The sequence below is a fragment of the Amphiura filiformis genome, chromosome 4 (genome assembly GCF_039555335.1).
Source record: "Amphiura filiformis chromosome 4, Afil_fr2py, whole genome shotgun sequence".
In the NCBI taxonomy this organism is placed as follows: Eukaryota; Metazoa; Echinodermata; class Ophiuroidea; order Amphilepidida; family Amphiuridae; genus Amphiura; species Amphiura filiformis.
The window spans coordinates 14,115,211-14,228,063 of NC_092631.1; the positions used below are offsets into that span (position 1 = coordinate 14,115,211).

Here is a 112,853-nt window from a genome sequence, read left to right on the forward strand (position 1 = left end):
CAATGATGGCGCTATTTATCAAAAAAATCTTGTTTGCATCTTTACAAAGGGTAGACACTTGTAAAATGGTATAAAAACATTAGCAAACATACTAACAAATGACAAGGGAATTTTCAAAAAACTTTTAATCATGAAATGTAAGGTATATTATTTGGCTAATTTAAATTTAAAATATATGTAAATAGCGCCCTCAATTTGCACACAAATGTACAGATTATAGAATTAAAATTGCCACAAAAAAGCAGAAAAAGGTGAATAATTTGAAATAGAAACGAAAATCTATGTTAAAAGTTGCTACAAAATATATGTGTATAACACAGTTTATTAGTGTGACAGCTGTTGGTATTATTCAGGTCTAGAGTTGAACATTTATATGATAATGTTTTATTAGAAAAATTAATAAATGGTCACATCAAATAACCGTGCCATATTTACCAAACATTCTTGCTTTATATCTTTATATCTTGTTATGTTGAAGTCACTATTTGCTATATCGACGCTGGAAATCAATTGACCTTTTCGGTAAATCCATAACCCTTTGCGAGTACACCTAAGAACTCGTCATTTTGCGTCACGTCACGCCGACGTCATTGCAATGCGCAGTAACGATGTTCGATAAACGATGTGCGCATCGGCGCAGAGCGACGTGACGCAAAATGACGAGTTCTTAGGTGTACTCGCAAAGGCTTATGGGATTTACCGAAAAGGTCAATTACAGGAAAGTAAATGTATCCAAAATTTTCGGAGCCTAATGAAAACGAACAAATACTGCTTCTATTTTAGAAATATGTGACGTGTCATGTCAAAACCAGACACTTTTGGGCAGGATCGTAAATGGAGAAATAGCCAAAAATCTGCCGGTGAATAGTTTTTTCACAATTTGGGTTTGTTGAGAATTTTTGATGTTATCAATGTTAAAAATATTGTCTGATAGTTTCAGACCGGAATATAACTGGCATCTTGTATTTTTTGAGACATTTTTCAAGTTAATTCCTACTCTCAACATTGTCAATAATATTTTTAAAGGCCGATATCTCAATTTCCAATTTTATAATACCATAACTTCCGAACACAATATCTTCGCTTAGGAATGTCCGATTTCATTGGGGAAAACGTCGTTGTGGAGAACAATATCTCTATATTTAAGATATGTAAAAACCTCAAAATTCATAACCTGCCCAAAAGTGTCTGCTTTTGATATGTGTGAAATGTTTTAATACTAGATCCAGTTACCGACAAGCTACATTGACTGTTCTCTGTTCAAGTGTTGTTAATATTTAGAAGTTTATTAAAGATTTAGTGCCAGATATATATCATCATACATCACTCTCCTGCAGGTTGTATTTGTTGCTGTAAACTCATTATATGTTCAAGCAGGATTTCTATTATCTTGCAAAGGTCCACTTATGTTACTAATGCCAGTCTGGATGCCACGGCTACTGCTAGAAGATAAGCAACGACAGCAAAGTTTTTTCAAAGCATCGCGCATTCCATGACGAAATTTTTGACAGCAACAGACATACAGGATTGGGTTGATACAAGAGTTCAGCATAAGAAAAGTAAACCCTATGCTGAAAAGTGTTTTGCTTTGTTTTTCATTTAAAAAGTCAATGTTAGTCACATCTTCAAGTATTTCATCCAGGAATCGAAATCGATGTGGCAATTGACAAACGAAAAAGAGTATGTTGTTGAGAACCAATGTACGAGTAACTTGATTCTGAGCTAACTGCATTTGTTCACTATTGTTGGTAAGATTTCGGTTCATTAAAACTGAAATAATTTTAACTGAAATACAGCTGGTAATCAGATTGAAACAACTAAAAAATACACACGTTGAGATTACTTGTGGATACAGAATATATTCATGGCAAAATTCAACATTAATAGGGAGATGTGAGAATGCTTCGTCAGGAGGCCAAATGAAACAGGTTGGATGAACTTTATACCCCGACGTTTGTACTGCACCAAGTGCTGAACCAATCAACCATGCTGCAATTACCATCTTCAATGTACGCTTTCCTCCCTTCATCAGGCGATGTTTAATTGGTGCGCAAATTGCCAGGTATCTTTCCACAGAAATTAATGTGACAAATGCCAATGACACATAGTACGGGATATCGACAGATATAATAAAAACATAACAATCTAAATTTGAACTATGCAGATAATCTTGGCTAACATCCGAGGTCCAATAATCCAAACTTCCCCACAAAAATACAAATGCTAGAAATAAAATATCTGCGATGGCCAAGTTGCTCATAAAGGCAGTCAAGCTACTCTTCATTTCTGGAATTGTCAAGACTGATATCAAGAAGGTAACATTTCCAAATATACCAAAAGCACAAATGATAGGGATTATAAACATGTAGTTAAGTTCTTCTGTAACAGTGAAAATCCATTCCACGGCTAAGGCTGGATCAGTTACATTGATGATGATATCATCTGCTCCCAAACAAGCGTTGTTCTTTTGAACGTCACCCATGATGAAATTTCTTAATGTCATTAACAATTTCTTTCAAAATCAAGAAAGAAAGTTGTGGTATGTTGGTATTGCAATCATTGTTTTAACATAAGTTGTCACTTCACAGGCTTCCTACCTTCCTACAGTCCTTTCAATACAGTTCTACAGTTAAACATGCGACTGTGATTGAAATGGTTTGTTGATAGCGGCTTCGTTCAGCTTCTGTACCAAATATGGAACAACTAGAAGAGAATATCCCCAAATCAAATCTGAAGATTACTAGGCATTGAGTCACTGATCGTACCAACCAATAGTGTGATTATAAACATCTAAAAAAAAACTAACCCCCCTTAAATAATGCCCATTATTCAAAAAGGAGTTATTGTATTACAAATCTGTAAAATGCGTTGGAAGCAAAATTTTGACACCTCATTTGTAGCAATTGACTAAATATTGACGTCACAGCGTACATTTAAATCAATGTAACCCAAGATTTGAAAGTTGCAGTAAATTGTATTGATTTTGTATTCCGTATTTGAAAAAAAAGGATATTTGAGTAATGATATCTGAGTATTTTTGTGTTGTGCAAGTGCAACATTCAAATCTGGACCTCACTACATTAAATTGACCATGTTGACCGATGTTTTATTGTTTTCTGGGCTATCGTATCAATTGAGGTGTCAAAATGCGCAGACATAAATTCTGCTTCCAACGCATTTTACAGATTTGTAACACAATAGCCCCTTTTTGAATAATCGCCATTATTTAAGGGGGGTTAGCTACTTTTTTTGAGATGTTTATCTGTATTCGCTGGTCTGAGCATGATCAGGAAGAGTGTTTAGTGTTTTGTAGTCGAATGATGTTCCTCTTTTGCTTATTCTTAAAATTACTTTGGGTTCAATTGTAATAATATTTATTCAATTTCCCACAATGAAGATAGAATAGTATGAGATACGCTTTTACATGCAAACCTAATGGAGTAATTTCGTTGAATAGATTCATCAGGTTTGTTCAGTAAATAAACATTTTGTATTTTTTGCTTTTCAAAACCAAGTGAAATTTTACTCACTACAATATTTCGTCCTACGCATCGGAGGACTTCAACTACGATCTACTTTTGAAGTCTGCAAAAGAGACTAAGGAATACCGGAAACCACTCAACTTGTTTGCCGAGAAAGTGGATCAGGAAATATTGTAGCGAGTAAAATTTCACTTGGTTTTGAAAAGCAAAAAATCCAAAATGTCTAATGGAGTAATAATAGTAATAATAACAATAATAATAATAATAATTTTCCTCAATATATTGAACATGTTGAATGCTTAAATAGTAGAATTATGAATGAAAGTGAACATAATCATGATCTTGAAAATGCCGTGTCAACAGAGAAAATGGATCTATCCATTGTCCATAAATAATTCTATACTCCTAGATAAAATCATGATTAATATAACGTATTTATTTAAAAGAGTAAGCTTAATGAATAACCTTATGTGCATACAAATTGCGTATAATGTACCCAATAGAAGCCAAAACACGATGAATGTTTCTCATTTCATATCATAACATAAATTACTTCATGTTCATGATTCGTCTGTTTTTACACTTTGCTGGTATAAGTAACATGACTAAAAACCATCTTCACGATAGATCTGTTATTTCACGTAATTTATTCTAGATCTGTTATTTGTTCACATCATTTTTCCGACTCTGATATTTGTATTAGTTGTTGTATATTTTGCTTGCTAAGTGCCTAGATCGTAAATCGTTATTGTATAATGTGCTATGTAATCACAATCTTTAGCAGTAGTGATGTTGCTTTTTGAAAATATCTGAGAGATATGTCATACAAAAGTAAGAAAACCTTGAAAAAATTAAGTGAAACGAAATATTGGCATAAAGATCAAAACAGCTTCTTATTCTAAGCTTAAAGGAGGATTTCGTGATCCTAGCATCCTCTTTTTATGACATGTTTCAGTACATATCCACGAAAAAAGCCTATTCCCAAAATTTCAGTTGATTCCGATTTTGCGTTTGCGAGTTATGCATGATTATGTGTATTACACTGCTCCATAGACAATGCGTTGTAATTTCGTTCTGGTGCACCAGAACGAAATTCAAATTTCACGATATCTTAGCTAAACGAATTAATCTGCAAGAGATATTTTGTACATAACATTGTGTAGCCAGAGGTTTCCAGCGATATAAAAATCTCAACCTTTTTGGAGAAAAGTGGGGGTTGAGGCTGTGGATCACGAAATGCCCCTTTAAGAGAATAAAGTTTCCATCTGAAACTGTCACAATAAACGTGATAAATGTGAATTAGTAACTACATGTATATGGCAACTCTGTATCAAAACAACTTGTATCTACGTCGATGCTTATTGCTTAAAAGATATTACACAGCCTCCTGCATGAATTTTGATTAAAAGTAAAGAAACATATCAGATAATTCACATGTAAGGGACGTTTGGAAGTTATGTTGACCTATTTCCCAACTATAATAGTTATTTTGCCAATTCTTTTATTAAAGGGGCATTTCGTGATCCACAGCCTCATCCCCCCACTTTTCCCAAAAAAAGTTGAGATTTTTACACCACTGGATACCTCTGGCTACATAATATTTATGTACCAAATATTTCTTGCAGATTAATTCGTTTAGCAAAAATATCGCCAAATTTGAATTTCGTTCTGGTGCACCAGAACGAAATTACAACACATTGTCTATGGAGAAGTGTAATACACATAATCATGCATAACTCGCAAACGCAAAATCGGAATCACCTGAAATTTTGGAAATAAGCTTTTTTCGTGAATATCTACTGAAAAATGTCATAAAAAGAGGATGCTAGGATCACGAAATCCTCCTTTAAAGTAAATATATAGGCCTACATTATATATATACATGTAATATAATATAAATATATGATATATTTATTATATATAGTTAATCAAAACAGTTGATATATTTATTACATGCTCAAAGACTTGAAATCAGCAAAAGTATAATTATTTGGATTTATTTTAAACCATGTTTCAATTCTATTAAAAACACACGTCATTCAATATTGAAAATTTAAGTTATAATTGAACTTCAATCAAATAAATATATGGTCAATGTTGTGAGATACATCACTTTCTGATAGGAACAGTTGATTTCAAGAGACATTATCATGATACTAGTTTTATGGTAATTATGAATTTATATGGTGCCCATTTTTGTGGGATAATAATTGAATGGGTGGGTAGTTTTAGCGGTGGCCAATACCTGTTATTTACTTCCCTGATTTCCGTGCATATCATGTGAACAACCCGACAGGTCTATAATTCCTTCTCATTTTTGACTACTTAATTATGATTATCATCTTAAATATGTTTAAGGGGGTACTACACCCCTGGCCAAGTTTGTGCCTATTTTTGCATTTTTCTCAAAAATTACAGTGCATTGGTGACAAGTAAGATATGTATATTATAGGGGCAAAGACTACAACTACTGAATATTAAGCAACTCAAGGCAAGTAGTTATTGATTTATTGATCAAATATTGGTTTTCCCTCATTTCTGACTGTAACTCCACAACTGTTGTCTGTGCTGAGATAAAATTTCCAGTGCAGTAGTTGTAGTCCTTGCCCCTATAATATACCGGTACATATCTTACTTGTCACCAGTGCGCTATAATTTTTGAGAAAAATGCAAAAATAAGCACAAAATTGGCCATGGGTGTAGTACCCCCTTAAAGCTTTGGAAAACAAGTGCGAAAACAGACCTCCTTTGTCACTTGCGACAGTACAGGTATAATTATTTATTCACATTTGCTCTTTTATATTGATTCTTTTTACATTTTCTTTATAATTTCCCTCGTCTTTCTTTTTCGACCTCTTTCCCCCCTTTTGTTACAATGTTTTTAGGGATTTCGATCGAACCCCTCAACCCCCACCCGGCTACTGGCCTAGAGGGCATCAAATCTGTAAATGCGTGAAAGATACAGGGCAACCCACATTGCAATAAAAACTCCTTTAAAAAAGGAATGGGGCGCCCAATGTGAGCTGGACGGGATATGATGATCAAATACGAGAGAAATGCTTCATGGAATGAAGCTTTCGTGTCAATTTGCGATTATGTGGGGTGGGAGTTCTGTTTTGGGGGCCTATTGTAGTGAGGATATTGCTTTGGATATTGAATATTGTTGAATTTCGTTATGCAGGGCCTAGGGTATATGATGGATAGTATAGAAGACACAAATAAGTAAGCTTCCCCCCCCTAGTCATCTATACACTCATTCTTGTCACACGACGAATTTCGACAAAGTCATGTAAACGTAATTTCGTTTTTCACCCGACCTCCGTCCAGAAACAATCCTGAAATGTTGAAAACCTGTGGTCGGCGCACTCATGCCAGTTTATCCTAAGGTATACTCTGTGTCTTTTGTAGCCAACCCTGTGGCTAAGAGAGGCTAGGAAATACTTAAACTAATACAAATAAAAATCCCTTTAAAAGAGAGTACACAGGCCGTACGGAGGTCACATGACTGCACAACCCCCCCCCCCCCCGGACTGCCCCACCTTGGCTCCACATAGCTGCAAAGAGGTAGGCAGTGTATGCAGTAAGCCTATATAAAACAGGTCTTCTGATCAGTCAAGAAGGTGGTGATTCAACCAAAGAACTAGTACTCCACAACTGAGCTATGATTGCTGAATAAGTATATGAACCATGATGCAGTCATGTCCACAGTAGAATTCACCTCGACCTTTGCAGGACTTAAACCCCATTAAAAGCTATTAAACCAAGATAACACTCATTGAAACAGCTCAACTGATTAAATCGGATCTACTCTGGTTGTGCACAAGTGACTGTTTTCATGTGCGATATCGCAATAAAGCTGGTATTCATAGCTTCAGTTGGGTAACCGATTATAAAGGAAACGAAAGGAAACAATGTTATGTGTGGCTTTGTTCACGAAATCAGACAATGTCGTGCTTTTTGTAAACCAGCATTCTTGAAAATGAGCAACATAATGATTTTTGACTTAACACGGTTTAGAAATAATTTCTTCATATTTTTGGTGTTATCTGTCGTTTACATGTCCTTCCTAAAACACAAAAGTACGACCCTCTCCAAACACCTAAATTAGCTAAAAATTTAGGACATGTTACAAAACTTTATTTTCTAGAACCTATTTAGAATAATTTAAATGTAGCTTTTACCGGTTTTTTGTGGCATCCTTCAGAAGTGAGCGGTCCGATACCAATATTTTCGGTCAAATCTCCATTCAAATAACACGGGGAGTTGGCTAGCTATGCCTTGCCCTCACTCATATTTTACAAAAGTACGACCATTTCTGAACATCTAACCTAGCTGTAATTTTAGGTCATGTTAGAGAAATATATTTGCTAGAAGTTTTGGAGAATAAATAAAATATTGGCTGGTTATTTTTCACACAGTGATGTTAACTAGGCAAGTGTCCATTCTCCCAACATACATCATTTGTAGGGTCACGCGTCAATGGTGAGAGCACTGTGTATTGTGTATAGGAAAACGGACAGTAACTGCAGTATGCTACCTGTATGCTACTACTAGCCATACTGGTACTACATGTAGCCCTCTGACTGCAGTCAGAGAACATCAATCCCCATTATGCCAATATGTTTATATATAAATGTATATGAATGCATGTGGTGTTACTATGCTATAGAACATTTGGCTCAGAGGTCACAGCTAGGATATCAATTTAAAGTAAATGATTTGGTACATGAAGATCAATCAAAACTAATTATGAACTTGAGACGGCCAGATTTAGTGACCTTCTCTGTCAAACATTGCACAGATTCTCATGTTGAGTATCTGTGATTTTTGTGAGTGAGAATGTTTCACTGGCAAATGCTTAATCAATGCTTAATTATTTTGATAAAAGTAGGCCTAGGCCTATATCAAACAGTCTAAGTGGAATAACTTGCATGATGGGAGCAGGAGGATTTTTTACAATTAATTTAGTGTCCGATTATAATAGCAGACTGTAATAGTAGTAGTTTAATGGTTCCTTCTAATTCAGTCTGTGATGAGAACAACAATGCAATTCAAATCATAGATGTTTAAGAAGTGTGACCTCAGACCAGCCAGCCAGCTAGCCAAGTTCATGAATTAGTGGCTATGGCCATTCACCGGTCAACTTTCATATTGCAACATCATCCCTATATGTCAAAAAATAACTTCATAGGCTACAGAACAGCTGTACGAATAATTGTCATGGAGACTTGAATGAATGAGTTAATATTCCATCCATTCCTGGGTAAAGTCAAGCACTACTGAATATAGTTTTATGAATTTTGTCATGGGGAGTGAGGTTAGTTTTTTAGTAGCCTGCAGATCCATTATATACTCTGCATTATCCTGTAAAATAATTTTAATGAGGACGAAGCAAATGCATTTGGCTACTTCGTTTCAAAGTAGCCAATTTGGGTTCAAAGGACAAGGTCTAAACTGAATGTAATATCACCAGGCTGAAGCCTGGGTGAAAAAAATCATACCCTCCTTTCATATCAAACAATTTAAACCATACTTGACCATACAAAGGTCACGGTTTATTTGGTGTTTTTATAAGTCCATTAATTTTGTACCGTATTTTAAACAAAGAATATACGCACAACATTTTATCCCGTGCATATCAGAAAACAATAATAACATAAAATCCAAGCATATTGTGGTTTTATTTCTAAGCTGAGCATACTTTTAAGCAAAACAGTTACGAAGTAAATCTAGCAAGACCGAAATTAGAAGCTTTTTGCAAAGTCAAGCCAAATAATGGGCCGCCGCCGTAGCGGGCGCCCCAAAAAGTGTTTAGAAAGTGAAGGTAAGAATGTATTTTAGAAATGTTATTTTTAGAATATGGATCAGTGCCAGATGTTTAGAAATTAAACATCATCAGCACTGACCAATGTTCAGGAAAAGACTATCGTTATGCAAATGTTGAATTAGAAAAAGAAAGAAAGAAAGAAAGAAAGAAAGAAAGAAAGAAAGAAAGAAAGAAAGAAAGAAGAAAAAGAAGAAAAAAAAACCCCTCATTTAAAGAGAAAATAAGAACTAGGCCTACAGCATATTCCCAAAATGTCAGTTGATTCGGATATATTGAATTTGCGAGTTACATAATACATCATACAGCGCCCACGTAAGCTCACGTACGATGACAATGTTGACAATAGTGTTGATTTTCCAGCACCGGAAATATCATGAACTAGAACCCTGCTCAAAGTTGCGGGTTTAAATTTTCGACAATTTAAATTTAAAATGAGGGGCAAATGCACCCACAGTCAGAACTCTTGCCACCCCCATATGTAGTAAAAACATAAAATTACGAAAATATTCACTTTTTGCGACAATTTTGCACAACATTTGTTGATTTTGCATCCCCCTGAAATTTTTGTTCCTCCAATCCGAAAAAAAAAAAATCCTGGCGCGCGCCGCCACTGATGAATGTGTCTTTACTTTGATTTTCTTTATGTTCATGTTGAGGCCAGGCGGCGGATGACATGATCGAGCCGGCAACTCGTGAAACCGCCCGGCCGTATGGCATTTTCCATATACTCGTTTAGTTTTGTGGGGTTCATTATCGAACCCCAACGGTTTTAGCTTGTATTTATATTATTTATCAACATAGGCCTATTTGTTTGTGATATTTCAAGCGTTTTAAAATTTCAAAATAATCCCATTCAATTACACGGTTGACGATGAAAATTTACTGAATTTAGGGACTGCACGTCATACACCACCTGGTTGAGGCCTTTACTTCCTATACTTTCTGCACGATCTCGAATCATCTTAGAGTTCCTCTGGGGTTGCCAAAAATCCCTCCCACTCTTATAACATCCCCCATTGGGCTATTCCAGAAAATAGGTGCACACCCCCTATAGAGGAGTAAATTTTCAATCAAAGAAATCAGTCCGGATTTCCAAGTCTGCTTTCTGAAAACGACTGGATTTCCAGTTGCCAATGTAACTGGAAAAAGCTTGGAAATCCAATCAAATGAAGGAAAAAACACGGAAATGTTGAAAATGAGCTCTCAAATTGAGGATTTCTGATTTTAAACTATTTTTTGCCGGATATTTTTGCCTTTGGGCACTTTATAAGTCTGGATTTCCAACAGTCACGACTGGACAAAAAGTCTGGATATCCGAACTCCTCTATAGGGGGTGTGCATCTATTTTCTGGAATAGCCCATTTTACCATCCCCGAGGCTCATAAATGATTGCACACTCTCTTAAGGGCTGGGGTATGAGCGACCTTGAAGTTCCGGTATCTGGAGAGGGGAAGCAATGAGTTACCCCAAATCACAGCGGCAGGTAGTGACTGGGCCGCCGAGTGTTAATATATATTTATTTTGGAAGGTTCGTGTTTGTTTTAAATTTTGGGGCGTTTTTCCAAAATTTGATATTTTTGGTCATATTTCAAAAAAGCGACATGCCAAAGACAACTCTTTGGGCACATAGTTTGTTATTGTTATTGCAGTTCTTTTCCACATGCCTACGTTAACATTCGATTGGGTGATTTACTAATATTATATATTTTATTACTGCAATTTGGCGTTTTCAATGCGTTTTACACGTATCATGAAATTAACGCAAATATCTAGTCACGCTGCTTTTTAGAATTTTTACCTGATCGTCGGCTTTTGCAGGCAACAGAATGCAGATTGGCTCACGATAGATGTCGTATTCCTCTATGTGGTTCACTCATTGATAAAATGAGTTTGCATTCCTTGTAACAACACACACATTGCCGTCTGGAAACCGGGTCTGGTACTGATTTTGGGACAGCCAATAGACTTCAGCGCCGTATCAAATCTCATAAAAACCACACGACTGACGACTATGTGTTTATGTTTCCCGCACGAAGGCTTGTGTCTACATCTATTACTATACTTCTTTGGAAACGTTGACCTTTGACCATTCTTTGTATAACGCCCTGATATGACCTTGATATGTTCGCTTGATTGGGTACGTTATAGCATCCATTTCATTGAGGTGTTAGGACTTGGTCAGATAATACTTGCAGGGATACATAGTTTAACATGGTGTGTGAGCATGGTGAAAGACTCATTATTGATTAGGCGCGGACATATTAAAGGCACAGGTCCTTTGCGTGTATAGCAGAAAATTATAATAGAATGTGTGAATATAGAATGTTTGGAATTTTGCAACTAAAATAGGCCTACTAACTGCATTCTGCATTATGTATTTATTTATTTATTTAGGCCTATGCCTATTTATTTATTTAGGCCTACTGACTTATTTATTTATTTTATTTATTTGGTATATTAGTTAGTAGGCCTAGTTAGTAATATTCCATGATAGGCCTACGTCGGTTTATTATTGATTGTTGATAACTTGACAACTTGATTGATTGATCGATTGAGTCATTTCACATTATATTCCTAGTTTATAGGCCAATTTGAATAACATCGCACACCGACACCGCCTGGCTAATAATTATTTGGTGCAGAAGGGACACTAAAATGAATACACGGGATCGATACACGTGAATTGCTATGCACGATTTTGATATCAGACGAAATTCTTCTGATACCGGGTTAGAAAATGATGAATATCTCCCGTCATGATTTTTTTCTCAAGAAACCAGATTTGGTCTCATAAACTTGGAAATACGTGTTGAACAGATATGATAGTCGCTAGAATGCGCTTTGAAAATTGGCCGTGCGCTTTGAACTCAAAATTTGACCATTTTATATTGCGTTGGTCCTGTTATGGACTACAGCGTGCAGCGTGTATTACAGCTGCACTCACTGTAAACAGTATAAAAGTCAATGACCATTGACTTCAATGGGGTATACAAGCTTAATCACGCACAACCAAGATCGATTACCCGGCTATTGTGAGTAGCCTTAGTTATGTCCCTCGACTAATTATTAGTTTAAAAGAGCTTTAAAGGTTTGAACCAAATGGCTAATCGTGGCTGTGGATTTAACCTACCATGGCGATTCCTGCCATGAAGATATAGGGTCGAAGACACTGTGATAAATAGACCTATCAGTATTGATTTATTCTATTCAGCAATATCAAGGATTACTATCAAACTTCTCATAGCTGATTGTCAGTTGGCTCAGTGGTAACGCAGTAGGTTTTACAACACCGAGGTCCCGGGTTCGATTCCCACCTCTGCCTATTTTTTGCAAGGCTGAGAAAAAAATGAAATTTCTGGACTGCAAACTTATTTGGCGCGCGATCTGAGCTGGTCCTTTTCTGGTGGCTGTGTCTGTTACAGGCACACTCCCTCTACATCCAAACCAGGTTCACGCTCATTACACCTCCCTTAATGTAAAAGAGTGAAAATTCACTCTTTTAGAGTGAATTTTCACTCTTACAAAGAGTGACTCTAGGGACCAGTCCTTGAAGAGCGAAAATCACTCTTTGTAAAGAGTGAAAATATTTCACTCTCAAAAGAGTGCTTTCTCACTCTTAAAATGACTGAAACCCACTCTCAAAAGAGTGGAAATTAAATGACTCTTACTCCAAAAAAGTGGTAATTCACTCTTAATTGAGTGAAAACAAATCAATCTTTTTAGAGTGAATTATATTACTCTCTTGTCTCTCGAATAGGAGCCAATTTTACTCGATAAGAGTGAAAATCAGTTCACTCTTGACAGGGAGTGAAAATTTCACTCTTACATTTAGAGAGCAGCCCTGAAGGATTTTGCTATTTTTCTAGCTTAAATTATGTGACTTGAAATGAAAAATATTGTTAATTCCTGGGGAAAAGTCTTTAAAATTCATACACTCTTCACTGAAAGCCATATACATAATGTATACGATCTTATGAAATTGTCATGGTATCAGCCTATTGGTGTACGTTACTTACTTAGTTACTATACTTACTGACTAACATTTTGGCCTGAAATGGTCATATCTCGAAATCTCACGAAGTATGACCCCCAGTGGTGTCAAATTAAAGAGATAAAAGTTAAGAATATATAATAAGCAAAGAGCTTTTAATAAATAGAGTGGCAATAGATTACGTAATGCTTTGTTCGTTTGATGCCGATTAGATTTTGCGACAGGCTATTCATAAAAGTGGTACCATTGTTTCGAACAAAGGGGTTCCGCCATGGAATTGGTCACTGATCCGGCATCATATTAACGCTCTACACAACAGGCTAATAAGTGACCACAATACAGTCATGTTAACATGTGTAAGGGCAGTCATGTGTAAAGTGGTGCCAGGGGGGAGGGGGTTGGGGAGGGACAGATTCACCCCTGTGAGAAGTCTTGGGAAGGGAGGGGGAAGGAAGAGGGGAGGAGGGGATATGGAGAATGAGAGGGGCCTACAGGAAGGGAGAAAGAGGAAAAATGAAGAGAAAGAAATAATGAGAAGTAAATAAAATGATAGAAAGATAAGGACATATTATTGGAATGACTGAGAGAAAGAAAGAAAGAAAGAAAGACAGAAAGAAAGAAAGAAAGAAAGAAAGAAAGAAAGAAAGAAAGAAAAAAAGAAAAAGAAAGAAAGAAAGAAAGAAAGAAAGAAAGAAAGAAAGAAAGAAAGAAAGAAAGAAAGAAAGAAAGAAAGAAAGAAAGAAAAGAAAGAAAGAAAGAAAGAAAGAACTTGAAGAAGGGAAGAGAGAGAAGGAGAGCGAGGGAGTGATAAAGTTAGTGTATGCCTAGGAAAGAATAAGTACAGAGAAAGAAAAGAAAGGAATGATAAATAAATGTAATAATAATTATTATAGGAATTAAACACATAAGGGACCGTTCAAATTTCCCTGGGAAAATTGAGTTTATATGCTTTTCTATGGGGTTGACCCATAATTTTCATGTCAAAAACGGGGGCTGTAAAGGGAGGGGCCGAAAAATTTGCGCGATGATTTTTTTTTGCATCAGGACCCCCCTAACAAGTGTTTGTGAACGGTTCCTAACAGCACTAAGCAGCCATTCGATGACATCATGGAAGTAATACACATGGAAGCTGGTCAAATACTACATCAAAGTGAGTATCATACTTGCCGCGATACTGAACAAAAGCAGTACAGTTGAAAGTGGAACAATTGAGTCATCGCATGGTCAACGTGTACCATGTCTAAAATCAAAGTTCCCGCTTAAAAATCAATAGCAGTACGAGGTCGTGTACTAAGTCCTGACAATGGGCTGTGTTATATTACCGCAGTGCATGACTAGTTTTATGAACACAAACAGATTTTATAAAATCCCTACGTAATGGTCAGAATGCTATCAGTTTAATTTATACAATTTTATTAAAAGTATGTAATTATGTGAAAACCTACCGATTAAATGTATATATAGGGCCTATGCTAGACTTTCAGATAGCAGTTTTAAAACAGAAAATGAAATGAAATACAATTTATTTTACGCAAAATGTAAAGATAATACCGGGGATAATACCCGACTCTGGAACATTCTGGTCAACAGCAATTTCGTGCAGCCCCGGGCACACAAATAGATGCGGGATTCATTTTATAATGTAAAGCATGTGCCAAGTGCGCATATCAATTATTACCGCTAATTAGCGGTTTAGACGTAAATGCATGATTTCCAATATTTTGAAGTTTAAGAAAATCTGTAAGTATAGGGTAGAAATCGACATTTTGAATGGATTTCTGTAATTATGGATTACAAATCTAACATCCCTGTCACTTTTTTCCGAATAAAAACAACATACTTGAAACATAATCAAGAAAAACACGTTTTTTGCTCAAAATAATAAACCTGTAAATAAACGAACTGGCAATAAAGGCGGCAAGTCTGATCCACATCAAAGACACGCTGACTACATTGTTATCACAAAAGCTTGATACGTACCCTCTATAGAATGTTACGTAAAGAATTCAATAGGTGTTGGATCGACCAGCTTCCATGTCTCTTACTTCCATGATGACATCAATGCCGTTATCATTGGTTATGCGTTACGTAATTAAAACACCCAGTCAGATGTATTTCGCACCTGCCAAACACAAATCACCCAATTTCGAAAACTGGACGTTGAATGTACACTCTCATGATCTATGAATATTGATTGGCAACATTTTCCAATATGTCACCGCTCTAATCGGAAACAATAGAACAATAAATCCTGCAGAGCGTTGATAATAAGGATATTTCCCTTCCGGGGTGACACTCATAAATAGTAACGGGTCAATATTTTTTTTCATAATCACGAAATGCCAAGAAGGTATGACCCCCTGAGTGGTTTTTAATGAAAAAGAAAAAAAGTAAAGAATATAATAAAAATATTTATCCCACCGGGGATGACACTCCTCATAAGACCTGGGTCTTGAAATTTTCAGTTTGGGCGAGTCCTTCATCATATCTCGAAATGCCAATAAGGTATTTCCCACCGAGTGGTGTCAAATAAGAGAAAACAATGTAAAGAATATAATAAAAATAATTACACCACCGGGCCTAAAAGAAACCAGGCCCGACGAAGGATTAGAGGGGGGGGAGTCGCTCCTGGTGGGGGTCACCGGGTGTCACTCCCTTGCGGAGGGTATGCCCCTTTCGCAGTTAATTACAAAGACATTTCATGAACTTTTACCCAAGGACAAAATGGTACTTTGAAATGTCCCTATTTTTACAATTCCAAGGACGCTTTTGCAAACTTACCGGTATCGGTACCCTTAATTTAAGATTTCAAGGATAAGGCTTCAACACACATTCGCACATTTTTCTTCCGTAACATATTTAAATGGAACAACAACAGGGTGTCACAGAATAAAAGTATGCCTTCAATAAGTGGTTAGGCCTACGGGACCGTTCATTATTAACGCGGGAGGGGGGGTCGGAGGAATGTTGAGCTTTATGGGTGAAAAATACCTAACCCCCCTATTGCGATGAATCAATTTCACGTAACCTCCCCTATTGAATCAAACAAAATCACATAACCCCCCCTTTCAAGCAAACTTTATTAATTCAGTCACAGAGATTGGGATTTTGACATTGGGGGATAAGGTTTAAAAAAATTCTTAAAATCATAGTAATCCAGGTCTTTTTGGCGACAAGTCTATTGTACAAATGCGCGCAAAGCGCGTGGAAATTGTGGCAATTTTGAAGCTAAACTGATGAAATATGGTGCAAAAGTGGAATAAATTCATGCAAAGCGCAAAAAATTTTGCAATTTTAGACTAAAATGGCCATATGTAAGGTTAATTTGGTCAGAAACCTACATAGGCATACAGGCCTCAACATTGGGGGCAGTGGCGTAACTAGGGGTTGGTAGCGCCCGGGGCAAGAAACTGCAAGAAATTGGTGCCCCTACCCCCCCGAGAATATCTTAGACGCGGGCAGTGGCGTAGCTAGGGGTTGTGGCGCCCTAACCTAAGGATAATCCCCCAAATCTTGAAACAATTGCGCGCGGAGCGCCCGAAATTTGGACAAAGGCCTACCACTAATTAATTATGGTTACTAGAAGTTGAATATCGGTCTTGAAATGTTCTTTCAATTGATTTTGTGCTAAAATGCGCGTGAAGCGCGCATAAATTTTGACTTTCATTGCTTGGAGGGGTACAGAATCGATGCTGAATTGGTCAATTTGGCACCCCCCTAAGGCTGGCGCCTGGGGCACGTTGCCCCCCTGCCCCCTAGTTACGCCACTGATTGGAGGGAATAATTGTATGGACCATCCCCCCTGGCAAAATATTGGGGGATTTACTGCCCCCCACCCAAAATTAATTATATTATAAAAAATAATTTTTTTGCCCTATTGAAGCTAAAATGGTGAAATATGGTGCAAAATTGGAACAATTTTGTGTGAATAACTGAATAAGTCATTAGACAATTATGTATGGTATGATTGACTATTAAATTTCACATGACCCCCCTATCAGGAAAAATAAAATTACATAACCCCCCTGTTTGTCAAAGTGAAAATCACATAACCCCCCCCTACATTTCCTCCGGCCCCCCCTCCCACATTAATAATGAGCGGTCCCTACCTAAACTACAAATGCTGCACCTTAAACAAATTCCCTGAATTACAGCTAATTAATTACATTGTTAACCGTTTCTATGTGCATGTGGTAATAATAACAGTCGACCGAATTCGCGACCCCTTTTTTTAAAATCCATTTCGAAGCTTTTCGAGAATAAGTTTACCCCTAATTCTCTAACTTTTGCAGACAATTTTGTCCGCGGGCGTTCCCTCAAATTGATACCTTTTTCTGTGCCATTTTGGTAACAATCGTGCGATCAGTAACTCAACTTGAGTGATCCCGGGAGTGACCGGGGGGGGGGCACATCACTTTTTGGTGGGTATGTTTGAGGTGGTGGGTCAGAGCTGACGGCGCGTAAAAGTAAAATGGGGTCATTTGGAGCTGCGAACAGTCAAAATGAAGGGTCTTTCTCGGGCTTTTTGGTTGAAAATCGCCTGAAAAAAACACCAGGCGTTTAGTTTTTAGTGCCCCCGGGAGTGACCCCACCGGGGGTCGCTCCCGGCCCTTCAACCAGTTTGGACGTGACCTTCTAGTCAAGTTCTATTGAAAAAAACAAAAAAGGGGGACTTTTGTGGGTTTTAATGGGAAGGTCTGCCACCGTAACCTCGCCCTCCCCCCACTCATATACATGTAAAGATGGTACGGTACGGGTATCATGTGCGGCGGTCAAGGGTCCGAGTTTTTCAGGCTTTGCGGCAGTTCTTCAAGACCCTCATTTGCATCATGCTCCAGTTCATTGAGCCTCAAACTCTGAAAATTTGAGCTCTTGAGCTCAAATTTGGAAACATTTGATTTTTTTAGCTCCAAAGCCTATAATTTGGCTTAATTTTAGTTCACAGACCCCCACAAAAATGTTGAAATTTCAGTTCATCAAGCCCCCTTTGCCCCAAAATCAGTTCTTAGTTCTCAAAGTTTGGCGCTTCGCGCCGCACACCCATATCAAAATTTAGGTTGAGTGCCCCCCCCCCCCCCGGGGCCCTCCCTCCACTTACGGGGCTGGAAGATAAGATATTACAACTTTTAGAGAAAATCCCGGGAGGAAAATAAAGAAATAAAAAGAAACCGACAAAAAAATGTGACGAACGCCTGCAAAACGAGTCTACTGGCCAAATACAGCAACAGTGCTCATAAGCTCTGTGAAAAAAATGTTTGCCTACGAGGATTTACACGGGTTGATCTAAGCCTTGTGTAAAATTATTGTCGGATCCGGCCACTGAGCCAAGATGGTTCACTTTCAAGTAATACAAAATTTGTCTGATAAATTGGGCGTACGCTATGTCGAGGTAAGTTATTTGGGAACATTGAAAGAATAATATACAATCTGTCAGATCGCAGGTAACAATAGGTGGCCACTCATTTATCTATTGGCTGGCCCGGCCCGTAAAGCTACGAGTGGATCGTGCATATGCATGCAATGCCAATCAGTACCAATGGTTTGTTGACATGCCAGTACCCGATCGTTCCGATGGGTGTGTTAGCCTAAGTTATACTATCAATGACTATAGGGAGTGTTCGTAAATACTTTGGTGGGGTGGGGTGGGGTTGGAAATATGGGGTGGGTGGGGGGGTAAAAAGGGTCCTAAAAGTAAAATGGGGGAGATAAAAAAAAATTCAGTAACAATTTGAGGGTACTACTACTACCGTACTAGTCAAGCATGGTCCGGCATATGCATGTCCGGGGTACGTACACATGTATAGGGTATGTACGACAAGGACATCATGGCCCGCATGCACATTCCAAATTTTTGGCGCGCATGAATGTCATGAATGCGAAGTATTTCGATTGTGCACTCCTAAGGCAAGCTTAAATTCAACAAAATTTGCGCACTTTACAAGTTGGGTGTACCACTATGACTCCAATGGCAATGTCGTGATTGCTGAATAGGGTGCAACTCTACTAAAGTTGTTTTCTTTAAACTTCCGTGGTCCGGGTACGCGCTGGTGAATTGCGATCGCGTATAAGTGACAAGGTCGCCTACTACGCGCCGCGCCGAAGACCAATGGGTCAGCCGGCTTGTTGTCAAGTGCATTGATCAGCCAATCAGCGTGATTGTTTATTGCTTTTGTGTTTACGCTCGTGTACGCGATATACACAGGCACGACCACGGAAGTTTAAAGAAAGCAACTTTAGTCTTATTGCAAGACTGCCCTACCCCAACCCATGAACCCTACAGGCTTAGCCTAAGCCTAAATTCGGTAAATGAGGTTGCACCCTATTCGGTAATTGTGTTAATTTGTACCATAACTCCAAACGGTAATTTTTATTAACTAGCTAATAATTTAATGACATATATTTTTGGTTTCTTTTTTAGGACATGAAGCATGGAAGGAGGGGATCAAAACATTTTAGACCATAAAAAGGGGGATAAAAATCCACCTTTTTTAGGGGATCAAACAATTTTGATGTGCGAGGGGTTCCAACTTTAAATTCCAACCCGGGTTCCAACCCTCCACCAAAGTATTTATGAACACCTTACATGATTACGACTAGTAGTGGGCATGTGGGTGTACAACCTGTGTTACTTTCCTATTTTGCAAGGATGACAATTTTGTCAGCAGGGTTCGCAGGTTTTTGCCGCAGGTGGAAAAAACCATGGTTTTAACCGCGGTTTTAACCGCTTGGCAAAAACAGTTTTTGCCGACAAAAATGGCAAAACTAAAACAGTGATTTGTAGTTCAGTTTTTTCATCTCAAAACAAATTATTAAGTTACAAAAATTATTTCCTGAGTGTAACAAGGCCAGATTTTGTAATTATTCAAAAAGTAACATTGAGTAAAATTAAAGGCATGCGTTTTCATTGCTCAAGTGCATTTAACCGAAATGTGGCATATATATCAAATTCAAAACTTTTCATTTTAAGGACTTGATGAGACAAAAAATAAGTTGAATGATTCATTAAAAGTTGTGTGTTACTGTTTATGAGCTTGCTGTGTTACTTCTTTTAATATTTGAGTGACTATAAGTGAGTTTTTGCCAGTTTTTGCCATTTTTGCCGTTTTTTGCCGGCAAAAACCGAACCCTGTTTGTCATCCTTGTCTGCTTTAAGGCCCTTTACAATTGATTCTTAGTTTCCTGTTTCCCACCCGCGTCCAAAGTAGAGAATTGCAAAATATTTAATTATTTTATTTACATTTTGGATTTTCTCTTCTAAAATAACTTTTTATTAATGACTCCCATTTGCTACTTCCTGACTTTGATCATATCAACTACATGTATAATGCATGAATAAACAAACATAACTGTACCATTACTTAAATGTATAAAATCAAACATAGTTGTAAAATAATTAAATGCATGTTCCTTGTCGAAACGGGTTAATGTAGGTTGCGACCACTTGCTTTAAAATAAAGAAAATAATAGATAATTAATAATTAAAAGTCACCTCAACCCTTGTTTTCAACCATGAAACAGGAAACTAAGAATCAATTGTGAAGGGCCTAATACAAACAGAGAGAGACAAAAGACCTGTCAAAATGGTTCCGGTTATCCAAACACGGTACACTCTTCAGTATCTTCAATCTTCAAAGGTGAATCCTTTTGCAGCTTTAAAAGCTATACTAGGATGGTGCAGAAGTGACGTCAACAGGCAAAGTGCAGAAAAGTGTAGGTGAAGAAAAAGTAGCGAAAAAAAAAAAAAAAAAACTTAGGGTGCGGGATAAAAACATACTTGCTGTGGTGGTTTACCGGAGTCTTGAGCCAACAGGTACCTTCATCCCCCTCACAGCTGGTAGGGCGGCTTCCTTGAAAGTGGCTAAAGATGGTGCTAACACTGTCGCTGATGGTAGTTGGTTCCACAATCTTACGGCTCTAGGATAGTATGCATATTTGTAGCAGTCTATGGTGGCTTCTGGTATGGAATATTTCAATTGATGGTCGTGTCTACCTATGTAGGTTGCTGGTTGGATAATGTGCGGCAGTTGTATGTTGACCAGGCCATGTTGGATCTTATAGAACATGGTCAGCTGTGATGCCAGGCGCCTGGTATGAAGTTGGTCCCAGCCCAAGGTGTTGATCAAGCTTGACACAGATGTAGTTCTTCTGAAGTCTCTGAAGACAAACCGTGCTGCAGCTCGCTGAACTTGCTCAATGCGATTAACTACAGTGATGGTATACGGGTTCCAGGCTTCAGCGGCGTAGTCAAGCTGAGGGCGTATATACAATCGCCTGGTAGGCTCTGGCTTTGACCTCTTGATTACAGGGAGATAAGGTGCGGCGTAGCAGACCCAAGGCGCGACCCGCTTTCTTGGTGATTTTACTGCAGTGGTCGCTCCATTGGAGATCATGCGAGATGGTAACGCCGAGATACTCGTGCTGGTCTGCTCTCACAAGTGGCTGTCCAAGGATGTTATATTGGAAGATGCTTGGTTTATGCGTTTCTTGGTGATGGAGAGAATGGCACACTTGCTGATGTTAAACTGCATAAGCCAGGTGGACGACCAGTCAGCGAGGACTTCGAGATCTCTCTGCAGGATGCGATGGTCTTCTTCGCTCTTAATCTCCCGATACACAATACTGTCGTCTGCAAACAGGCGCATACTTGACTGGATCTTCTCTAACAGGAAGAGGGCTGGTCCAAGTACCGATCCTTGGGGTACACCTGATGTAACATTGCCCCAGCTGGAGTGAGAACCGTTTACTGACACAGCTTGTACTCTGTTGTGCAGAAAGGAGTTGACCCATTCCAAAGTCGGACCTCTGATGCCGTAGAAGTTTAGTTTGGCGGATAAACGATGATGTGGAACTTTATCAAACGCCTTGCTAAAGTCTAGCAACACTACGTCAGCTTGGCGCGATTTTGGAGAGTGTAAGACCAGTCATGGCAAGATGTAATTAGTTGTGTTACCGTTGACAGCCTCTCCTAAACCCGTGTTGAGAGTCAAGCAAGATGTTATTTATGTTGAGATGCTTGGAAACATGGCTGAGTGAGTACAATGTGTTCCATTATTTTGCAACACAGGCAAGTAAGTGAAATGGGTCTGTAATTTGCAGGGTCGGATTTTAGACCTTTCTTGTGTATACCGGTGACCAGAGCTTGTTTCCATTGGGTTGGTACGCAGCCCAGGGTGTAGGATTGGTGATTGCGTTATCAGAAGCAGGATCAGGACAGAAGGATGGTCCACATGCACAATAGAGTGATTCATGTGGGTTGATGTAGGTTGCGACCACTTGTTTTAAAATAAAGAAAATAATAGATAATTAATAATTAAAAGTCACCTCATCCCTTGTTTTCAACCATGAAACAGGAAACTAAGAATCAATTGTGAAGGGCCTAATACAAACAGAGAGAGACAAAAGACCTGTCAAAATGGTTCCGGTTATCCGAACACGGTACACTCTTCAGTATCAGAATCGGAATCAGGACAGAAGGATGGTCCATGTGCACAATAGAGTGATTCATGCAGTATGAGCAATGAGCATGATGAATAGGCCTGGGATAAAAAGCTGTGAAGTGTGTCCTGTGAAGTGTGTCCACATGCATCTTTTGTCCACTTTGCCATTAAGATTTTGAATGGAAACGTTCAGGCCCAGAAGATGTGCACGATTGTGTCAGTAAAATGAATATATTTTATTTGCCTGATTATTTGAACTAATGACTAATTGCATTTGTCAAAGGGGACATGATTGTTTGTACAGGGCCTTCCAGTTTTAGTCAATTATCTCTGCACAGAAAATACCATAAAATTGCCTTTTCTTCTTGGGGTTGAGTCAGTAGTTACTCGAGAACTCTAGCTTCGAATTCTTGCGGGTTCTTGAAATTGTCAATTGTGCTTGCCTTAATTGTTTCTTCTACTGTTGCATTCCACTCCAGCTGTTCTTGGAAAATAACTGTATATGTGTTGAGTCTTGCATAGATTGGTTTATAGTTGCTGCTGGTTTTCTTCCGTGTTCTTGTTTCATTGATCAGCTCCAAATGGTTGTTCTTGTTTATGCCTACCATGTTACCCGGTACTGAATGTCTTATACATACGGACATGTTGGGAATTAATTGGAATTAGCAGGGGTTCATTGAACTTCATTCATATATTTTCATGAATAAACGATTGTTTACACATGGTTTATAGGCTGCCGGAGGGCATAAACAATATTTATTCATGAAAATATATATCGAATGAACCCCTTTCATACATACTCAACATTCTATGTGCTGTTACTTTCCTCCACAACTAAGAAAACAATCATTGCATTTCAGCCCCAAAACTACCATTTCCTTTTCCTGTCTAAAAGTTTTTCCAATTCCATATCCAATACATGTAGTTCTGTAGGGCGATTTCACAAAAGTTCATTAGTTCAAATCTGCCTCTAGAAGACATGATGCGTGCATAAAGCACAAAGAAAATTTTGCAACAGATGTTATTTATTCTGTTTAAAATGTTGAAATTTGGATGAAAGTTATTTTGATGAGTCAACTGACATATCTTTTGAGTAAAATTTGCAACATTGCATTAGCAACATTTTTTATGCGATCACCTGTCGTAAACTGAACGGCTGTGTTTACTTCTGAATATTTATATTGCTTTATGCGGTGTCATGCTTCAGCGAATCCGACTAGATTTTGAATGCAAAGATCCTCGAATGTGAAGCTATCGGTGAGCAAATTTGTGACCAGACTTCTCGAGCAAATGTCTTCTGTGGGCAGATTTGAACTAATGTCAATGACCTTTTGTAAAATCGCCATATTTAGAGAAAACATTTACTTGCTCAGTTCATCGTGTTTGGACGTGTGTGAATATCGTGTACAACACTTGCTTTGCGTAAATAGCCCGGGAGCATCAAGTGTGTACAATGTATGACCGACTCGTCTTGTTTATGACTGGAAAAGCGGGCATTAACATTGTTCATGCCCGGCTCTTGACCAATCATGCATGCAGCACGCTGTTATAATGTTGCGAGTATACATGTATGAACTTGATTTCCCTGATAAAAAATTGAACTTTCGATATACAAGAGGTACCAGTATAATTTATTTATGGAATTTTTGTGATTTTCCCCCCGTGAATGTAAGAAGTTACAGATAAGCATCCCCTTCATATCAGAGGGCACAAGAAAGAATGGCTAAATCCCAGTAAAAACATCCGATGGTAATTAGAACGATCTACCGCAATTTACATCATGCCAACCGATCGAATCGCATCACAACCGACATAAATGATACATATTATAATAATTCTCGGATAATTAGAAAGCAAAGAATGTGTGCACAAGCTTTCCACACACATATGATGTTGTAAACTAAATCTACACATGACTTGGCACTGTTGGCATGGCACCCTTTTTAAAGGGTGCCACTTTGAAATTAAAAAGGTGGGGGTTTAAACTTTGTCGGTATAAAGGAGGATTGATAAAGGGTGGGAGTAAAATAAAAAAGTTGAGGTTGTTTCAACTTACAATATATTTTTATTGAATGATAAAATCATCCTAGTTTCCAAGAATAATTGCCAAACCTGCAAACCATATCGCAAGATGAAATTTGATGCATGTTTACATGTTTCCAGTGCAAATCCACTAGGCTGACATATATTATAAATAACTAGTCGCAAGCGCCGCTTGTGGTTCCCTTTTGCTTCGCATACACCCGTAACAAATGTTAACAAGTTGCAGCCCAGCAAACACAAAAACGTTTTAAAAACGTTTTAAATAAGTTATATTTTGGCTTTTGGTTTAGGTAAAAACGTTTTAATGACATTAAAATGTCGGGTTATATAAAGGTCATGATAACGTTTTAAAACGTTTTGTATGAAAACACACTACAACAATATTTTTAAATGTTTTCAAAAAATGTTTATTGTAAACTATTTTTGCAAACATTTTTGCCAAATATTGTGTCAATACTTTAAAAATAACATTGTGTTAAAATATTTGAACCCAGCAAACACAGAAATGTTCTTAAAATGGTTTTTCAAAACCTTTTAATAACATTTAAATGTCGGGTTATATAAAGGTCATGAAAACGCTTTTAAAAGCGTTATTGAAAATATTTTGGGCAAACATTTTTCGCAAAATATTTTTTCAACCCCAAAATAACATTCTGTTTAGAATGTTTTGTATCAAGTTTTCAAGAATGTTTTTGGAATGTTATTAAAACATTTTTATACCCTTTATATAACCCGACTATAAAACTTTTCTATAAAACATTTTTGTTTACTGAGCAGTAGATTATCAAAAAATGTTTTTTTAAGATTATGAAAACGTTTATACTCTTAATATACCCTTTATATAACCCAACATTTAAACGTTTTCTGACAACCTTTTATAACCTTTTTGCGAATGATGTCGAAAACATTTTGTGTTTGCTGGGAGGGACTTAAAGGGACTTACAGGGGCTTAAACAGCGGCATTAGTGATTACATTGGCTACAGCTTTTTGAGGGATTTCAGTGTATATGCAAATGGTGGATAAAGCGTTAAGTGATGGGGTCCTGACTTTGTACATAAAAAAGGTGACAGAAAAATAAAAAAGGTAGGGGTCTGACCCCTCTGCCAGCAGTGCTTGAAAAAACAAACCCAATCACGCTACACAATTGAATACCTGAGTGGAAGAAGGGCCCAACTCCAATTTTTTACAAAAATGAGTTAGGCCCAGCATTTTATTGCCAGCAGACCGTCCTTCCTTGTGTGTGAAATATGAGCCAAAATCCACTCTCTAAATAGTCTTCCACGTACACTTAATCATGGTTTTCATGGAAGAAAGGCCCAACTCCATGGAGTTGGGTCCTTCTTCCACAAATATTGAGTTAAAGGGGAATTTTGTTCATCCACATGAAATCTGCTTTTTACTACAATAAACTTTCTTGCTAACATTACATGCTTCTACTTGTGCAATTAATGGATAATTACCAAATTTCTGTAGCTATTTATAACACATCTGCTTACGAACTGGCACTTGCAGTATATTAGTGGAAGAAGGGCCCAACTCCAGCTCAGATTAAGACCTGTACCGTTGCCATGGAAACATCATATATAATTTCCATGTAATATTGTATGTTCGTGTATTAAAGGTCCCCTGAAGATGAAAACATTCTGTCTATAAAACTTTTCCAAATATTAAGTTTTTTTCTTAATATCTCAAAAACAGTTTTGATGGAGTTGGGCCCTTCTTCCACTCAGGTATTCAATTGTTAAAACCCAATCATGCTCCACAATGTAAGTTGTGAGAACTTAGGTTAAATTTGACTCTTTCAATACAATATGTAATATTTTTGTATGTTTGTTTTATCACAGCTCAACTTTGTCATTTGCCAGTGCTTGGCATTGCTATGCTCCTATATCTTCCGATGGTTCTTTAAACCAACCAAAGTGTCAGCAACAACACGTCATGCTGTACAGCTCGTTGTCGGCTTCTTACTGGCCATTTTAGCATTTAACATGTAAGTAGACTTTATAATGAACGACAGAGATAAAAAGACTAGTTCGCATCCGAAATTCTGACAACTAGACAATCATGGCGCGCCTTTGCCCTGACGTCAGACGCGATCTAGTTTTTTTTATCTCTGTCTTTCATTATAGATATGTTGCCAATGTTGTTGTTATATTTAGTTCTGTTCAGAATCATAGGGAGCCCAACCAAGAGGTTAATGAAGTCCAAGGAACAGATGCCATGATAAGCATACTCCACTAACCCATTTTTTATGCCTCCACCTGAGGTATTATGTTTCCTGGTTGTCTGTCCATCCGTCCGTCTGTCGGTCCGTCCGTCCATCCGAGCTTGTGAGTGCAATTTCTCGGAACTGGTTAGGCGTATAGTGATGCAATTTGGTGGAGGGGTGGCAATTGGGGGTCTCTAAATGTTAGCAGGTTTTTGTCGCAAAATATGGTAATTAAGTACCTAATTTGCATAATTTATGCATATCAAGCAAAATAACCTTGTGTACAGATTATCTGGAGATCTGTACGAGTTACAGTGATGAAACTTGGCAGAGAGTAGCACAGCCAGAGGTTCTTGACCTGATTTGCTTTTCAGCGCAAAATTTGCATAATCGCAAGGTCATTGTGAGGTTATTTGGGGTCATCCGGGGTCAAATGGCCATATATTGTTGCAGGTTCATGAAATTTGGTGGGAACGACTACTGTAGGAAGAAAAAATGTCAAGGTCATTTTGGGGTCATCCAAGGTCAAATTGCCATAGATTGTCGCAGGTTCATGAAATTTTGTGGGGATGACCACTGAAACAAGGCAAAAATGTCAAGGTCATTTTGGGGTCATCCAAGGTCAAATTGCCATAGATTGTTGCAGGTTCATGAAATTTTGTGGGGATGACCAGTGAAACAAGCTAAAAATGGGGTCATTCGGGGTCAAATCGCCATAGACTACTGCAGGTTTATGAAATTTGGTAGGAACAGCCACCTTAGTGAGACAAAGATGTGAAGGTCATTTTGGGGTCAAGTGAAATTGCACCGGTTAAAATGATGGGCGTCAAGGTGGAGGCATTGCGGCCGACGCTTTGTGTCGAGAACCGCGCAGGTCGAGAACCGCGAAATTCTAGTTTTTAATCGCTTAATACCGAAACCAAAACCAAAATGTTTTATATAAATATTTTGTTTTAGGTCCTATCCTTATTAAAACCCAAGTTACCCATCTGTATCCTAATTTTACAAACCCAGCTCAGTTCAGCTAATCTTTACCCTAAGGGCTCTTTTTGAAATTCCCTTACACATGAAGGTGTGCGCCATCCTGCAGCTTTCCTATGCTAGCCTTCTTTTGTTAAAATCCTGTGTGATTATAACACTGCAATTAGCCACTTCACTGACTTAAATTAGGAGCGCGCTTTCCTGAACGAGCTTTCCTAAGGCACGCGCTTAGCGAGGGGAATCCTGCCTTCTTTCTGTGTGAAAACGTGGTAGGGTATTTCAATATGAGCCCTAATGCAGAACCTAACCCAGGGAATAAATTGCTATTGCTGAAATGTGTGTAGCAGGTTGTCCAAAATGGGTGAGCATTTTGCTCTGCTACACCAGGTAAATCGAATGCTGGTTGTCCATTCCAATGTCCATCAACAATTATGTAAGACTTTTTGTTAATCTTTGATCTCATATGAACAGTTTAAAATCCTATTGGAACCATTATTATGTTTTGATGGATCCAAGTGTGTGAAAATATTGGATCCAAAATAATGATAAAATTGGATGTTTTACACCCAATATTTATTGGTCTCGCTATGAGTTGTAAAATCAAAATTGGGTCATAGCTGCATTATAGGTGTCTTCATGTATTGGTGGTATTCCAAGGTCACATACAGAGGTCAAATGTCATTTGAGGTCAAATGTCATTTGAGGTCAACTTGTAAATAGGCTGAAAATGACAAATCTGGACTCACATGAACAGTTGCAACCAATTGCAATCATTATTATGTTCTCAGAATCTTCCTTCCAATACTTTGTACAGAGTTGAAGAGTCCAATATAATCAACACTTGGGACTCAAAACTTGGACTGTGTTGGATAGGCTCACTTTTTCCCCCAAAATTTTGTTTTCAACAATTTTTAACCAAAACTCATTTTTGACTTGCTTATTTTTGACCAAAAATCACATTTTTCACAATCACAATATTAAAAATATTGGACTCGACTTCGTCTCGTCCAATATTTTAAAACTCATAGCTCGGTCAATAAATTTGTGTAGGGTTCAAACCATCCAATTTTATATCAAACTTGGCCCATAGCTACACTTTAGGAACTTTCATGTATTAGTGGTGTTCAAGGTCACACTGAGGTCAAAGGTCATTTGAGGTCAACTTGTAAAATAGGCTGAAAATGAAAAAAAAAAAATTGTCTCATATCTTCGGACAACCTATCAAGGACCAATCTATTTTTATTAATCTGTAAATCTGGTAATCATCAGTATGTAGATATTAAATTTCCAAAAGGATTATGATGATGACTATGACTGTTTGGTCTTGTCTCTGTTTCAATAGGGGATTATTCCATGTGCTAATAGATGCAACTGTGTGCTACATCATGATGTTAACCATCGATCCCCACTTGGCCCAATACTATGTGTTTGCGTTCTCCATGTCGTACATGTCTGCAGTCCATATTTACCACCAGTCACTGGAGTTGGGCGTCTACAACTTGGATTACATAGGGTGAGTACGGGTAATTACTAATACACACTCTTAGCAATAGCAAATTCGTTTACAACCTCATGATATTAATATTTAAGATTTATTTCATCCATTATACCGTTGAAATTATAGCCAAAAAAATAAACCTAACATTTAGAAATTGTTTTAAAATAATCAATTTGTCAAACATCTTCTGTGACCTGTGCCTAACCATTTTCTTCTCCTTAAGGGGGTACTACACCCCTGTCCAATTTTGTGCCTATTTTTACATTTTTCTCAAAAATTATAGCGCATTGGTGACAAGTATACATGTATTATAGGGGCAAGGACTACAACTACTGCACTCAAAAAAAAATTTCAGCACAGACAGCAGTTGTGGAGTTGCAGTCAAAAGTGAGGGAAAACCAATATTTGATCAATAAATCAATAACTACTTACCTTGAGTTGCTGAATTTTCAGAGCAATACTTACAACATGCATATCTTAATTGTCACCTCACCAATGTGCTATAATTTTTGAGAAAAATGCAAAAATAGGCACAAAATTGGCCAGGGGTGTAGTACCCCCTTAATGCTAGCCCTGAAAAGTAAGTTTGGTTCTTGTTCTCCTCTTAGTACAATTTCTGGGATTTGCCAGATTTTTTATTCTTTTATTTTCACTTGGGCAGTGTTTTTGTGGTCCTATGGGGTTTATCTCATTTGAATCTCATTTGAAAACGAAAGAACCTTCCTCATCAAGCACTGTTGGAAAAGACCAAAAACTACTAACAATACAAATTTTACATTGAAGGTAAAAAACCAAAAGAACTTGGCAATTTCAATAGTTCATGCATTACATCATCCAATACATTTATTTTGCCTTTTGAACAAGGACAAGCTTACACGTAGAACTGTTTATTATTAACATTGTCCACGTACCAGCAAAGTATAAATTTTGTTGTTGATATAGCAACCTAATTGAATAGGATTGTGCAAGTGAGTGGTTTTGACCTTGGCCCGCATGTTGGTCTTTCTGTCAACCATGGTAATTCTGGTATGGTAACTACTAGTACATGTTTTTGCTGAACAATGAAATGGTATCATCAGCCTGTAATAGGGCGATTTCACTAAAGGTCATTAGTTCAAATCTGCCTCCAGAGGACATGATGCATGCATAAAGAACAAAAGAAATCCCCAGTAGTGTCAAATGAAAGAGGAAAAAAGTACAGAATATAATAACAATAATTTCCCCACAGGGGTGACACTCCTCATAAGACTCTGGTCAATATTCCTATTTTGGGTCTATATTTTGAACTCACAAGAAGGTATGACCCCCTGGGTGACAGTGGTACAAAATGTATACCACAATATAAATATACTGCTGAAGCCCAATTGTTCAGCTATGGGTGCGGTAACCGCTCTAGTTTTTCACTGATTTTGGGGGCATTTTGATTATTGGTGTATACATGTATTTCAAATACCAGGGACTGTCTTTTGGACTTTGCAGGAGAGCATTAAATAGCTCTTCTGGAGCCTGCAAGCAGAGCTGTTTAGAGCATTTACAATAAAATGCAAGGAGAGAATGGTCAACTAAGGAGAGTTAAAAATCACTCTCCTATATCAGATTTAAGGAGAGAAGCAGAGAGTGATTGCTCTCGCTCTCCTCAAAAGGCAGTCCCTGAACACAGAAGACTTTTATACATGTTGATATTTTTATCAAATTCATGCTTTACCAATGTTATCATACAACATTATTTTGTGTTTGCGTGTTGCAGGCCCCTGATCCCCATTTGGCTCATTTGTATCGGGAGACTTTAATTTACAGTGAATTGAATTTGGGCAGTTTGATTACAATCAATTTTATGCAGTGAAAGTTAATCAGGATAAAATGTATTTGCATACTATGTGGTTCCAACTTGACAAATGTACTTTGGTTCTTTCTTTGTACGTCTTCATCATGAGGCATGTTCAGATGGGTACGGTGAGGCCACACGTTTTGAACTCGCCACCTAAAAATGGTGGTGGTGTTACTTGTTTTCAAATTATGATCTGTTCAATTCATCATACCTCGGCTAAACAAAAAGATTATGTCATGGTTTTGGTCTCATTTGAAAGCTAAATAATACCACTAAATAACCTGTAAATACTAACAAAGCTGTGGTTGATTGAATTGCGAGCAGTCAGGGTGGTGGAGGGGGGGGAAGCGGTACACACAAACTCTATGGGAACGCGACGTTTCACGTGTGTAACTTGAATAAATTCACTGCTACAGGTTTTGGTTTTGGTCTTAATTTACAGCTAAACAACTCTGCCAATTGTTTTTAATCATTTTGAACTGTTTATGATTGGTTTAGGCTATAAAATTCAAACTTTTACGTACAAAGCCACCCGTTTTCATATTAAACACTTACATATGTAAGTAAGTTATGCAGATGTCTTCAAAATCTAATAGTTGCTGTAAAATTTTTATTACTTATCCTATCATAGTCAAAGTATACATTTTCTGATAGGAAATTTGATGAGGAATCTAAATATGGACTTCCTTTTTCTGTATGGGTTAGGGGTAAAATGTTGCAATTCAAAATATGATAAATTGTAAAAAATTCTAACATACTTTTGGACACCCTGTATTCGGAGATTACCAAACAGCTGTGATTTTTTTTTCTTCCAAAGTCTGTAGGCTCCTTCTATCCTCTAACTAAATAGATGTTGTTTACTTTCAGTTTATTACTGCAAGTTAGTAATAAGCAATTTTTTTTTATTCCACCCTGTATAATTTCAAGGTCACCCTGTATAATGAGTTGAAATATGTATTGTTACATTCCTTATGCCTTCAGCTTTCCAAAAATGTATACTTTTGCTAGTTTAGGGTTGATAATTGTGGAGATATTTTAATTTGAAACTCGATTGGTGTAAAAATTCATATATTTGTGATGTAACGCTACGGGTGGCGAGTTCAAAACACATGGCCGTAATAGAATTCTTGAAGATCGGTGTACTTGAGAAATGCGATTCATAAGTCAATCCCCAACTGTGTGTCCATGCATACGATTCCATTGAAGACTGTCCAGAAATTATTGGGGCCCAATGGTACTTTTCCATAGCCACCAAAATTATTGGGGGCCGACCCCCCCCTCCCCCGGCCACCCCCGGTTTAGGAGCCACTGCAAAATTGGCCTAGAAAAAGGGGTCATTGATACGATACCAAAAGGCTGAAAAAGCTACCCATGTTTGCGGCACGTTCCTGTACGGTCATTTGTACTGAGTCCCCCCCCCCTCCGGATTTCCGCATTTTTTCTCAAGAACCGTGTTGCTTTAAAGTAAAAAGCCCTGCATGTGGATATGTACCTATCATCAATCTTTAAATGGTATGTTAGTTGTCAGCAGCAATTGAATTAAATAGCAGAGTCACATAGGAAAAATGTACTCTGCTACATGTAGTGCTGAGTACTGCCAGTGATTTCAACAGCATTTGAAATATCTCGTAATTGATGATCAACTCTTACACAAACAAATGTCTCAGATGTCAGAATAGCTAAAAATAGACAAATTGATGATATATGTTTGTGCTTTCTGACTTCCTACCTTTTACAAGTAAACTAAAGCAGACGTGGGAAGGTGCTTCTGAAGAAAGGAAGAACATTTTGGCTAGATATACTATACTATACTTAATTATAATATTTGTCATAGTATAATTTGTGGATTTGTCACAGTGCATGTAATTAACAAGCAACATTATAAAATGTTTTTGAACTGTTTGGCTGTTTTTTTATACATTGTAGACATGTGTTATTGTTTTTTCACCTCCATAACTCTGCTGGTTATATTAAGAATAAGATAATTCAGAGTTTTTAGTTTGAGTGAAATAGATCACAAATATAAAGCACAAAGTCTAGATTTTCATATCATGCATTTTTAACTGCTCCCAATTTTAGGAATTCAACTTGTGGGACATGCTGAATTGATTCAAGAATGGATTCTCTCAGCAATTCTCCTAATTAAAATGGTTAATTGCAGTTTTGCAAAACCAGACAGTTGGTGAATTCTAGCACATTGTGATGAAATAAGCCAAATCGGCATTAAAATGCAATGCATTGTGGGACAGTTTTTGCAGTTTTGGGACACTTTGCCCTCTGACCTATTGGGAAAATTGTTTCTTGTGCCTACAAAATTATTGTTTAAAATGTTTTACTTCCATGAAAAAATATGAAAAACAAAATCAACTGTTTCATAATTAATTATTTTCAAATATTTTTAATGATAACATTGTTACAATTTACAATAAATGACTGAATATTAATTAAGCTATTCCCCGATTAGTCAGAGTTCAACGTGTCCTAAAACTACCAACACTTTAGAAATCTGTAATACTGATGTCGCTTATTACCTCTTTAGATCATTTACCTTCACAAAATTGTAAAAACATGTTTCTGTTTAATATTTCTCACCAATAATTAGCAACATCTGTGGAAAAATATTCATTAAAGCCGTCATTTATGCGGGTAATAATTTTACCATGCCTGTGTGTGGTACTCATAAATCAAGGCAAATTGCTGTCTGCCTAGCTGTGAATATTTATGAAGATATTTATTTTATTACTTAGGTGGCGAAATTATCAAAATATGATAAATAATATTAATATTGTTGTTATTAACTTACTAAATTACAGTATTTCGTCAAATAGTCGCCCCCCTCAAATAAACGCCCCCACCACTTTTTTCAACCAAGATGTTTCAAAAATTCCAATATTTCCATGCTATCTTGTGTAGTAAGCTTACCAAGTTGCTCACATGGTTGGTAATAGCAGCAATAAATGGCGAAAATCTGCATCGGAAACCTGGAAGTGAACCAAAAGTCAGTGTCAAAAGTTCATAGTTCGTCATTTTAGCATGACTTTTAAGCTTACCTAATGATTTTAACGGGAATTGTCGTGCTAAAAATGACCTCTAATAAACGCCCCCCCCCCTTGGGAAAATGTAACGCCCCCGGGGGCGTTTATTTGACAAAATACGGTATTACTATTAATAGAAAGATGGCAGTCCATGTTAGGGAGATCAGGGGTTTTTCAGGAGGGGGAGGGAGGGGCAACCTACAAACTCGTACCTTTTGTGATTCGAATGGATATAACTTGGGGAATAAGGGACCGTTCACAAACACTTGTAAGGTGGGGGCCTGATGCAAAAAAATTTCATCGCGAACATTTTTCGGGGCCCCCCTTTACAGACCTCAAAAAATTCAGGGCCCCCCTTTTTGACATGAAAATTATGGGTCAACCCCATAGAAAAGCATATAAACTTAATTTTTCCAGGAAAATTTGTGTCATTTTTTTCAGGGCCCCCCTTAGGAGGGTCAAAAAATTTCAGGGCCCCCCATTTTGCATCAGGCCCCCAGTGTCCGATTTACAATTTTTTTCCTACCTGCACTGGTGCATGTAGCCCAAAATTTCTACATGCACAGCAAAAAGTGTGCATGCACCAAAATTAAAGCAAACATAAAATCACATTGAATCACGATCATTGTCAGTTAAGCTTGTAATAATATTTCCGGCTCCCCTGTCAGTGTCATTTTTATGCCGATCACTCGCCCCTTCACTCGCCGATTTCTCAGCCAAAACACTGGATGCTGTGGTTTCATCTGTTCTAGAACTAGTCGCCGACGAGGTGCACGATTTCCAGAATGATGCAAGTGTTTTTTGAGCTATTTCCTTTTTTGCTGGACATTATTATGATTATTTTCCGTACGGAGACAAATATTTCCCACGGTTTAAATTCGGTTCTTTTTTTTCAATGAAATGAAAATGACACTCTTCTACATGTGCGAGAGTATCGGGAATTGGTGGCATATGATCATGGGTATCCCAGGTGAATTCAAATTTGCCATCAAACTGCATCATTTTATATATCAAATTAAAGCCCTTGAGTAAAGAAAGCCAACACTGAAAACCTTTTTGTCATAGCACTTTCCGTAGCAAAGTTACATCTTGTCAAAGATTGACTTTCATCAAAAAAGATTCTGCTAGCAAAATTCCCCAAAACAGCATTACGGGGGTGTTTCTAGATCTTAGTCTCATGACGATAGCACCTTTTTTTAATGGAACTGCTAGCAAAATCTCTCTGAAATTCCATGTGCGAGTCTCTCATCACCAAAAAAAAAATCATATATTTGGGTCAAGTGAAGTATAGACAACATATTTATGAAGGTTTCCTTCTTAAAAAGCTTCTTTTTAATTTCAATGTAAATTTGTATTGCCGGTTTAGGCCATTTTGACTGACTAACAAATGTGTTAACCGAGGTTTCCCTGTGATACCTACATTATGTCACATTATGCTAGCCCCTCTAAGGGAAGTCATAGTCTTGGACCAGACTGTATGTGGCTATCGCGAATGTTCGTTAGGATGGACGAGTATCAGACCGATGCAAACTGGCTGTGTAGAAGACTAGGGAAGTCAATGAAAAAAGTGACAGTTCTCACATGATAGGGGTATCGGGAATTGTCAATTGTGCGATTTGTGCCAGCCCTTCTAATGAAGTCAGAAGATGTTGTGCTAAAAATAGATTGGGTTTTTCCCAATCGGACTGACTGCTTGTTTACTTTTGTATATTGGCCTTGTCATATCGCTAGTGCTAAAATCGTACATGCACGTGTGCAGGCAGGTAGTGAAAAGCTGCATGCACAGAGGGAATGTTACATGCACTGGTGCAGGTATGCAGGTGGTAAATCGAACACTGCAGGCCCCCCTTACAAGTGTTTGTGAACGGTCCCTAAAGTCGCACCATCAAGTGAGGTATCAAAATATTATGCAGAACAAAATTCTCCATCTATCGGCTACTTAATTTTGTGATTTAGTTTTAGTGTCTTTTTAAGAAACCACTTTTTGAGTTCTAAGTGTAAAAATGGATGAAATAAAAAAATAATGGAAACTATGCACAGGATTATTTTATACCTTGAACTAAAAGTATTACATTAATATGAAATGGTATCAGCTTACAAGTGTATGTTACTAGCGAACTTACTTACTGACTACCCTTTTGGTCTGAAATGGACATATCTTGAAATGCCACGAAGATATGACCCCCTGCATTGGGCTATTCCAGAAAATAGATGCACACCCCCTATAGAGGAGTTCGGATATCCAGACTTTTTGACCATTTGTGACTGTTGGAAATCCAGACTTTTAAAGTGTCCAAAGGCGAAAAAATCCAGCAGAAAATAGTTCAAAATCAAAAAATCCTCAATTTGAGAGCTCATTTTGGACATTTCCGTGATTTTTCCTTCATTTAATTGGATTTCCAGGCTTTTTCAAGTGACATTTGCAACTGGAATTCCAGTCGTTTTCAGAAAGCAGACCGGGAAATCCAGACATTTCGTTTATTGAAAAGTTACTCCTCTATAGGGGGTGTGCGCTTATTTTCTGGAATAGCCCATTGTATGTTTGAATCTCTCTTTAATTGTATTCTCTCTGTCTCCCTTTACTACATACAGGCCTCTGATGATACTGACTATGAAGTTGAGTAGCTTATCTTGGAGCATCCATGACGGTAGGTGATGATAGACAATATCATTGCATATATTTGATAGAAAGATGTGATTGCGTTGAAAACGGCATTAGCTATCATGCATGTATTGAGTTTTTCCAGAAATGATTGGACCCCAAAATAAATTTGAAATTCAATTAAACATATTATATATCATATCGCACATTTTGGGCAGGAAATTTTGTTGAATTGAGCTAAAAAGAACAAAATATTTTATGAGGATTTTGTGGAGCATTGAGAAAATGTCAAATTGATGGGAACATGGTGTATAACCTCCATGTGGATGAGGCTTAGAGGCTGATATGATTTTGTTTATAAGTGCTGAAATAATATTTGTAATAACTGGTAGGAAGGGTTTCTGTCCATTTTTAGCTGAAATAACAAGGTAAAGTGAAAGAAACCTTACTGGTTATTTTGGCCATTTAACATGGAGTTCTATGGGGGAATTAGAGTCATTATGACTTGATGTCATAATTGCTATACAAACAAATTATACAAATATGCCGAAAAATCAGGTTTGAAAATAATTACCCAATTTTGAAATTATGAGATAGTACATGTACATTATGGCTTTAAAGTTGTGTAACCCAATTGACATATTCATCCCCCAAGTACATGTACATTATGGCTTTAAAGTTGTGTAACCCAATTGACAGATTCATCACCCAATTTACCCCATCAAAATGCAGCAAAATATTGGTATTAGATGAAATATTTCGCTCATAAACCTCGGGAAATTTTAAGAGTGAAATATGTTTAGTTTAGATATAGATGGTGTGAACAAAGAAGTGATAGAAAGTGGTAGCCACAATCGGAAGTACGTACTACAGTATTCAAATTCTATGGGGCATTGTTACATGTTTTTTGTTTCTAATACACAAGCACTGTAACTCAGAAAACAGATTGTTATAATGGTAGGCCTCAATTTATAGATAGAAAACACATCAAGGGTTTAGAACCAGAAAGCAGTAACTCACTATGACCAGCTCGCACAAAATGAGCATAAAGTTGGCTCCTTGCTTTGGTCTTCAAAAATCAATTATATTTCTGCCACAATATAATGTCTTTTGTTTTCTATTGAATTTTGTCATGATCAATGGACTGTATCTTCTATAGTGCCCTGGCGACTTTAGTCTCATTTTGTGGGTGATTGTGAGTTGAGGCTTTTTGGCTCTCAACCCTCGACATAATGAAAAAAACTGAACACCACCTTTAAAATCATTTCCCGAGTATTTTACATACATAGCTAATCAGTTCTGTGTACTTCCAAACATTGTCAATCATGAGCAATGTGATTTTATCAACTAGGTAATTTGGTAAAGAATATTCCATGTTAACTACCCACTGATTGAATCGGTAATTCCTCAAATAAAATATATTCTGTGGCTGTATGAGAGAATGTGTCTTAATTGACAAGTTCTTAAATGCAATAATATAATTTGTCAAACTTTTGATTAGTAATTGTCTCTTGATGTTTTAATTTAGTGTAAACTGAGTTCAGGTTATTCTTATGTTAAATGTCTTTGGGTGCACTACCAGTACAGTCTGTGGGCCATTCTGACACACACAATTGCTTATATATCCAAACCGCATGAGTACATGTAATTTAACTCAATTTTTTTGAATCAACAAAACCCCTTTAATATTTTCAGCCAGGCAAAGTAACATGTAACCTGTGTGAGGGAAATGATGTTGTTTATGTGCTGGAAATTATTGCAGTCATGGTTGAATATCTATGTCAGTGTGAGACGTGACATATAGATGAATGTGTAAATCCCAAAGAAGATATCTTACACTTCCCACAATGCATTTCTTCCATTCCATTTCAATTTTCTGTACTGAAGTACTATTTAGTGCCACATGGTTGGATAATGACAAAAAGTACCTCAAATTGAACGGAGCACATGCAGATCTTGCAAAAGATGTTTATTACTTGACCATCGACCCATGTTTTATAATTGCATAGGCTTAGGAACTGGAGGGGGGGACGACTTGCGGGGGCTCAGCCACTCAATAATTTTGGCCTGTGGGCTCAACCCCCAATAATTGCAAATAAAGTAAAAAATATGACCAGATACCTGGAATAATGTTTGACTTCTGTGACCTATTTTTCACAAAGTTTCATGACACAGAGGGGGGGGGGGACCCCTCAGGCACCCCTACCCCACCCCCACCCGATGTGCCACCAATTTTTTTTTTTGGTCAGCCCCCAATGTTGAAAATCTTCCTAGGCCCATGTCCAGTCTTTTCTCAACATGAAAACAAAGGGAACCTGTACAAAGTGTCATTTGTTGTAATGAGGTAATGTATATTGTTGCAAGGGATTCTGGGAAGGGTAAGATATCTACTGTGGTTGACTCCATAGGAAATATTTGGTTACATTACGTATAGTGTTGCGTGACAACATATGACTGCTTCATTTCAAATTTGAGTTGCCAGCACAGACAGTGAGGAAAATTATATGTGTATACTGAAAAACAAATTAACAAAGGCTTTAAAATTGGGTGGAAATTTGAGTAATTGATCAATGTACATTTTTAGAAAGTAATCAAATTGGTATTGGTACGATAAAGATTGACTAAGGCAATGAAAAAAATCTGATCTATGGGCAGACAAGACTTGCCAAGTAGGGTTGGTCAATTGGGATTTAAATGAAAATCATAAACTAAAAAATCTAAAAAAATCTGAAATGTTTTGCAAACATATTGGAACGATTGTTTGCATTTTGGTCAAAAAATATTTGTCAAAGTCAATCCACTTAAGCCAAAAATACTACTGCCTTTAATGTCATACAACTAAAAGCTTTTTATACTTGTTGGCTTTAAGGGGGTACTACACCCCTGCCCAATTTTGTGTTTATTTTTGCATTTTCCTCAAAACATATAGCGCGTTGTTGACAAGTAAGATATGTATATTATAGGGGCAAGGACTACAATTAATGCACTGGAAATTTTATTTCAGCACAGACAACAGTTGTGGAGTTACAGTCAAAAATGAGGGAAAACCAATATTTGATCAATAAATCAATAACTACTTTCCTTGAGTTGCTGAATTTTCAGTGCAGTAGTTGTAGTCCTTGCCCCTAATCATATACATATCTTACTTGTCACCAATGCGCTATAATTTTTGAGAAAAATGCAAAAATAGGCACAAAATTGGCTAGGGGTGTAGTACCCCTTTAAAAAACTTTACAAACAACTCATTCAGTACTCTGCCCATTAGCCTTTTAGAGGTATGGCGGACACAATAGGATGGCGCTGCACGAAATGGGTAAAGGCTTTTGAATTTGGCAGGTTTGATCCATATTGGATACTGCCCTCCTATTGTGTACGCCATGCTTCCAAAAGGCTAATAATTGTTCTCAGTGCAAATAGCTATCTATGGGGGATGTGCCACTGAAATTTTCGGCATATTTATGGTTTAAAGATGGTCCATTATTTGGCTTGAAAATAGGTATATATCAGTCTGGATTAAAAAAAAAATTCGTTGGGAACTTGAATTAGCTCAATTTCACAAATCTCAAAAAACAATTGAGAAAAATCGTCAAATGTGGCCCCAAATCTGATAATGGAACTCTGGTATTTAAATGGGTCCATTTTTTGGCAAAAATTTGTATTGATGTAGATCCCATTTCCCTAACTAAACCAAAGTTGAGTCCCATCCCATCCCAACCCCAAAGCAAACTGGCCTATATTTATATTTCATACACTCTTAGAACCACATAGCCAATCAGAAAATCCGTTAGAAAAATACGCTTAGTGCATTAATATTGTATATTTGCACGGGCGCGTACTACGAGCAGTTCTTTCGCGCGCATTCACATCGCGTAAGATTTATTTCTTGCGGGTTGATGCATTTATATTTGTTCGTATTTTTCAACATTTTTAGTGACAATTTTGTTATAAAAATGGCAAAAATCACGTTTTTTTTTCTCGTGTATGAAATAGTACTTGTACTGAGATGTTGATCGTCTAATGCACTCTCCCCTTGAGGCTCGTGCATTAGACGCATCAACATCTCAGTCTGCTGCGCATTATTGTGTACAATTTCACTCTCAACAAGTGATACGCATTTATTAACCTATTATTATTATTATTATTATTATTATTATTATTAATCAACACTTATATGGCGCTCTAAACAATGAGCACAGCGCCTTACAAAATATACAGGCAAAAATGAAGCAAGAAACAAATACAACCAACATTAATACAAATGTGTTTTAAGCAAACTCTTGAAAGCAGGCACAGATACCGCCTCCCCTCAACTGGGTAGGCAACTCATTCCATAACAACCTATAATTAATGCAGATAATTTGAAAATGATGAAGACATACTTTCCTGTTTATTTTCCAGGCTGTGCCCGAGATGAAGATAAGCTAACTGATCAACAAAAGAAAATGATAGTCAGGTATGTATGTACCCTTACACTATGGAAGACATGACCTTAATCTTTCACACAGGGGATGTAGATTTCAAATGGAGTCACCCTTTCAGGTAACCCCATTTGAAATTCACACTCCCTGTGTGGAAGATTAAGGCCATGTCATTCATAGGGGTGTATGGATTGTAACTGGAATAGCACATAATGGCTGGGGTATATTCAAGTCTTTAGATCAATTTTTGTTTAACAAAGAAATTTATTTTTTTAGAGGAGTGTAGTCAACAGATTTTAATTTGATGACAGGCATTTCAAAACTTTAAAATATTAAAAAAGTAAGTTGGGTACTACCAATTTCTCGTCCATTTTTTTTTGTCTTCAATTTATTTTAAAAAGATGAATATGATCAATAATTCTGATTTCCAGGAATCTAATTATCAATAAATGGTCATATTTATTGGCTGACATATCTCACTACTGCACCCACAACCCAGGAAATTAATAGTTGGCACACTATGTACACCTGCACTAAACAATGGAAATGCGTGCCCTATTAAAATTGGGGAGGCGAGGGAAACATACATGCAATATATGTGAAGTACAGACTCCCCCCTATATCTCACCCTTCCCCACTCCCCATCATTCAATGTTGGAGGGTCTCACGGACCTGTTGACAACATGGCTTGGTCCAACATTGAATTGGGGGAGCGGGGGCAGAGATATACCAAAAGACAGGCAAACTGTGCCAACCTTTTTTTCCTGGATTGCAGGCATGAATTTGTCAATTTAAACATGCTCTAATTCACAATGAGAATTAAATAAAGCTTCTAAGCATGCACAATACATCTCATTTGTCCAGAACAAATGCACACAAAATTGTGCCAAGATCCATTCTTTCAGGATTTGTCTTGATTTCAAAAACTTATTTTATATTACATCCATGATAGAAGATAAAATTTTCCAATTAAATTTTCTTGACCCTATAAACTGATCAATGTCAAATAAACAAGTGTACATTAAATTTTCTGATAATTGTCCTATAATTGATTTAGAATATGAAGTTATATTTCAAATCAGTTGTTTTGTACACAGTGTATGACGCAGTACTGCGTGGAGCGCTTGTGTGTTGTCGTCGTGGAACTGCATGCGTACGTGGTGTGGGGTCGCAATATATTTAAAAGGACTAGTAATTGGATCAATTGATTTTATGGTTTCACTCTGCTGTAAATAATCTGGGAACTATACTTTGACCAGGACAAAATTGGCAAGGCCTGCAACATATTGCCCCCCCCCCCACTGCCAAGAAAGAAAAGAAGTATAATGCAAATTGCCATGTAAATCTTCAGTCCATGTAAATACATGGACATATGTGATGCGATCAAGCAAAATCAGTCGGAACTCGGAAAATATTAAATTTTCAGTTTCTTATAGGATAGTAAAAAGCATTTACAAAGCTGTATTTTGCAGAAAACCCCATTGAAATTGAACAACCAGTTTCAAAGATATTAGCAATTAAAGAGTTTCCAAAACAAGAGGAAACAAAAGGAATTATTTCCTTTGTTTGGCTATATCTCAAAATCAATATTCCCGAGTTCCAACTGATTTTGCTTGATCGCATCACATATATGTATACTTGTGTTGATAAATACATACAAATTGGAATTTTTTGATTGAAAGGATTAATAAGAAAATTATGGAATTTTTGATTTGATTTATTTAGTAAAGTACAAATTTAAGTATTATACAGATTATACATGTACATTAGATTGACAGAAATAATTGTGTTCATATATTATTTCTTTTCTTTACGTAACTATGGAAACCTTGTAAGCGGAATATTTTGCCAATTCAGATAAAATCAACATTTTTGAAATTGCTTTCTAATTACAGATATGAATTAATGTGATATTGGAAAGTTTAGTGAATAAAATTTTTACTTACATTAAAAAAAAATCAAATCTGCTCTCCCTGTGAGGCACCTGCAGATTTCCTGATTTCAGCTGTGAATATCTTGATATTTTTGCTTGAATTTAACAAAAAAATGAAATCAACTGGTCTCAACACAGTGCACTATATAAAAAAAGTTCAAACCCATAAAAGCCTCAGCACACTGATAAAAATGTGCATGAATTTGCATATACTTTATATCACAAGGGGAATGCCTATAACAATGTTGCATATATTCTTTTCATATGATTTATTTGCCATACACAGTCTTAAAATTTGAGTGAGCCAGTAGATTACATATTTACCATGAAGTACTACTACTGGTGATTAAAACCGCAGGTTGTTGTTGCATTATAAACTGAGCTCAAAAAGAAACTTATAATTTTTTACAACGCGTGAATAACAAGGTCATATCTTAAAATACTGTCAATCAAAATGAACCAAAATTACACACAGGATTACTTTAATACTCTACTCAAAACACATGTCAGTAACCAAGCAGTTGTCCAACTGACACAACAGCAAAATGCACTGTCATGGGACAGCTTCCTGGACTTCCTTCACTTTCACAGCCCAACATTTGGCACCCAGCACAAAAAATCTGTGAGAATGCACACAAGATCCTTGCACAGATGATAAAACGGTGCTGCTTTCTGCTTTTCATACACTTTTTCATGAAACAGGGCTGGGCTGTGAATGTGTTCCAGGAAGCTGTTCCATGTCAGTGCATTTTGCTGTTGCGTCAGGTGGATAACTGCGTGGTTACTGACATGTGTTAAAGTAGAGTATTGAAGCTACACCTGTGTGTAATTTGGTAGAATTTGATAGACAGGATTTCAAGATATGACCTTGTGAAAAATTATAAGTTTCTTTTTGAGCTCAGTTTATATAGCAAGCATGCAGGTGTTTCTGTAGGGATTGAGTGAGGCACTCAACATATGTATGGGGTCTCAAATGGAGGCTGTTAGAGCGGAGTGCGTTTTAGAGGAGAGTAGAAACTAGTTGTCAAGAAAAATGGTCAGATGGGAAATATTGTGATTTTGTTTTGTTCATGATAGATTGTCTGATTTCATATGTAAAAGCTGGTTTAAGTGACATTTTCAAACTTTCTGTATTAATTTAAGTTACAATGCTAGCTTTTAAAGGAGGATTTCATGATCCTAGCATCCACTTTTTATGACATTTTCAGTAGATATCCACGAAAAAAGCTTATTCCCAAAATTTCAGTTGATTCCAATTTTGCGTTTGCAAGTTATGCATGATTATGTGTATTATGCTGCTCCATAGGCCACTGTTGTAATTTTGTTCTGGTATAAATTAAAATTTGACAATATTTTTGCTAAACGAATTAATCTGCAAGAAATTTTTGGTACATAAACATTATGTAGCCAGAGGTTCCAGTGATATAAAAATCTCAACTTTTTTTGAGAAAAGTGGGGATGAGGCTGTGGATCACGAAATGCCCTTTTAATTGACACTCTACTTTTAAAAAAAATCAATGTATAAACAGAGGGGGTGGGCATAATACCCAAGTGGTTACGGTAAGTATAAAGGAAAGAAATCAGTATAAAGGGAAGAAATAAAAATGGAAATCAAACACATAAATATTGATGATGTATTTTATACTTTTCATACAGGAAAGTGCCTAATCCCCTGGAGTTCTACAGCTTCATATTCAATGTACCCGGTCTGCTGGTTGGGCCTGTGTGTTACTTTACACATTACATAGAGTTCATAGACGGAACTAATTTTATGCACAGTGTGAAGAATGAGAAAGAAGAGGAGGTCATGGTGTACAAGGAACCATCATCAGTGGTGAGTGAGACCATTATTGGGATACACCAGTTAAAATTTACACCCCCTATGGGAGACATGACCTTAGTCTTCCACCCAGGTAGTGTGAATTTCAAATGGGGTTACCTGAATGCGTGACTCCATTTGAAATTGACAATCCCTGTGTGGGAGATTAAAGTCATGTCTTCAATAGGGGGTGTATGGATTAAAATTAATACAATGAAAACGACCAAACTTAAAGGTGCAAATTATCGTTTGATTTCGGATTCTTGACAAAAAACACTATTTGCTCTCCAAATGGGAGATTCACCATAGCGTTACACACAAGGCCAATTTTGAGTTGCTACTCTTTGGGTATAATCTCTATGGGTTTGCTACAATTTTATAATATTTCTACTCTTTTGCAGCGTGCTGTCACTGGGAAGTTGCTGTTTACTGTTATGTCAGCACTGGTACTCATGCTAGTAGTACCTAGATTCCCTATCTGGGGAAATGTTGGTAAGTAATAGGCCTGGTTTATTCCATATATCACTAAATGTGGGACCTAGTATTTATTTGGTGAGGCGGTTAAGCCACTCTTTGGTTCTGTTACAGGTGTAAACGGTTTGTGGTGATTTATTTCATGTACCGTATAAAATGTACTGTTGGTATATTTAATTCTTGGACATAGGTGTACGTTAGGGTGCATCTATAGCCCCCATAGTTTGCATTATTTTTGTCCATAGCCTTAACATGTTCCACTTGTCCCAAAACTAATTCCTACCAAATTTTATTTAATTCGGAGTTTGTCTAATGGGGCCACCACAGGCTTGAAGTCCGAAAATGGGCTTGTCCATTGAAACGTGTAGTAAAGTGAACTTTGCACTCTAAAAACACACTAATATCCTATATAATGCATGTAATGGGCTATTCCAGAAATTAACGGCACCTACCCTAAAGAAGACATGGGATTCCCAATAAGTTTGCGTTTTCCCATGTCTTCTTTAGGGTAAAAAGCAAATCCTCAGCAATTGCTAGCACCAACATGCGAGGGGGTATGCACCCCCCAACCCACACACACACATTTGAACATGAGAGTCCGTGATCATTATTTTTAGAATCCAATTAAATATTCATAGCTGATTGATCATTGATTATCGGTTATCGACTATCGATTAACACCATCTCAAACGCTGCTTACCAGCGTGCTAAGGTAAGACTGTGATGAAATCCGTAGGCATGATACTCTATGCACTACTGCTGGCTATGATCTGACCTCATTGTTTACGAGGTCAGATCTTAAAAAGATTAAGATTTTCCCATGTCTTCTTTAGGGGTGGGCCAAAAATATCTGGATGCGCCCATATAAAGGCAGGGTCACGTGACACAAAAAGTTCGGACGCTCTGAGAGGCTGTATAGCAATCTTCTGTCACAGTTCCATAACAGGGATTAAAGAGTGAAGTGAAAGCAGCAGGCGGGGTTGGGTGTATGAGGCTATTATTGTCTATGTGTCCAATATTCCAATATAGTTTGTTTATTTCTTTATCATGTAGGCCTACTTGTACACGAAATTAGGGTCAGGGTTAGGATTAGGGTTATGAGTAGCATTAGGGTTAGGGTTTGGGTTCGGAAATCATTTACATGAAGTATCAGCTTAGAATTTGTTTTCGTTTTTTTTTTTTTTTTTTTTTTTAAGTTATTAAGCATATATAAAGATCTTATAAAACGATTTTGAAGAAAATTTATTTTCGAGTACCAATTTTTTCTTGAGAAAAAGGCAGTTTTGTGATTTGTCTTCCATAGATGACAATGTTAAAACTATTTTTGCTGTTATCCGTTTGTCAAAATGGAAACTCGGATGGCTTTCAAAATACAGTACCACGTGCCCACGGATATGATGATTGATATAAAAAGTTTGAAATTTACCATCAAAATCCGTAATAGTTTTCATTTTATACCAAGAGAGATTTTCCAATTCAGAACAAAATATTTGAGCCTCATTTCACGAAAAATGTCATTTTTAAGTTGTTGAAATTCAAAACGGAAACAAATTTCGTTCCTTCAGGTTGCAAGAGATACGATGTGCATAGAAATGATCAAAGAGTGTGCTTTTATAGCACTTTGGAGAAAATCATTTTTTTCAAATTAATGCAGATATCCCGTTTTGGCGTTTGTGTAGGCCTATACATTTTCAAACATTGAAAATGGATAAACTAATGATTGATTATCAATAATCGATAATTGATTATCGATAATCGATAATCAATAATCAATATCGATTATCAATTCCCCTCACCCAACCGCCCCGGAGATCATCCTTAGCAATTCCTAGTTTTGTCGGTTGCGGAGGCCTATACATTTTTCAACAATGAATATGGATAAATTAATGATTGATTATCGATAAATGATGATTGGTTATCGATAATCGATAATCAATAATCAATTATCGATTATCAATTCCCCTCACCCCCCCATGCCCAGAAGGAGATCATCCTTAGCGATTCCTAGTTTTGTCGGTTGCGGAGGCCTATACATTTTTCAACAATGAATATGGATAAACTAATGATTGATTATGGATAATTAATCATCGATAATCGATAATCGATAGTCAATAATCAATTATCGACTATCGATTCCCCCTCACCCCCCCCCCCCCCCCCTACCCAGAAGCAAATCATCCTTAGCGATTCCTTGATCATCATTTGCGTGTTTGGGTTTAACTGAACGTTTATAACTGATTGATCATTGATTATCGGTTATCGACTATCTGTAATTATTTATTCTCCCCACCGCACCAACTCTAGCACTACTTTACAATGGCATCTACTAGCGTGGTGGGAAAAGCTTCTGATTATGAAGTTGGGGGGACCGACGTGAGCTATTCCAGAAATTAACGGCACCTACCCTAAAGAAGACATGGGATTCCCAATAAGTTTGCGTTTTCCCATGTCTTCTTTAGGGGTAAAAAGTCTTTCGTCCTCAGCAATTGCTAGCACCAACATGCGAGGGGGTATGCACCCCAACCCACACACACACACATTTGAACATGAGAGTCCGTGATCATTATTTTTAGAATCCAATTAAATATTCATAGCTGATTGATCATTGATTATCGGTTATCGACTATCGATTAACACCATCTCAAACGCTGCTTACCAGCGTGCTAAGGTAAGACTGTGATGAAATCCGTGGCATGATACTCTATGCACTACTGCTGGCTATGATCTGACCTCATTGTTTACGAGGTCAGATCTTAAAAAAGATTAAGATTTTCCCATGTCTTCTTTAGGGGGTGGGCCAAAAATATCTGGATGCGCCCAATGTATAAATGGAAAGAAGAGGGCCATATGAAACTTAACTTTAATACTCTGCTGTGGGATTTGTTTCTTGGATATTCAGATGAGGGTCAAAGGTCAACAGAGTTCAATGTCAGCAAAGGTCAAAGGTCAACCAAATAAGGTCAAAGGTCAACAATAAACATATAAATGACATTCAGAGCAAAGTAATACTGCATGCTGTCATTGGTCTTTTTTTATCAGTCCTTCCAATAAGATCTTGATCAGGGATTCCACACCTTAGGAAGAGATGATGCAGTACTGTCAGCTAAATTCAAGCAACCTGGAGCTCTCCACAAAGCCAGGTGGATGGCAAAGCTACTTTACTCAGTAAAGATCTGTTTGCTTGAAGCCCAGATTTCACTGCTGCCACAAGGTACAATAACAGCCACCCATCGAGTGCCGAAAGTGAAAGTGGTTGACCTGCTCTTCAGCTGCTGATGCCCCATGGTATGACCTCAATCTGTTTCACAAGCTGCTCATGTATGAGGCTGTGAATCCAGCCATATCTTCAAGTGGAATTGAAGCTTTGAAACATCACCTATGGTACTTGACAGGAGAGATGGTGCCCCTTGCACTGTTTAGTGATATAGTGCCCACAGATGAGCGACGTGCACTCGCTGATAAACTCCTTGCAGTTAAACCTGCAGTAGACATCTTAGCACCTAAGAAGCGGATTGGATTATCCTTTGGAAAGCCTGAGTTTCCAACCAACATCACCGCTGCAACATCTCTTGGAGACTTGGTCAATGAGGACTCATGGTTTACTATATCCACATCTTGCAAATAAACACTGACTTTCTCACTGAAGGTTTCTCCAGCATCCTTTGCCAACATTGGAGCCATCAATGTTATCAATGACTGTGCAGAACGCAGTGTAAAGTTTAGTGCGGACGACTTGGATGCAGCAAGAACGGAAAAGCACTACCAAAATACACTATAAGTTCAAACTAAGCCGCAAGAACGAACCAAATCTCCGAAAGCGCAAATCTAACACTGATGATTAAAACCAGACTCCTCATGAGCACTGAACTTCTTAATGAATGTAATAGCGAGTACTGAAAATAGCATTTTAGGATTGTAAAACTCTTTTACGTAAGGCAGCTATTACTTGATACAGCAATCAAGACTGCAAACATAGCTGCCATTTACAAAAGAAATATGCAAATGTATTGAGAATACGGCAGCTATAATAAACCACACAAAGTATATGAATCAAAATAGCTGCCTTATGAAATTGTGGTATGGCTTATCATAAATGTTCTGATGGCTGGTGGCCCCATAGGACGAGGTCCGATTTCGATGAAATTTTGTGTGAGGTATTTATTTTGATAGTGGAACACATTTATGCTATGGGTTAACATTTTAAAAATAGAGGGGCTATAGATGCACCCTAGTGTACGTGCCAGGCATCAAGTCAATGGTTGTGCCTATTTCACAGGAGCTCTGACCTCATCAACAGGCTGCTTAGGCCTAAAAAAAATTGGAAGACCTGAGCGCAAGAAGACCGTAAGTCCACTTGGCCCCTCAACATGTATACACTAAAGTTACGTATAGTTTCTTAGGGTTTTATAATGTTTAATACATGTTCCAGGGTGAAAGCATCATGAAAGGTTGTGAAAGATTTGTTTTGGCCCTGAACATGTATAAAACATTACCAAACTGTACTGAAACTATACGCAACTTTAGTGTATACATGTTGAGGGGCCAAGTGAACTTCTGGTCTTCTTGCATTCAGGTCTCCATTTATTGTTTGATTGGCGTAACATAAAAAAAAATTAGGGTAGGTAGGTCGGATTGAGTCGTGTGTAGTTCACATGTTATACACTTGTGGGATACACTCATTACTTTCATATGAGACCTGCTTCCACAAAACCCGGAAAAAGTCACCGTTGTCTATATTGAAATAAAATTTCCAGTGCAGTAGTTGTAGTCCTTGCCCCTATAATATACATATCTTACTTGTCACCAATGTGCTATAATATTTGAGAAAAATGCAAAAATAGGCACAAAATTGGACGGGGGTGTAGTACCTCCTTAATGATATATCATTTTAAAGCTGACAATCTGATTTACATGTAGACATATCTCTAATCATAATTTCCCGACTTTATGCGGGTATCGTGGGAACAGATACATGCAACCAGTGATCTCATCATCTTGGGGAATTCACTTTGCAGTTGCAATGGGCTATTCCATATACAATACTCACTCCAGTTGTGGAAGATATGAGTTAAGGCATAATACAGGGGGAGTATGGGTTTCAAAATGATTAACTCTGAACAATTACATTTGAAAAACATACTCCCCCCGTGGAAGAATTTCCAAAATCTTCCACAGGGGTAGTGTGGATTTCAACTGGAATAGCCCAATGTGCAAAGCTATAGATAGAGTTTTGGAATTAAATCTAATACTGGAACTTACTTTTTGCAACTATTGCGACGTTGCGTCTGGAACCACCAGACTTCATCAGGCAACTGACCCGTTGGACTGGTCACATGATAGACGGCTAGGTATCGACCCGATGGCCCGGTCCCATGCATGAGATAAATTGAAGCGGAGTCCCCTTTCTTGTTCAGTGACGGTTGCTCAATGCGTTCCCAAATGGCTTCTTTTATGCCTCTCCTATGCCATTGTTCCTCCTTATCAAGAATAACGACTTCCTCATTCTTAATTGAGTGTCCAGTGTCCTTTAAATGGAGGTAAACAGCGGAGTTTTGCGCTTCGTTGGTACTTGGTCTCCTATGTTGACCAATGCGGGTTTTAACGCCTGTTTGGTTTCTCCAACATAAGCCGCAGAGCAATCGGTATCACCGCACACAACTCCGTACACTAAGTTTGAGCGTTTGTCCTTCGGTTGCTTGTCCTTCACATTCACAAGTTTCCCGCGAAGCGTGTTAACTGGTTTGAAGGATGTTGAGATTCCAAAGGATTTGAAGTGGTTCTTCACGCCTAGCCATACCTAGCCGTCTATTACGTGACCAGTCCAACAGGTCAGTTGCCTGATGAAGTCTGGTGGTTCCAGACGCAACGTCGAAAATAGTTGCAAAAAGTAAGTTCCAGTATTAGATTTAATTCCAAAACTCTTGTTTGAAACTACTGGATGACTAAGAACATTCACTCATTTGTCAAAGCTATAGATAATAAGGGAGTTTTGATGATTGGCGAACATCTAGTCCTGAATTGAAGAAGATAAATTGAACTTGCACAACCTCTTCATATTAATGCCCTGCGGTGCAACCTGAAAATTCCAAAATACCCTGGACCAAATTGAAAGTGGATTAGATTGAAAATTTTTAAAATCTATGCGTTGGAGCGAATCGGGAATAAATAGATGGGTTGGGCCAGGTCAAGGGTGAGTAATCTTTCAGTTTGGGTCGGGATCAGCAAAAACAAAATATACTATAGAAAAATTATCAAATTCGTGTACATCGTGGAACACACTCTTTGCGTGGCTGTGCGTAGTAAGCAGTTGTACGCAGATAGCCTCACTAATATGGACGGGTAGAGGAGCGTTGTACGCGTGTGTAGTTAGCATGATTAGTCGCTGAGTAACAAGCGTAGTTGAATGTTCCACGATGTACACAAATTTAATATTTTTTCTATAAATACTAATATAATATTAAATAAACGTACAGATGTTTCCATCCGTGATGCGAGAACTGAGTGAGAAATTAAACTGTGTTTGCTAACCTGAGTGGGAGTGCATGTAATATGGCATGCATAATTCATCATTCTTAGTTTTCAATTTACATTTGATCTGGAAAAGGCAAGCACGACTTGGGATGAGGCTAGCACAAGTTTGGATCTGCCGGTCCGGTGTGCCAAAAAATCAAATAGGTTCGGATTGGGCGCGAAAATTCCAAATTGTTCAAGATGGGTCGGACCACATTGGGAGAATGGCAGGACTGTGGTGGAAAAAATCTCGTCCCGCAGGGCATTAGTTCATATAGGCTGTCCAAAATAGGATTGTGATACTGATAATTTGCACCTTACAATTTTGAAACTACAGTGGAAACTCATTAACATGAAATCTGTTAACACCAAATTCCTGATAAAACAAAATGGTTTTCAAGTCCGTCGCATATATTTTATGCATTATTAACACCCGATAATACAAAATCCTGTTAACACAAACTGATATCCAAAGCCCTGACAATTGTGTTAAGGAGGTTCCACTGTATATTTATTTAAAAACATTGAAATGTTATATAACCCTAAAAATATATAGGCCTATCAGCAGAGCAGTGTTGTCATGAGTCATGACCTTTACCCCACCAACATGACCCAACATGACCAAGACTGTGGTTTACACCCTCTAAAGGAAGTCACCAAACTATGTACACAAAGTAGGTCAATCCATTTCGCATGCAAATTTTGATGGCCATAAGTATTTGTTAGTGTTGGACAGGAAGTTCCTAAAAGCCTAGCTGAACTTGACAGTGTACAAATATTATATGGTTAGAGGGGAAATAATGCAAACTATGTTTCCCGAGGTACTGGCTATGGGCCTACATTTGTATCACCCTGAACCCGGAGGGTGAGGGATTATAGGCTCATAGTCAGTACAGAGGGAAAAATAATTGCCCTGTTTCCCTGATATAAACCATGTAGTATTTGTTTTATTACATCAAACTTTTGATTTGGGGATGAGGTTGTCATCTAGATATGGAAAACTATCAACAGGGAAATAGGCTTTGTCATTTACGACTAACCAATAAAGTGGCCCGATTTGCTCGTGAATATTTATGAGGTGTAATGATAACATAAATTTATGTTATATGTACTATTTATGGTATACCATGATACAAACTTACCACTACCATGAGTGTCAAAATGCAATAGTAAAAACAGAAATGGCACTATGGGGGTCACTTGATATAAGTGGAATTTTAGGCACAACCTAAAAGTACCCTCCCGTAAAATTCTCACCAGCAAATAAGGGCACAGAAACTTCATTCTCATTGGGATTTCAGAGGAGGGAGCTCTGTATTTGCTCATGAAATTTACCCCCAAGGTAAAGGAGCCAAAGTGCACCATTAGGCAAATCTTTACGGTATTGCACGGCTGACAACAACGGTACAAACCATTTGCCAATAGGGTGCGGGCATTTGCAAAAATTCAAGAATTACCTAATTTTTGACATGATGTCAGACAATTTTAGTGCGTGATATTAAATAAAAGTTTCAAAAATATTTCAATTGTTAAAACACATTTAGGTTCTGATGATTCATTCAATGTCATAATTGTTGTTTAAACATGTGATCACTTCAACATTCCATCTTCAGTTTTTTTTTTGGGTATGGTTGTGTTTTCTACTATGATCATGTTTTTTTTGGTGTGTCTGTGTAGGTGAGGTGTGGGGGAGGTATACGAGGGTGTGTGTATGGGGTGTGGGGTGTGTCCACAAATATGTGAAACACCAGAAGGTAGTAAATTTCAAGCAGGGGTAGCGCGAGCACAAAAAATCAAGGGGTCCAATTTAATTTTTTGGACCCTTTGGTACAGGTCTGCAAAACCAACATTTAAGGGGTCCGGTGAGAATTTAAGGAGTCCATCTGTCCGAAATTCTAAACTTCAGAACTTGTCAAATATTCCAGTGAAATTATTAGTGTTGTTGGCCTATGGTGATTCAAAAGATTTACTGATCTTTTTATTTTTTTATTTTTAATTGATGATTTATGCCTCTGTGCATCGTGAAATTAAGGAGTCCATACAGTTTTTATCTGACCCTTTGGTCACATTCAACTTGAGATTTAAGGAGTCCAAAATGGGCAAAATAAAAAAATAAGGAGTCCCTGGACGCGCAAACTCCTTAAATGCGACCTGATTTCAAGTATTACATGCAAAAGGGCACACTATTTGGGGTATATATTTAATGAGGGATTTTGAGTTTTATTCCGTTATCTTTTGTAAACAAACTGAAAATTGAGCTTGATAAAGTCAGATTGAAGTCTTATAATGTACTGTTTTACTTTTAGTCTATGCTTCGTTTTAGTCCAGGTCATGCATATTTGGTTGTAGATTCCCAAGATTTGATGTATTTTCAACAAGTTTTCGTTGGTATCAGTGAAGCTAAATTGGCTGTATTCCTTATTCCTTGCAGATGATGACTTCATTAACAACAGATCAATGTTGTACAAGATTGCATTCTTGATGTTATCCATTGAAGTAGCCAAATCTAAATACTTTTTCGCCTGGGTCTGGGGTAAGTAGTTCTTTACATTTTCATGATGTAAAAAAAGCCTGTTTTTACCTGGGGCACTTGACATTGAGGGTATCATCCATGAACATGGACTTTCAAAAAGCACCTTAAACATGTATGAACATTGATCTGAAAAAGCACCCTTGTCATTTCTATACAACTGGAAAACAAGGTCAGAATGTTTGCACAAGGTCATAAAGGTTACCTGATTTCATGTAACATTTTTTTCAAAGGACCCTAAATACTGTATTGTTTGTAATAAACGCCCCGGGGGCGTTGCATTTTTCCAAAAGGGGGGTGTTTATTGAAGGTGAATTGTCAGTGAAAAAAACTTAAAAATCTGGTTAAATTTCCCGATAGTGCTCCTGTAGAAAAGAGGGATTTACGGCAATACTAATGGCAACGCCCATGGAAAATATCATTTTCGTGGTAAATATGATCAAAATTACACCCGTAATTACATCATCAAGCAAGAATCTAGCGAAATTCTACCATAATTAGGCAATGGAATGGATGAAAGTGTGAGTCATAACAGGTTTTGTCCATGCAATTTACCGAACGTCCCTGACAAGACTGACTGACTGATGCCAGTTTTAAGCTTACTCACACGATATAGCATGGAATTTTTATTGGAGGGGGGCGTTTATTAGAGGGGGAGCATTTATTACAAACAATACGGTACATGATTTATTAGCAAGGCACCCTTTTCTCAATTGTGCTTGTTTTAGACACCTATTCATGTTTACAGTGCTTTTCTCTTGAAATTGACCCTTTTTACATGGATCTTTGACCATGAATGATACCCACCCGTCAATGACCAGTGGTGACCCCTGGATGTTTGTAGGTAGGATATTAGTAGAATGAACAATTTTCAGATCCACATGTGTGTGACTGTGATACATGATTCTTTCTTCTCTGAGATACATAAGATATAATGTAGTCCCATATTTGTTGATTCATAAAAATAAGACCACAACTAATTCTTCATTGAAGAGATTCATCAGGATTGTCTATATAAATTATTACTAGAGTTCTCATAACAAATCCAGGTACTCACAATTAGTAGTGAAACGTCACTACTAATTGTGAGTACCTGGATTTGTTATGAGAACTCTAGTAATAACACAACTAATTCTGTTTACACTTGACATTTCAGCGGACGCAATCAACAATGCCGCCGGTATTGGATTTAATGGTTACGATAAACATGGCAAACCAAAATGGGATGGCGTCACAAATATCAGAATATGGAATTTTGAGGTGAGACACAACTTTTTAAAGTGCAAAATAGGACTCGCTTCTTATACCAGGCTTGGTTTCTCATTTAGGTAGAGCATTGAGTTATAGTTCCTAATAAGTAGAACTTAGTGTGTACCATATACAGGGTTCCCAGCCACTCAAAGAAATCAGGCAAAATGTAAATCCATTTTCCAACTAGGGAAAACTCAGGGAATTAAAGAAAAAACAGCCAAATCGGGGAAAACTCAGGGAATTTTAACGAATGAATTTTTTCGACTGATACAGTGCCCTGGCAAACGGTGAATTTTCACAATGCTGGTAAAGTGGAAGTTTCTTTCATGGAATTTTAGAAATTTGTCAGGGAAATTTCAGGGAAAAATCAGGGAATTTTGTTTTTGTGTAATGCTGAGAAGCCTGATTGAAATACAGTTAGTGGTGCTTATATGATTTTTTTCTGGGGAGGGGGATGTCGAGGGGTCAGTGACACAAAGACAGACTCCATTTTGGCCATTCTGAGAAAAAATGAGTTTAAAGATAATGCTCCACATTGACTTATTTAGTTAAGTCTATGTTTCGAAAGTGCTCATGTTTCTCGATATGGCCTATCTTAAATGTTAGTGTCCTTCAAAATTGTAAATTTATTTTCATTGTTCTGATACTGCACTTGAAATTGCTCTGCATCAGATGAATTGCACTGAAACATTCAAAATGGGGTGCAAAAGTGCAATAATTTGAACACAGGTGAATCATGTCATATATATTAGTTGTAGTCCCTCAGCAATCAAACAGTAAACTTGATATTTCATTCTCGTTTCAGACGGCTACAAGCTTGAAGGTCCTAGTGGACAGCTGGAACGTAACAGGTTCCACATGGCTTAGACACGTCTGCTACGACAGAGTACCATTTCAGAAACAGTTAATAACGTTTGTCTTATCCGCTGTGTGGCACGGCTTCTATATGGGTTATTTCATCACATTCTTATCAGCTTCATTATTTGTGACGGCTGCAAAGAAGGTAAGAGGAGATTCCTAGGATGCATAATATTAAATCCAGAGAACACGGACTCCCTATACTGCCACTGGTGTACAGTAGCGCTGTCAGCTATGGGGGAAAATTGGGGATATTCAGGCCCATGGCAACGGTGTCGGGAAAAAATGAAAACAATCAGCATCTCATCTGAAGGTAGTGTGCTTAGGTCCCATCAAGTGCATCTATCAAATGCGTCTAGTATGTAATGTCACGCTCACATAACAATAATTGCCTCGAGCCCATCCCAAGCGAAACCGAATACCCCCAATTTGCATGCGGGTATCAACATGGCGATTGAGTCCAGGTTCTCTAGTTTTAATTCTGTGATTGGATGTGATCATTTCTGAGCCTATGCTGGAATTCTTTTTATGCACATGTGTTAGGGGGTTATTGTGATAGTGTATTCGCCAGCGAAGTGGCTACATAACTCCCTGGTAACTGGATCACACACCTTTTGGAATTGGTAGACATGCCATAGACTTTGTGTTGCGATCATTTCGATCGTGGTGCAGAACAAAAAAGCGTGGTCCAGTTGACATAGTGATAATCGGATTACACGTAACACTTCGCCGGCAAATTCCTTCTGTGTGTGTATGTTTATGTATTTTCATGCCTCCACCGCGAGGCATACTGTTTTTGCAATGTCCGTGCTTCCGTCCTTCCGTGCTTCCGTCCGGATGCCATATCTCGGGCATGGATGGGCGGATTGACTTCAGATTTTCAGGATAGGTGGGTCATGGTCAAAAACTCTGGCTACTTTTTTTTGGGTGAGGTTCAAGGTCGTATACCGAGGTAAAAGGTCATTTGAGGTCAGGGGCTCATTTTCCTTATTTACCTCTTTTCTCAGAGACTAGGGGTCGCATGTTCCTCAAACTTGGTGGGTGGGTGCATCTTGACCCCAGGCAGAACAAGTTTGTATTGGTTAGTGGGTCAAGGTCACCTGAGGTTATGCAGGGGTCATTTGAGGTCAAATTAGCAAAAACTGTCATATGGCCATGAAACTTGGTAAGTATAGTCAACATTTAGAGCCGAATTTTTGGAAGGTCATTTGGGGTCACCCAGGGGTCATCTGAGGTCAAGTGAGTAAAACTGTCGTATGGGAATGAAACTTGGTGGGTACAGTCAACATTTAGAGCCAAATTTTTGGAAGGTCATTTTGGGGTCACCAGGGGTCATCTGAGGTCAAATTAGTAAAAACTATCTTATGGGCATGAAACTTGGTGGGTACAGTCAACATTTAGAGCCAAATTTTTGGGAGGTCATTTTGGGGTCACCAGGGGTTATTTGAGGTCAAATTAGTAAAAACTGTCATACGTACATGAAACTTGGTGGGTACAGTCAACATTTAGAGCCAAATATTTGGAAGGTCATTTTGGGGTCATCCGGGGTCACCCAGCTTTGTATCAACTTGTGAGTACGTGCCACATCACTCCCTTTGGTGGAGGCATCACGGTCGACGCTTTGCGTCGAAAACCGCGACATCCGAGAACCGCGGTCCATCTAGTTAGGATTTGTGTTATTTCCTGACTTTAGAGCCAGAAGTATTGCAATACTTGTTTTATTCTGTGTGTATATCTATGATTTTGGTGAAGCTTTATATATTAAAAAGAAAAAGAGCACTCTTGATTGAATAAAATGTCATTGATGCCATTTATTCTGTCGTGCATCTGGTGCAGGGCTGCTACTATAAACAGGCAATTTATTTCTTTGATATTGTTCAACTTTGTCCTTGAATTGAACTTGAAATGTTGTGTGTGACGTGAAAAGATATGGCAAAATGGGCTATTCCATTTAAAATCCACAACCCCTGTGAAAGATTTTGGTAATATCTTCCACAGGGGGAGTATTAGACTTCTCCGTAGTCCACTTGCCCATTTTGCATACTCTGGCTATTACATTTGAGCATAAAACTCTGATTTATATTGATTTGTGTGCAACTGATAGATTTTCACATCTGTATCTGATCTTTTCAGTCACCGCACTCCCTCTGTTTGTTAGCTTCCCAAGTGGACTACTGACTTTGCCTTGCGGTTAAGATTTTTAACACGGGACTCTATGGAGAGTTAGGCCAATTTCTGGCCTAACTAAAATTAGCCATGATGTAATGCATCTTTAAATGGATCTGCCTTGTGATTGGTCGCCCATATCTCGCTATGGTTTAAATCTTCCGGGCCCGCGCCATTACCATTAACTACACCGTACACAACTATCTGTTGTATTTGCGGCGCTTTTGTATTGACGCGAAAGTTAATCTCTCATCAAACATCTAGCGTGTCTTGTACTATACCATGCTTAGTACTTGTGGTTAATGGACTGATAAACAAGTATGCTTGACAGTGTGTTTTAGAGAGCAAAGTGCGGGGCAAAGTTCTGCTTAAAATTCAAAGTCCATAGTCGGATTTTCGTGGTTCGCTACGGTATCAATAAACTGGTAGATTCAAAAATCAGAATTGTTCAGTATTAAAGTGAGCCATTATAATTATGCAAGATAATGTTGCATTCAATTACTTTTATTGTCACTAATCATCTGATATTCTTAATTCTTTATGACCATTTTGCTATTGAATACTTTAATTTTAATAAACATCAGTATAATTTTGAGTTCAACGAAATGGGTTCATCATGACCCATTATGAATAACATATTTTTAAAATTAAAAAAAATTAAAATTCCATTTAAAACACATTAGCAGCTCTATTTGAAACTCATCCTCTCTTTGTGGAAGATTCAGGTTGAATCATTCTCAGAGGGTGTATGAAATTCAAATGGAGTTGCCTAATGTGCTCATTCCATTTGAAATTCATACTCCCCCTGTGGAAGATACTTCCAAAATCTTCCACAGGGGGAGTGTGGATTTTAAATGTAATAGCCCAGTGCTTTTATTGTATATCCTTTTTAACCTTGATTGTATATTTTCTTTGTGTTGTGATTACAGGTTCGCATTAATTTAAGACACCACTTCCAGTCATCGGTAGGCCTCAGCAGATTATACGATGTCCTCACATGGGCGTGCACCCACCTCTGTCTTGCATATTTCATTGCACCATTCACTTTCTTGAGATGGGATCCATGTATTAAATATTTCAAGTAAGGCAATTACATCAATTTATTGTTGATTTAACAGTTTTAACCTGCGAGCAAAAGTTGCTCCAGGTCGTCATTAGAAATTGACTTTTGAAGTTGAGTTCAATGTTTATATTACTTGACCATCCCATAATAATAGATGTGACCTCACTAGCGTAGTAATGAAAGCATCTCCTTTGGTTGTATTCGCCATAGAAGTGATGATGTAACAGGGTTAACTACCATAGCAATACATGTAGATGAATACAAGTTTTGAATATATTGCCCTGCACTACAACGTTCACGCGAAACGACACAGGTTCCTGTAATTGATTGCGAATTTGAACCCCTGTACAGCCAGAATGGGAAGCATTCGTCTTCTTCAGTTATGTTTTTTAAAACAAAATGTACTGATGTACACTCTTATCATTATCATTTTCAGTTCACTGTATTGGTTCCTGCACATACTGGCCATTGCAGCTTTATTCCTTCCCGGCAGACGACGCACAAAACCACCATCAGAAGAAACCAGCAAGAGGCCAGAAGTTCTGAATCACAATCTCCCACCACACATATCCGAGTCATTCAACGGTAGCCTGCAATTTGAGGACAAGAAAGAAGCGGTGAAAAGGGAATGGGCGAATCAAGAACAAGTGATTTGTATATTTTATGTGTTTATTTATTCATGCTTGTCATATCAGTTATGGTCGGGTGCTAGAGGTTGAAAGATGAAGACCTCTGATAAAAAAATGATGAAAATTATGTGTGTAACCTCCAATATATCTGCGCAAATAAAATTTGTTTCTAACAGAACCGTTATGCTTATAAATCAGCATCAGACTCTTTAAAAAAATTAATGAAATCAAAAACAAATATTTACGAATTTTTTGATTGAGGGATTATGAAAAAAATGCATTAATATTCAATTTTTGTTTGTAGTTTTGTAAAACATTGTCAACAAAATTTGTGATTTAGAAACCTCAATGACCTTAAATAAGAAAAGGAAAATAATTTTTTGTTATTCTTTTATTTTGTACATTCTTTCAATTCTACAAAACTGCCCATGCACTATTTACTACTATAAAGAAGTTTGAATTTGTATATAAACTGAGCTCAAAAAGAAACTTATAATTTTTCACAAGGTCATATCTTGAAATCCTGTCAGTCAAATTCTACCAAAATTACACACAGGTTTACTACAATGCTCTACTCTTAACACATGTCAGTAACCAAACAGTTATCCAACTGACACAACAGCAAAATGCACTGACATGGAACAGCTTCCTGGACCACATTCACAGCCCAGCCCTGTTTCATGAAAAAAGTGTATGAAAAGCAGAAAGCAGCACCGTTTTATCATCAGAGCAAGGATCTTGTGTGCATTCTCACAGATTTTTTGTGCTGGGTGCCAAATGTTGGGCTGTGAAAGTGGAGGAAGTCCAGGAAGCTGTCACATGACAGTGCATTTTGCTGTTGTGTCAGTTGGACAACTGTTTGGTTACTGACATGTGTTTTGAGTAGAGTATTAAAGTAATCCTTTGTGTAATTTTGGTTCATTTTGATTGACAGTATTTTAAGATATGACCTTGTGATTCACAAGAAAATTATAAGTTTCTTTTTGAGCTCAGTTTACATCAATGTAATCTGCTGGAATACATTTATGCAAATTTGTGAAGTAAACTTAACCCCCTGAACACTACCTGCCGATCTAAAATTGCCTCTTATTGGTCAATTACATGATATCTTCACTTTAATCACCAATCAGAATGGAGCTTTGCAAATAATTCACCCCAATTTTTTTGCGTGGTGAAATTATTCTAACAATGTTGCTGATTGGGCCAATTGATAATGAAAACTTCTTTTAGGCCAATCGGCAGGTAGTTCTCATGGGGTTAATTTGAATATATTCAATGTTAGTGCAATTCTTAATTGGGGCATTGGATAATAGTCAGCTGAACGACGAGTAAAAAATGGGGCGGAGTGATGGGCAATGTTGAAACGTTTTGGTAATCCTAATTAACAGTAGTTAATAATCCTGTCTTTCCAGGTTAGGGCATGGGAGTAGTAATGCATCGAAAACAAAAGACAGGACTTTAGTTTTGAGACGTATGTTTCAGTAGTAATTTATATGGTGACGGTTGTGGAAGTTGATTGTCAAAACACAATAAATGAAGAAATACAAATTATAATGATTTGCTTTGGCATTATATCCCAATGTGAAAATTGTAAAATATTCTTGCGTACGCGTAGTGTGCGACTATGCGCATATCGAAAGTGAGATATAACATGGCTCAGATACATGGATAATCGAATCAGATTGCCAAGATAACTGTTTATGATTGTGCTTTAAAAAGCATTTGACCAAAAAGTAGGCAGTTTTATTCTTTCTTTGATTCGCATTTTGAAGACTCAAAAACTTCATAATACTCCATAAAAGTTATGAGGGGACCCACCTTTTTGGATTGTCATTCATTGGGACCAAAATAAATGGACCTTCAGCATTTTTGTGTGGCAGTTAAGCGTGAATGTGTGCCTCATACGTTTGTGCGTGAAGAACATTAGGCATAATCAACAAATTTGCACTTGTTTCGAACATAAGGCAGTCTCGGCTTGAGACAGGGTAGTAATATGCACACCCTAAGAACTAAACTGGAACAGCAACATGGGGAAAAGAATTTTTGAGTTGTGAGGTATATGCTCTTCAACTTATCAATGGCGTACATGCAAGCCTGTTGAAATTTATACAATGCAGTTTTTGCAACAATAGTAGACGAGATCTTTCTGCCAACTGAAATATTTAGAATTGGTGTATACAAAGCTGGTAACAATTTGTTTACAATTTATGAAGTGTATTAGGCAAAAAAAGTTCTGTTTCCAGTAGGTGGCCGAAATCATCAATGAACACAAAAATTTTATGGATTTTTCAAATAAAAACCAGATGTGGTACAATTGCTTGAAAATAATCCCAAAATGTTAACAGACTACGGAAACAAACTCTTTTTAATGCGTGTTGCATTATATATTATTTTTTTCCCTATTTCAATTAACCATTTTTTTTTTTTCGTATAAGAAATTAGCTTTCCAGATATTTTGATAAGTTTAGGCAATTGTCATTTTTATTTTTCATTACTTTGTGATTTTGGTGGAAGCGAATATAATATATTTTTGAAATGTAGCAGAATGTGGCTAATTTTCCTCTTGATGTGAGTGAGTTATAAATCTCTTCCTGAGGAATTAAAGCCATATTGTAACATTTGCAGAGGAGGACACAATTATATAATTGTCACAATTTAGAATTTTACACAATTGAAATGTACTTTAATAAACTAACATACCCTGCAAAAATTAAGGCCTTGGGTTTTGATTTTAAAAAAATGTGTCCTGTCATTGTATTATTCTTATGATCAAAATATTAGTTGAATGCATACGCGATGTTCATAACACTGTACGTACATGGCGTATGGGATGGTCATAACACATCAATAGGACCGACCTCTCGGTCACCATAGACGGAGTGACATGCATGGGTGCTGGAATAAAATGGCGACTTTCTTTGTTTTGCCTCATTTGTTTGGCTCAAAATTAAAGTGGGCATTTCTGTGAGTGAAACTAACATTTGGTAGACAAGGAATCCATTTCTTATGCAAATGTTACAATATGGCTTTAAAACTGAAAATTGTAAGAAAATGGTGCACAAGAAAACAAACCTATACACACCTTTGTGCAAAGAGAGTTTGTATTGCTTTCCAATGAATGTAAAGTGCAGAGTTCCAGATAGAGATGGAGTGAACTTTGACCTTGAAAGGGAGACATTGCATGGTTGCAGTGTTATTTTTTTTTACATAAAACAAAGGACTTCCATATTTCTGTGTATAACATATCATGTAGTAGGTAACTGTGGAATGGGCTAGTCAAGTTAAAATCCATACACCCTCTATGGAAGACATTACCTTCATCTTCCACACAAGGGGTGTAGATTTCAAATGGAGTCACTCGTTCAGGTAACCCCATTTGAAATTTGCACTCCCTGTGTGGGAGATTAAGGTCATGTCTTCAAAGAAGTGTATGGTTTTCTTCCGTAATAAACCAATGATGAATTGATCAGTAGTCTCTTTCTGTGGCAATGTAATGAGTTGATTGAATGATCTTCAACTGTCTTCATTTTGAGATGTTTTTGTCTTTTGAATGTGTTCTTACAATTTTTGCAATAAAGCTGGCGAAATGATCATTGCTTGGATACAGCAACTGTGGGTAACAAGCAACCTCTTTGAGGTGTAATAAAAAGCTTCTTTGGAGTGATTTAAGCAAAAAGCATAATAGAGGCTGTCAGTGTGACGTCACAGTGGTCATCTGGTGGGTATGTGGGTACTAGTAATTCTGTTCAAAGTTTCAGGGCATGAACAACAGGTGAATTAGGTATAGAGCAATACCAGCAGTCAGTTAATCTATAGAGGTCAATCCTAAGCAAGTGAATGAGGAGCTCGGGGGTACTAATCATGTATACAAACACTATTGTCATGAGACACGCTTGAAAAACGCTGACGGCCTCTATAGTTATAGCCCATTAGGTCAATTTGAATTGAGGACACCAGTGGAAGAGAATGCCGCCATCTTGATTCGGTGTTCGTTTACGTATTATACTTGGATGCCTACAACCCATCCAATTCAAGCAGGCGCATGTAACATAAATGCAAGATGTATAATTTATGTAAGAACAAATTTTAAAAGGCATGTAGGGTCTCATATGTGCATTCAGTTTTGAAGTGAAAGATTGCCTTGTTATATCATGTATTAATGTATGTAATTTTTGTTAAAGCTTAGTGATTTACATTTGGGCTGTTCTAGTCGAAATCCATACACTCCCTGTGGAAAAAATGAACTTAATCTCCCACACAGGGGTTGTAGATTTCAAATGGAATCACCCATTCAGGCATAGACCATAATTGTCTATGATTCAGGTAACTCCATTTGAAATTCACACTCCATGTGTAGAAGATTAAGGTCATATTTGCCATTGGGGGTATATGAATTTCAACTGGAACAGCCCATTTTAGAGTGTATACAAAGGGACATGGGACCATTAGTGGGAATATTTCTCTTGAGCATAGAATGGTCTATGTCTTGAGTTAGCTGATGTGACTGAAGGGAGATTCATGTTGGTATGATTAGCACCAAAATGAAAATGATGATTAGGGAGCAGTCATTATTTACGCCAGTGAGAATGGTGGAATGCAATTTTTTCCTGGAAATAAGGGGGAATATTTTATTTGATAATCAGGGGAACCTGATATTTTTTGTAATTCATGAATGGGGACATAATTTCTTTTTTGAAAATATTTGAAATTCCTCCATTTCACTTTGGTGTAAATAATGACCGATCCCTTAATATTTAAAAGGATTCTTTACAAGTGGGAAAATGTATACACTCGAAAACGGGCATATCCAGGGTGTGTGGAGGGTGCGCGTGTACCCCATGTTTTCTGAAAAATGCAAAATCAGCATATTTTTGACACATTTCGAGCATTTAAGCCCAGCTGGGGTACATGTAGTCAGATTCTGGATACGCTGTCAATGCAAATCACACAGCGTCGTTGGGCAGGAAAAACCTCCTATAATTGTCACTGGCCCGTGAACATGTTTAAAGCAAAACCTCCTATGTAACCTCTTGGCAGTATTGTTTTTAACATGTTTAAGGGCAACAAGTACATAAGAGGTTTTCCTGCCCAACAATCTACAAACTATTAAAAAGTAAATCGAGATGATTGTTTTTGTAATAATGCTTGAAATTTTGTCAACGATTTTTATATAATGTATGAGAAGGCCTTTATTGTACAGGAAAAGATCCAATGACCAATGAGGTTAATATAGGAGACGACAGATGGCATAAAGTAGAGGCGGAGTAGGCACCTAAACACTACCATGCCGCCAGTATTTTCATATTTGTAAAAAGTATAAAAAGATGAAATAGGAGAGAAGATGATGAAAATAAACAAAATCAAGCTTGTCAAACAGATAGGCCTGAAATTATGCTATAATGGAGTAAAGATGATTCGTTTCATGATTTTCTATCGTATTAAAGCATTTAATTCTGCTGCAAAGCAAACTCGCCAACATAAAACATGGTGAGAATGAATACAGAAATGAGGATGAATTATAATGCATTTTGTCATTGCATATGCACATCTTGTACAAAATATATCTTTGCTTCATAGCAAATGATTTTAGCTATAGTCGAGCTTGTAAATAGAAATTGCAGTGTCTTATTATTAAGTTTGTTTGTAAACAAAACCAGCAACCACCTTGTATACTATCCACATGCATGGTTTTGAAACCTCACCAGGTTTCGACAAATTTGATATTTTCTGTCAATGCAGCTGAGCAACAGAAAGCAGCTATTTCGTTGACTCTAGGCAGCTATTTGTCAAACATGCCTCCTTCATTGGGCTATTCCAGTTAAAATCCATACACCCTAAAATGGGAAATATGACTTGAATCTTCCACACAGTCACAGAGAGTGCAACTTTCAAATTGATTTACCTAAATGAGTGACTCAATATGAAATCTGCACACCCTGTGTGGAAGATTAAGGTCATGTCTTCCATAGGGGGTGTATGGATTTTAACTGGAAAAGCCTGTTCTTTGCTTCAGGATTAAGTTTGAGTATGATGCACAATAAGCCAAATCGGCATTGAAATTTGCAATGCATTGTGGGACAGTTTTTGTAGTTTTGGGACACTTTGCCCTCTGACCTATCGGGAAAATTATTTTTTATGCATACAAAATGTTATTTTAAATGTTTTACTGGAATAAAAAAAATTATTTAAAAATCATGATTATTTCATAAATTAATTATTTACAATATTGTTAATGATAACATTATTACAATAATAAATGAATGAATAATAATTACAGCGATTTCCCCGATATGTCAGAGGTCAAACTGTCCCAAAATTGCTCTTAAAAACCAAAAGTTACAATGCCGATTGGGCTCATACTACATGACAAAGTTCCCGTTCACACCAAAAGTGGTACGAACGAGGCTTGTTTGATTTTAACTTAAAATGGCTTCCACTAGAGCAGAATTTATTTTCTTTCCATTGTATATGACTAAAATAAAAAAAAAACTGTAACAAATAATGTTAATGTAATCACTGCATGTTGTGTGAAGCAAAATTTTGTGTCAGTTTGGTGCAAAATAGCAATTTGTATATTTTTAACTATATATATATATTTCAATAAATTGTCAAAAAGAGTGTAACAAATTATTATGTATTATGCATGAAACAATGCACACAAATTTGATATTATATTGTAAGAAATGCTCATAAATGTATGAATTTTAGCAAAAAAAAATTGTAAGATGCGATTTCTTCAAAGAGGTTAACACTAGGTGACACAAAGCTCTCTATAGCCCTGTGCATAATGCTATGGGAAGACCGTCATATTGGATTGTCTCATATATATCATCACGTTACACATTTTATGTTATGTACCATGTCGACAGCTCAGTGCCAGCTATGGGTAAGTGCAATAGCTGCCCTGTGATTATTTGGCAAATACACAGTATATTGTACTCATCTACACATGGCAGCTATTGCACTTACCAACTTCTGGTACTGAGCAGTCGATGTGTACATTCAATGCAGGATTTTCTAACTAAACACCTCAACAAAAGATGGGGGAAGACTTCACTTTGTAAAAACAAAGCAATATTTATACGCAATTATTATATTTAAATATCTGTATTAAAATGGTGTTTTGATTCATGTATGCTACAATTCAGCACTTATGATGGCATTCACTATGGCTGTTAGAATTATACCCTATCTCTTGAAAATAAACATACACCTATACATAGGCAAGGTAGCTTATTTCCATAACTGGTCTTTCCCTACAGAAACACGCTTGTATCCTGTGAGGGCCTGACAAGGTCAAAGTGTCGAAGCGATGTCTATAAACATTCATGTATATTTCAACATGCTGGCCTTATTGATGGTAGAAAAGAAACATTTTTATACCCGTTTAGCAAGCTAATTACATATAGATGTTTTGTGAAAACTTATATTTGTCCACAAATTCACCTTTCGCTGCTGAGACGAATATACCTTCAGGTATATTCGTCTCAGTTTTGCTGAACCTCTTGAATCTTTTGCAAGCTTCCTACACACTCAAAAGCAGGCATTGGCGGACTACTCCATTTTGGTTATTCCTTCATGTAATTTTACACAAAATTAGGGTTAGGGTTAGAGTTAGGGTTAGTTTAGGGTTAGGATTAGGGTTATGATTAGGATTAGGCTTAGGGTTAGGATTAGGGTTAGAGTTAGGATTAGATAACACGAAATAATTACATGAAGGATCGACCTCCATTTTGCAATCCACACCCCTTGTGGAAGATTTAGCTGGTTTGTCATGGAGGGAATTTGGAATTTTTTTTGTACACATTTGTCAAAATGATGGATGCAACAGCCAAAATTTCTCAAGCCAATATTTTATGTTGACATTTGATTATATATTTTTTTAATTATTATGAGTAATCCACCAACTTTAAACCACATGCTACCTGTAATCTTTATGTCACCCACGGAGATTAGACCCAAAGAGTACCAACTCGAAATTTGCTCTGCGTGTAATCCTATGGTTAATCCACCATATTGGGTTTATTGGTCATGGATTGGACGGCAAATAGTGTATCTCTGGTGTTTTTCGTCAAAAAATTTTCATCTTTAAATTTGAGCATTACAAAAGGTTTGCGCACTCAGTGTGCATATTTTGTACAACTCGCTACACGCATAATGCAAACAACCACATTGTGAATCGTGGTTTGACGGCACATCGAGAAATTATTCGGATTCGGAAGTAAACTATTTGCCCTCCATGAGCAATACATAAGCATGGTGGAGTCATTATTCTTTGATTTCACCTCAAGTTTGGTAGTGATGTAGCTAGGTGCGTATTTTGCTGGTCGCAGTATTGAATCGTACGTGCTAGCCTAACAGCCTAGCGTTTGTAGTCGCCCCGTGGGTAGACAGGCGCCAGGTGTGCATTCTGCAACACGGGCAGCGTCAGGGTCTGGAACATGTAGCAGCAAGCAAATGCCAGCGATTGGGCGGTTTGTTGGCATGCTTTCGGCGTAGAAAAGAAGCTGCATAAAAGCACTGATCATATACCAAATTGAAGGTAAAACAAAGCATAGTGTAGATGTGAATACTATATGTTCCATGATGCTAATATGTACCAAAATGTTTCAAATACGAGATATTATGAAATAAGTAGCAGAAAGCACCAGTGTGATAAGTTTTTTGTACTATAGCCACATGCTATATAAACTAATGTTCTGATGAAGTTGACAATACTGATAGAACATATATGTAAGAAATAAAATGTTTTGTGATTTAAAGTAATGCTGATTCAATGTGAGAGTGTTTCTTGTAGTACTGCTCATTGGAATTTTTCAGTTGGTCTGTATGGAGAGGATGGAAAGCGATTTGTTTTTATGCAAGGTTATAACAAATGGACCATTTTGGCATTCCTTGTAATGCATTGTGAAATTGTATATTGGATCATGCAGGCTTTGATTTTAAGCCTTAATGTACGATTTCCGTCAAAGCTTGATTTTGTTATTTTTTATTCAAAATGTTGAAATAATATTAGTAATAACTGATGGGAAGAGTTGCTGTCCATTTTAGGCTGAAATAACAAGGTAAAGTGAAAGAAACTGCACTGGTTATTTTGGCCATTTAACATGCAGTTCTATCATGGGAGGACATATTATCATAATTTTTAAATTATGATAATATGTCGAACTTTGCACTGTTGACCTACAAAGACATCAAATTTGGCCGATTCCATTTAGGTGCAAGTTGGGACATGTGTAACATTACAAATATTTTAAAAACAGGTTTGAAAAAAATTAACCAATTTCATATTATAAGATCGTACATTATGGCTTTATAATGCATATTGGGTGATTCCAGTAAAAATCCATACACCCCCTATGAAAGACATTACCTTAATCTCCCACACAGGGAGTGTGAATTGCAAATGGAGTTACCTGAATGAGTCCATTTGAAAGCTACACTTCCTGTGTGGGAGATTAAGGTCATATCTTCAAGAGGGAGTGTATATGGATTTCAACTGGAATAGCCCATTGACATTGATGTAATTTCATTGGTGGATGTTACAATCTAAGTGCGGATAGGTCTGCGCCAGGTTCGGCTGCAATTGGCTTAGTTGATGCGATCTGATTGTGATGATCCACCATGACAGCGAAATTACAGTGCTTTGAATCCTTCAAGACCTGGAAAAAGGCGCTATATTAATCAAAAATTTATTATTAAATTTATTATAATATTATCATCTGAACTTGAAAAGGTGATCATAACAGTTATACATTACCTTCTGTAATCTCCCAAACGATACATCTTCCATAGAAATGGAATATGTTGATTCACAATATGATTTTCATTCAATATGTGATAAACTATAGGTTATCAGAATCATATCATCATGATGATCAAAAAGTTAACCAATAGAATAGACCCAGACATAAATTCACTAAATGGACTAGTTTCACATTTGTTTTATTTTTTTATATTTTATAGTTATTTAATCACAATCATATTCCTAGTGTAACATTAAATAATCCCTGTTGTCAATTTACTATAAAATTGTTAAGAAATATGATTGATTTGTCTGCAGTTTGATTTTGCCCATAAATGTTGAAAGCTCTGAACATGTTTATTTTTACCATACACAATGTTACCTTGGGTAACATTTGAGGTGTCCCAAAGAATATAGCCTAAGAGCCCTAGCCGCAGCATGAGCAAGACTTGACATTTGATCCAGGTTGAATCTGCATTGACTCAGATATGTTTGGTCTGAACATACCCCCTTGGATTTGATCCAAACAAAGTGAGTGGGCATGTGATTTCCTTACATTGTGGTCTTGATATCAAATCAGGTCAGTCACTTTCAGCCTGGATTGCTTCATCATGTATACATAACAATTTACCTGTAACCTCACACTGACAGACTACCCTAGTAGATTAGGCTATTCCTGATGAAAACTCCACCCCCTATGTAAGAATGTAGACATGACCTTAATCTTCCATGTAAGGAGTATAAATTTCATATGGAGTTACCTGAATGTGTGACTCACTTTGAAATTTACACTTCCTATGTGGAAAATTAAGGTCATGCCATAGGGGGTGTATGGATTTAAACTGGAATAGCCCATTTGGTGTACCAACCCAAGTCATGAGACCAATTCCATTGTGATGAATAGAATGATGCCAAGTTGTTGATGAAATTGATAATTTTAACAACAAGAATGTTCAGTTCTTGAGTTCTTGTGTGTCTCATATTTAAGACAATGGTGTTCTTTTTCCTCCACATGCATCCCACAGCCTCAGTTTGTAATATCCCCCATGAGAAGTCATGCCCCCTTTCTCCCCTGTGGAATGCTGACTGCCCTAAAATGTATGCTTTTTAGGCCTTTTTTTGTACATTTTAGCCCATTTTGACCAATTTTGTCTTCACCTTGAAAGTTGCCTTTACCCCCCCTCTGAAAATGTCCTGGTTATGCTACTGCTATAAGGTGCAATTTTCACGCAGGTGATACATTTTACTAGATGTGTATAAGGTTGTTCATGTCAAGCACAACGGAGGAGAGAGTAATCGTTGGAAACACACTTCATTGCATAATTGAAAAAAGTGTTTTCTAACAGTGCACCTCCAGGCTCCAAGTGTCATTTCATGTGTATCCATGCTGTTTCCTGAAGATTCTTCTTCCATATTAGCTATACCCGTAATAGCTCCCAATCTTCCACTAAGCACAGCAAGTCAGATGAAGGATATCTTAGCTTCCATGTTTTCATGTATAATCATCACATCAACCTTGTTGCCATGTTGAGTCAGACCTTCATTTTGCTCATCTGCAATAGTAAACGAGCGAAAGAAAATATTACACAATATGTTAGATGTTACTTTAAAAATCTCATGTAATTTAATTAATTTGTGGCCAATTAGTTAAAGGGGCATTTCATGATCCACACCCACTTTTCTCAAAAGAAGTTGAGATTTTTATACCACTGGCTATGCACAAAAAAATTTCTTACAGATTAATTTGATTAGCAAAAATATTGTCAAATTTGTATTACGTTCTGGTATACCAGAACAAAATTACAACATAGAAGTCTATATGGAGCAGTGTAATATACATAATCATGCATAAAATCGGAATCAACTGAAATGTTGGGAATAGGCTTTTTTCATGTATATCTACTGAAATACCGTAAACGTTCGCCTAATGGTGCTAATGGGCTCCCTTGACACAAGTGGAATCTTAGGCACAACCTAAAAGTGCCCTCCCGTAAAATTCCCTCCCGTAAAATTCCCACCTTAATTCTTGTTGGTATTTCAGAGGAGGTAGCTCTCTATTTGCACATGAAATTTACCCCAAGGCAAATGAGCCCAGGTGCGCCATTAGGCGAATGTTTACGGTATGTCATAAAAAAGAGGATGTTAGGATTACAAAATACTCTTTTATATTAAGGTGCATGGTCTCATAAAGCTGAGGCCCCAGATTCCATTCCTGGTGGGATAATTTTTCCAGATTTTTACTGGTCAGTTAATTGGGCAGTTAGATCACATGACTGATTACCAAGTTGCAAGCTAGCAGTATTTAGGACAAGACTAAGGCCAAAATACATAATTACGCAACCTAAGTCTCAACCAAAGTTTATTGACCTAAATACCAACTTCATACACAAGATCATAGTTCAATACGAGATTTCGTTCATAAAGATCCAATATTTAGATCATTATTAAAGTTTGATGAACTATGATGATAAGATCATAGTTCAATTTGAGATTTTGTTCATAAAGACCTAATCGTTATTATAAGTTTGATGAACTATGCTGGAGATCATAGTTCAATTTGAGATTTTGTTCATAAAGATCCAATATTTTGATCATTATTATTGAAACTTTGATGAACTATGATGATGAGATCCCCAAGGGGGCCACTCAAGTATGATAGTGTACACATGCGTGAGCAAACACCCCCTAAACGAATTTTACGCTACCAGCAAATTTAGCCCCTTAAGATTTGACACTATTTTAAAGTGTTGCAATTTGGTAGTTCACAGCATCTTGCGAATGGTAGTCATCTTTTGCAAAAATCGCAGTGCTCATTTCATAGCGAGTATGTAGAAGAATTCAAATATCACAGATATACTTTTGAAGGTCCTGTGGTTCTTGAGTTATCTTGTAGGAGGACTGAAACACCTGCAACACTTGACATAAACGTACATAACTCTTTAATAACGATAAATCAAGCAAGGTTTGAAAGTACATGGTTTGTAGAATGAACTTTTGCAAAACATCAAAGTGTTATTTTTCAATAATATATTGATTTACATAATGTAGATCGATATTTTTTGGCTGCTTCGATCAACAGTACCTTGTCTACCCTTAATAAGACAATTTAATATAGAATATAGAATGAGTTTTTGGCTAGTAAAAATGAAGAAAATGTACCCTTTTTGGGCTCGTAATTTACCAAAAATTTGAAAAAGGTACCCTAAACAAAGTTGTTCAGTTTTAGAAAACTATCCTTATTCTTGAAAATCAGTGCTTTTTAGACCCTAAATGTGTCATGCGTGTAACTTGCCTTGCCTAAAAAAACACCCCTTTTTCCTTGTTTTTGGTCACGCATGCATACAAACCATTTAAAAATATGTGAGTGCCCCCCCCCATGAGATCATAGTTCAATATGAGATTTCGTTCATCAATATTTAGATCATTATTATTGAAAGTTTGATGAACTATGATGATGATTGTCAACAGAAAGACAGGTTGCATGCAACTTTGCCATTATAAAGTATAAAGGTGGTTAAACTTTTCAGAACTGTAATACGTTTAAATGTGTGCGCAAAATTTGTTACAATTCCGTAAGTGTGTCAACCTTTGGCATACAAAGCATGCCAGCACCTCTTGATAATGATAATTATCAGTGTTCGAATTAAGGAAAAATAAATGGTTGTCCCACGGACAACCAGGTTACAATTTCTGGTTGTCCGTCTAAGTGTTTGGTTGTCCAATACACGTACAAAGGTGAGTTTTGGCTACAGATTTATGGTTGTCCGGCGGACAACCGAATCAGTATTTTTGGTTGTCTGGCAACTTTTTTAGTTGTCCCGGGCGAACGGACAACCGAAATTTTGAACGCTGATAATTATGCTGTGGTAAATGTCAGAGTTTTTGCCATCCTAGCCAATTCACCAGACTGGGGGTGGATACAGACTGTATCAAAATTATTGTTTTTATACTTTTTATCCAATGTTGGTGTTTTTGAAAATTCTGCCTCTTCCAACCTCACCACTGAATCCACTTGAAATGTAATGACCGTACAATTTTGTAATACAGGAAATAGCCCTATATACATTTGTATGTTTTTTTGTTTTTTTTCTCTCTCTAAGAATCTATGTTTCTGGGAACCTTCTGGGTAACTCATTGATTAGCTAAAACTCCTCAAAACGTACAGATCGTGTCACAATTGCAGATTAAATTCAATTTGATTTTTTGATTGACAAATAGGATTTTGCCATCTTGGCTGATGGCTTCTTCAGAATGACCACTGTGGATTCACTTTTCCTGCTGGATTGACTGCTTCTCACTTCTGGCGATTTTTGCATCACTCGAAAATCCCCGAAAGTAGCAGTCAATCTTGCGGGGAAAGTGGACCAGTGGTCATTCTGAAGACGCCATCAGCCAAGTAATTTTGGATTTATCAATCAAAAAATGTAACCAAATTATGTAATACATAAGCTTATACTCTGTACTTTATTTCAAATGGATCCAATGGTGTGTTTGGAAGAGGCAGGCTTTCAAAAACACCAAACATAGATGGAGAACTGCCATTTTGATACAAACTGGAAAAGCCCCCCCCCCCAAAATACAATAAAACCAAAAAACATAAAAGATTAAAAACACTAAAACCCATTTGTTTCCTGTATGTGGGCTGAGAACCAAAAATTTTGAAAAGTGGTTTTTCATTTGATTATTTCTTAGGTCAGGATTTATCCTAAAATATGCACAACAAGAGAAAAGAACAGTTTGAACTACCTGTCCCAATGTGTTAAAACCTAAATGGGGATGAATATCTTGACTTGCCCCCTAAATGGAGACAACAATTTGGCTTTGCCCTCTCACACCAAAATCCTGGCTACGCTACTGAACATGTTCTGTTACAGGTGGTGTAAACCTAATTTTAGGTATCATATGATTGATGATTCATATCTCTAGAGCCTATGCTGTACATTGTGGCTATTGTTGCATGTTGAACATTTTTTGATAAACTTATACCCTCAACTATCATCTTCTGATAAGGCTAAAAATAACAGGTTTATGCATTTACTTTTGTAAGTACCGTACTGTTTAAAATGCTTTTCATTTATTTTTATTTTTATTTCAATTTGAAGTCTAGATTTCAAATCTATGACATAAATTATGTGTCTTGTTTGTAAAATGTATCTTTGTTGGCACAAACCTACTATTTTGTGATTCTAGCATCCTCTTTTATGAAACTTTTCAGTATAGATAAAATGCTTATTCCCAAAATTTCAGTTGATTCCGATTTTGTGACTGCTCCATAGGACTGTGATGTGTAATTTAGTTAACCTGCAAGATTTTTTTTGGACATACACATTATGTATCCAGAACTTTCCTGTGGTATGGGGGGGGGGAAGCAGGGGCGGACTGGTGGTTTTAGGCGGCCGTGGCAAATTTATTAAGACCGGCCCTATTACTCAAATAGAGCGCCCAGCGGCGTAGCGACTTAGCGCATGGGGTCCAGGGGCCTGGGTAAGGGCCCCTGGTAGGGTCAGGGCAAAGCCCTGGTGGGGGTCCAGGGGCGAAGCCCCGACAGCTAAGGTTTTAGCTATTCTAGGGGTCAGGAAGCCCGGATTTGACAACGATTTCTGAAGCCAAATTCCATTTGTACATACTTTAAATATTCTTTATCCATTGTCACTCACTTGCAATAATCAAGATCAAACCAACAGTTATTCAATTTATAAGTAGTGTGCATGTTTTATGTTTTGACTCATTTGCACACATATAGAATTGCATCTTTGCAGAACTGTATTATCATATCGTGAGTATATTCAATCATTAAAAGACAAATGCTAAAAATTGTGTAGGCCTACTGGGTAAAGGTTAATAGCAACTTTTTTAGACTATTGCGATTTGGTAGTTCACAGCATCTAGCGAATGGTAGTGAGCTTTGGCAAAAATTGTATTGATCATTTCATAGCGAGCGAGCGTAGATTTGTTTTTGAAATGGTTGGAAAAATATTCTTGAAATCAGGTGGTGGATGACATGATCGAGCCGGCAACTTGTGAAACCGCCCGGCCGTATGGCATTTTCAATATACTTGGTTAGTTTTGTGGGGTTCGTTATCGAACCCCAACGGTTTTAGCTTGTATTTATATTACTTATTAACATAGGCCCATTTGTTTGTGATATTTCAAGCGTTTTAAAATTTCAAAATAATCCCATTCAATTACACGGTTGACGATGAAAATTTACTGAATTTAGAGAATGCAATGCGGCCACCACCTGCTTGTAATAGCACCTTTTGGCGACATTATAAGTTTATTGTACAAATGTGTGCAAGCTACTAGACATTTTTGGCATATTGAAGGTATGAACTGGTAATGATGCAGTGGAATAAATTCGCGCGAAGCGCGAAAAAATAGACACTTTTTAGGCTAAAATGGCCAAATATGAGATTGATTTGGTCAGAAACTCACATAGGCCTACAGGTGTCATCATGGGGGCTTGTATGGACCATCCCCCTTTTAAAATAATTGGGGGGGATTTATGCCCCTATTTCTACAGGCCTTAGGCCCTATCACTATGCAGACAAACAGCGGGCACACTGTGTAGGCCCTTATATACTCACCCCCCCTCAATGATCCCCCTCCTTTCTTCTCTTTTCCTTTCTTTCTCCTATGTCTGCCTAATACCAAATGCCCATACCGCCCTATAGCCTCATTCCATAGCCGCAATGAAATACCAATATTCCATTGACAGCCAGCCCAATATTTTGCTGTTGGCTTAAAATTTAAATTTTTTACTGTATCGCATCTATAGAGTATTGGCCTTTTGCTGTGTTTACTTTCTAGAGAATTGATTCAAAAGTCCATTTGTAGGTGATGCCGCTGACGGTGTACTAGTGGCGGCCTATAATAGCTTAGTGTTAGGGCCTATACCTTAAGCCCTAGGGCCTGTGTCTTAGGCCTTCGCCTTGGCTCTCGGACCTATGCCTCAGGCCATAGGGCCTATGTCTTAGGATATATACTCCTTCCCCATTCTCTCCCCTTTTCTTCTATTTCCCCATTCTTTCTCCTCTTTTTTCTTTTCTCTCTTTCTCTTTTTTCTCCCCTTCTCCTTTCTTTTCCTTTTCTTTCTTTTCTCTTCTTTTTTGAGCAACCGCCCTGAGTGGCCCAGAACCAAGCGGCCCATGTGGCGATCGCCACAACGCCACAGTGGCCAGTCCGCCCCTGGGGGGAAGGATGAGGCTGTGGATCAAATGACCTAACCTAAGGGCAGGTGGGAGACACATTCGTCCATGCTAAAAACCTATCTATATAATTTTTTTAACTCAACTTATTGGAAATCTGGGTTGGCTTGGAAACATCTGGAATACAACTGCAGTTTCCAAACATTATTTCTCTTATCTAAATCATTTTTCTTCTCTATCCAGTCCATAATTACTCACACAACCAATTAACTGAAATATTTGCCAGCCTATAGTATTATTAAAAGCACCTATATAATTTGTTTCAATGATTGCACAGGCCTCTACATGTATCTTTATTTATACTATTTGATCATCTAATTTTGGCTTCTTATCTATTAGAGAGCTAACATATATATTACTATATTAAGATTCAATGTGCCTGGATAGGTGCTATTCTTAGTACATTTTGGGTTAAATTTATTCACCCATCCAGCTATATCATCTACTGATTGGGCCATCTAAAAGAGTATCAAAACTTAAAACCTATAAATTTCTAACAGACTTTTAGAGACAAATTCATTTCTATTTTTAATATAGATCTTTGACTTTGCCTGCTGGTGGTGATAGGTCTGTACATTTTATTGTTGATGACTTTATAGCACTGGAGTTTAAAGAACAAGTTTTATGTACATGCTCGGTGCGCAAACAGCCTAGTTATTCCGAGGGAAGCAAAAATTTGGTATTTTACACTATTTTGGCCCATGATCAGGGTGAATTTCAGTGGAATTCCCTTTTCTTTTCCTTTGCCTAATTCACGGTTTTCATTTATTTTTTGTCAGGGGCACTTTTTTCTTTCATTTTTTGTCAGGGGGTACACTGCAATCCCCTCTCCCCGTGGGGTTCCACTGTTTGGTGCAGAATTTCAGGTGCACACATATAGTCCTCGTTTTGATAAGTCCAAGTTAAAGGGCCTCATAAGAAAATCCTAGGTCCTCGTTTGATGGTCTTAAAAACTATGTGTGTATTTGAATAGATATCAAACATAAATTGTTTAAAAAAACCGCATGTGGACCATTCCAATCATTTTCTTGGAAGTCTTAAAGTTTAGTGTAAATTTCATTTTTGATCAAATGAAACTGACTCCTCATATATATGACAAATACATTTTACCACATACTGATAAGCAATTTAAAATAAGTAAGTTCAAACATGGCTCAACCTCATTGTTTGATATGGAGGAAAATACAACTGTTTGATGACCAAAGGTCATAACTTTTTATGATTTATATATGATTGATGACTCATACATGTGCATATTGAATAAATACCTAAAACAATGACCAGGTTTCCAGCAACTCCGTACATAAGATGAATTAGGCCAAAAAAAATAATGGAGCTCACGAGTGGTTTGAAAACAAATGCGAAATGCGATTTTTTTATATTTTTTTATTCCCGACTTTTTTCATGGTATTTGGAGAAAAAAAAATCAGAATTTACGCAGAATTTTTTGGAAAAACTAAAATTTTTTTTTTTTTTTTTTTAAATAAAAAAAAATTCTGCATTCTTTTTTTCCAAATCTCACGATTTTACAAATGCGCAAATTACAAATTTGAGACAAACCTTTTTTTTTTTTTTGGCCTTATACGAATGTGACTGCATGTGCAATGAGCCTGGCAAGCAGTGGAGGCAAGGTACCATGAATTTTCTTTCGGGGGGGGTGGGGAGGTTGAAAGTGAATTTCAGGGGGGCAAAATCAACAAAATTTGTCGCAAAAAGTTGAAATTTGGGGGTTTTAAGGCTGAAGGGAAATGGGGGGGGGTCAAGAAAAATATATGCGGGGGAAAATGCTCATGCAATGCTAAACAATGATTTCCCAGTATTCCAAACACTTATCTTACCGCTCTTTGGAAGCAGTCCTTGTACATCTGGAATTCTTGAGCACATGCATGTTTGGTCACATGGTCCTTACTTGTCACACAGGTAGCATACACTGACGCCTGTAGGAGTATATTATAAACGGGTGGTGGAATGCAGTTTAGAATTTCCGCCAAGGCCGAATCATTACACATTTTGGGTGCATTGTAGCCGACGGCTACCCAACTAAAGGCTGCTAGTCAGGTGTAGGAATGCGTGGATTTGGATTCGTCTATAACTAGAAATTGAAATTTTGTCTAATATTTGAGAAAGATTTGCCAAAAATAGTTGAATTCTCAGTCATTTTTTTTATATAACTGGAAGAGAAGGAGGGTAACACAAGTGTTGTTTTTTGCCAAGGGTATGGGGATTATGCATACAAATGCATATAGGCCTAAATCTACATTTTTTTACGATTATCTTTTGAAATAACTTTGATTTAGTATATCAGTATTTTTCAAACATTACTGTCATATTAAAGGGGCATTTCGTGATCCACAGCATCATCCCCCCACTTTTCTCAAAAAAAGTTGAGATTTTTATATCACTGGAAACAGGCCCGTACGCAGGGGTGGTGCGGGGTGCGACCGCACCTCCCCAAATTTGCAAAAGTACACAAAAAGTCCCAAAATTTATGAATTTGCGAGCGTGCGAGCAAAAAAACAGGTTTTTACGCTTTTTGGTCAAAAAGGTCCAAATTTTGGGGAAAAGTTCACTTTTCACGAAATCGCCCCCCCCCCTTTGGAAAAAGTCCACTTTTTCAAAATCAGCACCCCCCCAAAAGAAATCCTGCGTACGGGCCTGACTGGAAACCTCTGGCTACATAATGTTTATGTACAAAATATTTCTTGCAGATTAATTCCTTTTGCAAAGATATCGTGAAATTTGAATTTCGTTCTGGTGCACCAGAACGAAATTACAACGCATTGTCTATGGAGCAGTGTAATACACATAATCAGGCATATAACTCGCGACGCAAAATCGGAATCAACTGAAATTTTGGGAATAGGCTTTTTTCGTGGATATGTACTGAAAAAAAAAAAAAAAAAGGATGCTAGGATCACGAAATCCTCCTTTAAGCCTAGATTATAAGCTGCACTGACCTTTGGTAATCACTAAAACAATAAGCATATTTACAGATATTGAGCAGTATAAAGCTCAGTGGCATAGCCAGAACTATTTCGGGAGGTTGCAGTGGGAAAGACAACTTTCAAGGGGGACAAATTGGACAAAATGGACCAAAAAGTACTAAGACATAAAAATCCAAAATATTAGGGCAGCCATGCAGCACCCCCTGGGTTTTAGTGGCGGAAATGAAAGACTTCTCACAAGGCAAGAGCACACAGATGGGGAGCCCTTGGCTATGACACTGATAACGCTATGCAGCCCCGGGGGGGTCACTCCCATTGTGGCCTGTACACCATCCGCGATAATCAACTTTGAAAAGCACCCTAAACAAGGATTTAACCCTTGGCTAAAACGACACCCTAAACAGGGATTTCATTCCTAACATCAAATTTCATACCCTAAATTTCATTTCCGTATTTAGAAATTGCAATTTTGCTACCCTTTTTCCAATTTTTCATGTTTTTGACACCCTAAACGCGATACGCGAGTATCCCGTTTTCATTATCGCGGATGGTGTACAGGCCACAATGGGAGTGACCCCCCCGGGTATGCAGCCTACCTCTTTTGAGCATTCAGCCAGAGCCTTAGGTAAGTTTGCAAACCTCTGTCTCACTCGTCCCATACCTCTTCCACTCATCTTTTAGCTAAAGATTTATGTGAATTCTGCAGTCTGCACTGTAACATAAAACATTTATTATACTATGCATGTAAACTTGCATAAATGTACATGTACAATGTAACTTTTTAAAGCCCAATTGTAAGCTAGATTTCCATCATATTTTAATTTTGTTATTCTGGACTCAAAATGCTAAAACATAATAACTGTTAGGAAAGGTTTCTGTCCATTTGGTCATTTGCATGGGGTTCTATTGGACGACTTAAAATAATTTCACATTATCTTGAAGATCATACATTTACCGAAACCAAAAGGCATTTTATCACATAGCATTTCAAAAATATTTATGTTTGCTGCCCTGTTTGCTGGGCAAGTCTTTGGGGGGGGGGGGGGAAATAATTGTATAGGGGCCATACATCTGTGCACGGGGGGGTTTGGTTTGGGTACGTGTGTGAGCGGGGACCCATCAATATACCAAGTGTTCAAGAAATTTGGACCCATCGATATACCAAAATTAAAAATTCTAGGCCAAATTTAACACAAATTTTCTAAATTTTTACAAAATTTTGGAGAAATTTCAAAACTGTTGGCTATACAGTGAGGTAAAATTGGGCTATTTTCCAAGAAAAAAATTGGCTTGACCAATCACACACTGTTACATAGCGAGTATGAATAGGTCATCATCTAGCTGCATCTATCTTGTGTAGCGAGTCTGAGGTATAGCGAGCAGGAATGTTACAATCTAAATGAATGTTTTATCATACTGACATTTTTGACTTCCTTCAAGGGAAGTTATCCCCTTTGCCCTACAAAATTTGATTTTCCCCCACCTTCTTTTGGCTGGGGGAAGATATTATTGCACAGACCATACAATTGTAGACCTGCCCCAATACCATGAGCCTATACTTAGGCCTAATACTAATTGGGCCCCTTTAGGCCTATGATAATAATAATAGTGTACCAGGTGGCTTTATCTTTTGCAAAATTTTCAAACGGCTAGCCAAAAATCGCCTGCCCCCCTCTAGGCCTGACAAAAATTGCTTGCACCCCCTCTCGGCCCGCCAAAAAATCTTTGCCCAGCCCCTTTGCACATACCAAATTTTTGGGATCACAATTTGCAAACCTTATATAAAATGTGACCCCTCAGCACAACTGAGCCCTGAAGTCGCCAATCATCATTTTTGAGATATTCAACCAAAATATTCTGCTTGAAATTAGCTTTAAAATGATGTATCATGTCTATAGTACTTGACATTTAAGTAGTGAAAAATCAATAAAACAGTCAATAAATCCTTTGTTTCCTATTGTTTATTAATTGTTTAAATTCGATGGAGCATATCTCAATAGTGGCACTGGCGACATCCGGGCTCAGTTGTGCTGAGGGGTCACAAATGGTCCGAGCGCAGCGGGCAGGAAAATTGGCATATTTAAACGTTTCCGTGCGATCGCTTGAAATCGCTTGCCCCCCCCCCCCCTTGGCTTGCCAAAAATTGCTTGCCCCCCCCCCCTTTCGTTGCCAAAAATTTCTTGCCCACCCCAATTTTAATACCCTCCTCCCCCAGGGCTCATTGCACAGCCCCTCTGGTTGAAACCATAGACAGTAGACTCATCTCCACTGACACTGTCTACGTCTACGATGACTAAAGTTCTTTTCTTTAAACTTCCGTGGTCCGGTGCAGCGCTGGTGAATTGCGATCGCGTAGAAGTGACAAGGTCGCCTACTACGCGCCGCGCCGAAGACCAATGGGTCAGCCGGCTTGTTGTCAAGTGCATTGATCAGCCAATCAGCGTGATTGTTTATTGCTTTTGTGTGTACGCGATACGCACAGGCACGACCACGGAAGTTTAAAGAAAACAACTTTATGTTGAATAATCGGAATCTAGACCTAGTCGACCTAGACCTGACCTAGACCTAGTCCTACTCCTAGCAAGTCTATTGTTGTATTGAAAACACAGGTTTTATTCCACACATTCCAAAATTGCTTTTATAAATTACTCACAAGAAGATGACAAATGCAGGTGTGGGTGGCACCAGTTCAGTACATTGGTACATGCATGCAGCATGCACTCATGCAGTATGACTTGTTTGGCACGGATCAGTCTTCGATCGAGCTGGAAAAGGGAATTCCTTATTCCATATATGGGCAAAATAAGATGCGTCACACACTTGATCCGAGTTTAACCGCGCTTCTCACCCTCTTAATCTGGTTTAAAATATTGGGGTATCCGAGTAAAACAGGTTCATGGGCGTTGTCATCCTCATCACGTGTACACGCGTCACATGACCTCTGGAATCACCTCATCTGAGAAGATGCCAATTTCTAAAATACATAAAATTTAGCCAATTTTGTTACAATAATGAAGGATTATAATAGAAGTACATCACCGTATTTTTTGTTCATCAGGGTTACGTAACGATTTACCAATTAAAGTCATAATTGAAAAGACAAGTCAACTTGAGTTTTTATTTTTAAAAGCCATGTGGGAAAAATATTTGTGTAATAATCTGCCTTGATCTAGAAATACTTACTCTGTGTTGCAGAATAAATTTGTCATGTTTGAGTGCAGTTGCTGACCGATTTCCTCCGACGTAAAATCAAATTGTTTATTTAGTAATTTGGGAAAGATTGGGTGTTATCATAGTACAGTTCGTGAGCAATAAATCATATCTCATTTCACTCCATTGTAATGGTGAAACTCTGAACATTATGCTGCGTAGATTTGTTTTTCTTTTGGCCATCTGTGCCGTACAGGTAAGTCATGAATGATCATGTAAACATATTGATGTAAAACTAAAGTTATATCATTTTCAATTTTTTATCATTCAATTCAAATATTTTCATGTCAGATGTTATCAAGACAATTGTTATAATGTTAGTACTGATTTTTGGTATTTCACAACTTCATGATTACATTTATAATAACCCTAGAACTCAGTCTCTGCTGGCCATAATTAATATTCCTGTTTTTACTTAGCGGTGAAGCTTAGTTAGAATTTATAGATAAAGTCTTATTCAGATTCCCTTTTACAAATTAAGCGTACTGCTAGCCGTCCAGCGCGTATTATTTGCACAAGGTCCAATGCACACGCTTGACGTCGCGCGTATACGCGATGGTTAAGCTGTCAAATGAAATCTGAATAAGACTTTAGGGACAGGCTACACCCATCGAATGTGTGTCATCAGCCCTCAGATCGGCCCTCAGATGAGGAACCCATGGATTCGATCCATGTAGGGACAGGCGCAGGCATAAAAATGTCAATTTTCAAATTGATTCTATTAACCTGAATTGTTGTTTATTGGAAGAGAGAACTTCTCAGAAACAATTTGACACCAAAATCTTCTACTTTATTGCTAAGTGAAGTTATGATGAAATTACTGTCGGAACATTAGGCCATATTTTCTGATAAGACTTTAACTTAGTTTAACTGCCATAAGGTGTGCATGGGGACTTGATAATTTTTGTGCCCCCCCGTCAATTTTTTGTTTTCATTGTAATTTAACCTAATTTTTGTTGAATATTATGTATTTTATCATTTTCAACACATCTGTGAAATTTTTGTATATGAAAATTCAAATTTTAAAGTGGTAAAAATGTGATTTTTGTGCTAATTTTGGTCACATTTTGCCATTTTCCAGCCATTTTAGCCCAAAACCATGATTTTTACCAAGCGATAACAAAAAAGTGCATTAGGCCCCTAACACAGTCAATTTTGAGTTTCCCGTCACATAATTTCTGAAAATAAGTGAGGTAACTTTTTCATTATTCATTCATTATTCATTATTTTTCTGCCTTTCATTATTATGACCAACACGCATGTAAAATGTGTTGTTATTTGCCGCTCACTCACTTGAAGATGGATGTTTAGCCCATTTGAATGAGATTCAAAAGTATATAAAAAGAGTCTGCAAGGTTGACAGCAAAATGCATGTTTTGATTTGGATTTTTCCACAAAAAATAAAGGGATAATTTTTTTGGCAATATTAACCAGTTTTTATCTGTATTTTTTGGAAAATCACAATAATGAATTCAAGTGAGGGTCAGAAAATGAAGTGAGGGCGGGTGACGGGAAACTCAAAATCGACTTTCCTTGGCCTTATCCCAGGAAATAAGTGAACTGGAATTGTTATGTGAAAAGGGTGAAAGTTTTTGTCAAACCATGTTTCCGTTTTGTCAGAAGATGAATTTTGAGTCAAAATTGACTTTTTTCCCAAAATGCCCTTTTGACCCATTTTTGACCAAAATGATGATTTTTCGAGGGCATATCTTACTGAAATAAATACTAAAAAGCAGGGCTGTGAACTCTCACGCATTGGCCGTGAGTCTCATGCATTGGGTCACTTTCTCACGGTCTCACGCCAAGGTAGTATAATCTCACTATAGGTAGTAAATCTCACGCAAAACGCTGGGAAAGGAGTAAAATCTCACGCATCATCAAAATAATTTGTTGTCCCTCCCTGAGTCTCACGCATTGGGTCACTTTCTCACGCCAAGGTAGTATAATCTCACTCCTACATGTAGATAGTAAATCTCACGCAAAATGCTGGGAGATGAGTAAAATCTCACGCGTCATCAAAATAATTTGTTGTCCACAAGACATCAGCGACCCCGTCCTTACAAAGCTCCGATCGCTTCCGCTTCTGCTCCTGTTCTAATGGTATTACAACATGAACAATACCACGGGTATCGGCAAAATGCGAAAAATCTACCGCACGCATGATGGTCATTTTTATTTTTATTTTCATCTGACATGCTTTTAAAGGTAGACCTCAATAAAGAAAGAAAAAATAAATAAATAATATATGTGAAGCGTTGTCCTTTGTTGGCGGGTTTGACTTATGAAGCACTTTGCGATATCCACAAGCACCAAGTGCAGATTTCAAATACTTATGTTCCTTGGTCTTAGCGTCCGGTCCTCATTCGATGAAATAGTGTCCGCAACTCTAAAACATTAATTGACAGTTAAAAATGTGATCCCCAACCCCGTTGGTTATCTTTTGCACAAATTTGTACAAACATAGAAATTACTGCACAGCCATTGGTTCAGTCCCGTCAATGAATACTGCTTATGCATCATGTGCACAATAATGTTGGAAAGATAAGTTGGATATTAGGCTTAGGCTAAAATCATACTCTGAGCTCTGAATTCACGCCAGCACGGGGACTTGTTTCGTATTTGCTTACTACACAGCCAATACAGTGTATTGGCTGTGTGTAACCGGATATCCGCGATGACACAATCTGACAATACCGTAGTTATATACTGATTACAACCATTAAATACTATTTTGTTTTGATAAACACACTACATGTACAATGTAGACTCAGTTCTCATACAAGTACTGATGGCATATTGGGTCTGAGATTGTCACTCAATCATGTAATCTCATAAATTGAGAATTGAAATACTGTAAAAGTCAATATTTTCGCGAGAAGATATTTTAGCGATTTTGAAGATTTTGTCAATTGCGCGAGAATTAAATTTCACGGTTTTGATATTGATACAATACAAACCTAATGCAAAAGGTTATTTTCGCAAGTTTTTATTTTCACGATTTAATGTCCGCTCGCGAAAAAATAAAAACCTCACGAAAATTTCTACTTTTACAGTACTGGTACCATATCAATAGATATGATATGATATGATGTGATAATCTTATCACTTACATAATTATGACTTTTTTTTTTACACAGGTCTTAGCAGACTATATACACAAAGATGGAACGTGCATATGGTATGGACAATGTGGACATGATGATTCCAACCCACCCAAACCTCAAAATTGCCTGTACAATGGCCCAGCCAAACAGCTGATAGACCCCGAAGGACTGAAAATACTGGAAGACCACTGCCCTTGGCTTTTGGGTGGTGCAAATGGTACCTACACATGCTGTGATACCAACCAGCTCAAAACCTTTGCCAATCAAACCGGTCAAGCAAACCAGCTGCTGAGCAGATGTCCATCCTGCTATCGAAACTTTTTAGAGAACTATTGTGAAATGACCTGTGACCCTGGTAACAGCCAATTTGTGAATGCAACAAAGATAGCAAAAGATGATGATACAAACACAACAAAAATTACAGAGATCAAATACTACCTTACAAAGCAGTTTGCAGAGGGAATGTATAACTCGTGCAAAGATGTCCAGTTTCCCAGTTCAAACAGTAAAGTGATGTCTTTGTTTTGCGGAGCATACGGTGCCGATCATTGTTCGGCGGAACGCTGGTTGGGATTCATGGGGATAAAGCAAGCGGTCAGACTCCGTTTCAGATTGACTTCACGATTGTAAACAAAACGAACCCAGTTCCGGCCCCAATGATTGCAATGAATATGTCTATCTATCCTTGCAGCGAAGGTATTGGTAATCTGACTGCCCCATGTAGCTGTCAAGATTGTGTGGCATCTTGCCCGCCCGCTCCGCCTCCACCACCACCAGCATATCATTGCTACGTATACAACATCGATTGTGTCACATTCTACGTCATGATCTCGTACCTTGTCTTTCTTCTGTTTTTCTTCGTGTGGCTTTGCATCTGCTACCGAAATGCTTTGTTCTCCTGTAAAAGAAAGGCACTTGTTACATCCGAAAATCCCTCGGTCAACAGCGACAATGAAGACTCAGTCAATAGTGACGGTGAAGAAATTCAAATTCATCATCCCGACATCAAAGAATCGGATATCGGCTGCCGCGAAAGGCTCGGTGAAACAATTCATCGCTACTTAAGCTTGTTCTTCCAGAAATGGGGCACTCTTTGCGCCGGTCATCCAATTATTGTGATTCTTATTACTATTGTAGTAGTCACATGTTTCAGCGTTGGTATAATGTTCCTAGAGGTCACAACAGACCCGGTAGAATTGTGGTCACCACCGGCAAGCAGATCTCGTCTGGAGAAGAACTACTTTGACAGCAGCTTTGGGCCATTCTATCGAACGGAGATGCTGATTATCACTGCACCGACCTTCAATGTGACAGATTATGAGACGTATCCTTTCCAAAAGATAATCCCGTTTGGACCAGTTCTCGGCAAAGATATCCTTCACCAGGTAAATAGTAAACAGAATCAAAGATGATCTACCAATAATCATTTGAGTTTTATTTTGTACATGAAGCATGATTGTTGTATTTTGTCATTCAAGAAACCAATGACATAGAAGTTTTAAACAATGTGAATCGTATAATTTGCAAATGCTACATATACCAGTGTCTCCTGCAATGCAATGTCGTAGTGCATGTTAGAATATATGACTGTTGCTAGGTCAACTGGATCATGCTTTCTTTGTTACGAACCACTGATCGAAATAATCACAACACAAAGCCTATGGCATCAAAATTCGGAACAGGTGTATGAGCCCAGGCTTGGAGCTAACGCGCACTACGACAGCGATATGTACCATATTCGTTCCATTATAACCTCCCAGGGGCTTAACAACAAAGTCATTTTGGGTGCGCGCGTAACAAAGTCATTTTGGGTGGGCGCTTATTTTTTACATTGTTTACATAATTGTATAGCCAAAATATTCATCCATCATCATCAATGTGCCAGGATATGTTTTGGACCATGATCCAAATTTGCATGGGTAGAACTAATATCACAGTTTGTTTGTTTTAAAGCCACTGGGTGGGTGCTTATAGGGGCATAGGCGGTTAATGGAACGAATACGGTAGGTGATATGATATTATCAAATAGAAAAATTCATCAAAGATTTTGTAAGATCCTATAATAGTCCTATACCCTAATAAGTTTCTGGATGCACTAGCATGAGTGGGAAATATGTTTTCCGATCATTAAGGGCTTGCTGGTTAATATCTGTGGTGATATTTTCATGGCCTGAATGATAAAAGTAGTGAAATTACTCAACTTTGCTCATATATTCACTTATAAAAACCCATATCTCTGCAGGTACTTGACTTGCAGACAGATATTGAAGACTTGAAGGTTTGGTACGACAAGGAGCAACGTAATATCAAATTGTCCGATATATGCTATGCTCCCCTGGCACCGGACAACAAGAACTGCACTATCGAGAGCGTGCTAAACTATTGGCAGAATAGTCATGAGAATCTGGACAAGGAAGCAATGGATCCAGAGACTGGGTTATTTGTTGCAGCTGATTATCACGATCATCTTATGGCATGTGTTGGGTAAGTAAATCTCTCCTATACTTAAGTCAGGGTACCCAATGGGTACTACCCATGGTCCTTGAAAGTCATTGAATTTGAAAACACCTTTTTAAAGCCTTGAAAGTCCTGGAAAAGTCCTGGGAAAATTGGAATTTTGCCTAAATTATGATTTTTACAAAATTTGGGGAGTGGAGAGGAGCTGTCACTTTCGTGAATACGTGGTGCATAGAGGGCCACATCATGATTTTTGTGTTGTGGTAAGTCCTTGAAAATCATGCTTTAGGACCTTGAAAGTCCTTGAATTTTAAAGGCTTCAAGGTGCGGGAACCCTGTGGGAATGAATACAGAAATGAGAATGAATTATCCAATATCCACTGCAGTGGGTCGTGTGGCGCAGTACTAGTAACTAGAACATTGGCCTCATGATTGCAAGGTTGTGGGGTTTTCCATCCTAATTAATTTCCACCATTTATTACTTTTATTTCACAGTGCTTCCTCCGCCATAGATGACACTACAGCATTACATATGCCTTGCCTGGCTACTTATGGGGGCCCTGTTTTTCCTTGGACTGCACTTGGAGATTATGATGGTATGTAGACATGCAAAGGGTCGTTTTATCTTCTTTTCTTTATCGAACCTCATGTCCTGCTGACAATCTCCATTGCGCTATTCCGGTTGAAATCCTTACACCCCCTATGAAAGATATGACCTTAGTCTCCCACAGGGGGTGTGAATTTCAAATGGGATGACTAAATGGGTGACTGCATTTGAAATCTACACCCCTGTGTGGGAGATTAAGGTCATGTCTTCCATAGGGGGTGTATGGATTTTCTGTAATAGCCCATCATATATTGTATTGATTTTGGTTTCTGTAGCCGAAGACATTACATCTAGCCTATCAAAAGAAAGAATTTGCTTTCAGGAAAGGGAAATAAAAAATGCCTAGGCATATCTCCACAATGCAGGGTTAATCACGTTTCACAGGCATTGTCAAGCCACTGTAAATGTGGAAATTTTTGTGGGATTAATTTTTTGTGCTTTGCCAACTATGAACTGTTTCCCTTGTTTTTATATCCAGGATTTCATTGACCTATACACATTTCACGCATTATTAGTTTTGCGGTAGCTGCTTGAAAAGCGCGAAAATAATTTCGCGCAAATTTTCACTTTTACAATAATCAATGGGACTAGCAGACCAATATAGAAAATAATCAGTAGGAGAAACGGAAACTAAAACTGAAAGTGTTGTTATGATAAAATATAATAAAATGATCAAAATAGCTGCTTTGTTAGTTCTAAATGGGAGTCTTTTACTTTAGAGTCAGACAGATTCAAAACATGAGCAGATGGTGGTCTATTCCAGTTGAAATCCATACACCCCCTGTGGAAGACATGACCTTCAAATTGAGTCGCCCATTCGGGTAAACTCATTTGAAATACACACTCCATGTGTCTTCCATAGGGGGTGTATGGATTTCAACTGGAATTGCCCATGCAGTATGTGCCCTCCAAATATAAGCACAGTATTGACTATGTTATCTATGTTATTTATAGATCCTGAGGTTTTACTTTTGGAATATATTTATTTTAAAGAAAAATTAGTAAAAGAACAGCATCTGCTATGTTATTTACTAATATATACTGGTTTTTTTTTTTACTTTGCAATATTTCAATAAATGCACTTACTTTTGATTCGTAACACATGACAAATCCCAACTAGATGTAAAGGTGATATCTTGGGTTAGCTTGGGGGTGATCGCTAGAATCAATTAGATGATTTCATAACATCTTTTACATTTTCACACATTCTATTTTAACCTTCTTAGGTGAGAATTACAACAATGCCACCAGCCTAATCATCACTTTCCCCGTCAACAATTACAAGAAAGATGATAAAGAAAACGCAGCTGCGCTGGAAAGAGCTACCGTCTGGGAGAAAGGATTTCTAGAATTCATCCAAAACTACAGCAACCCTAATCTCACCATTGCCTACCAAGCAGAGGTAATGTAATATTACATGTACCAGTTGACATCCATGCATCCCTATGGAAGACATGACCTTAATCTTCCACATAGGGAGTGTGAATTTCAAATGGGGTTACCTAATTTGGTAACTCCAATTGAAGTTTACACCCTGTGTGTGGGAGATGAAGGTTATGTCATTCATAGGGGATGTATGGATTTCAACTGGAATAGCCTAATATTGTTTAAAAGTTGATGTTATTTATGGGTGATTCAACCCACGATTGAATGTTACTTTGCAAAACTGCTCCAAATACTCATTGTGTAAAAGTTAATACCGCAAAAAATTGACGCTTTACATTATCTGATTTCATCCCTATGTACAGGGACCACAACTTCATCCTGAAATACTGCCAAAGCCTAACATGTAATTAATGAGGTGTTCACAAGTATTCTTTCCTTCAAAATGGTTAACACTCTCCACACAGGTGTCAACTGTAGACGACAAGTTTCAAATTTGTAAATTTTCATGACCATATTTGGAATCAGCATGAAAAATGTATTAAAATGAGTACAAATAAGCCTATTGGTTCAGTAGTTCTGAAGTTAGCTTCTCTAATATTTTGAGGAAATATCTCAAAACTTCAGACTTTTTATGTTGAAGCCTATGGCAAGAATGCAGAGCATTAATCAGCAGGATTTAATCTTTTTAAAATTAAAACTTCATATAGATCAGTGGATGTCACTTTTTAAAATTGATTAAACAGAAATTGTCCTATATTTGAAATGAAATTTCCAGTTACCGCATCTATTTGTGTACACATTCTTATGTGGACTAGAGTCTTGACACGGTAGTAGTTCTTTGTGGAAAGAACAACTACGTAACATGTATTGTCATGGTTGTATGTATGTAATAGGACGACTGAACTTGTCCTAGGAAGTGTCACATGTTCTGATAAAAGGGGATGACTGATTGTTTTCTTAGCTATTTTTGAGATAACACACATTGTCAGTTCAGTGATAAGCTAAGTAAACAAGATAAGTGGGCTAGTATTGATTATCTAAGTAAACAATATCAGTGGGCCAAGATTGACCACATACATGTAGTAGAGTGTTGCAAAACACGGCCTTGATCTGGTGATGTTTTGTCATTTTCGTGGCTGAATTCCAAATAATATTGTGGCATTCTGATGGCCCAATAACCTGTATGATATAGTGTAACGTGTGCAATACTGCTTTTGTTGCGGAATGTGAAAAAATCATCGTTTAGGGAAAAGTTATAATGCAAAAAAAGGAGGAACTAATGAATTCATTATCTGTGGAAAGAAGAACAAAGAGATAAATACCCAAAGAGTACCTACTCAATATTACCCCATGTGTAATGCTATGGAGAATCTGCCATATTGTTTTTTCACTCATATATTGTACTTCCAGCGTTTTTTTTGTTTGCAAAATCCTGAAATTGAACAATAGTTTGCACAATGTGTTACATACAGAACATAATAAACCACACAGTTTGAATCAAAGCTTGTCGTGTGCATAGTGAATTAATCCGGAGGTACACTATTTCACCTTCCATGATCTTCACATATACATGGCGGAGTCAGTACTCTTTGGTTTTACCCACAGAGGAGAGAGAAAACCGAGAGCGTATCACCAGTCAAAAGTCCCCGTGTATTGTATACGGTGAGTTCTCGCATATTCATAAAGATCAATGGAGGGAGAGCGTGGCGCAATGGTTAGGGTACTTGCCTTCAGTGCATGAGGTCCCGGGTTCAATTCCCAGCGGTGGCGATTTGCTGGGATATTGAATTGGAAAAAAAAAGTCTGAAATTAATTGGCAACTTCTGTAGATTAAATTCAGACTTCCACTCTCCCCATGGTTCATTTAGAATTGGGTAAATGAATCATGAAAGTACTCAAATCCTTCGGAGGGGACGTTAAGCCGTCCGTCCCATGTGCAGAGAGCCATACCTGTACATGTTTTTGCAGCCAGTTTAGAAAAGAGTAGGGTGTTAACCCCTGGCTGTTCCCAACCCGTCCAATGTTCAAATGGACCCCAATGGAAATAAGCTTCAATAGAGGCTTTCTTGGGTTATCCAGGGTTGTCAAAACCTGCACAAATCAAATCAAAAGCTTCTTTATTATACCTTTAAAATAAATTCATTTTACCCAAAATAACAAAGTTATCCTTTGTTGTATCATTGCAGAGATCAGTCCAAGATGAAATCAACCGTGAGAGTTCCTCTGATATTTTCACCATAGCTGTCAGCTATTTACTTATGTTTGGGTACGTCACCATTGCTCTGGGGCAGTTTGGCAGCTGCGATAGGCTACTGGTAAGTAACATGAAGAGGCACTGTGTTTTTACACTTACTTAGAATAGAAAACTTGTTTTTCAGTCTCTGTTTATAAAGTTAGATCAGCTCAACTGATCAGGTTTTTGGAACAAGATGGTATTCCTGCAGCGTATTGTGCCGTCGTGTAGGTTGCCGAATTTTGCACCCGGATCGTCGCAAAATTTGCCAGGTTTGTGGGACGATTTTGGGGGTTATTAATTAGGCCTGTCAGCTTTTTAATTTTGTCGATTGTCGACAATGAAAATACTTGCCGGTACCAGCACTATTGCCAACTGATTAACCTCTCATTTTATCATCCTACTACCCAGGGGTGTGAGAATTCCTCTTTTCAGCTGATTAACTCTTTTTTAGTTGCCAAAATGTACATTTACATTTTCAGCCCATATTTGGTGTTTTTACCCTGATTTTACACTTTTTTTCAACGTTTTTGTTTTGTTTGTAATTTTCCTCTTTTTTTTTCTGTGGCCTCTCACACCCCTGACTTACCTGGTGGCAATGAAGTTCAAAATTTGATCTGTGCTGAGTAAAGCAGACTAAAGCTGCACCATAGGTGCTCTTTAGTCAGAATGCATGCATCCCGGAATGCATCCTTGACAAGGCGCCAGGAAGGCTACTGGACGCAGCAGACGAGTACAATTCACTTGTGCATCTGAAATGGCACATTGTATTCATTCAGTTGTTATTCTGATTTAAGTTTTTAGATTGTAGATTTTGCATTTAATTCTCTGTTTCTATTTCATCTTCTCTCTCTGTCTCTTCCGTTTGCGCACTCACCCCCACACCCCAACACACTCTTACACTAACATTTGTTTTGTTTTTCTCATTACAGATCGATTCCCATGTGACTCTAGGCCTAGCGGGCGTCATCATCGTGCTCTTATCTGTGTCCAGCTCAATTGGTATCATGGCATATTTGAAAGTACCAGCCACACTCATTGTCATTGAAGTGGTGCCTTTCTTAGTCCTGGCTGTCGGTGTTGATAATATCTTCATCTTGGTACAAAGATACCAGGTAAGAGAAAATTAATTTTTTGTTGGGCAGGAAAATCCTCTTAAGCAAAACCTCTTATGTAACCTGCTGGCAGTTTTAAACATGTTCAGGGGCCACAAGAACATAGGAGGTTTTTCCTGCCCAACTACGAATTGCAATTCTTTGTTTTTCTTGGCATTTTTAAGGCTATGTTAATTTCCTGCTATGAGATAGCAGATTGTCAGCATAATGTAGCAGGGTGTAATATCGACTTGACTGTTTCAGATTTTTTTGGTATCATGCAGTGTTCAATTCTGTAAAACCTTTCGGTGAACCTGACTGTTAATTTAGTAACAGCTGCTTTTATGAAAATTCTTGGGTATGTCATCCATACTTTAAAAAGTAAAAAGTGAAGGGGAAAACAGGTCTTCAGTGCATTTAGTAATTTTCATTATAAAAAAATTGGGAGTGCACTAATTTTGCAAAAAAAAACTTCAGGCTCATATCAAAGAAAAATCACCAAAAACTGGTAGTGCTTAAGAGGTATGCAACCACCCTAGGCAGAAAAATATATGCAATGTAAGAGTTGTGCTGTTGTAAAGAGTCCTCTATGTCATTGTTCTTGCATTTCTTAACAAGTTGCAAGTGTTTGTTCCTTGCATTCAGTTTTTTTCAGACATGATGTATGTACTAATTTTTTACTCGCTGGTTGTTTTTCCACCTGTAGCGTGACAGGAGATTACCGTATGAGAACCGTGCCCAACACGTTGGCAGAGTTCTAGGTGATGTTGCTCCCAGTATGCTGTTAACCAGTCTCTCAGAATCGGTGGCCTTCTTTCTTGGTAAGACTAACCAATTTACATGTATTTATATTCTACCCCATTCAAGTAATAATGCAGTGTCTGCATTCAGGGCTCAAAGTACATTTTTGATTATGAGGGCTATTTTTAACGGATTTTACCAAAAGTAGATATCGTGTGTACATTTTACTTTGACAAACATTTTGCCATATGGGCTGTATTGTGAAATGTGGGGCTAATTGCCCTGTAGCCCTGTGTGTTTTGACCCCTGTCCGTATGTGGTGATATTGGAACATTGTCCTTTAATGAAAACACTCTATAATATGTTGAAATGGTTTTGTAAAAATATGTAAGTTTATTTTGTTGTTATTTCTTGTGTGTTTTAGGTGCTTTATCCAACATGCCTGCTGTGAAGGCATTTTCCTTATATGCAGCTACTGCGGTCTTCATAGATTTCTTACTACAGATCTCATGTTTTGTAGCCGTACTCACACTGGATTCTGCCAGACAGGAGGTAAGCCCAATTAAGCAAACTGAGCCCCATAAATAGATGGGTAAAGGTCATCTCATATTAGTATTCAAGATTACATTTATTTGCATAATTCTTGTATGAAAAGTCCCAAAATATAACATCATGATTAACAAACGAAATATGGAGGAGAAAGCCAAAAGGTCAAATGAGGCCAGAAGTCACAGCGAGGGGAGTTTTTTGAGTGACATAATGTGCGTTCACACCCGATCACTCAATCGGGAAAACATCTTGCCTGTATATCAGAATTTGATAGTATGCCTAGTATCAAATTGCTACTAGTTGAACTCAAAATCAACTTGGAAGCAAAACAATTCATGGTGCTAGAAATGACTGATGGGCGGTAGCGTTTGCAGAATCGCTAATATTTTATCACCATTCACCACCGATTTGTCTCTCGATCACTGCGATTGCTAGCATGGCACAGGTATTCTAAGCATGGTGGTGGGGGTTAGGCTTTGATTTTTAGTTCTCCTAAACTTACTTATGAGAGTGATACTGAACTCGCCTAGAATATTCAAAACTTAATAATGTTCAATTCAAGGGTAGATCTATGTCTGCCACAGAATTAGAGGAGAAACAGGACTCGACTGCCATCTTGATACAGGCATGGAGCAAAAATTGGGGGTGTTCGGTTTCCCTCTGAATGTGCTCGAGGCAATCATTGTCATGCAAGGGCGACATGGATGATGGGTGCATTTGAGAGACGCACTTGATGCAACCTGCATGCAATTCCAAGACATTTCGATGTGATGCAGAATTGTTTTCATTCGTCTTCTCACACCATCGACAAGAACCCGAATACCCCCAATTTTCTCCCCATGGATGATGGCGCTATTGTATGTGGCAGTATAGAAAGTCTGGTTCTCCTCTAAAAGTGATGGTTCAAATATTAACCATAGTATCTTTCAATGATCTTTTTTCTTCAATCAATTATGATTTTGTTTTGATCGTTTATTTACAGAGCAATCGTTATGATGTGATGTGCTGCATTAGTGACAAGAAAGCAGGGCAACAGGACAAGAAACCAGGCATACTGTACCAATTATTTGAGAAATTTTATGCTCCAGCTATTATGTGGTTACCTTTCAGGATTTTTACTGTAAGTCTACAAAACTCATTGCATAATGTGAAGTGTGATTTTAACCCACCCTTCTTATTTTTAACATACGCTTTATATGAAAACACCCTTTATACTGAAAAGCCATAACCCACCCTTTTCATTTTCAGAAATTATATAAGTACTAAAATCCATGGACGGTGTGTCAACATGTGAAGCTATAGAGGGTGGTAAATAGGCAGCTTGATATTTTATTCATCCAGCTAGCGATCGGCACACATTTTATTTTTCATGAACGCATTTTACCATAACACACATAAAAGCGATACAACTCAAACCCACACATTTTCTAAGATTCGGGAAATTCGTGACCCACGCTTTCTAAAGCGTGGGTTGCACTCTATGCATTGTCAGATTTCGATGTTATTAGTTCAGTTTTGTTCCAATTCTGTAGTCTTACTGCATGTCAGATATGCAAAATTATTCTCTGATTTTCAAATTCATACACTTATGTGATTTTGAAGTTTTTGGGGGAATAATGCAAGGTGTTTATTATGCAAAATGTGCGTCTTGCAGTAAATGCAGGATTGTCACCAGCACAAATTTAGTGCCGGCTAATTTATTTACAAGAAAGCACCTGTCTGTGACATGTGTTAGGGCAATGGCCGCCATGAATGATCAAGTGAATGTGAAGGTTGGTTCGTCCATCAGAAATAGTATGTCTGGTAGACCAGATTTTAATTAAATCTAAATTTCAACATATCGTGATGAATGAGAGTGTACATAGTTTGACTTGTGCATTTGGTTTGAAAAATACAATATTTGAACAGAATGTGAGAATCTTGTGTTCAACTCAACATGAAATGTTTACTTTTAGATCTGTATGACAATAAATGCATGGCTATTCCAGTTGAAATCCACACTCCCCCTGTTGAAGATTTTGCAAATATCTTCCACAGGGGGAGTATGTTATTCAAGTGTAATTGGTCAGAGTTAATCATTTTGAAACCCGTACTCCCCCTGTATTATGGCTTTACCTATATATCTTCCACGACTGTAGTGATTATTTCAAATGGAAGTTACCCAATTGTCTATTCTATTCAAAACTTATACTCCTTCTGTGGATGACTTTAGTTAAATCTTCCACAGGGGTAGTGTGGACTTTAAATGGAATAGCCCAATACATGCAAACATGAAAATCTTTGTGATCATTGGAAATAAGGTTGTGCTACAAAAAGTTGAGTAGTGTCGGTAGTTTTGAAAGATTTTAGCAGTGAATAGCAGTACATAAGCTTATCAATTATTCTTTTCTGATCTGTGTTTTTTCCCTCCACCAGATCATTGTGTTTTCCTTGATGGCATTCACCAGTGGTGCCATGATGGCTCATATCAGTGTGGGATTAGACCAGAAACTTTCTATGCCCCAGGTAAGTCTGATAATAATGGTATAACAACAGCTGTTAATTATCATTGCTTGATAAAACAGGATGTTTTCAATGATCATGTGGCACAGTTGTTACGTTAGTTTCAGTATCGGGTTTTATTTCATCCGGTATCAAACATATTATAAATAAGATACAATAGAAATAGTGATTAATTATAAATTGTGATGGAGTGTATAGAGCAGTGGATGGGGATCATACTAAACGCACAGCATGATGTTATGGCATGCTTTAGTTATAGTTTAACTATATGGGTACAAGCAGTCTGTCAAACAGTTTTTATCTGATCATGGATCCATTAAGAGTTTGAGCTGATCTCACATATCTGCTTTTGCATCCTTCGTGCATAATTTGTTGTCTCTGTTCTTGTTATTATATGGCATTTATGGCATTTTGTTCCTATGTTTTTTTCTTGCTTGTAAAGGACCCAATGGAAATAAGCTTTTCCCAAGGCTTTTTGGGCTATCCTTAGTACTTGTGTTGATTTGTAATTCGTTATATTTCATGTTATGCAATATTGATGTGCAATTTATTTAAATTTGTAAAAATAGTAATGTAACTGTATTTTAGTTTGTATTTGTATGTATATACCAAGTACCAAATCAAATCATACAATAATGACAAATTAAACGCAAAAACTAAAATAAATTTAGTTGATAGCATCTATAGCCATGATAAGTGTGCCTAAGGCAGCCAATTATGGAAGAAATGAACTGGTTTTGATAAACGTTGTAATAACAGGGTACTTGACTATACTGTGGTTCACCTCAAGTTTGGTGGTGATGTCAACTATGCTTTTCGCAGTTGCGCTGCAAGTGTGCCTACAAATGCCTTTCTACACACTCTGTGCGATTTACTTGAAGCGGAACCAGTATAGGTAAAAGGCCCGTTACAAATTAAAATATTGTATGTGTGCAATGTCTTGTTTCTCAAGATGTGCTTCTTATCATATTGTTCTTAACAACAGGATTCGTACATGATCAATTACTTCAACAATCTGTCAACATATCTGAATGTGGGACCACCAGTTTACTTTGTGGTACGGGACGGTTATGATTACACTGTGGAATCGGAACAGAACATGATTTGTGGAGGGGCAGGGTGTAATGTTGACTCCCTTTCATCTCAGATTTATCATGCTGCACAATTAGCTCCATAGTAAGTACACAAGGAGGAGTATTAGCACATTTTTACTTTGGCAAAACACAGTTTGCCGTTCTGCCAACAACTCGCCTGTACACATGCTCTCTAAAACCTAGGATACTTGTGGCCATCAGAGGGCAAGTTTGGGCATCCTGTTGAATAATAATAGTATAGGCAGTTTTTATTGAGCTGGATAACAGGTCTACCTGTCTGATACAGTAAAAGTTTTCAGTAGTAACATACTATTATGTCAGAAACCACAGAATTAGAGAATGAGAACCTGGACTCGACCGCAATCTTAATACCGGCATTGAGGAAAAATTGGGGGTGTTCGGTTTCTCGAGAATGCTCTCGAGGAATTCGTTGTCATGCAAGTGCGACATCGCATACTAAGCGTAATTTGACACACAGAATTGTTTTCGTTCGCTTTCACAAGCACCGCCTGCAAGATTTAAATTTTAAAACCCACAGAAACTCCCCATAGCTGACGTCGCGATTGTACGTGGCGGTATAGGGAGTCCCGGTTCTTCTTCTGTAATTCTGTGTCAGAAACACATCAATTTCAGATGTTATGCCAGAAGTACTCATGTGACCATCATGATCTGTTCAGTGTTTGTGATTATTAAAATATCCATATGCTGCACAGTTTGTGAATTACAGTTCTGAAGGGGGGAGGTTCAGGTTCACACCTAAAATATCTAGACTTTTATCTTTTAGTTCCAGATTTAAATATTGATTTAGAAAACTTTATTTTTTCTAACTTTCCCAGTACAAGAGTAGCTCATCCAGCTTCTTCATGGATAGACGACTTCTTTGACTGGGCCACCCCAGGAGGTGGTATTACATGCTGTCGAATCTACAACAATACTCAAGAATTCTGTCCGGCTACTGTCCAGAATGATTCCTGCTCAGCCTGTAGGCCATCCGAAGAGAAGTATGACAGACCAACGCCTGAAGAATTTCAAGAATTTTTACCGTTTTTCCTGGAGGATAATCCTGGGATACAGTGCAGTAAAGGGTGAGAGAACAATGTCATAGCTCATTTTGTTTGAAAACCTAAAAAAGTATCATTTAGTATAAAAAGAACAAGCAACAAACCAAAAATGGGTTGTATTTTATTAGAAAGTCTTCTTGTAGGAATTATTAGTATGATCATTGAGTTCTTTGCTTTTCAAATTTTTATAAAACAGTTTTTTCCCTGGTTTTTTTTTTTCGTGACTTATATTGAATACGTTCATTGATAATGTAAGATTTCCAGAAAATTATAATTAAGTCTATACTTTTTCCATACTGGCAATAACACTGTTGCCAAAGTGTATAGCATAAGCAGGCAGTCGCGAAAGTAGTCGAGACTTGAATTTCGAGAACCGCTTTGTTGTCGTTACCCCCTGTTAAATTTTGACCTAGGAGATCACTTGCAGCACGTTTTAAAATAGGTGGAATTGATTTTTTTTCTTTAATTGCAGAGGCCATGCAGCATATGGAAGTGCAGTCACATTTACAAATGAAAACAAAACTAAAGTGGGAGGTAAGACTTGTTTATCAAATAATTGTAATGTGTTTGTTATATACTTATGTTTCTTTTAGGTGTAAAGTACCATGTATCGGTATAAAGTTTATGCATTGTCAATGTCACTTATGTCAGAAAATATCTATCTTTCTGGTCATTGGAGATGTTTTTTTTGTTTAATCAGGAACTTTCATGAGTGAATATAACTGCCCTGATGATTGTCTTTTGTTAATCCCCTGGACACTACTGGTCATCTAACAGCATTTCTGATTGGTTGATAACTTGAAATGCTCATTGCAATTGCCAATTATGACTAGGCTTTAAGGCCAGAGTAAGGGGAGACACATTCGTCCACACCCGAATTTGAGATTTCTTGATATTTATCAACACTAAGATGTATTCTTTCACTTGAGACTGATAAAAATACAACTTCCTAATATTTACTTGTATTTTTGCTTGATTTATTTCACTCTTTTTCAACTCTAAAAAGTCACATGGCTCAAGACAGCTTCGTAAATTGGCGGGAAATAATGAGTCGGCAATGCGCGAATGCGAAATATTGTGATTGCGCGCGCGATTCCCGTCGCGGGACGCGGCGCATCTCTGCGCGTAGGCCCAACGCAATCAAGGCGCATTCGGTATGTTGTTAACGGCAGCAAATGTGATGTAAACAAAAAAAAAATTTGCAGTGAAAAAGCCACTTCGATTTTTTTATTATTTTGCATTTAGGCGCACTAAAAGCAGACATTATAGATTCATTGGTGCAAAAAGACGCATAATTAGACCATGCACCAGATACAGCTTTTACAAGCGTGAAAGTCTTGCTGTTTTAAAATATAAGGACGTTTTGTGCATAATTTTGACATTTTTTACTAAAACGCCGATTTCTCAGAGTTCATTTTAACAATATTGTACGATTTTTGTGACAAGATAACTCGAAAATATGCAAGCAAAAGGTAAACCTTTTGCACTATCGTTAGAGCACATCAAAATCTAGGGAAGGTTTTCTCATTTTTTCAAAATATTTGTTTTGAACAAAAATATACACCATTATGTGCAATTTTTAGCTTAATAGAGTGACAAAATTGCTTTTTTCACATGTTTTTGCAATATTTCAAAAATAAGACGCAATTTCAAAAAATAAAAAACCTTCCCTAAGTTCATGTCTCTTCTCCATGAAAAACTAACTAATTTATTTTTACTCCGAACGGATATTTTTTAAGTTGTCACAAAAAAATTGGGGTAAAAAAGTGCATTTTTGTGATTTTTTCAAAAACTAGAGATTTTTGAACAAATCTGACGTCACCATGGGATTCCTTGACTCATTTCCTTTCCAAAAATGTATAGTTTTATATACTTTGGACATACAATTAAAAAATAATGATGCTCGAACAGGGCCGTGTTCTCTCCCATTACTCTGCCCTTAAACTATTTATGGTCAAACTTGCATTTGTAGATGATCTTATTAATACCCTTCTTGTTTGGTTCAAAATTGGACACAATATTCATTTTGGCCAATCAGCAGGTAGTTCTCATATGGGGTTAAAGAAAAAAAATTCTAACCAAAAAGTGCGGATTCCTATTTGTTTATTTGTTGCTAGTGGAAGGCAAACTTTTGTACTTCAGAATTACTTCACCATGCATCCAACAAAACATTGATTTTAAGTGCATGATTGTTTGCATTCAACGATAATGCATTGTTCCAATAGCACACACAAATTGTCATTTCAGGCTTTTGCAGATGTATTCTGGCACTATTTTGGTCTCTGTGCATGATAAACCAAGATGACGTTTTTTTTGGCTTGAATAAACAGATATGAAAATTTGAAGAGAAAAAATTAGAGGACTCCGCGGGGATTAAACCAGTCACCGGATTACCAGTCCAGAATATTTTTAAACCACTTCACTACCCGAGTTCATAGTTGGCACTCGGGCAATCTCAACTCAAATCCACATGGTAACTCTCTCACTGTGTCAGCCAATTATAATATTAATTAATGAAGAAGGAGGCAGCCTATATGTTCCAACCCAGCAGGGCGTAAGACGATGTGAGACACAATCAACATATGTGAGGATCGGAAATTAACTTTGCAAGGCCGAGAAATTGTGCTTTAAACAGGGGTGTGAAATCGCCTCTTTTAAGCTGAATTCCTCTTTTTTTTGGCAATTTCTTTGAGGCAAAATGTTAGCTTTTTATTTCATTTTCAGCCCATTTTGAGCATATTTCAGTGCTTTTCCTCTTTTTTCCTCATTTTTGAACAAAGTTCCTCTTTCTTCAATAGAGGCACTCGCACCCCTGTTTAAATGACGCTTTTGGGGGCTCAAGCAAGCTGACATATGAAAATTTTGAGAGAGAAAAAATTAGCGGGGATTGAACCCCAGTCGCTGGATTACCGGTTCAGAGTCTTACCAAGATAGCAGATTTACCATAGCTTTATGCACCGTACCAAGCTCTTTGACGTTTGGACTCCTAATCTCTGTAGCCCTTACTGATACATGCCAAGAAGCTAATGTAATTATCCAGAATATTTTCTATTTCGCAAAACCATTAATAATCTCCTACATGTATTTCCTCCTTTGATTCACAGCAACATACTTCATGACATACCACACTGTATTGAAGAATTCCTCAGATTACATCGCAGCATTGGAGCAAGGACGTAAAGTCAGCCATAACATATCCAGTATGATCACAAGAACATCACAACTTGATGAGGAATTTAATGTCTTCACATACAGGTAAAGATTAAATCAATGTGTGAAGTTAATTGGGCTATTCCAGTTGAAATCCATACACCCCCTATGGAAGACATTGCCTTATAAGTACTACACACCTCGATAAATTTATGTCTATTTTTGCATTTTTCTCAAAACTAATAACACAGTGGTAACAAAAGTTATGTATATTATAGGGGCAAGGAATCCAATTACTACACTTTCAATTTCAGTGACCCAAGACAAGCGGTTCGTTATTTATGATAAGAAATAAGGTACCGCTAGGATGTACCTCATTTCCTATCATACATACTGAACCGCTTTGCCTTGAGTCACTGAAATTTCAGTGTAGTAATTGGATTCCTTGCCCCAATAATATACATAACTTTTGTTACCAGTGTGTTATTATTTTTGAGAAAATGCACAAATATAGTCACAAATTTACCACTGGGGTGTAGTTCCCCCTTAATCTCCCACACAGGGGATGTAGATTTCAGATGGAGTCAACCCATTCAGGTAACCACATTTGAAATTAAGGTCATATCTTCCATAGGGGTTGTATGGATTTCAACAGGAATAGCCCATTTTTTGCATAATTCTGTTTCGTGCTTGAAATTTAGGTAAAGCAGGCCGCACTGTAAACAAAAACCCCTCTAAAAAAGAGCAACGTTCATAAAATAATTTTGTCAAAATACTGTAGATTGCAAATAGGAATAAAAAGTGTCAATGCTCGAGTTATCAAAAGTAATAATGGTTCAAATTGTTTTCCTAATTACGCATTTAATGAAAGTACTGTTGAAATCGAAAAATAAAAGCAACAATAGCCACCATTCAGGGGTTGATTTAGAAAATCACACCAGCATATAAAAATAAGTTTTATTGCTAAAGGAAGGCTGTAAAAAGTACATGCACAGAGGAAATTTCACATACACAGGCGATGTTACATGCACCGATGCATGTGTGAACATAATATATTGAGCACTGCCACCGTTATACATGATCAGTAGATAAGGGAAATTAAGAAAATTGATAAGGGCCAGTATATAGTTTGATGTGTTTCTTGCATTTTTCCTTTTTTTTCTGTGACAAAAGTGTGTCGCAGTGGACAACAAAATGTAGAAAAGCCCCATCAATGCTAATCATTTACGCTGGAAATCGCAGCAGAAGGCGTAAAACACAAAAGTTGTTGCAATGGAAAGATGCACACGAATATATCGGACAAATATGCTAACCCTAAAAAGAATTTTATTTATTTAATGTGTGTATAATATTATTTCTCACTTGTTCTCTTTCCAATTCAGTTTATTCTACGTATATTATGAGCAGTACACAACAATAGTGATGGACTCGGTGATGAATCTTGGGATTGCATTGGGAGCCATCTTCCTCATCTCCTTTGTTTTGTTAGCGTTTGACTTCTTCACGTCCCTCTTCATCGTCGGTACCATAGCTATGATCACCTTGGATCTTATTGGGCTTATGTACCTATGGGGGATCATGCTTAATGCTATCTCATTAGTCAATCTAATCATGGTGAGTTTATTGATTGGACGGGTCTGTAAATCTTGTAAAAGTTGACCTTTTGCAAATGTTTGGGCTCTTACAAAATTGAAAACGGACAAATATGCCTATTTAGCGGTTAGTGAAGTTGGCTGTAAACTTTGTAACTGGCGACATTTTAGAAATAGGTACAGATGCTTGAAATTGTTATAGCGTGAAATGGAATTGCACTTTTGCAAATGTTGGGGGGGGGGGAGCTGTCAGAGCTCCTTGGCCCTTTTTTGCCAGTGTAGCTTGTGTACTGCTTATGTAGCTTATGTACTGCGTAAATAGGGCAGTAGGGTTCTATGTTATGGAATACCATTTGTTGAACAAGCCGTGTAGTATCATATGAACCTGACGAGGCCTGGTTGTTTTTACACGATAAAGTAGGCAATAGCAAAGGGACTCTGCGGAGAACAGTAGGATTACCGTATTCCATGCATCTCATTGGCATGGCAGGTCAAAACATGTACAGGTGTTGTGTACAGGTACATGGTAACTGCCCCGTAGGTTACCAACTTTGGAAATAAGATCACAAGACATAATCAAGGCATAATTCAGCAGGTATCAAAAGTAGTGCTTGTACATAAAAAGTATTAAATTTCTATCATCTTGTAAATGCCGCTCTTAGCTGTGAATGGTATGTTTAGTTTTTATATAAAAAGAAAATTAAACAATAATAATAAAATAAAACCTAATACATTTTTTGCTTTTCATTTCTTTACAGTCCGTCGGTATATCTGTTGAATTCTGCTCCCATATAGCACGTGCCTTTGCTGTCAGTACCAAAAACACTAGAGTAGAGCGAGCCAAAGATGCAATCACACACATGGGAAGCTCTGTAAGTAGACTGCTGTATTAAAGCATTCAATGAAATAATTCAATGAAGCCAAGAAAAGATGGCGAAGTCCTGCTATGTGCATCTTACAAATGTATAATTTTGTTTATCAAATATTATTTAATACTAACTTTTGTACAACATCACACTCTGCGTTTAGTGGCATCCTCACCATTTTCACCATCTTGTACGATGTTTGTAAAAGCTTTTTTATATTGTAATTATTTGTATGGATGGAATTTGATGAAATAAAACTGAATTGAATAGAACTAAGTGTGCGCAAAATGGTATAGTAATCAGGGTTCAAAATAGGGGTTTGGATTGTCACATATGGGAGACCAAAAGAGCGTACCTCTAGCATTTATCGACAAATGCTCTTAGTCTACAATCCGTTACTTATTATTATTATTGTTCTTCCTGTCATTCTTGCTCTATACAGGTTTTAAGTGGCATCACATTCACCAAAATAACTGGCATCATTGTCTTAGCATTTTCCAAGTCTCAACTCTTCCAAGTATTCTACTTTAGAATGTATCTTGGCATTGTCTTCTTTGGGGCGCTGCATGGGCTTGTATTTCTACCAGTATTGCTGAGTTTTATAGGTAAGCTTAATTTAGGTCACTACAGGTAAATTAAGTAATTCTTGGCCAAGTTCGAACAATCAGAACGCTAGTAGCTCCGGGATAAACACACGCGCACATAGCGTGGTACAGAAGAAAGCATGCACGTGTCTTGCATTGCGTACAAGCTTATTTAATACGCTACATGGATGCAACAGATACATTCGAGCTTGGCAAAGAATTACTTGATTTACCTGTAGTTGGTTTCATGAATAACATAATCGCTGAATTAATTTACCCACTGGGTGATGAGTGCTTCTAAAACTAGCTCAGTCTAGCGCCCCTGTGTTATTTGCTCATTTATTTTTTGACAGTTTCATCTATCATGATGGTCAATAGACATCTTCAGTTGATCCTCACTTCCTTTGAGGACATGATAGACATAACAGTCAATCATGAGTAAAATTCTGGTTTTGTGCAGAAGAATAGCAAGTTTTTTCTTTGTACTATTCACTTCTGACCTTCTTAAATGCAACCGACAGATTGCAACTCAATTCACTTCAGTGTAGGAAAGTGCGTAGTACGCCATAAAATCTATTACTTTGAGGTGATACTTTGAAATAAGTATTACCTCAAATTGAGAAGCTGAACAATATTTATGGGCTAATATGTTATGATCTATAGTATCAAAAGCCTTTGAAATGTCTAAAAAATACAGGTGTAACTCAATTACCTTTGTCTTATTTTGCACCTGGCAGGACCTGGAGTAAATAAAGCCAAGGCATATGAAGAACAAGATAGAGCACCATTAATAGAAGACTCAGAATCGTCAGATATTAGGTCCAAACCAGATACATTACAGTCGCCTACAGATGGAGATCCTAATATTCCAAGGAGAGATATACAGGGCTATTATTATGCTTGATTCGAGCATATGTACATAGATATATTAGCTATTCAATTGTGATGCATCATATCAAAAGGTCCCTTAAGTTAGACAAACCTGTATTAAGATATAGGTAATATAAACTTGCCAAATATAAACAAAATAAGAAAAAAAATGTTAAACACTTGTATTCATATTTTCAAAAGTATCACATTAAATTTATAAACCAAGGTATCATTTTAAAACTTGGTCTTTATTCTTTCAAGTAAAGATAAAAGCTCAATACCATAAGGTACCTTTTAATTTGATGTGTCACAATTTTATTAGTAGTTTTATTTTTTGAATGCAAGTGTTTGTGTGTACGAATGTAGGTGTACATATGTGATTATATTTACGTGTATTACAAAGTATTTTGTCGGCAGAATGCAGTACTATTGTTAAGTGATTTCTTTACGCCAACTAACATTTATTGCATTCTTAAGACAATTTAGGTATCATACACTGCCGCCTAGAAGTGAAATCGCACTACACACAATCTTAACAGATGCTCAACACTGCAATAAATGCTATACAACTTATATCAAATTTTGTCTGTAACAGTTCCTTGACCCTCTTACATTAATAAATTCAACTTTCTATGACCCTCTAGTGCATAACCCTTCCAAAATAAACTTTTTTTCCAAGGAGTTGAAATCTACACACAAAAATCCCATTCAGATTTGCTCATTACTTATTCATGACCTCATTATCGGCAACTTCACTCAATGGGGCTCTGTGACATGGGATTTTCAACTGCCAACTCAGTAGATACTGATTGATAAAACACATGCGCAGTTGCTTTCCACATGTTCCTAGGACCTCAAAATACTTAGAAAATGAGGTCATTCAATATCTATAAACACATTTTGGCTGATACAAGGTGATTTTTCAGAAGTGTAATTTGCCATACAAGTTGTTGCAGTAACACTGCGAACCAGCCAAATTCTACACGCAGCAACCCTGGGCAGCATGCAGCAGCTCACTGGCCCCGGGTAGATGACTTGGGAGTGCGTGTTTAGCTAGGTTAGAGGAAAAGTAGGGCAATCATCATCCCATTAGTTTTGATCATGGTAAACCACCACAGTAAATAATCTGACTTTCAGAAAGGCCAAATGTTGGTATTTTCTCAATCTGATCACCAATTTCTAACTGAGAAATTGCTAGGAGATTTGATACATCAGAATTTTGGCTGTTCACATTAAGTTAAAGAAACAACAAGAGGAGGGTACCATGGCAAATAAACCAAGAAGTGGGACACCCCAGCTCAAATCTAGAAGTTAATCACAATTTATCAGACACAATGACAAAATGCTGCCTTATAGTGATCAATGCAAAGGGCTACCACATTGCCTATTGAGCACTACAGGCTAATAAAACAAACAAACCAAACAGTCTTTTTTTTAAGACTACCCAATAAATTACAAAGGTAGCATTGTTCATAAATGATATCCCATATTTTCAAATGTTTATTTTTAAAATAGAGGAAACTAATAATAATATTAGGATAAATTTATTAAATAAAAAGTTGAATGCCCCAGAAAATTCTCTGTGCCCACGAAAGGTTACACACATACATGTACTGCACACATGCAACAGTACAGTGCTTAATGGGTACCCGGTGTATTCTCCCAGGGTAGTGGGTCAGTGAGTGCGATACCACTTCTAGGCGGCAGTGTACCATGTAGGTTATCTACCATTGCACAACTGGCTGAAACATATGAAGACCTGAGCGCAAGAAAACCGTAAGTCCACTTGGCCCCTCAACATGTATACACTAAAGTTACGTATAGTTTCTTAGGGTTTTATAATGTTTAATACATGTTCCAGGGTGAAAACATCATGAAAGGTGTGAAAAATTTGTTTTGGCCCCTGAACATGTATTAAACATTACCAAACCATACGAAACTATACGCAACTTTAGTGTATACATGTTAAGGGGCAAAGTGGACTTACGGTCTTCTTGCGCTCAGGTCTTCAATGCCATTTGTGGATGATTTCGCTGTATAAATCTGTTGAACACATAGATAGAAACTTATATTGGGTATGGATGGGTACCTCTTCCATCCAGAAAAATGCAGCGCTAAATTTTTTACGTAAAAAATCTTATGTTTTGCCAAATGAGATAGAGCTAAATCCTTATGCTTTAGTTGTTCTAATCAGCTGTGTTTCATTTGGAAAACAAGGTAATATTTGTGTAATTCCAAAAAATGAGTGCTGAATTTTTCTGGAATCTGGGAGTAAATGGTTTGTAAAACATGTATGTAAATGTGTTCATGTATGCACATTTAAAGTGTGTTTGTTGTGTTTGAATTGAGAGAGGTGTGTTTTGCAATGTGTATATATTTCCCACTCTGTAATTTTTGAAGATGAATGACTGCAAAAGCACAAAAGCATGTTTCCTCCTCTGCATTCCCTACTATCATGCCTTTCTTTGTAAAAAAAAAGTACAGTGATCTGCTGATCCATGGCCAGTTACCAGGGTTTGGTCAGTAGGTTGCTGTGTTTATATTGTACATCTTCATTTGCTGTAGATGTGTGGACAAGAAAATAGTGTGTAGGTACATGTAGCATAACATTAAAAATATTACAACTCTTTTGTTTCGTCAAGAATTCTGATTCAGGGTGTATCATTGGGCAAAATCGGAACCAACTGTCTAGACAACCAGGTGAAAATTGAATAAGGTTGGGGTTTTGGGGCAAGCTTTTTGGATACCCACCCATGGGCAGGGTTGCCAATCCCTGTGATTTGGTAGCCCAATTGGGCGACTTTTGAAGATTTTCCCCGCGACTTGTAACAATTTCCTGTCCCATAGAAAGGAACGGTAAAAAAAAAAAATTGGGCAACTCTACAACATTGGACTCTTGCATCTCCAATAGTTTCCTGTCCCATAGACAAACTTGACCTGCGATTTGGGCTAAAAAAATTTGGCAACCCTGCCCATGGGTTGGAATTTCTGGTGCAGTTACCCAAAGGTCATTATTTAATATATTTACAAGCCTTGCCCTAGCCTAGTTTGCCTGAAAAGTTCAATGGCACCATGAGTTGATAAATTGGTCCCTAGCCACAAAATCCAATTACAAGAGGCCATAGTTCATTGTCGAACAAAGCTGTTGCTCAACTTGTTCACAATAAATTAACTATTTTGCAGGTTATATTTTCAATAAATATCATTGCTACACACATAACTGTTTGGAGACCATTTAAAAAAAAGGGTGCAAATGTCGCACTCCACTTTGACTCGATCCCTGGTGATATTTATTACTCGGGTAGTCGGGTACCCGCCCAAAAACGACATAAGCTATTCGGGCACAAAATTACTCAAAACTCCCAGCCTTGAAACTGAATAAGATGTATTGTTACTGTTAGCTTGGCATCTGAAATTGTTATTTTTTTAATTATGTAGAAAAATGTACATTTTACTGCTAGTGCAAAATTATTTATTCGCAAGCAATGCAATTTTGAATTTTCCCAATTTGGCTGCGATGGTATTTGACAGAATATTGATCAAAACCAAATATTGCGTTTTAGTGTCCTATAGTCATGAAAACCTGTGTATGTTATGAGTGAAGATTTGTCCTCTATGGTGTGACCATGGTATAGGGCATAAGCCTCAGAAATTAAGTTCTCTTGTCAAGCATTATTACTAGCAATGTGTAAAATAAAAAATTTTGAACATACTTACCTACACAAGGTGATCTAATTTGCATAATTATCTGGTCTAGATGATTAAATTCGCAAAATTATCCAGACTGATTGATAAAATTTGCATAAATTTCTAGAGTTGATGTTTAAATTTGCATAATTACCCAGATAAGGTGATGAAATTTGCTAATTATCTAGACTAGATGATTGAATTTGCATACTTATCCAGACTGGTTGATTAGATTGGCATAATTATCCAGAATAAATGAATGAATTAGTATAATCATCAGGATTAATCAAGCATTGGCTGACAAAACATCGGCTTGCTTCAACCTGATACAGTACTATAACTTCAAATAACCTACACAGGACTTCCAAACATGGAGGTGATTCAGGACCTATTTTGACATGGGATTTATGAGGAGTCCAGCTTTGCAGAATATTTGGACTATTGCAGTTGAAATCCATACACCACCTATGGGAGACATGACCTTAATATCCCACACAGGGATGTAGATTTCAAATGGAGTCACCCATTCAGGTAACCCCATTTGAAATTCACACTCCCTGTGCGGAAGATAAAGTTCATGTCTTGCATAGGGGATGTACGGATTGCAACTGGCATAGCCCAATGTGGTTGCATTCCAAAAAGGATGTGAACCGCTGACCTACACCAGCTTTTATATTGTTGCCTTGCAATGTCCGATGTTCAACATATTATGTACTATTCTACACATATAAAATAAATAGGTTTGTACAGACTTGCCCAATTCTATGACCAACAACTAGGGCATGTCTTCAACTGCCTACATATCAAAAGGGCATAACTGAAAGTTCTGTCAAGGTGCAGCTATAGAGGGTATTCATTACTACATCATTGATGTGATTGCTCCTGCATAAAATTCCTCCACATAGGCTGTTGAGCTTAATCGGGAAAGTGACCTCTTGAAATGATATCACAGTGATCTTTATGTTATTACAGTGAGGCCCACATGCAATGTTCAACACAAAGTGAACGATGCTAACAAACCAGCACCACCAAATTCGACTGACGTGTGTACAACGTGGGAAGCTATGGGGACATTGAACACTTGTTGTCTGATCATGCATGTGTTTATGGTTCGGATAGCGGTTACTTAGCAACTCTCGTTCTGCCTGGGTTTATTGAATACACTCTATATCACAGTGGATATGGCCAATGAGCAGGGACAAGCGATTTGCGCTGAACTTTCTTTCCGCGCAATTCCGCTGCAATTTAGGGATACATGATTTGCACTGAAAAAAAAGTTCCGCGCAATTTGCTATTTTTTTCCGCGCAAATCGCCTGTCCCTGCCAATGAGGCTGTACCTGCTCAGTACGATACTCAATTTAAGACTCAAAACACTAAAAAAAAGACAGCTTGAGTACAGTTTTGCTTTTATCATATGAATACCTTATTAAGGGAAGCAGAAACAAGTTGTAACATGTCCGAGCTGGTTCACCACTTGATTGATGTGTTGTTAAATTAATGTGTTGTTAAATCTCATCAAAGCCTATTGACCCTTTGCACAGGCATCTCTCAATGAGGTTCTACTAGCATGCTTTAATCAGGG

General features: G+C 37.4%; 2 protein-coding genes and 1 long non-coding RNA gene across 3 annotated transcripts; 2 read left to right on the forward strand and 1 right to left on the reverse strand.

Annotated features, from left to right (window-relative positions):
• The first annotated feature begins 18,605 nt into the window (after positions 1-18,605).
• On the forward strand, positions 18,606-63,999 carry LOC140150570 (lysophospholipid acyltransferase 1-like). Its single transcript, XM_072172605.1, has 12 exons — positions 18,606-18,689; positions 26,626-26,771; positions 29,314-29,484; positions 36,925-36,980; positions 41,333-41,387; positions 44,942-45,119; positions 45,506-45,596; positions 54,520-54,621; positions 55,775-55,878; positions 56,675-56,872; positions 59,823-59,974; positions 60,393-63,999. Exons 1-12 carry the CDS (start codon positions 18,630-18,632, stop codon positions 60,673-60,675), a joined length of 1,596 nt encoding a protein of 531 aa, XP_072028706.1. The 5' UTR covers positions 18,606-18,629; the 3' UTR covers positions 60,676-63,999.
• A 6,413-nt stretch (positions 64,000-70,412) lies between these two features.
• LOC140150574 (uncharacterized) lies at positions 70,413-83,318 on the reverse strand. The gene is made up of 4 exons (XR_011858813.1): positions 83,137-83,318; positions 81,080-81,195; positions 79,377-79,475; positions 70,413-71,883 (listed from the first exon to the last, which is right to left on the reverse strand). It is a non-coding gene; the product is annotated as an uncharacterized lncRNA (long non-coding RNA).
• A 313-nt stretch (positions 83,319-83,631) lies between these two features.
• On the forward strand, positions 83,632-107,858 carry LOC140150573 (NPC intracellular cholesterol transporter 1-like). The gene is given in 20 exon segments (XM_072172608.1): positions 83,632-83,889; positions 86,831-87,371; positions 87,374-88,182; positions 89,040-89,281; positions 89,750-89,850; positions 91,088-91,263; positions 93,434-93,562; positions 94,413-94,595; positions 95,281-95,395; positions 95,740-95,867; positions 96,847-96,984; positions 98,280-98,369; positions 99,352-99,542; positions 100,297-100,545; positions 100,994-101,055; positions 103,626-103,776; positions 105,054-105,285; positions 106,022-106,135; positions 106,572-106,734; positions 107,451-107,858. Coding segments are annotated over 20 exon segments (4,026 nt in total). The 5' UTR covers positions 83,632-83,844; the 3' UTR covers positions 107,618-107,858.
• Positions 107,859-112,853: the final 4,995 nt, after the last annotated feature.

Coding starts and splice junctions, on each gene's coding strand:
- LOC140150570 (XM_072172605.1), top strand. CDS start 18,630: ATGGTTCACTTTCAAGTAATACAAAATTTGTCTGATAAATTGGGCGTA. Junction 29,485..36,924: donor TACAACTTGGATTACATAGG/GTGAGTACGGGT, acceptor TACTACATACAG/GCCTCTGATGATACTGACTA. Junction 36,981..41,332: donor ATCTTGGAGCATCCATGACG/GTAGGTGATGAT, acceptor TTTATTTTCCAG/GCTGTGCCCGAGATGAAGAT.